We start from the raw sequence: 144,179 nt of genomic DNA, 5'->3' as shown, positions 1-144,179 counted from the left end.
CATATAGGAAAGGTGATCAGCCCTCCGCTTCAGGTACCAGTCCAAGGTAATAATATTGAATAAATATTACAGTGAAAAAATCACTTATATTTATTTTACCCCCCTTGGGAATCGAACCCGGGACCTCCAGAACGGTAGCCGAGCGTGCTGACCATTACACTACGGAGGCGGACTAAATATGTTCTTAATATGAAGGCATGTAATCAGTCCCGCTCTCCAGATTCTTAAGTATACCAGAATAATTTATTTTATGCGATCTAGATGACGGAAATGAAGGACATTACTGGTATATGGAAAGGATATAAAGAAAGATTATAATATTTTCAAATACTAAAAGGTGACAAATATTTGAATTTAAAAAAAGTTTATCTTCGAGATTCTTAAATGATTTTTCAACTCCAAAATGCAATACTAAGCAATTTCAACAGAACTTCAAATATTTGGGAATTAAATATTTCAATAAACTCCCCAAAGAAATTAAAAAAATAGAAGATATAAATTCTCAAGAAAAAAATTATGCCCATTACATATAAATCTGCAACAAAAAAAGACTATTATACCATTAATTATATAAAACATTAAACCATGAGTGTAAGTCCCTCTCCAAGTACAAGAGCTCAGTCTCTTTTTTGGAGAGGCGCAGCGAATATAAAACTAAAAGTTTGCCATATGTATAAATGTTTAGAAAATGTATTATGTTGTACTTTAAAATGTAACTATATGAATTTAAAATCTTTCAAAAATGATTTACAAAAACATATAAGGCAAAGTTTGCCTTTGATTACCATTTATTATTTCTTATTTTTACTTCTTATTTATATGTACAAACCCTGTAAGTTTATTTTTACTTCTTATTTATATGTACAAACCCTGTAAGCGAACTCCCTCTCTAAACACGAGCAATCTGCTCTCTTAGTGAGGTAGCACGTAAAAAAAAATAATAAAAAAATATGTAACTTTGTTGATTATTTTGCCATACAATGTATCTTTGATTAAAAATTTATAAATAAAAAATAAATAAAAAAATTAAATAAATAAAAATAATAATAAAATATTAGTGGATAAGAAAAGGAGAATAGCAGCAATGGCTAGAATACCCAGGATTGCATACCCTTGGGAAATTCCTACATAGTTAGTTTTATCCACTCTGGTTACTTGTGTGTTGTTTAGTAAATAAATAATTAAAATTAATGTATCCCAGTTTCTGGAAGGAATAATTGGTTAGTAAGAATTCAGTTATTTAAATAAGTAGTTTTATTTACCAACCTACGTTTGAAAAAAAATCCAAGGTCTCAATACCACACTAATATCAGGTTTGCATTATCAGAAGTGATAAACATTTTCCTCACACTTTTTATAAATAACTATACATATGTACACACTAACATCATAGATTATCATGTATGGCAAAAACCATGTGGTCGAAAGTGCCAAATCTTCACCAAACTCTTGGGAGAATGATAGAAATAAGACATGGAATTAGCAGATGTCAATTCTTAACGGTGAGTGGTTACATACTAGTATTATTAACATTTTTGTAAAAAAATAAATAAGTAAAGATTCGTATAAAAGTCGGCATTGGAACATACAGGACTAAATTGGATTTAGAGGAGACAAGGAGCTGTTCTGAACAGAGACACCGCACTAGACAGAGAGTTTGAAATCACTGTGTGAGCCAACATCCGGAGTACTGGACAGGGCCCTTGAAGAAGATTCAGTGCACTCAATGATATCAAAATTTTTAAAAATTCAGGTTTAAAAATTAAATTCTTTTTAATTTTTGTATATTATTTATTCGTCTTCTCTGATCCTTTTCTACCTAGTGGTGCATAGGGCACTGCGTTAGATTGGTACAATGTTAACTCTGTCGTTAATTGTATAAAAGCAAGGCGAACAGTCCCGCATTTCAGGTACCAGTCTAGAGTAATATTAAATTTAAATATCTACTCTACTAGCATCAGACCTTATCTCTGCACGGGTAGGCACAGAGGATGGAACGTATACATCTGTATACACTCCTCGTTTTCTTCACATCCGTACGTACATCTAGTCATACATGCCCGCCGATTACGCAGACTTTTGACACCACCAGATTTTTGGTTCTGATTGATCTGTTCGTGCCAAATCTTTTTCGGCCGTCCTCGTTCTGTTTCCCGCTCACATTCACCACATTTATTTTCTTAGCCACTCTCTCGTTATCCATTACCTCCACATGTCCATACCACCTTAAAGAACTCTTCTTAATCTTTTGAATGAAATATCTAAATCTCTTTTTATTTAAATATCTTGTTATATTAAAATATCTCTTACATTATTTTGACCCTCTGGGAGTTGAGTTTGCGATGTTACCTAACAATATTTGAATATTGAACTGATAATTTGTCTTATTTTATTTTAACACACTACTATAAAATTAATAAAAGTGTTTATTTATACAACTGGAAGCTTTTCATGCAAAATTTTAGTTGGTTACCTGTGATAAGTTTACAGCGGGGTGCCGTGTTAATATTAAGGTTTGTACCTACCTAAAACTGGTAACTCCCTTGTTATTAAGATACTGTTTAGTTGATCGCTATCACGTATTGAGAACTGACATAAATAATCAGATCTCTTCTCTTGTAAGACTCAATTCTTAACTTTAAGCCACAGATTGGAGCGAATTTTCTTACAATTGCTTATTTTTGTATTTAATTACTGCATATTGTTTCAACAATACTTTAAATACATTATTAAAATCTAATTTTTGTAGGGAAACTAAATGTTTCTGCAATGTATTAAATATAATAATATTCATTTAAAATAATTGCGCAGTAATTATTTTTTGAGCCATTTTCTATTGAGACAAGTAAATTAGTTTTAAAAAGTCCACAGTAATCATGATGGAAGAAAAACAGTCAACAGAAAAGGTAATCCAATTTATTTTTATTTTTATGTAAATTTTGTGAAAAATATGTATGCACCTGCTAATATTTTTGCAACATTAAATTTGAGCTTTTATTTTTAAATTGCTTTATAAATTGTAAAGATGGCCAATGTTATAATTACAAATAAATTTTATTTATATTAAAATATAGAAAATAAAAAATTTCTATACAAATAAAAATAATAAAAAAATTCTAAAAAATATCTCACCCTCAGAGTTTCTAAATCCTACTTAAAGAACATTCTTTGTCATCAGCCCACATGCCAAATTTAGCACTAGCTGGACTGCGAAACTAGCATTATGGGTTAGTTTCCCGCCAATTCTAAAATGAATTTGAGAAATATTTATTTTCAATTGGTCGGGGTCCTTATGGTGTTTTTTTTGTATCTACTTTTCTTACCCTTACCTTACCCTACCTGCTGACAAGCCCTGAAATAAAGGCTTTGGGGGTTATTCTTTAAAAAATAAAAACAATGAAAAATTCATGTGTAAAAAATTACCTGGCACTGGACCTTGGAAGCACAAAATACGTAGTAATGCATACTAATTTAAAATTGTAACCAGAGCCGAATTTATCGCAAGGTACAATTTGACCATAATCTTAAATACGCCATAAGTGAAAATAACTGATTTTTTTATTAAAACATTTACACATTACTTGCTGTTTCTATTCACCAAAACAACAAAAGGTCAAAGAATAGAAAAAAACAGACGTCATGGAATAGTTTTATTTTTCAACAATCAATAATTAGTACATACATTAATTATTCGCACTGTATTTTTTTAAAGCATAAAAATATGTGTTATATTTAAATTATTCATTGTTTTGTTAACAGAAAAGAAATAACTTTGTTCCGTCACTGTGATATGTTAATCCGGTATTCAGGTACTCGCACCATTAACCCTTGTGTGACCTAACTGTGATAAGGAGTTATATATACTTATAATATGTTGTTCCTTCAGTTAACTACAAGTTTCGCAATAAAATAGTATAGAGTGAGCTGCTAAGCTTATTACTACATTTAAAAATATGTCAGTTAGTATGTTAGTGTGAGTTTATAGTTATTTGTTATATTAATCGAAACGTTTGTCAAACATTGTTTGTTTGCTCGGCCTGCCCAAGACACAATCAGTGTTTTGTTACTCTGATTTTCTCATTTTCTTATCAAGGATTTCACTGTTTTGATGATGGTTCTATATACGTCATATCTTTCCATGTAATATATACGTATATACATTTTTATCTCCCCCCACTTAATTCAGTTGAAGTGTTGTGACCACTATATGTATAGAATTCACAGTTCGTGTAATTTAAATTTATAATCGCACATGTATATTCATTCCTCATTATGCTTCGGGTGTCTTATGTATAGTGTTTGCAAATATCTTAGACTAAAAGGAAATGAGGATACCTGTATTACTGCACTATGACCAGATCAGACGTTAATTCTACTTTAGTGATTTACTAGTGCTCCAACTAAAAACTTTCATCCCCTCGATAATTTGCTCGACTGTTTATTTTTGTGCTACATAAAATACAAAATTCAAAATGGTGATCAGGAGTAATGTAAGTAAATCACATGTATTTTAATTTTATTTTTTAAATAATTGAATTATACGGGTAATCACATTTTTCCAATATTCAATCAATATGATGATGAAACATCACCGTGATATGAATATCAATTAAAATACATGTATTAAAAGAGAGAGTTCATCAAATTTTTATCCATATCGTATGTTTTTCTGACCTCTCATTTTTTTTATATAGAATATTTATCAGTAATGTCATACTTAATTCACCAAACAAATTAAGTATGAAAACAAAATATTCCGGTATATTACAAAATGTCTCCTTGGAAACAAAATTTTGCACTATTTTGAATATAGATTCTGACTCTATAGTATAGTGGTTAACGTGTTTAGCTGCTATGTTAGGAGTCTCGGATTCCAGGGTGTTGTGATTTTTCACTGTAATATTTATTCAATATCGCTCTGGACTGGTGGTACCTAAAGTAAAGGATCGATCATCTTGCCTTCATGTAATTCATGATAAAAATGGCACTTTGTCAATATGATTCAGTACTCTATACACCATTTGGTGTGGATAAGATTTAAAATAACAATTTTAATTCAATTCACTCGCCAAATTTCTTTTTTTTAAAAAACTTATCCAAATAAAATCAGACCCAAAAGATTATGGAGGCAACGTTGGAAATAGGCTTATAATTTAATTGATAAAAATAGAACTCCTAGTGATATCTGTCTACCTTACTTGTAACATGTTAGTGTAATTACGTTAACATGTTAAAGTAAGGTAGACAGATATCACTAATAATATTATTATAGGATAATTATCCTCACTTTTAAGTATGGATAAGTAGTAGAGAGAAAATGTGCGGATAATTTTTGTTTTTAGATAAAATATTATACTACATATGTAACAAAACATACACTATCATTCCTTATATGTACGTATTTACTATTGATATTAATTACTTTGTTTTTTATTCTATAATTAGGGGTTAACCCCTGTTTTGATACTAAAAGTAATCTTATTCATGCATATGAAGAATAATAAAACAAATGTCTTCAAGTGACGCAACTATTGTTTACTAATAATCACTAATATAAACTCTTCAGATCAAACAAGATATTGATAAGTATCAATGCATTTGCAAAATTATGAAATTATTTTACTTTAATAAATTTTATTCACTTTGTGAATTGAGATCAAGCAAAATTTAATAACTGGTTAAATCTGGTTATTATTACTTTACTGCCTCGTTATTATGACTTACTTTGCTTTCATTACATTTAAATTTTATTTTATTAAATACAAGATTCAATGTGAATTATTTGAGACAAATTCATAATTAATTCATTATTGATACAATTCATCCTTTCTTGAAGAATTTTAAATACGATAACAATATTTCTTTGACATTAAAATTTATCAGAAATAAAACAATGATTTGAACACCTACTTAACACATCACATATTATGTATTTAATAAATTCATTAAAAAATTTATAGATAGGTTGAATGGAGTGTAAATTATCGAGTTATTTGATTACTCCATTCATTTCAATAAACCTATTCGTTGAATTAGGGTTTACTTTTTAGAATTAAGTTATCATTATTTATTTGATTTTTTTAAAAAATAATAATGATAATTTTTTCTAAGACGACTATTTCGCCTCAAAATAAATTATTGTAACTGTTTTTTTTCGGTTGGGTTTAATGACGTCCTCGCAAGGCGTAACATCTGTCACAAAAATAAACATATCCAATAGAATAAAAGATCCGTTCCGATTTATATTAATATTAATACATTACAACAATCTTTAATTAATTAAAGTTATTCAAATCATTCATTCGATGCCTGAAACTAGTATTCTGTTAGTTATTTAAAAAATTTGAAATTAGTAGGTAATTTGTCATCAGCCATGATTATAAAATATTTTTTAAATGCTGTAACATTTCATTTAAATAAATTGTCAAGCAAATTGTTCGAATGAAAAAAAACACTTTTTGATAATTGCAACATGTTAAGAAAAGATTCATTCATACAATACATAATGTTTTTTTCTTCTCTCAAACTGTTATTGCAAAAGTCTAGAGTCATAAAACTTAAAGTAATTTAACCACTCGTAACCTTTTATTGATAGCACAGATCGTGATTTAAAAATAATAATAAAAAACTACTTAAAGAGTATTATTCCTTTTGCAGCAAAATAGTGTCAATAAAAAAATCCACACATATTTATATAAATCACATTTACATTTCAGGTGACAAATTTACAAATAAACCTCACAAATTTGAGCTCTGGGAAAAAATGAAATTTTTTTATCAAATATCGGAGAAATTACTTTATTTTATTGGTTTTATAAGTTTTATGTTTTGTTCAATTTTAACTGTTTAATTTTTGGCTTGGGTTCAATTAAATTAATAGGGATTTTTTTCTCTCCAAGGAAGTCTCCAAGAAATTTATGACATAGCAAAATGACCAGTTGACGGTTCTATTGTTAACCCTGGACCATGGGACTTGTTTCAATGTACCTTAATCCGGGACTATCGTAAAACATACGATGATAAAAACTCACATTTTAGCAAAAACGTTTACTAAAAACATAAGTCCGCCTCCGTAGTGTAATGGTCAGCACGCTCGGCTACCGTTCTGGAGGTTCCGGGTTCGATTCCCAAGGGGGGTAAAATAAATAAAAGTGATTTTTTTCACTGTCATATTTATTCTATATTACCCTGGACTGGTACCTGAAGCGGAGGGCTGATCACCTTTCCTTCATGTGTTAATGATCAAGATAACACTGCGTTTATATGACGCAGTGCCCTATGCACCATTGGGGTGCGGATAAGGGTTTTATTATTATTATATTAAAAACATAAGTGCAACATTTTTATTGAGAACTTTACATAAAATACAAACGTAAAAAGTTTAGAAACACGCTAGTTGTCACTACATTTTTTACATGTGTTGCCTCGGTGCTCCCTATGGATTGGATGTGATTATGTAAGGTTAATGTACTTGTTATACTTTCTAGTCCTTGGTCAAGAAGGTGTTTGAGAATCAGCACAAGCTGAAGAAGCTCGTGAGATACTGCAGCTCTTCACTCCGAGTACAAGAAGTAGAAGAAGTGATTCCGCCAAATCATTTACTTATAACCGATGACATCAAACGTTCTGCTACAAATATTGCCTTCACTCCATTTCTAGACCTGTCTCCCAAGAATGATGAACAACATGAATTTGTAAAACAGCAGTCATTCAAGGTAAAATTTAATTACATTATATTTATTATTTTCTGTGTCTTTTCTTTTTTATTCTGACCTTATCTACACCAAATGGTGCATCAGACGGATATAATGTTAACTTGATCGTTGATTATGTGAATACAAGGTGATCAGTCCCGCACTTCAGGTACAAGTCCTGGGTATTATTAAATAAGTTTTAGAACAAATAGTATAAATACTAGGAATCAAACTCGGAATATCTAGCGTCAAAGCCAAATACACGAACTACTACACTTTTTAAAAGGTGGATGCCTTTATAAAATACAATAAAATATTGTTAAATGAGGAAGTCATAGCCATTATCAGTTTGCATTTTGCAACATATATACATTATAAATATATTGTATGCTTGGATATATTACATTGTGTTAAATACACAAATTATTATGTAATTGGTCATATGATTATTTGTATGAAAATGTAATAAAGAAATAAATTGTGTTGAATAAGTCTCGCTGTCTGACCTTGTTTTATTTGCGTTATTTCATTCATATCAAGAATGAATGAATGAAACATGTATATATTTTAAGTCTTCTTAAATTTACCCAGTAAAACTCTTCTTATCCAGGTACATTATTGACAAATTTCTTCAAAATCAATATACACGTTTACAAGAACAGATAGTATGAAAAAGTCATGATATTTTAAAATTATGCCTTAAAAATTAATCACCTCAGTAAATGAGCCTTCCGCAGTATATATACAGCTAGTATATTATTATTACCATAATGGCACATTTTTATCAGTTATTAAAAAACATTCTGCAAACTTCGCCAATCGTATATTATCTTATTTACGGGCGCTTGAGATAAGATAAAAATTTACAAAAATAAGGTACGCTCCTAAGTAATGTCATCACACACGGTACGCAATTTATAGAGATAAGATAAAATATTTTATTCAAAGTTGTTCGCGGTGGTCTAAGTGATTGAAATTTTTGATACAATAATATAGATTGACCTAATTATTTAAACACACCATAAATCATGTGATTTTATTGATTTCAAAAATAAAAATGATTATCTTGATAACATGAAAAAAACGTGGCAATCATAATAAGATATATTTATCTTAGGTGTCTTTAATTTATTATTCCAAGCGGATAATATTTTTTTTTTTGGTAACGAGGCAACACTTTTATTACTACCGATAACAATATTCATTGGCGAAATGTGCAAATGACCCATGGCTTAATAACCCAATAAAATACTATCAGCATTGTGCATCAGCAACTAACTAGGGCATGCATTACTGATTTTCAGTCGTTCCTTGTCCCTAACAAATCTCTGATCATGAGAGGCACTATTTTCTAGTGCTAAAATATTTAATTATATTGTATTTTATTTGTACTTGAAAAGCATTGAGAATCAGAGTTCCTATCTGTTGTTACTTAATCGCTAATAATTCAATGGCAAGATGAACAGTCCTGCGCTCCAAATCATTGGATAAAGGATATATTTATCATTATTAGTGTTATGTGTGTCCGCCTCTATAGCATAGTAGTTAGTGTGTTTGGTAACCATTCTGGAGGTCCTGGGCTCAATTCCCAGGGGGTTTAAAATAAATAAGTGTTATTTCACTCTAACATGATTAAATATCACCCTGATGTGCAGAACTCATCTCCTTGCTTTCTTGTGATCAACTATCAGTGTAAATCTGTTTCGATACCAAGCAGCATTGGTAAGAGTTAGAAGGGGAAAAAAATAGATGTCACAATTTAATAACGTATTCTGATAGATTTCTTGTAATATGTATTTTTTCCTATCAGTTTTACCTCTCTACCAGTTGTGCCTCACTCCCCCCATGTGCAAGTTATTTCTGTGTCAATATTGACTTATGTGAGCCATTTCTACCTAGAACTTGTGCTTTGCGTTCTTTTTAGAATATTTTATTGTTATAGATAATGTCTTGGTAAATGATTTAAGCATATGTTAACCTTTTTTAAACCTCTTCACATGTGATTAGATTTTATGAATAGATATGAAAATATGTATTTTTTATCTAAGGTCAACAGTAGTAGTAAGGTGTAGGTCATTGCGTATTGTTAAAAGAGAATTCTAATAATATTTTCTGGAATGAAATTATTTTTAAATAGACATTCTTTACTATTTTAAACACATAGCTGTATTGTCAATGTAATAATTGTATAAGTACTTACTCCGTAAGTTTAAGCATATTTTTTCAATTTATTTTCCCTCTTAAACAAATATTAAATAACCAAGATATATAGCATGTTTCAACAGAGACAATTGTGATGCCCAAACCTCAATATTGCCTCTGCACAAAGAGATCTTATACAGTATCTTAATAAGTCTAGATTTGAGTACAAAAAAAAACAAAATATTGTTGAACATTAACCACTTTATTAAAAAGATGAGAAAACCAATCTTGAAGTGAGATTTATTTACATTTTTAATTATTTAATATGGTTACAATGCTTTTTTTACAATTTCAATTCATTTTCTAAATATTTCTAACAATCTTAAAATTAAAAACACAGTTCTCTCCAAAAAAGAGACTGAGCTCTTGTGCTTGGAGAGGGACTTACACATGTTTTACAATTTACAATTTATTTTTATTGAAATTATTATTATTTTTTATATTATTAGTTTTTACATATTATTAGTTTAAAAATTTCACACTAGGTACTTGTAAAAGTAAATAATAATAATAAAGTCCTTATCCGCACCCCAATGGTGCATAGGGCACTGTTTCATATTAACGTAGTGTTACATTGATCATTTACACATGAAGGAAAGGTGATCAGCCCTCCGCTTCAGGTACCAGTCCATGGTAATATTGAATAAATATTACAGTGAAAAAATCACTAATATTTATTTTACCCCCCTTGGGAATCGAACCCAGGACCTCCAGAACGGTAGCCGAGCGTGCTGACCATTATACTACGGAGGCGGACAAAAAACTTGTAAAAGAGCAAAACTTTTTTGTGTGTAAAAAATATATATCTAAAAATGTCATTACATCCTAGAAAAAACTCGGTTAACATAAATTAGGTAGATACTGTAAAATTATAATCATTCATTACCTTGACCAAAGATTTGCAGGGAAACAAGGAAGTATTCATCGAAGGTCAATATTGCAAAAAAAATAAACAATAAAAAATTATTTTTGTAAGGATTCATTTTTTGTTGCTCGAAATAAGTACATGTTTTTTGAATTACGGTAATCTTGCCAAATATATACAAGATATGCGTAATGGTTATCAGTACTTTAATTATATATAATTATTGTATCTAATACATTCAGTATTTTTATTTTTATCATTGGTACTCACCAAAAAACTGGAAATCATAGATACCTTCACACACATACAACAAATGGATAACTAGTATATAGATAATTGTGCGTGTGAATTGAAATCAGTGAAGGAGCATAAAAAAAGTAAACCTGTATACTAAAAATACTAATTATATAAAAAAAATTAAGGTTGTTCTAAAAATTTAAACTTTTAAATTTTTTATCCATTTTAACATCTCAATATAGACAACGTAGAATATGGAGGTCTGGATATTTACAGGGCTTATGACCGGTCATTTTACACACGTGTAACATTCACCATTCTACCCATGATTGACAACCACACTACTCAAATTTTTGGAACTCATTTTTCATAAATCTCACGACGCTTTGTGTTTGAGTTTACTGGAGCCATCTATGGTTGGTTTGAGAAAGCTTTTATTTAGCATAGTCCCTTTTATTCCGATGTATGCAAGATCCTAACCGGATTATTTTACATACTGGGATCCTTTATTTTTATATTTTTTTAAATAAAAATAATATAAAAAAATATATACATATTATCCCTTTTTTAAACTAACAAAACCATTATATAAAGGGTTCAAGAAGTATTTGCAAGTTTATTCTAAAATTATTTTTATTTCAGTTCTCAGATTTATCCGTGCGTCTGGCTTCTCCCGAACAACTGCAAAGCAAACCAGATGTCGGAGATTTACAGTTTGGCAAATTCTTTACGGATCACATGCTAAAAATCCAATTTTACAAACAACTTGGAGGATGGCAGAAACCGGAAATTATACCGTTTGAGAATCTGGTTTTGCACCCGGCAGCCAAAGTGTTACATTATGCGATTGAGGTAAATTATTATAGATGAGATAAAGATCCCGGTTACCGCCCTACTCATACAAATGTATGTGATACGTACACTATATTATCCCCGAAAGCAACAAGCCGTATTCCTTATGTTCAGGTACAAAAATGTATATCTGCAACCACAGAAACGCTCGCGATACCTCAAATTGTTCCTACTCGCCCTATGCATATGAATACGTCATGCGACGCATTTAGTATTTCGAGGTCAATATCGCTGACTTCCTCATTTGCAGAATATGTCAAGATAATGTTGATTGATATATTACATTCAATATAAAATATATTTGTTAAAAAATATTCAATAAAATATTATTACAAAAAAATTATCCGGCGACATCTTATGTTGAGAGCCTTTGACTTGCAAAGGATATAAAAAGAGTCATAAATGGTATTTGTAAATATGTATTGTTTTGAGAAATCTCATAAAAAAAGGATTTTTACCAATTTTTTTAATAATAAGCCTAAGGTATGACAGTTAAAGTGACTAACCCCCGGTGATGAACTAGATAGACATGGGCGATCAAATTAAAAAACCGGTTTAAATAATGACATCTTTGAACCTTCTGTTTACCTGTTATCTAAACTGTATGTTTTTGTTTTTTACTAGCTGTTTGAGGGAATGAAGGCCTATCGGGGTGTCGATGATAGGATAAGGGTATTTAGGCCCGAGCTTAATATGGAGCGTATGAACTTATCCGCCATTCGTACAGGATTACCACCTTTCAATGGAGAAGAGATGATAAAATGCTTGAACCGCCTTGTCGAAATTGATCAGGAATGGGTTCCACACAGTGTGGCATCAAGTCTTTATATACGGCCAACTTTCATTGGGATAGATGTAAGTTTTTTTTCTTTATATTAATTAAATATGCCAAAAATTACTTTTTGTCACCAAACACACATGATTGCTGATAACTTTTTTTTTAATGCTGGTTTTTTTTTTCAATATAAAGATATTTATACCAGGGTTTTATTGATGTCTTACCATAAATAAAAAAAGTTTAAAGAGAGAGACCTTTGCACGCACTGTAAAAGAGTAGTCTGTGGTGTATGTTTGGGGAAACATATTTCAAAATAATGTTTTATTTCATTATATATTTTTTAGAGCATAAATTATTATTGATATTATAAGGTTATTTTATTTGTGTAGCATGATATGTCTTCTATAAATATTAGAAATAAATAAATATTCGGTTCATATTTAAAATAAATTTTCATTATTTTGTGTATGGACTGTAAAAATAGTAACTAGTGTAAATATTTCTTCAGCATTTTTCCCATAGTGTGAGTAAAAGCCGCTTAAACAATTAATAACTCAATTAATATGTATTATCTTATAGCCGAGTCTCGGAGTAGCCTCTTCTGACTCAGCACTGTTGTACGCTATTCTCTGTCCTGTGGGGGCATATTTCAAAGCTGGCGAAGATGGTGGAATTTCCCTTCTAGCCGACCCGACATACACTCGTGCGTGGCCGGGTGGCGTCGGAGACCGCAAGATGGGCTCCAACTACGCCCCCACAGTGGACATTCAGAGCAAGGCCATAAAGAAAGGGTTGCATCAAGTGCTGTGGCTCTACGGTGAAGACCATCAGCTAACCGAAGCTGGCACCATGAACATTTTCATGGTTTCAATAAATAAAAAAGGCGGTGAGTACTGTTCTATTGCACCTTAAAACATTTTTTTCATATTTTGATTACCTGCATTAACAAACTCCTTGTTTTCCTTTAGGCCCATGATCAGGGTAGGGCAATTTAGTCAACTCATATTTTGACATTTCGCTGCAAAGTCATTTCCGGGGTGAACTTCACGATAAATGTCAGAAATAAATGCCAAAATCAAAACTCAATTGTGCCAGGATTACCTAAAAACATGTTATAAAAAATAAATAGTTGCTTCATTCTTCTTTAACCCTTCTATCTGGACCCAGACAGTGCATAAGACACTACATCGGTTAGATGCGGTGTCCACCCTATCGCCAAATACATTCAGGCACAGTGATGAACCCTACACTCCAAATTTCCAAAAGTGAAGTGTTCTCATACAGCCAATTTCATTTATGTATTATGTTCTTTATGCTGCTGATTTTATTAAGCAGAAAGTTCTCACCTTATATAAATAGCCACTCAAACATTAGGAATCTAAATATTTAAAAGAAATTACAACTAAATAATTTAAAGAACTCACTTTGTGCCTCTTCTGTAAAATTTCTTTTTTTACAGTTAGGACAGTTCTGCATTAAGTGACAATATTTCTATAAATTTATCTTATTTATTTTTTAATATTGTTTTATTAACCATTTCAGAAAAAACCCTTTCTACTCCGCCACTGAATGGTCTTATATTGCCCGGAGTAACAAGACACTCGATACTCCAACTTGCCCGCCACTGGGGAGATTTGAGAGTCGTTGAAGCGCCTATAACAATGAGTCAGATCATTGAGCTTACAAATGAAAATAGGGTATGTGTTAATAACACTTATTTTTTATATCATATTCAATAACTGATTAAGAAAACAATTTTTACATTAATCCCTAGTTCAACAAGCCTGGATGATTTGAATCGGATACAGATTGATACACATTAGAAACCTCAAATGGCCAAAATGTTCTTTATATTGGTATTTCATTATAATTAAATATTTTAGCTCTTTATATGTACTATTTACATTAAGTTCTCAACAGATGGCAGTTCCAACTGTAATCCGAAAGCGATTGTTAAGTTACTACATATATACAACTTCCAAGAATTGAGTTATATGGAGTGAGTGTTTTTGTCTAGAATTTTTCACTCAAGAACTACATAAAAAATTAATGTTACTTGGAGAATAAAGATTAAACCCACTTACATCTTACATAGGCCATATAACTTTTCTGAACCCTAAGTAAGGACATGATAAACCCAAATTATTTTAACAACCGGCTCGGCAGAACCAGTGCGAACCTATAGCAGCACATCATTGAACATGACGGTTAATTAGTTGACTAAAATAAAAAAAAATCTTACATTTTCAGTTATTGGAGTTATTTGGATCAGGAACTGCATGCGTCGTGAGCCCAATTGGAAAAATTAGTTACATGAACGAGGATATCAAGATTCCAACTTTGGAAGTTCCTAATGCCATTCATAAGAAGGTTCGAGACACGCTCACCGCAATACAGTACGGATACATGGAACATTCCTGGGCCCGACAGATATGATCATCCACACCTTTATTGACTTACAGTCTTTGAATCTCACTTACATCACATATATAGAAGATTTATTATAAAACCCCCATTTCAAATGTAGGTAAATAAAACTTTATCGAATGATTCGGCAGTCACTTTATAGTAATATTCAGGGCTTTTTTTTTTAAACAAAAAAGGTCCCGGAACTCACTTCATGTGAAGCTTTTCACTAAAAAAAAAATCATTGAAATATTCATTACAATACCATATTTGATCACTTTGACGAATTATATAAATAAAGATTATAATTATGTAAGCGCAAACATTATTTCGTCTAATTGATTTTGAAATTTTAAAAATAAATATCCGTATAAAAGTGTGCCGGAACGCTGTTCCACCGCTTTACACTAAAAAAAAGCCCTGGTAATATCTATTCATTTTTTATTTAAGTTTTACTCAGTCAATACCACTATTTCTCAAAAATTATTGTGACACATCGCTCACTCCTTTCAACGTCATATTTCAAAAAACTTGATTATTCAGGAGATCGTTTTTAAAGTTTAAAAATATAATAAAATGTATTGAAAATAAATATCAAGCCACGTATTGAACTTAATTACTGTGCAACAGATATTTTAAGGTAAAACCTAAATGTTTCTTCTCCATTTGAAAAGTATTTGGTATATGTTAAAAAATAATTAAACAATACTTTTTCTTCATAATGCAAAAACAACACTTTCTGCCCTGCAGTGGGTAAATATTAAGTTGAAAATATGCCGCTTTTGCTGGGATAAAGTACATTTTCTGAGCATTCTGAAAACATGCACAACTGAAAATTGATGATTTTTTATATATGACGTTGTTGAAAGGAGTGAGCGACATGTTTTAATTCATTCCGCATAATTTTCAAACACCGTATGGTATACAATAGATGTTACAAACGATTTTAAGAAATAGTGGTATTTACTAAGTAAAACATAAATTAAAAATGAAATTTTGACAAGATATGAATAACTGGAATGAACCGCCCATATTGATCCCGTGTTTTGCAGAGGTTATCATTATTTTAACCTAAGTAAAGTATACATTAAGTTGTGACTCTTGACTTGTCTACAAGATTATGAAGAAATTACCAAATACATAATACGGTAAAAGTATGTTAATCAAAGAACAATAATTTAAATTTTGAAATTCTGGTCCCTTCAATGACTTTTATCATACAGAAGTTTTCCCAAAATCCAAATAAATAAAAATGTAAATGTCAGTTTGTTTAAAACCTTGAATCATATTTTTATTCTAATATATATACATACCTACAACAGGTGTTTTCACTTGTTACAGGTAAAAACATTTTTTTGAACAGCTTTCTTGACCGCATTGGCAGCGCCATCTGTTGAACGTAACAGCAACACATGCAATGCTAAGCATTGCTCATGGCGGTCAGCGTATATTTTGACAGCTGCTAAAATATTGTGTACCCACAAACATTTTGAAATTAATTATGTCAGGTTGTGGTCCCGTGGTTAGTGTTGCGGTCTCTTAAGTCAGAGTTTCTCGGTTCGAACCCACTCTATCACAATTTAATACCTATTTCTAATAATGAGCCGCTTAAGCTCACAGCTTATTTAAGCTTATTTAAACAGAAATATTTGTGTAAATAATAAAAACACAAATATTTCTCTTTTAATTAAAAAAAAACATACATTTTAAATGTCTGCTATCTCTTTTCTTGTTTTCCATCTAACCAGATAGAGCCACAGTAACACTTGCCCTGTTACAGGTAGTTTGAAATGAAATTACAACAAAAGTTTAAAAAAATACAAATATTATTTCTATTATATTTTGTTTTTAATAATTCATTAAAATTTCTGATTTCATTCACTGCTTTTGTAAGCAAATAACTCGTAATATTTACCAATTATTTATTTAAGAAAAAGGATTGAATTATTTATATTTGTTAATTTTTTTTCTTCAGTTTTGGTTCCATCAACAAAACCAACGGGCTTTTACTGTTTTATAATTTTGCACAAAATTTAAATATTTGAAATAACAATTCATTGAAATAGTCAAATTCCGATGTTAACATACTTAAATTGTATTTTTAACAATTTGTTTTGCTGATTATGGTATATATTACAATAAATCTTTTTACTTTATATTGTGTGAACCATGGATACTATGCATATTGGCTGTCCAAACTTAAAACACAGTAAGGGACATTTTTTTGTAGTACGTTTTTTTTTACATTTTTGGACTAAGTAGATTCTACTAAGCCCAAAATTGCAAAAAAAACGTACTACAAAAATAATGTCCCTTACTGTGTTTTGAGTTTGGACAGCCAATATGCTCAGAGCATTATTTAAAAAAAAAATCCACTCATAGGTCCACAGATCGGTACTGTAATGGCAAGGGGGTATATCTGTCAAATTTTTCATTTTCTAAGTTTGTTCCACAAAATGTCTAAAATAGTGTATTCCATAATCTAGAAAAAAGGATATAGCTGTAGTTGCAATACTTATTTACTTTATTAAGATATGTACATATAAAAATACATAAAACAAATGAGTTATTTAATTTCACAAGTTTGTTTTTGCTCTCCTGTAAAATTTGGTCTGAGATAGATATACCCCTTTGCCTTTACGCTACCGAGATATTGTATGTAACAATAGAATCTAGCATTATTGACTGCTTTACAAATTTGTACTTAAATACGTCCATTGTGTTTTTTTTACATAGTTTAATAGGTGAAACAGCATCACGAGAAATCTGTAGAATCATAAATTGTGTTTTTGCTTATATAAATAATGATAATAATAAATAAGCAGAATTAGATATTGTGAAGGTTGCAGGGAAAATATTTTGATTATGTTACTTTGATAAAAACTTGTTATTTATATATTATATGAAAGCAGCTATTTGTGTAAATCAAAACTAGTAATAAATTTAATCATTAGCATTAATAATCTATGTTTATTTCAAGCTAACATTTTAGTATGTTATATGCAAATATAACATAAATTAAAATGTATTAAACATATATCACAAACAAATGGAAATACATGGCATAAGGAAATGTGATTCATTTCTGATTGATCAAGAGGTTTAACTATTATTTACTTTACAACATTTTGAGTGTGTCCAAATACTTTAATACAGTGTAAAGTGGTCACTTAACCAGCCTATGACAGGCTGTACGCCCTGAAAATACCCAGCCATCCATATTCTTCTTCATCTATATTGAGGAGATATCTAAAAATATTACTCACTTTAAATGAAAATGTTAGCAAATATGTACTAAAATGTCAAAAGTAATAAACCAAAAAAACCTATTACAAATATCTAGCAGTGGAACCTCGATATAACGAATATCAAGGGGCTTAAAAAAATTGGTTTATCGAATGATTTGTTTTATTGATTGTTTAAATTGAGGTTCACTCTCCAATTTGTTGTTCTCTATATAACAATTACATATTTGGAATTCAAAAAGATCAATAAAGGTATGACAAATAATAAAATAAAAACATTGTAATTGAGATATGTACATACACAGTTTAAACATACATATTACTACATTAGTTACACATTCATGAACATATTTACGTAAACTTAAGCTTACTTACTTCCGTTACATCAAGGTCTATTTATATGCGTTATTCGTTATGTTGATGTGTATTTTTCAATGAATGCTATAATAGTTAGTTCAAGGGGATTTTTTAAAAATTGCCACATTGAGAAATTTGTTTTTACACAATTTAAATTACACACTTTTAAACCTGAAACAAATATATTTAAGAAAGATTTACAAATAAGTGATTTGTATAAAAGTCTGATGTGTAAAAAATTAAAGACAAAGTCTTCTTATTTAAAAAAATTACCTTCAATTTAAAGCTGGATTAAATAAACTGCGGCAAATATAAATACTTGAAAATGGTTATATTTTACATCTACAGTTTTCAGTAATAAATTAATTTTATCAACTATTATTTATCAACTTACGTTTATGAATATTACAATAATTAAATAAAAGTTAATGAAATATGTATATATAAAATTATAATAAAATTGTCGTACATATTGGGAAAAATAAAAGAGTAAAAGTTTAATTTTTAGTTAATTTTTAGTAGATTATTATTAATGATACAAAATCAATGTTTCTTTTATATTATAAATTAATATTAGGCACATGTAAATATGAATATTGTTAGGAAATGATTTTAGAGTTAACAGTTATTTATTATTATTAAACTACTTATATATCACTACATAGTTAATTGTGTTATTGAATTATTTAAAATTGTTTACAATAAATATAAAATAAAATATTGTACAGTATCAGATTTTTTTATTTGAAATATTAACGAAACTAAGCACATATTTCCGTAATATGTATTATTTTATTGAAGAAATATCGTAATTTTATATCGACACCTAGTTGCAGTAAATAAATCATCGTGTTTTATCTCAAGTCGCTCACTCCTTTCAAGAACGTCATAAATCAAAAACATCAATTTTCAGTTGTACATGTTTTCGGAATCCCCAGAAAATGTACTATATCCCAGCAAAAGAGGCATATTTTTTACTTAATATTTACCCGCTACAGGGCAGAAAATGTTGTTTTTACATTTTGAAGAAAAGGTATTGTTTAATTATTTTTTTAAAATATACTAAATATTTTTCAAATGGAGAAAAAACCTTCAGGTTTTACCTAAAAAGATCTGTTTTACAGTAAAAAGTTCAATAAGTGGCTTGATATTTATTTTTAATACATTGTATTATATTTTTAAATTTTAAAAACGTTCTCCTGAAAAATCAAGTTTTTTTTATGAAGTTCTTGAAAGTAGTGAGCGAAGTGTCAAATATGCTTTATTAAAATTTACATTTGAAAAATTATTGTTTTGTTAATACATCCATGCCCAAAGATGCTATTTGCATTTTTTCATTCAATAAATAAAGCTTCAAAAGTTAGGGACAAAAATGTGATTTTATAGTTTATAAAATAATCATTAAATTATTATACTCCTTCTAACCCGCATTCAATGGTGCATAGGGCACTACATTGTTAGAAAGCAGTGTTGTTTCAATACACAAAGGTAGGGTGATCAGCCCTGCGTTTCAGGTACCAGCCCAGGGTAATATTAAATTAATAGTATCTGAAACACAAGACTAATTACCTTGTTTTTTTTTTATATAATTATTGATCAAGTAACATTGTGTCTGTCAAGTAACATTGTGATGCAGTGTCCTATGCACTATCAAGTGCTGTTAAGGGTCGGAAGAAGATTTAATCAAATAAAAAAATGATTTTTTTTTCGGAAAAATTTCACACTAGGAAACAAATAGAGAAATTAAGGAGTCAAATCCATTTACAATTTCTTGAAATTTTTTCTTGAAGATTGTCAGTCAACCTGTAATAGGCAGAAAATCCCCTCATTCATTATTTTAAATTATAAAGCGCCCTTCGGGTGATCCTCACGAAAACAGCGCTATATAAATTGTACAATAAATAAAAATAAAAATAGCGAATGTTGGGTTTAACAAAAATTACTACCCCTATTGTGGTAACAACAACAGTGTGCCCAACTTTACCGATATTAAACAGCATGCGCATACGCGAAAGTTATTTCAAACGAAAAATTATCGCCAATTTTTGACATTTGATATTACCAAAATCTGCTACATATTGGCATATCCAATTTATTGTAAAAGCATGTTTATTTCTGTTCACAACGTATATCTTTAACGTAAGTATAAAAAAATAAGTTGACGTTTCAATAGGTAGGTAGGTATCTTATGCCATATATTACGCCGTACCCGTCTCGACTCGAGGCTAGATATGAAATCGCGCATTTTTACGAGTTAAGGAATCGCAGTCCAGCGTGTCAAGTCAAGTTAGTACATTATATATATAAATACACATATGAATATGGTGGTAGGTGTAACTAAATGTTCTAACTACATACGATATGCGGGCAAACATTGAAGTATAAAATAACATTTTAATTTAAAATATAGTTATATAAAAGTGTAATATCTAGAGCGGTCGTATATCCGCCAAGTCTTATCAAAATGCAGATAATGTGTGGATGTTTGTATTATTTTTTTATATTCATAAGCATTAACAAATTACGCCTCCATATTTCAAGAGATTCGTAATATACTAGATTTCCAGATTGTAGATATAATATTTTTATTAAATTATTATTTATTACACAGATATTTCAGTTTTTTGGGGATGAAAAGAGTGATAAAGATATAGAAATAATTGTGAATGGTGGGAACAGAGTGAACGGCGGAATCCTGGAACCAACCCTAATACATATATGGAAGTGATTCATGGAGTTGGTAAAATAAGGATGTATACATGCAGTCGAAATGCGACCTCTCAAACGAATGTGCGGCAAAACGATATATGAAAATAATGATAGATGTTCGAAAGGTGAAATAAGGAAAGAATGTGAGGCATAATAATTATAGATGAAATTAAGAAAGGTGTGTTGAGATGGTTTGGACATGTGGAACGAATGAGTTACGAAAGAACATTTAAACAAATTTATAAGGTGAAAGTAGTTGGAAATAGGAGCAGAGGAAAACCTAGGCAAACTTGTCAGTATTTCAAATACTTGAAAGTGGTCATGTCAGGAATCGAAATAATCTGCGGGTACGTGTGAAGAGGAGCATGAGTGTGGAGGAGGCGATGATTGTTTGCAAAGATATTAGTGATGCATTATATTCTATCTGCCTACCCCCGCGTGAAGCGGCGTGATGGTTAGTGAAATATTTCAGTATTCATTCCTTCCAGGTTTGGCAATACTTTTCAATATTTTACGATCCGGTTTTTTTTTTTCGAGAAAAATGGTGCTATATAATTTAACCAAATTTATTATTATCCGGATCTTGAAACTAACCGTGCCATCTAAAATAAAAACTATTTTCTTACGAAATTAATTACTCAGATGCTTGTTTCATGAAAATGTTTTTTTTTTATTTAATTTATCATTATTCGTAAAATATCAATAAAAGTCAATAAAACCAATACACGTTTTAAAATTAATATATTTACATAATGCTGCTATGATTTAATGTCGCAAAAGTTACGGCGCGGCGCCAAGGTTGCGTAAAATAATTTAAATCACGTATATCAAAAGGGAACTATGTTTTGCAAGGCTAGTTAATATGACTTACATATACGCTATTGTCCCTTTTATAGGTAGATTTATCTTGCATAAGGAAATATTTTTTTCAATTCACTTTAAGATAGCCCTGAACTTTAAAATTAATTAATGATTTTGTCATTGGAAGGAACGGGCGTGGGATACTTGTGAGAACAGAATACAAATAGAAATAAAAAGAAAAAGTAGAAACCATTAAAAAAAACAGCAATTCCCTAACTATTTAAGGGTGAAAAATACTTTTTTAACCCTTATCCGGACCCGATGGTGCATAGGGTACTGCATCATATAAACGTAGTGTTATCTTGATCGTTAACACATGAAGGAAAGGTGATCAGCCCTCCGCTTCAGTTACCAGTCCAGGGTAATATTGAATGGATATTAAAGTGAAAAAATCAGTTTTATTTATTTGACTCACCCCTGGGAATCGAACCTGGGACCTCCAGTACGGTAGCAGAGTGTGTTTACCATTACACTACGGAGGCGGAAATAAAAGTTCATCTTCGAGATACCAACATGACTTTACAATACTAAAATGCAATACCAAACAATTCCAACAGAACTTTAAATATTTGGGAACCAAGTACTTTAATAACCTTCGTACAGATATAATAAAAAATTGAAGACATCAAAATGCTCAAAAAGAAATTAAATGAATTATATACGCGTTAATCCAAGAAGAAAAAAACACTAAAAAACAATTATAATCAAATATAAATAAATAAAAATCATACTACCAACATACATAAACACTAAATAATAAGTCCCTCTCCAAGCACAAGAGCTTAGTCTCTTTATTGGAGAGAACTGCGTTATTAATTTTAAGATTGTAAAATAAGAAATGTCTAGAAAATGCAATATTTTTTTGAAAACTTTTGTAACCGTATTAAATAATAATAAAAAATTGTTACATATTTATATTCTTTAGCGGGTGTGAAATAACGAATCGGTCCAAACAAAATGAACGACCCGGTTCAGTGAATCGGGTCGCACGTTGAATCACAATCACCAAATCACCGATCGGCGCAGAGCGCTTGTGCGAGCGGAGTTGGATGGACGCCCCTCAGTTCACGATCATGGGGGGTGACGTTTATATACCGATTTGTATCAGCGAAAATGACATTTATAAAGGCGTATCAAAAATAATTGCCGCACTAAGGCCAAACTGGAACGTCGAAAATGTGATTTACAAGGTTAACTTTCCGGAATTTTCAAGGAATTTTCCGCATGCGATTCCAATTAGAATACCACTCGCGCATATGTCATTTTCGCGTAAAAATTAAACTCACTATTTTTCTTCTAGGTTTTTACTGACGGTATAACAAATAAGCTAGTCGGTTGCTTTTACAACTATAGAGACGAAATTGACATGAAAGATGTCGTCTTGGTTCGAATTTACGGAAACAAAACGGATTTGCTTATCGACAGAAAGGCTGAATTGAGGTAGGTAATTTAATTTATACCCTATTTATTTAAATTTTTACTCTTATTTTGTTTTTACCCACATTTATCATATTTTCAATTTGCTTTATATTTTATATTTAGGATTTAAATTATTCATGCAGCATATGTAATTTTAAAAAAAAAATCGTGCGCTAATAAATTTACAAAATTTTCACTATGTGATAGATACCTATTACATATTTTTTCTCTCTTATTATTTTTTTTGTATACGTACCTGCATATTTTTATTATTGCTTCATTTTTCATTGTAAAAAAATAAGTCATTTGAGTACATTTTAAAAATAAATTTCCACCGGTTTAACAACAGAAAATTGACTGCATATACCTGAAAGCCATGTAAACCTATGTCTGGAAATAGTTTTTTTCTTACTCTAAAAAGGTTTTTTTTTTAAATATATTTATTTCAAAATTATATGATAATAAACAAAAAGACATAATAATATCAAAGATGACCACACACAAATCAACAAATTATTATTGTGTTTTGTTTTGCTGTCTAACCAAGTCCTTGTACTAAATTTTAAATATAATTGAAAATCTTAAATAAATAAAAATATTATAATTTATATTTGAAGCACAAACTTTGTGATTTTCCACTTTATAATTAAAATGTTACTTTGTTTTAAAATCACTAAAATATTTTATTATAACTTAATTATAATGTCTACCGGTTTCGAAGCTAACCGCTTCTTTATCTTTTAGTATTAATAAGTCATGATAAAGAAGCGGTTAGCTTCGAAACCGGTAGACATTATAATTAAGTTATAATAAAATATTTATAGTGATTTTTTTAAAAACAAAGTTACATTTTCATTTTAAATATAAAAGAAATAATAATTTGAGTCAATGTTTAATTTCATTTAATTAATGTCAAGCTCCTTAGCTATCCATTTACATACAAAATAAATATAAATGTTTTGTACTAAAAACCTATCTCTGCAGTGTAGTAGTTAGTGAGATTGGAAAAAATGGTCAAAATAAACATATCCCATTTTTCACTTCAATATTTATTTAATATCATCCTGGAATGATACCTGAAACGCAGAACTGATCACCTTATTTTCTGTAAATATCAAGATAACACTGCATTGATGTGATGCACCATTAGGTGCAGACAAGAGTTAGACGAAGAAAAAGTTAAATCGTTGAACTAAAACCCTCTCAGATACTATATATGAGTAATGATTATGATTTGCTTTAGATCACAGGTTCCCAAACTTTTTTAGTCTGGTGCCACCCATATCAAAATTTCTCGTCAAAGGTGAAAATAAAACCGCCAGAATGTCCCATCATAGAAAGAGGAAAGGAATAAAAATATATATCTTACTTCTTAGCACTTCTATCTGTCTCTTTGGGCATCTTATGCCCTGTAAAAGTCTTCTAGAACGCCCACAAGGAAGCGTTATCGCCCACTTTGAGAAATACTGCTTTGGATTTATTATTTTTGCTGTAATGAATAAAAAAGTTTGCTGTAATGAACAAAAGTTTAAAAAAATATTGGATCTAAAGATATTTTATTTTATTTATTGTGAATAGCTCTGAGGCTATGAAATAAAATGGTAAATAAATTTATGTATAATTTTTTTTTTTTAATCTGAAATGTATTTCCATATCTTTATATATTTAGACATCAAGAAAAATAAATACTTGTAAAACATACCTGCATTCATAAACAACATGGTATTTATAACATAATGATAAAATAAACACAGATAAAAATTCATTATTATCTAGCCCTTCCTATCAGTAGTGTTTATCGTGATGTGTAATAATGACATAATGTGCATAAAATTGTGTTCAGATATGATAAACGATTGTGCATTTATATCAATCATAATTTGCAGGCAAATAATTAGTCATGACTTCACAATGTGAACTCAAAAAATGGGAAAATCTTTTTATTTTATTTCTCTTTATTAACATATGTCCGCCTCCGTAGTGTAATGGTACGCAGGCTCAGCTACCGTACTGGAGGTCCCGGGTTCGATTCCCAGGGGGGGTCAAATAAATATAAGTGATTTTTTCACTCTTATATTTATTCAATATTACCTTGGACTAGTACTGGAAGCGGAGGGCTGATCACCTTTCCTTCATGTGTAAACGATCAAGATAACACTGCGTTTATATGACGCAGTGCCCTATGCACCATTGGGGTGCGGATAAAGGTTTTATTATTATTATTATTATTAACAAATAAATTAATAATAAATATTGCAGGGGAAGCTTTAATGTTCTTAATCATGGGTGGCCAACATTTTCAGCATCCGGGCCAAATTTTATAAATGAGATTTCCTACTTGGCCATTAAACAATTTTTTTTATACGAATCAAACAAGAAATATATAGTTTTTTTTTTAAGATAAACCAAAAATGAGAATCAAACATATTTATTAGATTAAAGTTAGGCAATGCGAAAAATAATAATAAAAAAATGTGTGATATGCTCCGCGGGCCACAAGTAGACACCCGGCAGGCCGCATGCGGCCCGCGGGTCGCAGGTTGGCCACCCTTGTTCTAAATCAATTTTGTAAAGAAATATGAGAGATATAAAAAAATAAACGACTCTTTGAACTGCTGCCAATATTGTTGAATAGCAATGATTTTGTACCTCGAAGTGGAGCTTGCCCCTATTCCTAATTGAAGCTGGAATCAACAGGAAAAAATAATTTTTGGACTGCTTTTGACAGCATTGGTATCAATTTTCATAAAACATGTATACTGGTAAAAATGCAATATCACTATCATTTGCTAAAATGTCATTTTTATTGAGCGAATTATGTCATTGAAAATTAAAATATTCCTTTCTATATATGATCTAGTATCTTGAATCCGATATTCCTGCTGAATGATTATATCCTATTCTGCAAATTAACAAAAACTCTGTTTTTTTCTTACTGAACGGAATTAGTAAAAAAATATTCATTTTTTATGGCACCCTGATTCGTCTCAGGGTTTCAAAAGGTTAAACATATTTGACAAATTAATTTATTGTTGTATGAGTCAGCAGATCAATAATGATAATTTGAACGTTCATTTAGCTGTATATTTCTGTGCCATGGTACCTACATCTCCTTTTGTTGAAGGTCATCTGCTTTTTATCTAACCCAAAGAAATGTTTTGATGAAATAAACTTTGAATTTATTGTAATATTTGCATTATAGAAAAGGAATTTTCTAAAGTATCGAAGATCCTCGATTTACCGGGATGAATGCTAAAAACAAATCCTGGCTGAGTGACTTTACTGGTTAATTTTAAAAAATGTAGATCGCTATCTATTATATAACCTATTTAAACATACATAATAAACATAAGTGTCGGGTTGTGATCCCTTGGTTAGTGTCGCAGGCTCTTAGAGTCAGAGTTTCTGGGTTCGGATCCACTCTACCACAATTTGATACCTATTTTCAATAATAAGCCGCTTAGGCTCACAGAAATATTTTTATAAATAATAAAATCATAAATATTTCTCTTTTTAAAACAAAACCAAAAAAACTTCATTACAAACATGCATTATTAAAATTTCCAGAGAAGCAAATGTTAAAAAAATCCCTGATTTCTTTGTCTCAATGGCGATAGTTATTATCAGACTGGCTCATGTAAATCCATTTCAGGACATAATTAACAATTGTTTTAACAAAATAAAAGAACTGTCAGCTGGGTTGTGCTCTTTCTTGCTGCGGTGGTCACAAACTTGCAATAAACTTGCATAAAGCTGCAAAATCTTTGAAGAGAAATATTTGTTTTTTTATTATTCACAAAAATACTTGAATTTCATACTTTTTCTGTGAGCCTAAGCGGCTCATTATTAGAAATAGGTATCAAATTTTGGTAGGTTGGATTCGAATCGAGAAACTCTGACTCAAGAGTCTGCGACACTAACCACGGGACCACAACCCGACATTTTGGACTTCAAAAAAAGAGGAGATGGTTGTTCCTCGGTCTATTGGTTAAAAAAAATTAAATTCACGAGACCGGTGATGATTTTTTTGTCCTAAATCTTCTTCTTGTTCTTCAAACCCTTATCCGCACCCAGTGGTGCATAGGGCACTCAATCATATAAACACAGTGTTATCTTGATCTTTAACACATGAAGGAAAGGTGATCAGCCCTTTTTTTCAGGTACCAGTCCAGGGTAACACTGAATAAATATTATATTGAAAAAATCACTTCTATTTATTTGACCCCCCCCGGGAATCGAACCCGGGACCTCCAGAATGGTAGCCGAGCGTTCTGATCATTTCACTACAGAAGCTGCCTAAATAATGTATAGAATTACATATTGTGAACTAAAATGGCTTATTAATGAGTGGTGTTAAATAAATTATCTAAAATCATTTTATTTTTTTCAGAAATATCAAAGTTTTGCACAAGGCAGGGTTGGCGCCAAGTCTCTATGCTGTGTTTGAGAACGGGTTGGCTTACCAGTATGTGTCGGGGGTTACACTCACCGTGGAGAGTATTCTTTTACCTTCAGTGTGGAAGCTGATAGCGCAACAGATGGCCTCCATGCATAAAGTGCGAAAGGATGATGAGGTAACTTTGTTATTTTAACAGACGGTTAAAACGCTATCTTATTTTACAATCCGTCGCTATACATGAAGTTAAATACACAGATCAAAAACTAGCAACACAAATATTCCTAACATAATAATAATAATAATAAAACCCTTATCCGCACCCCAATGGTGCATAGGACACTGCGTCATATAAACGCAGTGTTATCTTGATCGTTTACACATGAAGGAAAGGTGATCAGCCCTCCGCTTCGGGTACCAGTCCAGGGTAATATTGAATAAATATGACAGTGAAAAAATCACTAATAACTGGGAATCGAACCCGGGACCTCCAGAACGGTAGCCGAGCGTGCTGACCATTACACTATGGAGGCGGACATTCCTCACATATCTACATATAAACAGACCCATTCCAACCACCTTTAGCACATTTAGACATGTTTAAAAAAATATTTTTTCTTTAATTAAAATGTACCTTTTTTGTAAAAAAAATCTATAATTTTTTTATTATAACTTAATTATAATGTCTACATACCGGTTTTGAACCTAACCATTTCTTTATCAAGACTGATTAATCAGTCTTGATAAAGAAGCGGTTAGCTTGGAAACCGGTAGACATTATAATTAAGTTAAAATAAAATATTTATAGTGATTTTAAAACAAAGTTACATTTTAATTATAAAATGGAAAATTACAAAATTAGTGCTTCAAATATAAATTATATTCTTTTATTAACTAATTTTCATTTGTGTAAAGTGATAAATTATACCAGCCTATGACGGTCGTCATCCCCGTAAATGCCCGGACTTCCATATACTTCTTCATCTTTAATGAGATGTCTATTGTAGTTCAAATAAAATCATGTGTCTGCATGGTATCAAATACCATAAGAGGGTCGATTAAAAAATGCAGACAGCCTTTAAAATGCACCATAGAAGTGTATTAAGTAATTTATCTAACATTTTTCCTGCGTTTTTGCCCGTTGATAATGTGACATAAAATTTAATTTCAGATTACCAAAAAATCGACATGCAATCAAAGTTATTTGATATTATGAAATCAGTTACGAAAATCGTGTTTATGAGAGTTAAACATCGCTCGAAAGTGTATTCATATCACAAAACTTGTGATAAAGAGATACTGACATTGACCTAAAACAAATTTACTTTTAAAAAATAGCGTCGTAATATTTTAAATGCTTATACTGATTTTTATTTATGATTGTTTTAAATATTTATTTAATAATAATTTTTCCGTGTCTGTAGTGTAGTGGTTAGTTTATTCGGCTTTATAGCACGGGCTAAAGGTACCAGGTTAACTCCTGGGGATCGAAATAGTAATAAAAGTGATTTTTCAGCTTGATATTGATTAAATATTACTCTATACTGGTACCTAAAGCGCAGGACTGATCACCCTCTCTTTATGTGATTATCGATCATGACGATACTGTATCAATGCAATGCAGCATCCTATGCACCATTGGGTGCGGACAATGGTTAGAAGAAGACTTAAAATGTAGTATCATCTATTCAAATAATATTTTAATGTATCAGTTTTTAAAAAAAATGCATTTTTTCTTCATGTTCCTTCTCACATCACTCCGAATTAATATTTATACCATTCAAACTTTCCAATGAATTATCATCCAAATTTAAATAATTAAAAATAACAAAATCTCCAAGTCCCTCAAAAGTAATGCCACAATAACTCATTATCTATTTGTATAACTTTGGCAGTTATACAAATTGATATATCTCTAAAAAAACTGTTTTTATTTACACAAGTGAAATAATTTATAGTGAGAGATTGATAGATGTTTAAAAAAAGAGTCTCTGTTCATTTTCTTTCTCAAACAAGCCGAGACTAAGCAAATTTAAACAATATCGGCTCAACACAGGCTTTGCCTAAAGAGCCATAATACATATAATTAATAAAATATTAAAAAAATGTATCTATGTACCTAAAATAAAATAAAATATATGATAAGTGTCAGATGTTTATGTTGGTTAACCTGTGGTCCTCGCTGTAGTGGCAATACTTCACTGCCATTACTGGCAACACTGCGCCACCACGCTGGCAACACTGTTGTTTCATACCTTGCCTGACTAGTGCTCTATCTTGATTTGTAAATTTTAATTGCATATATTTTTTAAAGAAATCTTTCAAATCAAATCATTTCATGAATTGTATTTGTGTGATCTTAGTACCGGCAGAAATATGTACTTACACAAAATGTATAATAATGTTTACAGTAATAATTTGAATTTACAGTTTGTGGACTTTAAATTAAATACATATACCTAAATACCTACTCAATACTAGAAATTAACTCCTTATTGACTCTTATTGACCCAAGTCATTTAAAGCCCAAATGTTATTCAAGCTGAATTGCCAATTGGCATTGATGCTATCAATTATATGTACATTGTACATTCAGTATTACCTATTAACTTAAGTGATGGAAACATTCATTTCATAGTCCTTGTTGAAATAATAGTAGCCAAATAACTCAATTTGACAAATCAACATCTGTTTGACGCTGGAATAAATTATACCTTTTAATAATAAGACAAAGTAAAAGGCAATTTTGTATTTACAAAAGCTGTATTTCTCTACCACTCAAAGTATAATAAAAAGGTGATTTACCTGCTTCTGTAGGGAAATAATAAATAATAATAATAAATCCCTTACCGCACCCCAATGGTGCATAGGGCACTGCTTTCATATAAACGCAGTGTTATCTCGATCGATTACACATGAAGGAAAGGTGATCAGCCCTCCACTTCAGGTACCAGTCCAGTGTAATATTGAATAAATATTAGAGTGAAAAATCACTTATATTTATTAAACCCCCCTGGGAATCGAACCCGGGACCTCCAGAACGGTAGGCGAGCATGCTGACCATTACACTACGGAGGCGGACATTTCTGTAGGGAAATGGTAAATTTAATTGAGTACCGTAGAACGGGGCTACTTGATCTTTGATGTGTTAATTGAGCCCAGTACAAAAAAAATTAAAACTGTATTTGGTCTACAATAATGAACGTATCGTGACAATAAGTGTCACCTGTCAGGGAAACAATGAATCATGTCGATACGTTCATTATTGTAGACCAAATACAGATCTAAATATTTTTTTTGTACTGGGCACAAGTAACACATTAAAGTTCAAGTAGCCCTGTTCTACGGTACTAAAATCATACTCAGTTATGTTAAATTCACAGCTCAACTTGGAAAAAGTGTGAGAGAGACCTATGGAGTTCTCACTCACACTTATGAATTTTATAATCTGTACTATAGTACTATTATAAGATCAGCCCAGTACACAATACAATACTTATTGTGCAGAAAAATTCGTGATTTTACTGATAATACTCAGTACAATTGTATGTACCAATTTATAAGCACCTGCTTTTGTGGAAGGAGCTAAACGTCTCTTTCGGTTAAGTAGTTTCAACATAGTGTGAGAGGGTGCTGCGCAGAAGTACAGAAGATTCTTCTTCTTCTTTTAACCCTTATCCGCACCCAATGGTGCATAGGGCACTGCATCATATAAACGCAGTGTTATCTTGATCGTCAACACATGAAGGAAAGGTGATCAGCCCTCCGCTTCAGGTCCAGGGTAATATTGTATAAATATTACAGTGAAAAAAAATTACAGAAGATAAGGGGCAACAGTTGTGTTGTCAATTTTATAATTCTCAAATAAGTAGTGTTTTATTTCTTTATTTTGAAAAAATAAAATTATAAATGAAAATATGATTTTTACACATTTATATTGAATCATAAAGATTTTCATTAGATAAAAATATGAATGAAATATTTAATATAGGTATCCCCGGATTGAAATATTGAATTAAAAAATATCCCATTTAAACATAAAAGACACACTCTAAAAAAAAAAATTAATGAACACAACAAACATATACAGACTTACAATAGAAAACTAAATAAGAGAACTCCCTCGCACCGCATAAAAATATATGTCCCCCAGTAATATCTTTTTTTTATGTATAACATGATACTATCAACAACAAAAAAGAAGAAAAAAGTCCCTCCCCAAGCACAAGAGCTCAGTCTCTTTTTTGGAGAGGCTCAGCGCAACTAAAATTATAAGATTGTATTATTATTGTATTGGGGGCTGGACATGTGGCGGCACTGGAGCACAGTGCTGCGTTTACCAACAAGCTAATGTTCATCTATCTCTCCAAATTTTCTTTTTTTTTCTTTCACCGTTTCTTTTCATTATTTTAATTTTTATTTGTTTATTATTTTTAATTTCATTTTATAAAAAAAATGTTGTAGAACATATATGGCTGACTAAGTATTGCACCCACCACTAAGTCAAGCTGGAATAAAGATTTATTATTATTATTATTATTGATTAGAAATGTATAGAAATTGTATTTAGTTGTATAAAAACCATAATAAAAAAGACACTATTAAATGTTCTGTAAATGCTAATGTAAACAATGTTTTCTTGCAGATAAGTGTAAAACCAATATTATGGTCCAAAACGGAGAAATTTTTGAGTCTTGTACCTGAACAATATACTAACTCCTGTCAACAGATAAGGTAACAAAAAGATATTTAAATGAATATTAATTTCTATCAGTTTAAATTTTCACTGTATCCATGACCTGTTTGATCTCTCGTTAACATATGTTATGATTACTAGATATGAGGAAATTATCAAGCCGTTATGTGAATTGCAAAAAGAACTGCCGAGATTGAAATCCCACCTCACGAAACTAGATAGCCCGGTAGTGTTTGCGCACAACGACCTGTTGCTAGGAAATGTAATCTACAATGAAAAGAAACAAAAGGTCACCTTTATTGATTATGAATATGCTGATTACAATTACCAAGCATTTGACATTGGAAACCATTTTGCTGAATTTGTTGGTAAGCACACAACATTGTAATGTATTTCCCCATTATTTTATTATTTCATTTGTTTTTATTCCAAACCACGAGTTTAAGTGTGAAGGCCTCTAAAGGTGGGGACTGACCGGAGTCATTTCGTCGTAACGTCGCACGTTACGATGCGAGCATTCGTATAGTCATTACAGCGTTCCGAGTGCTCCATCCAAAGTTGAATGCTCGCCGCGAATGTTACATTAAGACGAAATGTGGAGGTCAGTCCCCACCTTAAAGTTCGTATGGCATATCACTTTGTAAAATATAATGAATGAATGCATAAAATGATCGAAAGAAATAACAATATAATTAAAAAAAATAATAATAATAAATATATGTACATATTTATGTGCAATAAATATATAGAACAAGATGGCAGCAAGTTAAGGGGGTCTTAATGGTGTTGTGCACTGGGTGTTGGGGACTGTATCCACCCTGGTGAGGCTCTAATGGTCTTATTTTCTGAATTTTGTATGTGCTGTCAGAATATGATTTGATATTGATATATGATTTGTATGATTTATGGCATAGTAGGGTGGAGAAATTATTCACACGTCCAGCTGTATATATTGTCCAGGTGCTTGAAACTTTTGCTGTTGTATTTTCTAGGTCTGACGGATATTGACTACAGCCGCTACCCCTCGAAAGAATTCCAGTTGTCCTGGTTGACAGAGTACCTGGAATCATTCTCAGACCGGGAAGTAACCTCTAATGAAGTAGAGAATCTGTACAACCAAGTTAGCCAGTTTGTTCTGGCTTCGCACTTCTTTTGGGGAATTTGGGCCCTTATACAAGCGGAATATTCTACTATTGACTTTGATTTCCTCGAGTGAGTACTGCTATAATATCATTTGAAAACATGCAAACATGTTTAATTTTTTTATTTCATCATACACAAAATTACATCTATAAATTTACATGAATGTGTCCTCACCGGTTTTTGTCCGAGTGTTTTTAAAATTTTCACTCATGAATTACATGAAATGATAGTAACTTTAAACATAAAGAGTAAATCCACTCACGAGTGGGCATAGGCTATGAAACTTAAAAAGTTGAAGCCTGAGTAGGGTCATGATAAGCGGTGTTGCATAAACCTTAGCTAGATTTCAGAGTCACTTGGATGTTAGGTAATTCAAAAAAAAAAAAAACTCACCGGTTTTTCCCGTGGCCGGCGGACATTTTTTATTCATTTGTCATAATTCATGCGATTATGGTTGACGTGCCCAAATGATACAAACTATTAAAATTCATTATATTTAAGTACATACATAAATATAATGAATTTTGATAGATTGTAGAATTTTAGTAAAAAAATAATGATTTTTTTAACACTTTTTTAATGATTTTTTTCAGGTATGCCGCTATAAGATTCAATGAATATTATGCTAAAAGGGACATTTTTCTTAACAAATCCAGTTGATGTTTATTATTATCATTTGGTGTATGATTTGTTAAATATTGTGTGGTACATTTGAAAGAAATCAAATTTCTGTACAGAAACACATGTTTATGTGACCAGCCAGAACTTTTACTCACTCCAACCATATTTTACCAGTCTGAAAATGTCTTTTAGTGGGTGAAAGCACTAACTGATTAAATAAACAAGTGTAGTATATCAAGTATTTCATTTCAAATGAATAAAACAAGTAAATGTACATATGGAATCCAAAAATGTTTTACAAAAAATCAAATTAAAATTTGTTAGATAAGTTATATCAAAATTTGCAATCTCTAAAAAAACTATCAATATGCATTTGATAAAAAAATTTATTGACTTAACAAAGTTATGTTTTATGATTAAAATTTAATGTGATGTAGATTTTAATCTCTGTGTTCAAAGTAATCGATTATTTACAACATTTTGAGTGAGTCCAAATACTTGTACACAAATCTGGATTATCTCCAATTAGGAGTTATTTTTACATTACTTTTTGACATCTCAACAGAAATATCTAGAAGTTTCAAAAATTTTAGTAGTGTGGTTGACAATCATGGGTAGAATTGGTAAATGTTACACATGTGTAAATTGATCACTTAACCAAGCTTTTGATGGTTGTAAGCCGGTCGTAAGCCGTAAATAAATGCCCAGACTTCCATATTCTTATATTATTTCAAGAAATAAAAATACTTTGTGTTTTGATCCACTCACATTTTTATTTACCAACTAGTTTCGGCAACAACCTGTTGCCCTCTTCTGGGTTTAATTTATGACTCATAAATTAAACGACAAAAAAAGACTCATAAATTTGTCATAAATTAAACCCTGAAGAAGGCAACAGGTTGTTGCGGAAACTAGTTGGTTAATAAAAATGTGAGTGGATCAAAACACAAAGTATTTTTATTTCTCGAAATAATATATCAATATGATCCACAAAGTTAATGCTTTCAATATTCAAAACATTCCATATTCTTATTTATCTATGTTGAGATGGCAAAAAATTATGTAATTGATTATTTTTTACCCACTAAAAGTTTGTTTTTTTAATTATCAAAGATTGTTTGGGGGCAAAGTATAAACCATATCACAATGAAAAATACTTGATGAATTGTAATTATAAATTTAAGATCTTACTGGTATTTATTGAATAAGAATTTTCCTTTAAAATAAAAAATAAAATCCTGTGCTATGACTGAAAAGTGAAAAGGCCACAAGTGTCACTCTGAGAACATTAGGAGAGTTTCGAATAAACTCAAATGACAACAGAATTACACCGCGCCAAAATTGCGATCCCAAATGCATAGTATCTATTTTTCTTTAACCACATATTGCTAATAGTGAGCATCATTCAGACAACTTACTAATACCACAAAATATCAAAAATAAACACAGTCATCTTATGGTGTTTGAAAATGATGCGGAATGAATAAAAAAATCAATCGAATTTAAGAAATAGTGGTATTTACCAAGTGAAATTTATAATCGTCAGTATGTCCAACCCTGCTAATTCAGCAAGTTGTGTGAATGACGTTTAATGTTAAAAAGCTTTTGTATCGTGCCGTAGCAGCCTCATCTTAACCCAAAATCAAATTTCCTATGAAATCGCATGGTAACGGAAACACATTTAGTTTAACTTAATATTGTGGATATGGAATACCATTGATCTGTGATCGAATTGCGGTGAATTTTGGCCGAAAATATGTGTTTTAAAATATATATGTTAAGTAAGTTTTTAGTAATTTTATAAATGTCTGTTTTCCCTAAATCCTTTTCGCTTTTCAACTTTGATATTATTAACATAGTAAATAGATATTAATTATTATTTACTATTATTATTATTATTATTACTAAAGCAAGGCACAAATTCTAATAAATAGAAAATTAAGTTGTATAAAAGATACAACATTTATCACAAATCATAAAAATTTTAGCTTATAAATTCTAATAAAATGTTTAATTTTGATCCAAGTTTTATTTTGCAGCTAATGTTTTTTTTATCAAATTTAATGTGAAAATATGTAAACCAAATGTCAATTTAATTGAATAAATAAATGCTTAAGATATTTTTAAGGATTGTGATACAGTCATATATTGAAAAGTTGAAAGCCACACATAATTGTAAACATGAAATACTTTAAAAGTATTATTATATTTAGTCAAATTCACAACCAAAATTAAGTTGTAAATAAAGAGAGTACAGTAAATACGCTTTATACAAATGAATCTATTCCAAAAGTACATTAAGAATTTTTTCAAAGTCCTTATTCATTGGATGTGTCTGTTAGACGTTAGAATGGATTACGAGCATAATCAAATTAATTTTTGTACTAAAAATTAAATAAAGGTGCTAAATGGAAGTTTAGAAACAACCAATTATATAAGATCACCAAACTGTGTATTCAGCAAGCTTGTGAGAAAGGCTGGAGCCTAATTAAATATTTCTTAAATAGGTTGACTTATTGGCGAGTGAATTTTGTAAGGTAAACTATATCTGTGTGAAACTTAAACTTTTTTCACAATATCATAGATTAACCAAAAATTACTACAACTAATTTTTTAAATAAAAAATGGAATTGTGATCAATTCATGAGACAACTGATTGATTGGTTCAGAAGTTTTTCAGCCATCGGTGTTGCCATTTAAGTACTTTATTTTAATTTACATTATATTGTCCGTGATATAGACAATACAAAAATTATGAAAAGAAGACCATAAATCATCACTCTATCAGTCCTATTTTCTTATTTAACTTGACATTGCCCTTGAATTGTAAGTGCAAATGCAACATTATCCTTTGCGACTAATTTTTTTGGACAATAAGGTTTTTCCATACTTTCTAAGAAGCTAAGCCACTTATTTTTATTTTAAATAATTATACTTTCTTGCTAGGTAGGTTTTATAGATCTTAAATGTGCAACCATAACCCTAATAAATACCCTGTGACTTTATTTTTATTTCATTAATTGATTCGGTAGTCACATTGTGGTACAATTATTTTTAATTTAAATTTAACTTGGTAAATAGCACTATTTCTTAAAACCTATGGTGATACTAATAATTCAGATACGAAATCCATCAAAACACATGTTACAATAGATTTTAAGAAATAGTGGTGTTACCAAGTAAAATTTAAATAAAAAACATTACTTTTATACTGTCGTGGGATTTCTTTTATTCAAACGATTTGCCAAGAACTAATACAGTTAAAACTACCAACTTGATGTTACCAATAACATTCCTATACTAAGAAATATGTATGATGTGTGAAAAACTATTTTAACAGAAATGTGATTAATAAAACATTTAGTCAATAATTTTGTTTGCGACATTGTGTTGTTCTCTTGTTAAATATGTTGAAATCCCTGTAATCTTGTTGTAATACATAGTTAATATTGCAATTGATTTTATGATTTTATCGAATACTATGAAGTTTAATTCCATTTATCGCTCATGTCTTGCAAAAACATAAACATTTCAGATCAATCAGAACATAGTATTGTCACATATTTATTTTACCATAAACTCACAAACGATAAAAACTTACAAACTACATATAGATTCAAAAAGATGTTTAAAATACTAGATTACTTACTGGATTCAAATTTAATGATTGTATTATTATTAAAAACCTATAATTTTTATTTTCAAAGTTCATTATTAAAAGAATAACGATAGGTTTTTAAAAGCAATACATTAATGAAATTTGATTCATCCATATACTTTTTTTAAATATTTGTTTCGATAGAATTTTATAAATTTATCCTTTGTAAACTAACAGTTTATGGTAAGAGAAATATTTATGAACATGCTATGTTGCAATCCACCTTGATCCGGCCCGTCAGCCGATGGCCGATCACGCGTTACCGCATGATAAAAATTCACATTATGTTAAAACTACTTAGATAATATTAAAACTATAGAAAAAATTATAGGAAATTTATAGTTTGGTTATCTCATGAAATCCAGCTTTTCATGTAGGCAATCAAAGTGTATTTGAAAGTGTAAAAAATAATGTTATTAATAACTCAATACTGTTATTCAGATATTTTAAACAGAAAATAAAATTAGCATTCAAAATAACTCAAAAGGGGATCAATGTAATTTAAAACCAAATTATATTATAATAATCCTCACACCCTAATGTTATGACTCATCTTAAGTGTAATTATTTTAGTCTAAATAGATTTTTTAATAAATACAAAACTGTTTTATTTAATTTATTTATTTAAAATGTGGAAACAAATGTAACCATCAACTTTTTCCCTTCATTCTAGATAACGTGATTCAGATGGATGCAGAAATTCAGGATAAATTTAAAGCAAATTCCAATAAAAAAGTTTGTTTTACACGTTATTGTTTTCTGAGAGCATTAGTGTTCCCCATTTAATTAAGGTAATAACCCCAATAAAGTATTGGGTGTTTGACATATCCGAATTGATCAGCGAGTATCTATGAGTAGACGCATGAAAGAGGCGAAGATCGTTTGCAGACAGATTAGTGTGGCATTCTATTTTCTCCTCCTACAACTGCGGAAGGCAACTTGATGGTTAGTTAGTCAGTGTTTGACATTTTAAAAGATGTTTTATTAATCAAAACTATATTTTCTTACAACAAGGAATTGAAAAAGTTAGATATTAAAAAAATATATAAATATATTTATGTGTGAATGGACATTTTGTCTATGCTTTTGCATAGAGAAAGTGGAAAATCTAATTATCTTTGAAAATCTCACTTAAACACAAGGATTTGATTTACGTTTGTAATATAAAATACATGGTTCCTGAATAACATTTATCAACTAGAAAAATTATATTTTAAACAGACATGGTTAGACATCTTTTTTCTATGGAATTTTAACCAAATTGTCAAACATTGAAGATGTTCAGTACCCCCGGCGTATCATGTAAAGAAATAAAAATGCAATTAATTTTTGAGATTTATTGATTGACTGGTTTCTTTATTTTAACATAAAATATCATTTGACAATGACAATGAATTTATACAAACATATTAAATATGAAAAAAGAAAGTCTATCATAAAGATTAGATCAATTGGACATCATTATTGTCTCAACACAGTGTAATATTAATGAGGACTAACTTATATAACAAAATTTTAAAAACTTATGATAAAAAAAGGTTTTTCAGAATAGCAATTTATGTATATTTTGGCCAACCAGTGCAATACGTCGCAAATATGAAGAAGATTATATAAATTTATTCAGTCACATTAATGTTTAAACGGATGATTAATTTGATGTGTCATGAGATAAAAAAATGGACAAATTTTCATTTCAAAAGTACATAATTATTACATGTTGGAAGAGTATTAACAGACTCGTATTGAAGGGACACACTAAAAAAAAATATGACGCAATTACAAATAACAATGGTGCGATATTAATCGAATGTTAAAAAAAAATTGTGAAAAGTTTTTAAAAAAAAGGAATTAAATAGTGACATTGATGACAATTATATTGCATTTTCAAAGATTATAATGACCCTTTCCCGGCAAAACATTGTAAATTCGGCGAAGATTGTTATGTTTTAAGTAAGTATGTATGGTCTAGAAAAAAAGGAAAATTTGGAGCAACCAAGAATGTACCTATATTGACTAGATTTAATAGAACAGCAATCTTGGGCCAGCTGGCATTTAGCGCCGGACCTACTATAGATACACATGGCAACATGGCGCAGGCACCCGTGTACTTGCTCACGAGGATGGGAGAATAATTTACAAGCATTTAATGCTGATATTTACAATGTTTTCCCAAGAAAAGGTCAATACAATTGTCAAAAAGAGTTCAGCGTGTAAATGCCATTATCAGATTACTGAAAAACTAAAAATATACATATATTTATTAATTATTTAAATTAACACGTTTACAAAATTGTAAGTAAAAATGGTGATTTCAAGTTGGTGTGTTCTCCGAATGGCAGAGTGCGAAACACCATCCCATTATTACGTTTAAATGTTTTTTTGCAAATACAATGCCATCCTAAAAGTAGCACCATCTGCCAGAAATGTTACATTTCAATTAATGTCACTTAAGACACTTATGACGTGAAGTGTTTCATCTCTGCTGATGGCTGTGGGACGCAAAGATTTGTTAATATGATAGATTTTACGTACTTTTGGGAAGCGTTTGATAACAGTTGTTAAATGAAAGCGATCATCATTAACCCAATCTCCGCAGCTTAAATCTGTTTTATGGCATCCACACAGTGCAGTAGCACTATTTTTATTTACATGTATCAAACACATATTTTGTTGAGAGCAATAGATTTTTCATTGCATTAAGAGGAATAATGTAAGTTACAAACTTTTACAGTAAAAATATATGTTCTTGAGCTTTGAAGAAGACGACAATGTAAAATAAAATATGCAAAACTTTTTACTGTATCTTTCTCTCATTCTCAAACATGATCTCGAAAGTTACTACCACGCCACATGACGTTTATATTTTATCGGCTTACAATGGCTGTGTAGATTGCCACAACTTAACTAAAAAGGATGCTTTTCTTTGATTTTATTTAGACAGATGGCATTAGTATGGAGAAAAATTCAAGTTTAGAGGCAAGAATCATTATGATCCGGATATTTTAGCCAGAGAAATTAAATCTCGGGTTTTCGCGTTGAGTTCTCAAAGACTTAAGAGTACCGCGGTGATTGGGTTAAGCGAAAGCTGACCGTATTTCTTTGAGAATTAGGAGTACTCTTCTGGGAGAAGCGAGATGTCTTAACATTATGATGTGACTTTACAAAAAGGGTGGCAAAATAGTACACGAGTTGCTTCAGTAGCGAAGTACGAGACGTATAATATAGAATGTAACATTGGCTAAAGATATATCTCAACAGTCTTAATTTATAAATCTCTCATACAGTAAAAAAGTGAGAATAAATTGGTTATGAATAGAAATAATAACAAGTCTATAAAATACATGTCTCGCTGAGAGACGAGTCAAAATATATATTGGCTGATTCGAAATGCACGAGTCGTCTTGCACTGGATCAGATAATAGTAAACATCGTACAAAATTATCAGAATAATATATTCCAATCCTCACCAGGTATCACAATATCAAAATAAATTTATTTATAGGGGCATATGTAAAAATTTATCAAAAACTTCAAGTTGACCAACTCAGTAAGGTAGCCACTAGGAAAACAAATATATTTTATAACGATACAAAAATTAAAATTAGTAGACCTAGAACATACCAGAGCCGATGGAAATTAACTTACAGAAAAAAAAATACACACCGATGGCCTTATGTATCTTGTATGTCATTTTCAAAATGTCTATAAGATGTGAATTTGTTGCAATCATTTTACGAACAGACCATTTCAACTGCAAATCAAATATCAATGTTGAATTGTTTATAAACACTTGAATAATTAAGATAACAAAACCCTGAGGCAACATATTTATTCTTTTTAGACAAATTTGAGACATATTGCCGAGATGTCAGTGTTTTGTTTATTCAAATTACAGTTTTATATTATAAGTATGAATTTTCATCTCATGCATTATTTGAAAGGAAGATAATCATTCAAAGATTACGTAATGTTTACAAACTTTTGCCTTCTATTTTTTTTCAGTGCTGTTTTCTACACACATATTATATTATATCAAATGATTAGTGACTCAACACTTTTTTTTAATATTTCAAATAAAATGAAAATTTGATTTGATTTATTAACTATAATTTCAGTGTGCTCAGATATTTGTACACAAATAAATGCTGGATTTAGCTCTCCTTAGGAACAACAATTTCAACAACTGTAGATGTCACCTATGAAGTCTTCACCCAAAATGTGTTTTTTCTTGAGGCATAAATACAACTTTTTAAAATGTATATAATGAATATTAATATGATCACTAAAACCAGGCCAATGGCAGGTTGTAAGCTCTGTAAATAACCATACTTCCACATCTGCATCTAAATTAACCACTTTTTTATGCTGAACATATTTATAAAATATTAATATTTTTAACTTCGTGACACAATTTCAAGGACAGCGTAAAACTTCAGCAATTTCGAACAATGAAAAGATAATACACATATCGCTCACTCCTTTCAAGAACGTCATAAATCAAAAATTGTCAATTTTCAGTTGTGCATATTTTCGTAAATGCCCAGAAAATGTACTAGATCCTAGCAAAAGGGGCATATTTTTAACTTAATATTTACCCGCTACAAGGCAGAAAGTGTTGTTTTTGCATTTTTAAGAAAAGGTATTGTTTAATTATTTTTTTTAAATATACTAAATATTTTTCAAATTGAGAAAGAACCTTCAGTTTTTGCCTAAAAAGATCTGTTGCACAGTAAAAAGTTCAATAAAGGGCTTCATATTTATTTTTAATACATTGTATTATATTTTTAAACTTTAAAAACGTTCTCCTGAAAAATCAAGTTTTTTTATTTATGACGTTCTTGAAAGGAGTGAGCGATATGCATATGTAATTTTTCAATCATCACATTTAATTTTATAAAAGTATATAGGGTAGACTGGGTACGGTTGAAACAAAGGACGGTTGAAACAGAGCAAATATCTTGCAAACCGTATGCGGTAGGGTGAAGGGTCCAAGGGACGAACAAAGCGGACAACAAGTTCAAACACGAATATCAGTGTTGCATCGCTCGCCGCACGGTGCAGTTGCTTGTAGGAGGTCTTATTGTATTTTGATAACCAAAAGTAAGTATTTTTGTTCTGAGAATTTTCCTTTTATTACGGTTTCTATTGAAACGATATTATTGAGTATGATTTCGTGTTTGAAATGAAGCTTGTAGAACACGATATAGTGATTAGTTTTTATGTGCCATTATTGTTAACATTACTATTTTCTGTTTTCCACCTAAAGGAGGGGTTGGGGACGGTTGAAACATTTTTTGTGGGTACGGTTGAAACAACATATTTTTTCAGTTTTCCTGTTTTCTAGATGCCGAGAGTACGCGCAAGAAAGACTTCGAGAGGGGAGGTCGACTTGTCGAGGTATACATACGCTTATGAGGAGGTTAAAGCAAGAGATTCACTGCGAAAAGCGGCGGAGAAGCATGGATTAAACCACTGTTCGCTCATTATATATATACGAAAGCGAGATGCATCTGGTGAAGAAGAAAATGGGATATGAACCCCACAACGAAGTTTTTAATAAAGAACAAGAGCAGGAGCTTGCAAAATACTTGCTACTAAAAAAAAAACAGAGAAAAAAGAGATAAGAAAGGAACATGAAATAAGGTTGAAACGGATGAAAACTAAGTAAGTCAAGAAAAGATTGGATGGAGGAAAAAGTAAAAGGATCGTTAAAGGAAAAATAATCATAATACGCAACATGAATCATCATCAGAAGAGGACGAGTGCTATTGTCTTGTTTGTCTGTCACTGTATTCAGAGAGCAAATCCAGTGAAAAGTGGATACAGTGCACCACTTGTAAACTGTGGACTCAAGAAGACTGCACAAAAGGTGGTCTTAGCTATGTTTGCCACAATCGCGACTCGGAATGATCCCAAAGCTAGATTTTCGCTTGATTTATGACTAATAAAAATGAAAGAAGTGTTTCCTTTTAGTTTATTCACAGATTATTTTCGTTCGATTTGTTTTTTTTTTTAAATGCCATTGTTTTTAGTTGTTTTTGTTCATTACATATCTGTAGACTGATTAATATTGTCATGCGGTGCCATAATTATTTATAAAACAAACATAAATAATGAATAAAACGTCTTACAATATTAAATATTGATTTATTTGCGTGTGTTTCAACTGACCCCAATCACTGTTTCAACTGCCCCTGGTATGGGGACGGTTGAAACAAATCGGATATATTTTTTAAATTTGATCTGCCACTAAAAATAACACACCGGGTACTGAAATAATACTTCCCATTAGTAGACAGAAACACACTCTTGTATTTAATGCATCTTCATCATCGCTAGACTTGTTAAGAACAATTCTATGGACAATATAAGCAAAATTGTTTCAACCGTACCCAGTCTACCCTACTTTAAATAGATTTATATACTGTTGTACTCATTTCTAGGTGTGGTTTATTAACAAGTTACTAATTCAATATTATTATTTGATACATTTTACACAAGTACAGATTTCAACAAAACATATATTTGAAAAATATTATTTGATTCACATTAAGAAAAATACAGGTAGATAAGGTTGAAGATCCTATAGTATGATACTAAAGGAGAATAGAGACTTTAGACTGTGACTGTACATAGTACGATTTCTGTAAATAATTCCTTCGGTGATTCTAGTTTATATTCAGTGCAAAAAAACATGTGGAATTATGTTATCATTGAGGCAATTTCACCAAAATTAAGCTGATTTTTTTTTGTTGTAGATACAACCATCAAAACATTGATGCTCATTTCAACCGACGTCAGATACAGTCAAATCTCGTGGATTAGAAGTTACAAATTGATGTGCGGTGATGTTTTAATATAGTTTGATTTAGAAAAATATTTTGTCTTATTTTACGACTTAGCTAGATATAAAACAATATATCTGGGATCGCAACTCTGGTAGTAGTTTGTCATTAACACATTTTTTATATCGCTTATGTCATCTATTTCATTTATTTCTCAGAAAAAAATATGAAAGAAACTTTGATGACATCTTTGATGTTATGATTATGACATTGGTGAAATTGGTCTCAATTCAATATAATAACAAATAAAATGAGAAGTTTCCCAAATCGGCGCACCCTGGTGGTCTGTTAACACACTTCGGACGGGAAAGGTTCGCGTGGACTACGCGTTCGGTCGATTGATGCTTAAGGACGGGTAGGGTATTTTCACCTTCTGCGCCGGCCTCATTTCGAAGGCGGAAGAAAAGAGGGAATCATCCAATTTTTTTATACGAATATTATATACCAAGTCCGCCTCCGTAGTGTAATGGTCACCACGCTCGGCTACCATTTTGTAGGTCCCGGGTTCGGTTCCCAAGGGGGGTAAAATAAATATAAGTGATTTTTTCACTGTTATATTTATTCAATATTACCCTGGACTGGTACCTGAAGCGGAGGGCTGATCACCTTTCCTTTATGCACTTTATGCCTTTATAACACTGCGTTTATACGACGCAGTGTTATCCCTTATCCGCACCATTGGGGTGCGGATAAGGGTTTTATTTATATTTATATACCAATCTCTTTATTAAGGTCTCAACTATATGTACATTATTATCAAATCCCGTCGCCAGCGTAAAAAATACCCGTCTGAAATGTATTAACGGGACATACATTATTTTTCTTAAAAGTAATTAAGCTTTTTAAAGCTCGGGGTAATCTAAACTAATCACAATGATCGCTGGCACTGGGGACTAGATCTTTTTAGTGCATCTGGGACGAGGGAGGTCCCCAAACACGTCATCTCGGTGGACAGAGCGCGCCAGGGCCTTGATGCTGGCCGCTATGTCCTGGGGGTCCTGCAAAATCAAATAACCGGTCCAAATCTCACAATAAACACACTAGATTTTTATCTTTTTCTTCAATATTTTTTGCAGATATTTTGTGGCACATTTTATAAAACTATTTAATAAAACTAAAACTCTGTTTTTAACCACATTTATTTTGTTCTTGTCGAAACCGGTTGAAGAAAAGTACGAAAAATAATAGTGTTTAAAAACAAAGTTTCAGTTTTATTCTATACAGTTTCCAATTCTTATCATTTATTCTCAATGTTATTAATATTTAAAGTATTTACTTTGTGGTTGGTCATTTTTACTTATTTATTTTTTTACAAAAATGTTAATTAAATTAGTATATAACCACTCACCGGTGAGTGGTTATATGCTAATCTTATCATTTACTTCAAAACTGAGATCTAGGGTCTCTTACTAAGGGAAAGACCATTGTAGGTTGTTGTTGTTATTTATCCTTACTTCCTCTATTACATTATTTTTAGTACCTTGCTTTCTTTATTGCTTTCATCTTATTATATTTATTTATTCTTCATTTGACTTCATAGGGCAAGAAAATAATATATTAGGTGAAAATTAGTTGATTGCAAACAAAAGATGGTCCGACGACATAGAGGTCTCTGTGAGGGGTAAAAACTGGCTGCAAGCAGCAACCGACTGAAAAAAATAGAAGGATACGGAAGAGGCCTATATCCAGCGGTGGAGGACAGAGGGCTAAAGAATAAGAAGAAGAAAACTGAGAGTGTTTTAACATTTTCTTTCATATCTCAAATGGAACTGCCATCTGTTTATGAAGTAATCATTCCTCCTCTTTAACCTTTCACTTAAAATCTATTTGATGTTAAGGTAAGTATTTTTATAATGTTATCAAATCATACTTTAGTCACGGAGAAAATAGTGCGGTTTAGCGTAACACCGAATTGGACTTACATGTTGATCGAGCCCGTCGATGGATTTATCGTGGAACTGAGTAAATGCCGGGACGTTGACCGGAAGACTCTTGGCCATTGAAGATCCACACAGCTGAGTTGCATTAAAAGTAATGTGGATACCCTCATCACGGCTCACCGAGTCTGAAAATATAAATGTACCTTGAGTATTTATTCACTGAATTATGTACCTTAGACTTCCATTTTTCTATCTCAATAACTTCATCTGTGTTGAGATATTAATAATAAAAAATACTCATTAAAATCAATTGAAAGGTGCCGTGGCATGATTAGGCAGAGGCTCGACTGCGAAACTGGCTTCACAGGTTCAAGTTTCAAAATTGAATTCAAGAAATATTTATTTCCAATTGGTCTGGGTATTTCTGATGTATCTTTCTCCTGTACCTCTCTTTTAGTACCCACTATTTCCTCCTACGTATATTGGTAATGTACTTGCATCATTTACATCCCATTAAAAATATTCCACTTCCATATCCATGAATTTGGAGAGCAGGCCTAATCACAATCAAGTTGACACTGTGTCAATTAGTGTGGATGGTTTGAATTAACAATTAACAAATAAATAAAAAATTACCATCAGAGTCTGAATCGTACGCATCAGAATTGAGACCATCATTTGGAAGATCCGTTCCCTCCAAATCAAATATTTCTTCTGAATCCAGAGAGTCTTCTTTATAGCTGTCTAAGTTCATCATATTCTGCATAAAAAAAGGTTTATATGAAACAATTTAATATGACATCTATTTGGTTAACACGTCAAACGTCATGGGGGGCAAACGGTGACCTCGCCTGTGTTGGAGCACAGCGCCATGGGGGGCACTAGTGACCTCAATCAAGAGCTATATTCAAAATACTTTAACTATGGAACCCATCGTCAAATCAAAAAATTAAACAAACTTAATACATTGTATTATTAAAATACATAAATTAGGGGAAAAAAAAATCTTTGTGAATTTCAAAATTGACAAACTTTAGTACTGGCGTTTACAAGTTAATAATATTATACGCACACTGCTACCTACCTTATTACTATTATTCCTAGGTTTGCTAGTCGGAGGAGCATCACTACCAAAACCGGGTTCGTGCCTACTTTTATTAGTGGATAACTGGACCGGTTTGACCACACTTTCTTGAGGTAATATATTCCTATTATTATTTTCCACTGAAGTTTCAACCATTGCCGGCGGAATGAGAAAGCTGCAAAAATAAATGTCAATGAACAAACTTCAAACTAAATTCAAAGCGAGGAAAATTTTTGAAGATCTTTGATCAACTGATCTCAAATTAAACAACAATGAAAAAAATGTAATAGAAGTATGTTTTCTATGTTTTAAATGTCACTGAACATATCTCCCATATCTTCACCTTCTAGTTCTAACCCTTATTTGCACCCGTAGTGCAAAGGGCTCCGAATCGTATTGACGCAGTATAATAATATCTTGATCTTTAATTACAAGCAGGCCAGGTCCTGCTGTATAGAATGTTATCAAATATATATTAAAGTAAAAAATCACATAAATTTATTTTTTACTCCGGAATCGAACTTCAGCTCGGAAGCTAAATGCGCTACCACTACATTAGAGACGGGCGTAATAGTAACTCTCTGTATATTTACATATTAAATTATTGAAATTTTGATAAAATTCAGAAGAAATGTCTTAAAGCATCTCAAAAAATATTCAACAATATAGAAATATCCAATAACTTGATATATACAGAATATCAATGCCTCAGAGTGTATAGCTGGTAACATCCTACAGTTCCTCTAGGAGTTAACAGTTTTGCATTGTATGGAATGCAAAACAGTTATCTCCCAAATCTGGCATACTAGAAAATATATAGAGGTTGTGAAGTGAAACCAGTCAATAGGGTATGATTAATTTGTCAATTAAAGCAACAGAATTCTTAGCTCGGCGCTGATACCGAGAGTTTAGCTGGTAAGCTAAAGGTGCTGGGTCAGAGTGACAGAGTAGGCAGTTATTTTTTTCTCAATACTTTTACGACAGACCCTCTATATATTTATCTTCTTCTTCTCCTAACCCTTATCCGCACCCCAATGGTGCAAGGGGCACTGCATCGTATAGAAGCAGTGTTATCTTGATCGTTAAATACACGAAGTAAAGGTGATCAGCCTTCCGTTTCAGGTACCAGTCTAGGGTCATATTAAATAAATATTAGAATGAAAAATCACTAATATTTATTTTGACCCTCTTGGGAATCGAACCCGGGACCTCCAGCGTGGTAGCCTAGCGCGCTAACCACTACACTATGGAGGCGGACAAAATATATTTATATAAATGCATTATTTTTACCTAGTTAAAATTCTATGATCAGCGTGAGCTTTAGCTCTGAATTCTTCGAATTCTGTATACTGCTTCTCTCGGAAGAGCCTTATAGCCTCCTCCACCGCATCGACCTTCGCCTGAAGAGCATTGGTCAGCTTTCTGTTGAGGTTTCCAGCTTCCGGCCGACTCCCCGCCACCACCTTCTTGTCAGCCAGCTCCACACTCGGCTTGAGAACCAGCATGTTGAATACTGTCGAGTAGTCTTCACTCCTGCGAAGTTGTTCCACGGCTTCTTCGGTCACCTGAATTCAGATCACGGATCATGTTACTACAGCGATCCCGCAAAATGGGGGATTTGAGATATCGTTCACTCCTTCCAAGAACGTCATAAATAAAAAAACCTGATTTTTCAGGAGAACGTTTTTGGAGGAGAATGTATTAAAAATAAATATCAAGTTATTGAACTTTTTACTGTGCAACAGATCTTTTTAGGTAAATAAAACCTGAAAGTTTTTTCTCCGTTTGAAAAATATTGAGTAGGTATATTTAAAAAAAACAATTAAACAATACCTTTTCTTCAAAATGCAAAAACAAAACTTTCTGCCCTGTAGCGGGTAAATATTAAGTTAAAAATATGCCTCTTTTGCTGGGATATAGTACATTTTCTGGGCATTCCGAAAACATGCACAACTGAAAATTTACGATTTTTTATTTACGACGTTCTTGGAAGGAGTGAGCGATATGGGGATTACTCAATTCATAATACAATTCATTGTATTGTTTATTTGTATTAACTCATTTAACCCTTTAACTGGTGAGTTTTGAAGAACATTTTATTTGGAAAAATGGCAGGTTTTCTTTATTTTTTATTTCTGATAATGAAATAATGCATTATTGCAAGGCATAAAATAACAATATCTCCCAGTTTTTTTATGTTTTTATTGAATATTTAAACCAAGCTACATTTGAAACTGATCTTAGATACACAAAGGTATTGTATCTAGTATTTCTAGCCCATCGGTTATAATTTAATTAATTTATACAACCATTACAGTAATCAGTTTGAGCTATTCTATTCGCCAGGGTGCCCCCGTACCAATTTTTTCATATCTGTATGTAGTACAGGCAAATCGGACAAGGGGTTAAGGTAATGTTTATTAAAAATTACAAAGCAAATGATCATAAAACAATGAATAATGTTTGTTTGAATGGCTTTATCGTTATTCAGATAAAATAGGGGGAATATAAGATCATAAATGGGTCATTATTTGTTTCTTATCCATGCCCAATGGTGCATAGGATACTACATCGTATTGACACAGCGTTGAATTTATTGCTAATTGCATGAAGGCAAGGCGATCAGTATTGTGATGCGCCTTTTGTACCAGTCCAGGGTGATATTAAATAAAAATGAGGATTTCCCTAGGAATCGAACCGGGATCAAATAAGGTAGCTAAATGAGCTAATAAACACTTATACATTCTAGTTTAAGGATTTCAACTTTTTTTCCTGAATTTATATCCGTGATTCGGTCAAAGAAAAATCATTTCACAAATTTTTTGACTTGGTCAGTTTTCACAGTATGCCCACAATATGTTATTGTTAATATGCATTGATGTGTATTCTGCATTTGTTGATCATTACTCACTATTGACACAACTGTCTAAAAATGGGGCAAATACAGATAGAAATATGCCACATTCGTAAATTGCATTAATTGCAACACAAAATTAGATTATCAGAAAGCATAAATTTCCTCATTTTCACATGCAGATAGCAATCGGCATTTCTCCGGGTTATTATGCAGTGCGCTGTCAACATTTTTCGCTGATGTATCAGACTTGACCGTCATCGGCTCAAATGATAGATGCTGCTATGTAGTCTAGATCAGTGGTTCTTAACCGTGTTGGAGTAACCAAACCGCACCAGATTCATATATCGCTCACTCCTTTCAAGAACGTCATAAATCAAAAATCGTCAATTTTCAGTTGTGCATGTTTTCAGAATGCCCAGAAAATGTACTATATCTCAGCAAAAGAGGCATATTTTTAACTTGATATTTACCCGCTACAGAGCAGAAAGTGTTGTTTTTGCATTTTGAAGAAAAGGTATTGTTTAATTATTTTTTTTAAATATATTAAATATTTTTGAAATGGAGAAAAAACCTTCAGGTTTTACCTAAAAAGATCTGTTGCACAGTAAAAAGTTCAATAAGTGGCTTGATATTTATTTTTAATACATCGTATTACATTTTTATACTTAAAAAACGTTCTCCTGAAAAATCAAGTTTTTTTTAAATTTATTTATGACGTTCTTGAAAGGAGTGAGCGATATACGTTCACCGAACCCTTATTTTGAAAACATAGGTATATATTTATATACAGGTACACAAAATTAACAAAATCATTAAAAACAAAGAAACCAAACCATTATTACATGATGTTCACAAATAAACAAAAACAAAATAATACACATTTTGTAATGATGACACATTATGACAATAGATCTAGTACATTTGTTATATTCGAAGTCCCATCCCAGTAAAAAAAAAATGTACAATGCAGAGTACGTGCATTGTTTTAGCGTTTGAGCTCTTGTATTATTTTTATTGCTAGATTGATATCTTCCTAGATTGCTAGACTGATAAACTGCTAGATTGATATAAATTTAAATATTAATAATATTGAGAATATGATAATCAGAGATTACTTTAAAATAATATACTAGATCTATGGATAAGTGAATATATCAAATGTCGTATCATTTTTCATGATTTCGTATAATAAGTGGGGTGTGTGTTTTGTCCTCCGCCAAACCCGGGAGACTGACTCACCGAACCCGTAGGGTTTGATCAAACCTAGTTTAAGACCCAATGGTCTAGAACATCGGAAAAGAGTGCCAACGACACATGTCATAATAACCCATAACCATAATAATCCCTTACCGCACCTCAATGGTGCATAGGGCACTGCTTCATATAAACGCAGTGTTATCTCGATCGATTACACATGAAGGAAAGGTGATCAGCCCTCCACTTCAGGTACCAGTCCAGTGTAATATTGAATAAATATTAGAGTGAAAAAATCACTTATATTTATTAAACCCCCCTGGGAATCGAACCCGGGACCTCCAGAATGGTAGGCGAGCATGCTGACCATTACACTACGGAGGCGGACAAAACCCATAACCATACTAATCTATAATAATGAAATACTTTCCTTATTAAATATATTGTTTTCTATTGATTTAGCAGTACGAATCATGTATATGGTATATATTTATATTATCCACGTCTTATGGTTTACATGATACTGCATTAGAATAAAATATTGATCATACATTATTTAAAGGCAAGGTGATCAGTCTTAGGCCTCAATAGGTGAAAATCCTATGTAGTAATGTTACTCTACAATTTTAACCCACAAGATCATGGATAGTAACCCAATGTGCTAACCACTAGAAAAGCGAAAAAAAAAAACAAAAAGATAGTACTATTCATTTATATTTTCTAATTTAAATGAATTTTGATGATTTTTTTATATTTATTTAATTTCGTACATAATACAATGGAAAATCTCAAAGTGTTTTAAAAATTGATTATATTCCGTCCATACTTTTTGATACTCATCCAACAATATGATAAGAGAATAATAATTTTTATTTGAATGCGGAAAATAAATATATTTGCGTAGAATTAATTGACAACCTTGAGAAGTTTAAATGTGCTATATGAATATAAATTATAAAAATCATCAAAAGATCAGGTTCTATCTGGAAAACATTGCACTTACAAACATTTTATTTACGCAAACATTCTTTATCACAAATGGATTAACAGAGATAAAACTTTTTCATAAAGTATGTGAAGCAAGTAATTCAATTAATTGGCTCAATGCGTATTTTAAACTGCAGATTAGTCAAATCTTGCAGAATGTAATGAAAATATGTAATTATGCAAATTCTATTAATACTATTTTTTATCATCTCACGAATAGATATATCTAGTGAAAATTCTAGTGATTCTTGTACAATGCTTCGAAATTGGATCACATATATAGAACTGCCAAGAATTTGAGTAGTGTGGTTGTCAATCATGGGTAGAATTGGTGAATGTTACACGTGTGTACAGTAATCACTTTAACCAGCCTATGACGGTCGTAAGCCTCGTAAACGCAGAGAAATTAAACAATACCTTTTCTTCAAAATGCAAAAACAACACTTTATGCCCTGTAGCGGGTAAATATTAAGTTAAAAATATGCCACTTTTGCTGGGATATAGTACATTTTCAGGGCATTCCGAAAACATGCACAACTGAAAATTGACGATTTTTTATTTATGATGTTCTTGAAAGGAGTGAGCGATATATGTATATGACATATATGCGACTCTCTCGATCCTTTGTTATCCTGTTTTCCATGACAATTTGGCTCTTCACACTTGACAAACTGCCGACCCCTGGCCGAGGTTGTCCAATATAGAAGGACTTGGAAGGTGAGCGCGAGGAGTCTATAAAGACGATAAGTTGGGATGGAGCCAGGAAGAAGAAGAGAAGTCAACGCTACTTACAAGAAGATTGGTATTAACGAGCATCTGTTGTGGAACTAGCGTGAAGGTAGCGTGTGTGTAAGTCTGGCACGCCAGGCAGCGGTGGACTGACCAGCCCCTCACTTGGCGACTCTCAACTAGAGATGGCTCTTCGCAGCGCATGCTCCAATCGCAGAAAGATCCCAGCCTCTGTTCAAGAAACACCTACATAGGTAAATATTTGGTAAAGACAAAATGGTGTGTGACCCAATTCCCAACTAAGCAATATTGCATTTTTAATAAAGCCTGAAAAAAGTTTAATAAATAGATTTTTCAATTTAATTTTGAATGTTGGACCAATACGAAACATGTTTATGACGTGATTTATATCAAAACATGTTTAAAACATGATTTATGTCAAAATTGCCAATGTTGCGATAAATCATATTTATTGGTGTTAATGTTTTTTTTTATTCAAGAAAATTTGTTGCTTATAGCATCGACTATGATATATATATTTTAAAAAGTAAAAAAATATTTAAAAAAAAAAAACTCACTCCTGGACAGGTTAATATTATTTATTTATTGATTTGGCGTTTAATTTGTAGAACTCCATTTTAATTTATGTATTAATTTGAAATCAAACACAGATTTTTTGAGTCTACTAAGTTGTATTTTATTAACAAAAACACATAAATTACCCTGGACTGGTCCCTGAAGGGTAGGAGTGATCACCTTGCTTTTGTGTAAGTAACAATCAAGATAACACTGTCAATATGATGCAGTGCCCTATGCACCATTGGGTGCGGATAAGGGTTAGAAAAGGGGTACAGCTGGCAATCGTTTTATTTTTCTGACAGTCATTTATTCGATTATGGATAAGTATGGTTATTTTTTAAGTCTCTATATTTACAAGTTATGTCAAGTTTTTTCAGGAGTTTTTATCTCGAATTAGGCATATAAAAAATATGACATATACCGTCATAAAAATATTATTAAATATCTGCCCATTTGTAATTTTACAAATGTTTCTTCAAGCCCGTCTTCGAATAGAGATATCGCTCACTCAAGAACGTCATAAATCAAAAAACTTGATTTTTCAGGAGAACGTTTTTTAAATATAATACAATGTATTAAAAATAAATATCAAGCAACTTACTGAACTTTTTACTGTGCAACAGATCTTTTTTAGTAAAACCTGAAGGTTTTTTCTCCACTTGAAAAATATTTAGTTTATTTAAAAAAATAATTAAACGATACCTTTTCTTCAAAATGCAAAAACAACATTTTTTGCCCTGTAGCAGGTAAATATTAAGTTAAAAATATGCCGCTTTTGCTGGGATATAGTACATTTTTTGGGCATTCCGAAAACATGCACAGCTGAAAATTGACGATTTTCGATTTCTGACGTTCTTGAAAGGAGTGAGCGATATGTAGATATGTAAATATATCAAAAGATTCTGAGTATCAGTCAAAGAGAATTGGTGAAAGTATACATTCTTGCTCATCAGTTTAGGGTCCAAAAATTATAATAAGTACACCAATAATTGATATATAAATATTTATTTACATCATATGTACACATTATCTTCGTATAACTGTTTGTTTATTGGATATCGAGATAAAAAAAGATTAAAGGTTTTCTCAAAAATTACAATTCATTTAAAATTTTCCATAGGGTAAAGACCCCAGTTATCATCACTTTGAGCATATAGGCACTTTAACCTTTATCAGTGTACAAGTAAAATACTATTTACATATTTCAATGTACTTTATTTTTTAATGCATTATGTAAATGAATGTTTAGTTCATTTAAAAGTATTTCGAATTTTCAAATCATTCCTGAACTTTTTAAGAAAAAAAAACAGTTTATACCGGTCACCCATTTTGAGGTGTAACTATTGGCAATATAATATTAGTATTTAGTCGTTTATAGACTTATTTGCAACCGATGGTGTATAAGGTGCTGCGGATCGATGCTTGGATCAATGCGGTGTTAACTTAATCATCAATTACATGTCAAAATAAGGTGATCTGTTCTGTATTCCAGATTTTTGGGTGTCAAACCCTTATCCGCACCCAATGGTGCATAGGGCACTGCATCATATAAACGCAGTTTTTCTTGATCATTGACACAAAAAGGAAAGGTGATCAGCCATCCGCTTCAGGTGCCAGTCTGTGGTAATATTGAAATATTAAGAGTGAAAAATCACTTAAATTTATTTAACCCTCCGCCCTGGGTGTCGAACTCGCGACCTCCAGTACGGTAGTCGAGCGTGCTGACCATTACACAGCGGAGGCGGACAAAATTGGGCGGATTTGGGTGTAGGAGTGGAATATATTTGATGGGATACAGATGACGTCAAGAAGGCGGAGGACATTGCACATGAAGGACATATGGAAAAGGAAATGGAAGAAGATTAGTAGGTAGGAAAAGAAGAACAGAAGAAAGGGCCAGGATCTCAGAATTGCATACCCGTACTCGTACTATATTGTGAAAGTTATACACTGTTAATAAGTTTATAAAGATCAGTAATTACAAGATGAAAAATCATTAAATATAATTCAAAAACTGATTTATAACTCAATAATATAAGTGTTATATTGTTTTCGTTAATAAGACAATAGCAATTTTTTTATTTTGTAGCTAAAAGCCTGGCCAATATTATTTTTATTTAAATAAAAGTATACAAACAGTTAGAGTACCATTAAAAAATATGCAAAGTAAAAAATTTTAAGTAACAAAATATTACTTCAGTATTTATATTGAATCTACTTGGAATCGAACCCGGGTCCTCATATTCAGTTGTCAAACCTACTACTACTGACCCTCATCCACACCCAATGAACGCTGCATCAAATTGAAGTAATGTTTATTAGATTGCTTATTACATGAAGGCAAGGCGACAGTCCTGCGCTAGGATAATAAAATCAACCCAGGGCATTGCAATCTCCAAGCTAATTATTTTCAATTACTCAATGTAGAAACCTAAACTCTATTCGAATTAAAAAGACAAATTGGCAGAACTTGTCAATTTTTAATGATCATCTTCAAATCCCATCCTTGGTCATTATTATAAAGTTTTAACTACACTAACATATTGTCACCACACAGAGAATAGTGATAGATTGATATTGCTTTTCTTGTCTTAAGCTACTTTTTTCAATTAAAAATTTGAGTGCTATTCGTACCCAAGCACTTTGGTTTACTAAATATTGAAAAAGGCAGACAAAATTGTCACTTAACTCTGAATTGTACAATTTCGAAAACGTATCCCATAAAAAAAATGCTTAAAAATAGGACATTGCTAGAAGACTCTCCCTGATAAACACGATCCGAACATAATAAAGATACAACACATACAAATGTATTCTAATTTATTTTTCATATATACTCTATTAGACCAAACTCGAGGCCTGATACTTAGTTTTTACGACCAAAATTTCCTTTGTGTCAAGCGTCCAACCTTTCTGTCATTACGATTTAGGGCAGAGACGCTATTACATTTACGATGTGTCGGTAACTTTATTTTTACTCAAGAGCGTGAAAAGCCGATGAAATCAAATCAGAATAACATAAAATACACCCCCACCCTACACAAGTCAAGGCCAATAAAATTGTTTACCTCTGTGAAGAGTGTGAAGAAGGGATCCCTTTGTTCGGAAGAACACAGGCCAAGCTTCTCTGCCTCCAAATTGAGGCTGGCATGCCCGATTTCGCCCCTGATTGAAACATTTAAACATTTACAAACGATAAGCATAATGTAAACAGTTATTACACTCCTATTAATTATAAAACACTTAAAATATTATCAAACTCCGCGATTAATTCCAAACGGTGGGAGACGACTCGTATTCAATGGCTGACAAAAATATAAGCAAATGCAAGCTACAGCTACAGCTGATTCTGACTGACGCAAGACTCGTCTTGCTCTCTCTAACTCGTTTAAAATTAGGCGGAGGGAACGAGTAAGAAATATAGATATACTATAACAGCGTTGCCCAACCTTTATTTGTAGTACATAACAACATCGTAAAAATTATTGTATTTCCAGAAATTTATGATTCTATTTGCATTATAATTTATATAGGGTAACTGTATTTCCCAAAACTCAATTTATTTAAGTTTTTAAAAAAATACCAAAGGTTTGTTTTTCTGATAAAACAGACATTTAAACTTTACTAATCACAATGTTTATTTTTCTAACAAAAGGTGACAAAGCTTATTTCTTGTCGAAATTCAATACCAGGACATTTACAGAAGTATTTTTTAAATCATTTTCTTTTAGATGGAATCAAATTAAATTATCTGTGTAAAAAAAAAATGCGCCGCAGGTAATTTTTTTCCAAAAATTGTTGTAGAAAACATAAGTATATAAAATTTATTAAACACGGTTGGTGTAAAAAAACGAAACAATAAACACATGCATTTTAATTTTTTTAGAAGTTTTTGTTTTGAATATAATAATATTACTGAATTTGTATTTAAAAATATTTTTACTACCGAAACATTATATTTATTATCAAAAATAATAATTATGAAAGCTTAAGATTGTAATACATTGTTTTCAAGTTATAAGTTTAATTTTTAAACTAATTTTACGAAAATATAAACAAAATAAATCTCGTGCTTGTTTCGAAAAACATCATTTTTTTTCAAATTTGGTTCAAAAGATGTGAGATACTCTTAATATACACTTGCGTCCAATTTGTTTCGATTCTTTTTTATATGAAGAAAAAGCTCTTTCTACTAATTCAGTACTAGCGACCGGTAACTTTTACAGAAAGTTCTTCATATTCTTTATTGTTGTTTAACCAAAATTTTATTTGATTGTTTTGTTCGAATTTTACTTGTAATGTTTTGTCAATTCAGAAGTCTAATAAATTTTCTTTATCTTTCATTGATAACGAGGAAGCTATTTCTAAATGTTCTGCATAGAAGGGGTTTGAAATCCAATTATTATCTTTGTTTTCGGGTTTTGGAAAATACCATATGAAAGACGACTTTAATCCTGTTAAATGAACTGTTATCATGTTCTCGTAAATCTTGAAACAAGTCAACTTTATTTCTGCTATTACTGATTATTTTCGCGTACCACCGGTAGTACGCGTACCATATGGTTGGAGCCGCTGTATTATAATACAAGTTAAAAGAAGCGTTCGAAAATTATTCACATCTCGTTTTAGCATATAAATAAGTACATACGTACGAGCAAAGATTATATAGTACAAGCCAAGCACACTGCACACATATGTACGTGACCGAATACATTTACACCCATCTAAAAAAAGATATTCTTTTGGCTGTATCTGTATAAAGTGTCTAACTCCCTTTGAACTTACTTTATATGAAAGAATAAAAACGTAATAATTCAACCACTAAGTGAAATTTAAAATACTAATGGTATTTGTTAGTACTTTTATCTATCATGTATTATGTCCCAGGATCGATTTCAAGTGAGGTAAAAGATAATTTATTGAGTTAAATATATATTTTGTATGGTTCCCTGGCCGCTAATTCAAGAGTAGATTTAATCATGGAACTAGTAATTGTTATTTATTATTATTATCATTGATTATTCATAGTGTAATAAATGAAGGAAAATGTATGTTAGGTATTTCAATATTATTCATTTTAGCGTATTCACGTATTCACAGTTTATTTATTTGATATTTTTTATAACTAAATTTATTAGTCCTTCCTGCAAGATTCCATAATTGCTCTTTTCCCATACTACCTACAACTGTGATGTTCAAAGGTTAAGACAATTTATGATTCGATTTAGCATAGATAACATGGTTTATAACAAAATTCCATCAAAATCTAAATTGTAGTCAGGAGGAGAGTTAGACACTTTACGGGTTAAGCCGAAATATATATTATGTATGCACACACACAAGATGATGCAAGGTGTTACAATATAGTAATATAAACATAAACATACTACATAACAAATAATCTGTTATACTTCTACGTTTTTATTAGTGTATAGAGATTTTAGTAAAAATAAATAAAACACTTATATTACACGTTCGATTACAGATTTTACTTAGTTCGGTATAAATCACATTTATCATAATATTGTACTACTGTAAATACTCAACAATAACATAATTTGTTTGTAACGGGAATCTGGAATTAAATTTTAAAAATTTTTATTCCCAGTAGATAGTAAGCGAATTCTTTCTCTCAAGACAAAAAAATGTATATTTTTAGATATTTACTATGAACACTATTTAACCGTATTTAAAGATCTATATTTAAGTTTTTTTTTAAGAACACATTGTTCTAAAATATATTTTATTATATATGTACCATCCATTATTATGAGATTTTATATTCAAATAAAATATTATATAAAGTACCCATGTATATATTGTATTGCATACAATACCCCATTCGATTTTTGTTATTAGTACGCATTGGAAAACAAAAAATTTGGTTTTATACGACGTATAAATCAATTTTTTTATACAACGCGTAGAGTTTGACGTCGTCAAACTCTTTACGTGATGTATAAATTTTTTGGTACAGGCAACATTATTAGCGTGACCTTGACTGCATTTGACCGAGCTGTCAAGTTATATTGTCAAATACAGTATATATATGTAATGTCAAAAGTTGAAGCACAAACCGGAAAAAAATATTTATAGTTTTTTTAATTTCAAATGTGATTTTGATATATGGTTACTTAAAGTAATTTTAGAAAGGAAAAGAGTGAAGATTTTTTTATGATTCCCTTCATAATAATTTTTTAACATGAACAGATTCGAATACAGAGAGGCTCGCCTCTTTGAAAATGAAAATTATTTGAAGAGAGAAAAAGGAGTACGACTTTATGACGGAGATGACAAAGTAATAAGGATTTTGTTTATCATTCAAATTATTTTTATTATCTATCTGAATATTTGCGACAGTAACAAAAAACTCAAGTCATTATTAAGTTTTTATACGACATAGAAAATAAACAAGTTTAAATTATTGTACAGTGCAAAATACTACTATCAGTCCAATATTTACTGTTGTTCCAATAGTTGGCAATTTCAAACAAATTTGTTAAAAAATGTACTTGTACATTTTTAAACAAATTTGTTTGGAAAATGTAAAAATGTACTCTTACAAAGTGTTTTGAACCACATTTGTTTAATTTACCATTTGGATTTTTTTCTTATCTGTAACATTAAATTATATTCATAATATCCCAGATAATTTATGCAGTATTTATTATCTTCATTTTTATTTTTTTCTGAGATGCATGGATATTACTCCCAATGTTGAACCAGGACACTGGAATTTCCCCCGGTGTACAGTACAGTGAAATAAATGACAAAGTAGTTGTCCTAAATAATCCTTCGCAGTCAATTATTTTTAGGCTTTTTTGTCATCTATAATCATAATCGCTTTTTAACGGGACGTGAAGTAAACGTGATTTTGTCTGAAAACCATGACTCTCCCGGTCAAACCGGGACGTCTGGCAAGCCTACCAATAGGCAGAGCTCTTATCAATTAATAAAATCAAGTTTTTCAGACTGTGCCCGTAATTTAACAAAGGTCTAAGATAATAATTAAGGTGTACTAGAATTGCAAACATTTATTTTTAATCGCTGTAATGTGCATATTTAGTTCTTTGGCTATGTTTCCTAACCACTGTACTAGATGAACTTTTTCCTAAGGGATATTGCAACAAGTAATAGTATTTTCATATGTATTTCTTTTACCATACATTATTTTACCGAACAAAAGAAGTGTCGGGTTGTGGTCCTGTGGGTAGTGTCGCGGACACTTGAATTAGAGTTTCTCGGTTTGAACCCACTCTACTACAATTTGATACCTATTTCTAATAATGAGCTGCTTAGGCTCATAGAAATAGTATAAAATTGAAGTATTTTTGTAAATAATAAAAACACAAATACTTCTATATTTAATTTTTTTTTACAAAAATTATATAACTTAACTTTATCCATATCCGCTCCCCATGTGGAGCGTATGACGTCCACAAACGCTTCCAAGAACTTCTGTCAGTTTGCAGTTCCTTTACATCTCTAGTAAGGTCCACGCCCCGAAGTTCAAACTGCCAGCAGTGGACATTTTGGGTTGTGGAAACCTGATGCCTTGTAAAAGAGGCCTGCTTGATTAAAGCTCTCCGGAGATATGCAAAGCACATGTTCTAACCAACTAAATAGCTTTTTCTTGAAGAGACCAATCGTTGCTACGTCCTACATCAATATTAGCTATTTACTAGCTTTCTTCACCAAGTCAACCCACTGCATGGCTAAAATTCTCCGCAGATATCTATTCTCATAGCTGGTCTTTTGTAAGGTGCCATGTTTGATTTAATGTTTTTCTATATGCACCATCTATTGAAATATATTACAGACTCAATTCGCTAATGGAGAAGTGGTTCTGACTAGTCACAGGATCCTCTGGGGACATCCAGGTGACATACCTCGAGGCCAGACGTGTCTGTCTCTATTGTTACACTATGTGTTCTGTATCGAAGAAGAAAGTGGTGGACCTTTTGGATTTGGAAAAAGCAAAAAGATAATTCTTCATTTGTCGACACCCCAAACAGGTATGTTGCTAGGTTTCCTACTCCGCATCCGTGATTGGGATTCTTGTATATTGTTTTATGCCAACAGTCTAAGATTTCATTGTATCTCAGTGCATCAAACCTTCTTATTTGACATATAAGAAAAAAATATTTTTAGATTTGAGTTATTTATAAATTTTGGGTTGTGCCCACTTTTTACTAAAAAGGTACTAAGTGGTACTTAAAAATTATTTTCTATTCACTTTTTTGTTGAGTTGTTGTTGGGCGGTTTTTTCATCAACCTCGACCCTGATTATACTCAGAAAGTCTGCTGCCCGACCCTCAGTATACTAATCACAAGTAACCGCAAACCCAATTCCGATCCGTACAATGTTTTTGGCATCTCTCACGCTCTACCGAAAGTAAGTAAATAGGAACATTTATAAGCATCTCGCGCTCTCTACTAACATTATGTAAAAGACGCTTTTAAGCGTTTCCCACAAACACTGTTTTAACACACTTTGGACGGGAAAGGTATTTCTTCGTGTTCGGTCGATTGATGCTTAAGGACAGGAACGGTATTTTTACCTTCTGCGTCGGCCTCATTTCAAAGTCAGAAAAGAAGTTATTATTCAATGTTTTTATATGAATATTATGTACCAACCGACGGAGATTTAATCAAAGATTAAGATTTTAACTATATGTACATAATTATCAAATCCCTTTGCAAGCGGTCCACAGGCATAAAAAGACCCGTCTGAAATATGTTTAGATTAAATTAATTCAATATATCATATAAATACACTCCTTCATCCATATTAAATTATCAATCAATTCATGATTAAACAAAACAAATGTCCGCCTCCATAATGTAGTGGTTAATACATTTGGCTACCATGCGGGGATCACGGGTTCAACTCCCAGGGAGGTTAAAATAAATAAAAGAGATTTTTCACTCCAATACTTAATTAATATTAGCTGAAATACACAACTGATCACTTTGCCTTCATATTAAAAATGATTAAAATAACATCGCATCAATTTGATACAGTGCCCTATGAAAAAATCTTTTTTCATTTTTTGCCAGTAGATTGTCAGTTGAAAATGTCAAATTGAAAAAAAAATGTATCTACTAACTCAATTTTGGTTTCATTGATACTCATCATTTATACTATAAATTATATTACTTTAATAAAAAATAGGAACAGATTTCTAGACAAATTAAATCAAAATATTTTTGAAGAAAAAGAAAATCTTTTAAAGCACTTTTATTTTCATGTACTTTATTTGGGAAAAATTGCAACAAGGGGCAGTGCAACTATCTAACAAAAAAAAATTAAAAACTGTGACCTGAAAATAGGATGCTTGTGCTCGTGCTTCAGCCTTCTTCTTGTGTCCAGAACAAAGGCCTCCATCTTGGACTTCCACAGTTCTCTGTTGGACGTGACTCTTTTCCAGTGCAGGCCCACCACTTTCCTAATGTCATCGGACCATCTTATCTGGAGCCTAACCGCACTTCTGCATCCTGTTCTAGGCCTCTAGTTAATCACCTTTCTTGTCCATCTTCAGACATACATGCCACATGACCTGCCCAGTTCCACCTAAGTTCCGTGATAAAATAGAATGATATGTTCATAATTACCTCATTTGTAGATAAAAACCCCGGACCAGTGATGCATAGCTCTTTCCACTATATCAAATTATCTTTCAAAGAAGGATTAGATATTACGTTTACTAGAGCTTTAAATGAAGCAATTCAAATAAAAGCGTGGGAATTACAAATTACTCCAACAACTCAAGAAGATGACGATGTTGGAAAACAAGCTTTAATCAAAACGAGAACCGGTATAGTTGGTATTGAAAGAAGTCTACAAGAAAAACATAAAGCTACCGACGACAGCATTTCTAGGGCTTTTCAAGACCTGAGTAAACTGATGACAATGGCCAAGGATATGGTGACTATTTCCAAAACAATATCCACCAAAATAAGAGTAAGTTTTGGCTTATTATTTGCACGGTGTTAATTAAAATAAAATACTATATGGTTGATCAAATTAAAACATACATAAAAAAAATACAAGTGATAAAATTGTTTATATTGTGTGAATTCTAAATTCTTTGAAATGTACCAGTATTCATATAATAATAATTTTTTCAACTTCATATTATTTATTATGGGTGCCGAACTGGTACATGCCATGAGCTGTCAGCTCAGGTAGTCATTAATTTCCTTAAATTTTTTAGTTATTATTTTGTATTGAATTTTTTTTTTAAATTACCTCAAAATTTAAATTATTTTTTGTTTTAATTCACATGCTTTCAGCAATATAATAGTGCAATTCTTTCAGGAAATATCATTAAAAATATTATTTTGCATAATTTTTTAAGTCTCCTTCGTGGCTGATTGGTTTGCTTTTTTTATGGTCAGATTCCACCCGTTTCTTTCCTCTGCTCGTCTCTTCAACTCGGCATACCCGCTACAGTGCATGTCGGAGTTAATTTGGTCCATGTAGTTTAAGTGGGGTCATTCTCTATTTGGGCTTTCCCATACGTCCTCCACAATTGTAATAAACAGGCCTAGAAATCTTCTAGCCTATGCATTTGGCTCGTTGTTGTGTTATTTTATTTAGTAAGCAACTAGACTCCTCAGCCCTGCTTAATACCTCATTGTTTCCTACATGTTCTGACCGATGAATCCCCAACATGCGCCTGTAGCGCCACACCTCAAACGCTTCAGCCGCCTCCGTTCTGCCTGCCCGATAGTCCGTTATTTAAGTAATGGTTCAAAATGTATGGAATTTATAATATTTTAGGAAAAACAAGGTGACATCACTGAAGATGATACTGTAAGATTCAAATCATATTTAATGAGTTTAGGTATTGATGATCCTGTAACGAGGGATGCTTTTCGATCTGACTCTGAATACTACAAAAGTTTAGCACAAGAAATATCAGATCTATTGGTGGAATCTCTAATGGTATGTTACTTGTACATATTTAGAATTTTTCAATGTGAATAATACATATATTCATGTTCTTAACTAAATAACTTTAAAAACACTTTGGTAAAAATGTATAGTAAATTGGGTAGCATTGAACACCATTACAAATCCTAACAAAATCAGTAAATAAAAATAAAATCAATATTAGTATTATTTATTGTATTGGTCCCTGGATTATTCACCCTACGGATGAGATGTCAATTTAAAGGTGTCAAAATTTTTATATGAAGCATGTATCGTTCTTCCCTTTTTTATTTAAATTTTGTTATGAAAGAAGATGGAAGTCCGTAAATATTTATAAATTTTCAGGATAGTGGTGGAATGATGGCTCTAGCAGACGTATGGTGTCGTATCAATAGAGCTAGAGGATTAGAACTAGTGTCTCCAGAAGATTTACTAAATGCGTGCAGGTAACACCTCTGTGTTCAACATTTTATATATTTAAAATTGGGTTTAAATTTATTATTTTTTTTAAATTAATTAATCTTATGGATATTTTTTAATAAAATTTTAGATTGTTGGAGAATATTGGTGCACCAATGTCGTTGAGGAAATTTCCCAGTGGGGCTTGTGTCATTCAACTGAATTCGCATGATGACAATGTGGTGATAAAAGCAACTGTTGAATTGGTAATAAGTAGCAATATGAACTCGTAATAATAAAAATGTAGATATTAATCCACATATTAATAAGTCCATCTTTATTTCAGCTTGAGGCCGAAGGCTCCTTATCTGCGGAAGACTTGTCGCAGAAAGTTGGTGTTTCCGTTATATTGGCTAAAGAGCATCTGACCACTACAGAAATGGCAGGATTGGCGTGTCGTGATGATTCTGTCGAAGGCCTAAGATTCTACCCGAACCTCTTTCTTACAAATGCTTAGATCATGTATCCATTGTAAAAATAATTATACCTATTTTTAAATAATGAAAGCTTTTTAATGCGATGCCCATAGAATATAAATATTATTCTAACATAAAAAGGTGTTTTTCATTTCGCTATTTGGTTTAATCAGTTGCCAGTTTATCCCGAACGTGATTCGGGCAAGGAGTTTGAGTTGCATTGATGAGTCCGAGTGCTGCTCGTGCAGTGTTCAGGTAGTCCTGTTTCGAGTTGATGGTGATGATTTCCTGCACTGACGATTTTTCTCGCCAAAATTCGACTGCTAAGTGGTTAAAACACTATTATTTATTACACATTAATTTGTAATGATACTGTAACATTTGATTAAAAATAAATTATTTTAAATTCTGAAATCATTCTCGCTCAATCCTGGGACTGGTTCTGGGATAGTTGTTAACTATCCTGCAGATTCCAAACATCCGAAGAAGCCATGTCTGGAGAGTACCATTTCAACTCCTTAAGGTGGAGACTGACCGGTTCATTTTGTCGTAACATCGCTCGCGGCGAGCATCACCGAGCATCCAAAACTATGGATGGAGCGCTCGATTCGGTGTACTGACTGCCTGAATGCTCGCATCGTAACGTGTTACGTTACGACGAAATGCTCCGGTCAGTCTCCGCCTTTATGCTTTCGCAATGTCTTGTGAGGCCTAGCGCTGTTGTGATAGAAGTGAAACACTTTCTCATCATCCTTCCGATAGTTTCATAGTGTTCGACAATAAAAGAAGCATGAGAGGCAGAAACATTCCCTCACTGGGTGACTGCCAAATATTAAAAAATAAAATTATACAAAACAATATTTTTCTTGACAATTATTTCCACGGATGTCAGTGTAAAGAATGAGTTGACAGTATGGTTTTAAGCTTAAAATCATTACTGTCAACTCATTACACAGAAATTGATGTTTGGGTTTGGGTTGTGTACCAAATGCACATTGGGGATCATCAAAGGTGTTGGACCAACCACACAGGTAATGAGTTAAGTATGCATATGGTTATCTTACCATGGTTTAAAAAAATATATGGAACAAATAAATAAAAATAAAACCATTTTGAATATATTTTATTTACTTATTTAAAGATTATAACACAATCACTTCATTATCATTGTAAAGCCAAACACATCACAACAAGTGAGCAAAATGTTATTTGGAATGAAGAATTTTCTTATACAAAAAGCTTTGTGAAACTAGGGTATGTTACGTAGAAAGTTTTTTGTATACAGTATACAAATATTTAACAAAAAAAACTTGTGTATCTATACATGTGGATTGTCCTGGTGAATAGCCACAACAATATGTATTTATATATTTTTTTAAAATACACATGTAATGTTGGCCTCAAATCTGATATTTTAACATCTCCTAAAAACATGGTATTTCAGGATCATAAAAGTTGAAAGATGAATTTAATAAATAATAAAACGTTGATAAACTATCAATAAATAAATACATAAAATATTATTACTGAGGTAAAAAACAAACTAAGTCAAATGATTTTATCTCAGAAATAATAACAGCACCGACGTGGCATCATGCATTCAAGTATTGTAGATGTATCGCTACAAAAGTATTCAAAACATATCTCTTTTGTATATCAAATATTATTTTTATTACAATTATAGCAATTTCTAGTTGTGTCTAGTTTATCATCTTTTTATTATCCATGTCTCTTTTTCACTAATGTAATAAGTAGAGAGAAAGAGACAAAACCATAGGTTGATCACAATGCGACCTCAAATATATAGAAAAATCAAAAGAGAGAGTATGTCATGTCTAAAATGTCTTCATCCATGTTAACCATTATAAACAAATGACAATAGTGAAAGTGATAGAATGTGTCCGTCATATCTACCTCAATGTTACGAAATGAGAAATATGTGAAAATATTTTGAGAATGAAAAAGATATGAACTCAAAAAACTATAGAAGAGCGGGAAATTTTGACAGCTACCAATGTTGCCAGATAAAATACTGCATTTTTGGCTTTTGAATTACTTTATTTCTTAACTATTTAAATAGGTCCTCAACTGTAATTAATTAAGCTTTTTGGAAATTATAATAGTAATGGCAATACTAGCATCAAGAATATCTTGAGAATGTTGAATAAAAATATGTGATTTTTTCATTAGAGTAAAACATCACATATATGTGTATTTGTGATTTCTGTGGCCTCTATACCTCGTTATGTATCAATACCTGTTTTGAGCTAGTATAATTGTGATATAGTGCCATTTACACCATGATGCAGAAAAAAATTAAAAAGAAGGATATGCGATTAGTTGCCAATAATAATTTTTTTGCTGGATAATATACTTTAATAAGACTAGGTGAACATCTAAATTGTGAAATACATATTAGGCATTATCAAATAATGTCTAGCATGAAATGCATACTCCAACTATGCATAATATTTATTTAAGTACTACATTAGCTACATTACACATTTTGCTGTATTTTAAACGCGTAACATTACTCAACTTGACCTATAATTATAATTTTTTGAAAACATCAAATGTTATATATATAACATATTGATGGATTTACAACTCTAGATGATATAAAAAAATGTAAGAATAAATACGCCATACAAAAATACTATTTATCTTCACGAAACCACAGAACATATTGAAGCAATCATCATAATTACGTTTGAAGAGTTTATTTCTAATTTGATCGAAGATATGACGCTGCTACTTATAACTACTAAAATACACTTTGAAACTATTTCTTACATTAAACATCAAAAGCATGGCTCCAGGGTAATAATTTGAATTGAAAGCAGAAGAAATACTACACACAATTTTGTAGCACAAACATTCTACAAAGGTGAAGCTCATTACTAACAATTAGATCATCCATGAAAAGAGGAATTTTTGTAATTACAGTTTTAAAATAACAAAGCTATAAAGAGATACACACTGTAGCTGTAATACTAGGACTGGATTTAAAGGTACTCATGGAATTCGACCAGTGGATGATCTTGTAAATTTAAACGACATGTATTGCATATAATTTTTTGTGTAAAAATAATAATTACTTTGTAGTATTGGTGATATTGTGTGATATTTCACTCCGAAATTCAATACTGGGAATGTGACATAAACATGATTTCACTAAAGGCAAAATCAACTTAATGTGATCAATAAAAAATATAGATGTATATGTATATATATTACCAAAAACGTTACATTCAATGTATCAAATGTTGAGCAACAATGTGTATGTTATGGAAATACATGATACTTGGTTAATCATTAAAGAATACAAGTGTGCTATAAGATGAATAAATAAAAAAGAATTGTAACATTTTTTTAGAATAGATTAAAAAGTCGATTTTTGCTTTTTTAGCTTGCCAGTATAATTCATACACATTTGATTTATTAAGAACAGATATGCTTTAATTATTTTCGAATCAAAATCTGCAAAGATTCTTTTACTTATATGATTATGTATGTATAATTTTATGTGATGACAAAAGAAATAACTACTGCCAAAAGATATTCACCACCGTAACAGAACTGTCCAAATATAAAAACAAGAGAAGCACATAGATTGACTAAAGTAAGTAATTACTGAAATGTTTGAAATATGGTTATGATAATAATAATTTTGGATGACTTATACAGGGTTATTTTCGTAAAATACTACCTCAAGGGCGTTATAGCAAAGCACTTCTTGAATAAATGTTAATTATATGTCGGTGAACGATACAAATAGACTTAAATTACCTTGTTACGTTTTAAAATTGGACAATCGAGTAATATTGAATAAGAATAGAGTATGATAAGGTGATATGATAAAGCCAAAGCTTTAATAAGAATCTACAGCTCCTTGAAAAGATTTTGGCACTTTTTTATCCTGACTGAAAAGGTACCACGCTTCCGAATCGCTGCATTGCCGTTCGCAATTCAAGTAAAAATCGAATCCTTGCAGAAATGGTGCCATGATTTGCTTGTTTATAGCTTCATACAAATGGTGGAGGTAGAGTATATTATTGGCGGCAATTTCTTTGTAGACAGGAAGAAGAGGTCGCTTGGCTAGTTCGACTATGTCAATCTGAAAAAAGAATTAAAAGAATACTACAACAAATTGGGACAGATCAAAGATCAAACAAAGTCCATAGTTTCTGATATAAGCCAACCGTAAATGGGAGGATTAGTCTTACAAAAGTGTAAGTAAAATTACGATAGTATAAATAAATAAATACTTATTTTAGTGTTTACTACATCGTACAACTTAATTATGGACCATTTTAATAACAAAAGCTAGATCAGTGAAATTAGTAAAATAAAGGAGAATTAATAATACCTTTTCTGTAATTTGATGCTCCTTCAAATCCAAGTAAGCAATCAAACATTTCTGTAAATCTCTCACTTCCGAAGGGAAAGTTCCATTCTTCTGTTTCTGAATGATAATGTCTGCAGCTTGAGTGTCAAATACCTTGCTGAGTTTTATCCCGTGCTTGTGGAACAAGCAGTCCGATATCTTCCTGGAGTTGTGGATGATCTTTGTTATATTCGTGCATTCCAATAATTGTTTTATTCCACACTCGAATGCGCTATCTTGAAGAGCTTGAATGTCAAATATATATATTTGGGTCGGTATAGACAAAGTAAGGAGGGATAACTTGCATTTGCGACCCAATTCAGCTCCCTCGCTACCCAGACCGATCGAAAAATGCTTTTTAAGATCACCGATGGCTTCGTAGTAACGATTGTCCACTTGATTGATAAATATAAACTTTGCATCTGTAAGATCCATCGATGGTGATTGCTTTTGAGGAAATTTAGCGGCTTCCAACTCACGAGTTATGTTATTGATCTCGCTCGGATTGACACATCTCTGAACATGTTTTATGTCAGAAGTTGAGAAGTGGGTCAGTTCGGAAATATCACCCTTTGGTAAATGTTTAACGTTGTATAAAGACAATCTTGTCTTTTCATTATTTTGACTGGAAAAATAACCTCCGAATGTTCCATTGTGCAATGTTTCAATTTCCAAATACTCTCCCTTTACGAAGGAATTCTCCATTTTTATGGCTGGTAATGTTTTTTATTCAATGTTTAATTACGAATGAAGTCTTATAATAAATACTTATATAAAATACTACAAATGCACTTAAGTATTTAATCTTTTTTCGCCGGCTTTTCTTTGTCAGCCTCTGAGTACGCTCTTATTATAAATAAAGCCAAGGCAATGTGAAGTGACACAATTGCAGTTATGGCTGAATAAACATTGCTGGGAGTAGGATTTAAGTTTAATAGTCCATCAAATATGAGATATTTTGAACCGAAGAATGATAGCACAGGTAGTACTATTATCATTATACAATAATAGAACACTGTCCGGAACACCTGAAAATCCGGCAATTCCTAGAATAAACACGATTTGCTGTAAATAAAATAAAAATACTAAGCAAAAACAAATAATTATTTTATTGATTTTGTTCTTACATTTGCGCGCCCTTGGATCATTATAAAAAATAAAATAAAAAGGTCTGAAATTTATATTTTAACCCAGATTATCTTTTATACTAAACACTATGTTTCATATATAAGAATAATATATTTTATAATTTTAGTTTGCACAGGTTATCGGCACATTTAAAACACAATGGCTGACTAGTTTTGACAATTTCCTAATTTGACACAAATTTTCATAGAAAACGTATTCCACTACCAACATAAAAATATTATGTCACGTTATACAACGAACGCCTAGAATTATATTCCATGTAGGCTCTTGATTATTACAGCGAGCCCACATTTTATTATTTTTTATATAAATAGGGATAAACACTAAAAAGAAAAGTTTTTGGGAAGAAAAAAAAGCCTATTGTAAGAAAAATACGATTATGAACTGAGTGGCAAGACCAGAAGGATTCAAATAATTAAGAAATCGGCAAAAGTGAAATTATTATTTAGTAGAACGTATTATGTTGGAACAAGAATATAGTTTTTCATTACAGGCATTGTTACTGTTAATGTTCAATATTTCAGCATTGACTTTTAAATATTTCATAATTTATTCATGATTATAAAATGAACTTAGGATTAATATGTATTAAACTGATTTTGATTGTTTACAATTTTTTTAGTGTGTTCAAGTACTTGTTCACAAATCTGTATTATCTCGAATCAGTAGTTATTTTTTTACAAGATTTTTTTGACATCTCAACTGCGTTTCGAGTTTGATCAATGTTACACGTGTGTAAAGTAATCACTTTAACCAGACTATGACGGTTTTAAGCCCTGTAAGCCCACACTTCATCTACGTTGAATATTTAGCACACTATTACTTCCTTAATAAATCTTCCATTAATTCCGTTTATTGTTTTTAAGAGGAGAGAGAAAGAAACACCGTAGTAATACATAGAGCAATTCAAGTGGTAATTTGAGTTACCATTTGAGAACCCGGTGACTGGCGTTATTACTTAAAATAGCTTCTGAAATGACTTATTTTAAGAAATGCATAATTTGATATAAATAATGATCAATAGGGGTAGACTTTGCAAAAAAACAGCATTGTACTGGTTAAACCAGAACGAATCTCCTTACTTCATTGGGACCATTCCAAAGAGAATGTCAAAGAGACGCACTGAGCCAAAGATATTAGATAAGCAATGATTTAAATGTTTGTTAAATTTTATAAACTTGAACTCAACAAATTTGATCAAAGAGCATTTCGAAGATAGTCTTTTCAACGATATTTTTAATTTTAAATTTAATTTACGGTAATAATAAATTTAAAAAAATTAATTCATATTTGCTTTTTTTAACATAAATTGTATACATTTATTTAAATATCAATTTTAAACATATTTATTTTTTTATTGCTGAGACCCACCAAACCACCTTGTGTGTCTTGTCGGTGGAGTTCTCTTAAAAAGTTTAAGAGAAGAAAAAATACTGGGAGATAGTGTGTTGATTTTTTAGACCTAATTAGAATGGGCTTAGTGTACTTTTATGATAATATTTTATGTTAACGGTAAATAAAACCTAAACATATGTATGTTTTATCATATCAGAGGAAAAAAGTGAACTATATCGGAGGAAAATAATTTTGATGAAGTAATGAATGCATTTTTATATTTAAACATTTATGTATATACATTTCAATAATATTGCACTTAATATAATGTAATTCATTAATTAAGAAATAAAAAGTAAGTGATTTTTAACATTTTATAAATAAGTAAAGCAGAATAATATATTCTATTTACAGTACATACAAGTATTAGGAATCAAATTAAAAAATATATTTAAAATTTTTTAATTTCAAATACCAATGTTATTTTCTGATAAAACTTGATTTAAAATATCACAAAATATTTTTTAAAAACAAAATTGGAAAACTTTTATTTATTTTATTTATTTTATTTTATTTTATTTTATTTATTTTATATTATGAATGATGTCCTAGTTGCATGGAATCCGCGGAGAGTGCTAATGTTGTCAGAACACTCCTTCTGTTTGGATTGACTCCTAAGTTTTCCCAATTGATCCAAGAGAGTCTCGCCGTTAAATCTGCAAAGATGTAAGTTTAAATTAATACAAGGTACGATGTAATGTTAACAATAACCAATGCACCTAAATATCTTGCTGACACTTTATATACCTCTCAGATCATGGTCTATTACTTTGTTTTTTCCCAAGAAAGAACACTTTCCATTCTTCAAACCATCACATGAAAGAATGGTAAAAACAAAGAGGCGAACGAAGGTAGTAGAAGCGGTGGAAAACCGAAGAAAACTTGGCATGATCAAGTACTCAAATACTTGAATGTGATCAGGTCAGGAGTCGGAATAATCGCCAAGTATGTATAAGGAGATGCATGAAGGAAGATGCGAAGATTGTTGGCTAAGACAAATTGGTATGGCGTTCTATACTCTCTGCCCACCTCTTCGGGAAGCAGCGTGGTGGTTAGTTAGTCAGTTGGTTGACTTACTTTGTGAAGTGAATAAAACCTTAATAAATTATTTGAAATAAATGTACGTATACTCACCACTCGTATTCCAATGCGCCCTCTCTGGTTTGATTTCCCCGCGTAAACATTTTTCAACGTAAGTCAATGGGTCATAGTCGGCATCCAAAACCTTAAAAAAATGAAGCATATTTGTTAACGTACATATGTATGTACCCAGTGTTTTATAAAATATTTCAACTGAATCTAGTGTTTTATATAATATTCCAACTGAATCTTTTATAATATTTCAACTAAATCTAGTGTTTTATATAATATTCCAACTGTATCTAGTGTTTCATAAAATATTTTAACTAAATATAGTGATTTATATAATATTCTAACTGAATTTAGTGATTTATATAATATTCCAACTGTATCTAGTGTTTTATATAATATTTTAACTGAATTTAGTCATTTTTATAATATTCTAACTGAATCTAGTGTATTATATAATATTTCAACTGAATCTAGTGATTTATATAATATTCCTAGTGATATATTTTTACCTATAATATATTTTGTATATTAAAAGCATACAATTATACTTTGTGGTATGATAATATAGCACTCTCCTTATCATTCCTCGTTCACTTTGTTTAATACCACATTAATAAGTACTAATTCGTAACTACCGGTTTCAAAATAATCATTCCATCATCAGGTCATTTAAATTAAATTATTACAGTCTGACATTATACAAAAATAAAATATTGAAAGGGGAAAAGGAGACAAATGTTGAGATGTCAAAAATAATATTGAGAGCATAAATAGCCTTTTGAATATTAATACTAAACTTACTTCTCTCAATAGAGCGATGTACGCTATGGCCAAGCGCAGCGTGTCAATCTTACTCAGCCTCTTCTCGTAAGGGAAGGTCGGCACGTGAATCCGCAGTTCATCGAAGGCCGAGTTTATACTGCTAAAAACACAAAAATAATTGTTACTTGCAAGTGTGCCCATTAAAAATGCATAATTTCCAATCTTTTTTAAGGGGATACAAACAGCGCAAACACAGAATTCAATCACCGACCGACGACCGGAGAGGTTACTCGTCTTTTCATGCCCTTTTTAAAAATACTCGTATATGTATACTGGATATATTTATGTTTGTATTTTAGAAAAAAATTGGAAAAAATATTTTTATATATTTTTTTCAAAATCCTATCCTTTAAATAACTGTTTTCTTTTCAAAACCATATAATTATTTCGAAGAAAAACTTATTTTTCCTATGCAAAAACGGTGTTTTAATTTTTTTTAATCAAATCAAGTAAAATGTAATCTAGATTTACAGAAAATTAAGTTGCGACTGGTCTCAAGAGAGACGAAGTATCTTTTCTTATACGAAAGGAATATGGAAGTCTGAGCATCCCAAGGCTAACGACCTAGCACTGGCTGGCTTTATAAACTGGATACCATTTTTCACATAAAACTCATCCTCATATCAGTTTTTTCACATATCAACAAATTTGGTACATATAACTATTACGCATATATTTTATCATGTGTCTAGATCAGAAATGTGACAAAAAGACTTGATAAAATAACTCAATAAAACATTACTCGTGAGATGTAATGTTTTAAATTTATTTTAACTGATTTTACTTGATATTTTAATCCCAAAGTAAATTCTAACCTTACAGGGACATCTTTGGTTAAGTGCTGTTAATAAATTTGTATAAAAATAATAAGCAAAAATGAATTACAAAAAGTTTTCTTTACTGATTTCTAGATATCACACGAAAGTATCATTATAAGATGAACTACCCACGGCTGATATGCGAATGTAAAATATTCTTAGCCGCCAAGATGTGACGGATGGTATGGGTTAAACACCATTGAACAGATGTTTGGTGTCTGTTGAGTGACCTTTGAGAAGAATAGACCTACAAGTAAACCAAAGTAATGATATACCCATTAGGGGCGGACCTCAGCATCCGTTTCCTCTCGCGGATATTGGCGGCCGCTCTCTGCACCCTGTACGGGGCGCCGCCGTAGTAGTCCGAACCGCCGCCCAGCGAGCCGCCGCCCACGCTCTCGCTGTTCAGGGAATCTAAAAGACAATCTTAGTGTCATTCATACGTCATACATACATACATGGATTTAAAAAAATGCTTTACATTCAAGTGACTCTGAAAATCGATAGCTACGATTTACGCAACACCGCTTATCATGGCACTACTTACCTCAACTTAAGTTATATGGATTATTCCTACTTGTGGGTGGGTTTACTCTTTATGTTTAAAGTTACTTTAATTTCATGCACAGTAAAATCCGGTTATAACGCGTCTTTTATTATATGCCGCGCATTCGGATATACAGCCGGTCTTTTTTGTTGTTTTATTATTTTAATCACAAGAAAATATTTTTTATTACTGATCTGGTAAGATTAATGAATTTTTGTTTTTTAAAAAAATGTGATTGTGTTATGATTTTCATTTACAAAAATATACATAAATAATAAAGAAAACTTTAAAAATGTTTTTTCTTCATAGAAAAAAATCAAAATTTTAGACCATGCGTTTACCGCGATGATCATATAATGCGGGTCAAGTACAGAAATGTCCCCAAACCCACGTTACAATCTTCCACTGTAATTCATGAGTTTAAATTCTAGACAAAACACTCGCTTTATATTGCTTTGAGGCGCAGTATTCCGTAAGTCTTGCATTTTCCCTTCATTTACGTTTTTTTCAGTACCTTGAAAAACGTAAAATGGGTGTTTGAATTGTATTACAATAGGGTATCGTCACTCGGGAGGAATATCTAATTTAATATACTCCACCTATAAAGGATTGTGTACGACTCGATTAGTCTTCATAACAGTCAATATAATCAATATTTTCATTCATCACTTTCTTTTGCAAAATTCGCTATCGTGAAAACGTCGTTTTCGTAAGTTGGTAACGAATGACGTCACAGAAACGAATCCATACTACTGCTATTACAGTTCTATAAAGCAGATACATAAAGGAAAATGCCCCATAACACACCCGGTGACGTAAAATTTAATGACGTATAGCGATGTCCCTTTTTCGTTTTATTAAAATATCTAAAGTTTCAAACTTCATATCTCCCTTACTTCTACCGATAGTCTTTTGATTTATTAATTTATTAGCTAATAATAACACATCATGAGAATGATCCATTTATGTATTTTTACAGAGCGGGGCAGTACAAACCTGGGTGCGCGTGCAGGGGGCGACAGAGGGGCGGCAGCGGGCGGGCGTAGGCGCAGGAGGGCAGAGCACCCAGCTCCTCGGCCGACAGCTCCCCGCCGCCCCCTCCGCCGGCCCCGCCCCCACCCCCGCCCCGCGAGTAGCCCCCGGACCTGTGGTAGGACACATAACCTTTATACACCCTATCCACATTGAAGTTCCTGTTTTAACATCAGAATATACACGTCAAATACTACATCAATTATTGTACAATGGAATCATTTTTATATTTATAAAGCTTTGTACAGTGGAACCTCTCATAACGAGCACCTCTCATAACGATTAATTCAAAAGTTTAAAAAGTTGCTCCCTTAACGAGCGATGTTTTGCATAACGAGTAACAGAGAAAGGGCAAGTCCTTTTTTTGTGAACCGGAACTTTCGCGGCTTGGGAAGGAGTTATCAAGGAGGACCCTCACTTCTGCTTGGAAAAAACTTTGGCCAGAGAGTGTTATCAAGTATGATTTTGAAACAGTAACTGTGGAGTCTACAGTCAACGAAATTATGTCACTAACCAATATCATGGGACTCGAGATGGATAACAACGATATTAAAGAGCTTGTGAAAGAGTACAGCCAAGAGCTGACCACCGAACAGCTTTTGGAGTTGCATCGTGTTCCATAGCAAGAAATTGTGGAGAAGAGTTTGTTAATGGAGGAGGAAGTAGCAGACCAACAATCTTCTAGCACAATAAGAGAAATGCTGAAAACAAGGGAAACTGTCGCATCGTACATTGAGAAGCATCACCCTAATAAGGAGGTGTCTATTTGCGCTAAAAAATTATTCATGATAATATTGTGACATTTTTTTGCCAAATTTTCAAGCATCGGCTAAAACAGATGTCCTAAAACGGTTTTCTAGTTAAAAGGGATTAATTATACATATGTCTTAAATTCATATGTTTAATTACTTTTTTTTTCAAATCTAAATAAACTAAGTTATATGTTTTTACACTCATTAACTATTTATAAGTAATTTAATTTGAAAAATAACAAAATTGAATTTTCTTTCAGTCTGGAACGCATTATCGTATTTAACATTGATTTCTATGGAAAAAAACGTTTCGCTTAACGAGTGTTTCGCTTAACGAGTAATATGCTGGAACGAATTAAACTCGTTATGAGAGGTTCCACTGTATACCACTTATTGACTTTTATTTTATATTGAAGACACGACTTGTTTCGAAAACTACAGTTTCCTTTATTGGTAGGTGAATAGTAATTATACTATTCTCAATATTTAAAGCATTTGCTTTGTGGTAAGTGATTTTTACTTTTTTTTACAAAAAAGTGAGTATAACCACTCACAGAGATTTTTTGTTTTTTCGTTGTTCGAGACGTACCCATCTCTTCGTCAGGACAATCACTACAACACCATGCAAACAATACTACACTAAAGTAATTTTACTATACACCTGTCGATTAAAGTACCTAACTGTGGTTTTCGAAACTCGAGTGTAATAAAATAAAACTCAAACTAAAGTGGTATTGTACAAGTGTTTAATTTTTTTTTAAATAATCAACTTGTCATTCCACAAAGTTGATGCCGAATCAAAAAAAAACTTTGTTATTATCATTTTTAAACACAAAAATTATTTGAGGCATTTAATATAACAGAGGCCTTTGCCAAAAAATCATTTTATGGAAAAATTGAGCAAATCAAATAATTACATTAACGAATTTCTTACTTTATTAAAATTTTACCATTCCACTTTTAATTTGAATTTATAATTAATATTTTTTCATTAATTGATTCGGCAGTCACTTTTCGGAATTATCAATACATTTTTTTTAAATTTTTACCCGGTAAATATATCACTTCTTGTCGGAACCGGTTGGAGAGAAAAGTACCCCAATAAAAAGTGGTTAAAAACAACGTTGTTTTATTTCATTAAGTTTATAAAATATGCCACAGAGTATTTGCGAAAAACATTTATTATTATTTTAATTATTATTAATTAAATATAAATAACATACCCAAGAGGTGGCGAGGAAGAAGAATCGGGTAGAGGGCCCCGACTGTTAGACATTTTGAGCTGAATTTTGGCGATTATATCTCAATTCCACAAAATAAAGAAAATGTTTCAGGAGGGTTTTCAAAGATTTCAGGGAATTTGTATATTTTGCACAGGACCTCTGTCTCCACTTGAGTATAATTTCGTTAAATTAAATAACGATTTATGTAATCACTCGTTAATAGTTGAGAACTAAATGGTCGGTCCCGGGGGAGTCTGTGAGCCTTTATACTGGGGGTGGCGGAATAATTAGGATTTTCCTGAAGGGTGGTGCGGCGGATCCATATATATCGGGGTGGAGTTTCATCTCAGCGCCCTAACTAAATGTGATATGTGCCAAAAGGTCATATAATGTATTTTTAAATACTCCTTCGAAATATATAATATTTATAATAGGTATATATTGTGTGTAACTATTATTTTATGCTTGCGTATACCGTGTCCGCCTCCGGTGTAGTGGTCAGCACGCTCGGCTACTGTACTGGAGGTCCCGGGTTCGATTGGGTCAAATAAATACAAGTGATTTTTTTACTTTAATATTTATTCAATACTACCCTGGACTGGTAGGTACCTGAAGCGGATCACGTTTCCTTCGTGTGTTGCCGATCAAGATAACACTGCGTTTATATGATGGAGTGCCCTATGCACCATCGGATGCCGATAAGAGTTTTGAACAAGGGATATAAACTTTCACATTTCTTTGTTGGATATTATCATTTTTATTATAAGCAATAAGTTTTATTTGTGATTTTCATTCGTGATTTTACTTATGTAAACAGAAGTAAAATCACGAATGAAAAAAGTATTTTTAGAAAAAGAACTTTATTTTTTATGAAATATTAAAATCAAACACTGATTTTTTGAGTATTTTGTAAATTGTATTTTATTGTAATGTGTTTTTAACAATAAAATATAATTTAGTGGACTCAAAAAATCAGTGTTTGATTTTAACATTTATTTTAATGTAAATTAAAATTAAGTTTTAAAAATTAAACGCCAAATCTATAAATTAAAGGACTACACCCTAAAAATGTATAATAATAATAAACCCCTTACCGCACCCCAATGGTGCATAGGGCACTGCATCATATAAACGCAGTGTTATCTCGATCGATTACACATGAAGGAAAGGTGATCAGCCCTCCACTTCAGGTACCAGTCCAGTGTAATATTGAATAAATATTAGAGTGAAAAAATCACTTGTATTTATTAAACCCCCCTGGGAATCGAACCCGGGACCTCCAGAACGGTGGGCGAGCATGCTGACCATTACACTACGGAGGCGGACAAAAATGTATAGATGCAATAACATTTTTTTTTACTTTTGAAAAATTGATTAATAATTTTATATTTATTTTTATATTAATAAATAATTTTATTCTCAACAGGCCCAATATTTTTAAAAGTGTGATTATATCACTTACGATCAAATTTGAATAAATTTGAACCAAAAAAATGTATTCATACAACGAATAAAATTAAAAAATTGTTTCACAACACGTGCGTCAAATTATTTTGTAAAAGATGTGAACATAATAGTGTCAACAGTAAAATTTAATTTGAAAAAACAATGAAATTTTTTTTTTAATGTAATCGGGCAGCACTTAAGGCGCTTACTGCCTTGTGGGTAGTATAATCTCGAACGAGAATGAACCAATCGTCGCTCGGCTTTTCCATAAAGCCTTCGGATTGGTTAACGTCACCCCCACCTCCTCTACGGGGGGTGGAATCTGCTTTTGACAGTTTAGTGGAGTGAAAATATTGCACAAAGAGGAAAATAGAACCATCATTTGCAGACATTCGTAGGTAGGTACCTACTTACATACAGAAAAGTATTTTTCAAGTACCTACCCAACATTTTCAAGCTTTTCACGTATTAGCAACTACTTCGTAATAAAAAAGCTTGATTCACACAAATTGTAGGTTTTTTATCAAATAATTAAATTGTATTGTTTTTATGATTAAATAAATGAATATTATACTAAAATCTTATTAAACAAAGAACATTAATTTAAATAAAATCAATTTGGGTCGTCCTTTTTTATTGTATATTTGCAATATCAAAAATATGGAAATTTTATGAGAGTAGAGATTTTTAAACTTTTATAAATTATCAAGATATTTAAGCCGATTAGTGATATTTAAAAAAAAAAGACTTTTTTGTAGCTATGATTTTTTACTTTTATAAGAGATCTTAGAGCGCTTGTGCACTACACGGAGTTTTACCGTCCGGCAGTCCGGTTTTTTCTTTAAGTAAAAGCGACTACGACAGTTTAGCGTGATCGAATTTCATCGATCGACCGCACCGATCCGAAGAAAGAAAGACAAAATCGCAAGCCAATCCAAGCCAATCATCCGTTTTATCATGCTAACTGAATTGCCGGACGGTAAAATTCCGTGTACTGCACAAACGCCCTTAGGATCGCTTCCTAGGAGGAAAAAAATAGAATTTTCTTTCAGCTGAATGCGCATGACACCTATATCTAAATCATACATTGAGAAAAGGCGTTTATGTACCATAAAAATAAACATAACGATTGTCAAAGAATCTTGGAGATCTGACAAGTTAAAAAAAAATCGTTTATGGTCTCACAAAAATTGATATTTGATACCACGTTTTTTTGTGCCCATATCCCTCACTCCTTTCAACAACATTATATTTTAAAAATCGTCAATTTTCAATTGTGCATGTTTTCGGAATGCCCAGAAAATGTAATAAGTATATCCCAGCAAAAGCGGCATATTTTTAACTTAATATTTACCCGCTACAGGGCAGAAAGTGTTGTTTTTGCATTTTGAAGAAAAGTTCAATTATTTTTTTAAATACACTAAATATTTTTCAAATGGAGAAAAAACATTCAGGTTTAACTTAAAAAGATCTGTTGCACAGTAAAAAGTTCAATAAGTGGCTTGAAATTTATTTTTAATACATTTTATTGTATTATTATATTTAAAAACGATCTCCTGAAAAATCAAGTTTTTTTTATATAATATATCATATTACGACGTTGTTAAAAGGAGTGAGCGATATATCAAAAACCGCCAATTTTCAATTGTGCATGTTTTCGGAATGCCCAGAAAATGTACTACATATATTCCAGCAAAAGCGGCATATTTTTAACTTAATATTTACCTACTACAGGGCAGAAAGTGATGTTTTTGCATTTTGAAGAAAAGGTATTGATTTATTTTTAAAAATATAAGTACTACTTATTTTTCAAATGGAGAAAAAACATTCAGGTTTTACCTAAAAAGATTTGTTGCACACTAAAAAGTTCAATAAGTGGCTCGATATTTATTTTTAATACATTATATTATATTTTAAACTTTAAAAAAGATCTCCAAAAAGTGTTATGATGTATGACGTTGTTGAAAGGAGTGAGCGATATATGATAATAGGGGTTAATATTGGTGTCAAAAGAATTACACCTGCAGTAAAACAAAATGTATGCAGGTTAGACAATACTTTGCAGGTTAGACAATAATTGGTTGGGGTGGTTTAAAACAACAGGTGTAATTTAAAAAATATATATTGTCAAAGCGTTAACTTCCCTTTATTGGTTTCTTATTCTAACCCTTTTCTGCACCCAACGGTACATAGGACACTGCATCGTATAGACGCAGTGTTATCTTGATAGTTACTCATGTAAGTGAAGGCAAGATGACTCTTGCGCTTCAGGGACCAGTAATATTATATGTATTGTAAAATCACTAATATTTATTTTCTCCACTATAATCTAAACTATGTATCTAAACATGCTAACCATTACACCACGGAAGCGGACAAAATTATTTATCTACTAGACAGTTTATTTAGCTCTGTTTATCATATTATTTTTTGACATCTCAACAAAGATGAAGAAGAATATGAAAGTCTGGGCATTTATGGGGCTTACGACCGTCATAGACTGGTTTAAGTAATCACTTTACACACGTGTAACATTCAACAATTCTACCCATGATTAACAAACACACTACTCAAATTCTTGGAAGTTCTATATACAATATATGATAAATGTCTCACTAATAGAATGTCAGTAGTGAAAATTCTAGTGATTCTTGTACAATATTTCAAAATTGGATCATATGGACAAAGTATTTGGACACACTCAAAATGATGTAAGCGCTGTTAACGTGAAAAATCACCTCAAGGGCGCTTTACCCTTTAAAGTCGACGCCGACGTCAACCATAATAAACCTACGGATTAAACAAACACACATAACGACTCGGATATAAATAAATTATAGAGAAAGTTGCTTTAGTTAAAGGAGCATGAGAGAATAAATAAAAATGCAGTTTATAATTAGGTTCGGAAATTATCGGGTTGGTCCCCGCCTAAGTAGGGTTAATTTTTGGTGAGACACGTGACCTGCCGACCTTTTGTACCCTACATCCTTTCACATCTCTCCCCCTGTCACTGGGCATGTCATATCGGCGAACTAGCTAATTCTGAGATCGACAACCCGTAGTGCATATGAAATAACGAGATTCTATGCAATAAAATCAAGAAGGCAACTTAATATTGATAAAAAAACTAGTGTTCTTTTTCTTAAAACAAAATCAATTTTGGTACCTATTTATAAGTCAATTTTTACCCTTCCCTTCAATACGTAAAAAGTGCCGGCGAATTGTTAAAAAAGTACCTACTTATCTTACATAATTGCTTGATCACTCAAAATAGTTTTACAAAAAACGGCTGTAGGAAGAAAGCTCGTTACACAAACGACGTAACCACCGTGCCCAGAGTGTATGTACAATCACATATAATGCTCCTTCAAATATAAATAAAACCTTATATGAAGCCCTTCTGAAATTCCTAAAAAGAATATTTTTTAAACTTCTGTGCCTAATAACCTACATAAATTCCACACTAGATATTTTTTATTAATGTTTTCTAAAATATGTACGAGTGGGTAAAATGTGTTTTATGTACCTACATCTCATTATTTCATTAAATTTTTGAAATCGCTAAAATCTGTCATCCACCACAAATTTTTTATTTTAATATAACTGAAACAAAAGAGTTTTTGTGTAAATATTTATTGAAAACTTTTATATGGATTGCGCAGACCTCTAAGGTTCATATGACATATTTATTGTTAACAATATTTGTAATATAATAATTAAATAGTTTCATGAAGTCGGGTATACTATCAATTATGAATCTGGCGTCGCGGGCTCGATTTCCACCAATTACAAAAATAAATAAAATTTTCAATTGGTCTTAGGGTTAATAATATATATATATCATGTTTACATTCCGTATTCTTATTATCATACCTCCAGACAAACTCATTAAACAGAGAATTTGCGGGATATTCCACAAAGCCATTCTTCATAATTTTTCTAATCGAATTTAGGTTGGACACCCTAAATGGTTTGCGAGCGCTGCACAATTTATGCAAAATTCAACAAGGCGACCTACTTCACAGCCACATTAAATATGTGTAGAATCGTATGTTGGAATAGGGAGCCGATTGCAAACATGCGGCCTATTAATTGTTCGGAATGAGATTATTTATTGGGGAGAGCGGAAGAGCGAAACGCTTTACCAAAAAATTCCCACAATTTCCCATTGTCCAATGTTTGGCGACATTGAAAATCAATGTTGCATGGTCGTAAAATATTGTTGAACTATTTATTATGGTATAATTTAACGGTGTGATTTTTGTAGGGCATCTCTGGAGTACCTACCTACCCTATTCCATATTAATGGGAATTTATTATTTTAAGGAATATTAGAACTTATTAATTACACTTTGAAAAAAGGCACAACATCGTACGATTTGTCATTTTTATGACAATTTAAATGCCTACTGTTATTTTTTTATATATCTCCATTGTGACTTTGCGGTTTGAAGAATAATGTTAATGACTACTGTCTTCTAACTTTCTAACCCTTATCTGCAACCAATGGTGCACAGGGCACTGCATCGTATAAACGAAAAATTTACTTAACGGTTAATTTCATGAAGGCAAAATGATCAGGGTAATATCAAATATAATTTTACATGTCAGAGTGAAAAATTATTAAAAGGTATTTTGACTCCCTCTTGGTTTTGATACCCCCTGGGAGGCGATCTCGAACCTACGCACGGTGCGTTATATTGGCAATCTAGCGGAACTTTATTATTTTTTTCGATGGCTTATATTTTGAAAAAAATATTTTATTCCAATAGAAAACAAACCATTTTACAAAACTGTTTAATTATTTTTAAATTAAGTCATTCCGAAAAATACATAATCGTATCGGAAACCCGAGCTTCAGCGTGCCGTTGGGGGTGAGCGGTTTTAAACGAATGCGCATCAGTCGCTTGAGTCATCATATTATAAATTTGAGTTATGTATGTGTAATATTTGTTTATATTTTTATAGTATTAATTTATCAAGGTATACTGTACGTGTTTTTATTTGAGTAAATATTATTTCACTAGCCTGCAAAGTCTTGTTGAACTTATAGCTCGTAAATATAAATTATAATTGGTTTATTCCAATTATAACTAGGCTTTTAGTATGCCATACCCTAAAATACCGTACTATGACAGTATTTTTATAAAAGCTTAACTTATATTCTTATTAGCATATATAATAACTTTTTGCTTAACTTGCCATACCAATACATTTTTTTCTCAATTTCAGAATGACTACGTAAATTTCTCGTCAGGCTATTTTTGACATATGGGTCGTAGATTCGAAACGCGTGAGAGTTGAAGCCATAATTGCATATATTTTGGAGCAATTTAATATGCTTCCAGTGTTATTTAAGGTTTTGACTAGTTTTAAAACAAAAATCAGAAGTGTTTGTCAAAAAATTGGGCAAAAGTGGAATAAATCGGGTAGATCTCGAAAACAATTCTTGAGTTCAAATTCTTTATAGATTATTCAAGGAAATCTTATGTTTTCTAATATTTTAACTCAAGTTCTATCAAGTACTTTGAAAAGTAGCTCAATTTGTAAGCCTTGTAGGCCTTGAAAGGTTTTTGAATCGTGTGCATCGAAGGTCAAAAAACGAAAAATACAAAATCATGTTAAATTAACAACCCAACAAGAGTTGTCCTTGGCCACAGTAATCAAACTAAGAAAAACTGGAAAAAGAGATTCTGCCGCCTTCATCAGAGAGTTATCTTCTGCCTTCCTAACAATAAAAAAATATTTCAATAAAAAATAAGCCGAATTATCTGCGGATTAAGCACTACCTATAAAATAATCTAAAAACCCATCAGTATGATATCATAAGGCAACAAATGATAGATATAAATAGGAAACAATATCCACCTTACTAAGCGAAAGAATCTGTGAAATTCTCCAGCAATCACCATCAACGAAATTTCAGCTGAAATTCCGCTTTAGTCACTTAACGATCATACTGGGGCGCGATTATCCAAGGTTCAAGAAGAAGTGCTTGAAACTCTTTGTTACTCGAAAAACATTAGTTAAAATAAAATTCTAAAGTGGGTCTGTCATGGTGCCGACAAAATAGGTACCGACAAAATTTTCAGAAGACCATCATACAGACAAAAAATTGTTTAGTATTACTATGATGTCAATACAAATATGTATACTTATAGTGGAACTGTTAAACACAACAAAAAATATATTTGGCAAAATCGTGCACCATTGTCGACTAGATATTGGCACCCCATTTAATTGGTTTTTATTAAAGAAACGGTGAACACAATGACTACAGAAGTTGATGAAAGAAAAAAATTTGGATGAAATTACGACACTTTCTCCAACAAAAATACTTGTGAATGAAATAAAAATGCACGTGAAGCTTACGATGAATTTTGTATGATAGACGGTAAAGTATCCGATGCCATGTGATCATGTTTATCTATTCAAACAGAACTTAAAATATGAGTTTAATGAATCAGAAGAATATTTAAATAAAAGTGATTCTGAATAAAACATAACTTGAATATTCTCCATTTTCAAATAATTCCTGGCCTCATATACGAATATATACCTTTCTTTTACAAACATTGGTGATGACGTTTTATGCATATATGCATCTACAACAAATATTTAAATAATATTAATATCTGCCAAAACATTTAAGTGTAATACAAACACATTTAACTGTGACCTCTTTTCATAAAGCATGAAAGTTGTTTTAATACCCATTTTATCATTTCTTTCTAGAAATACTATAAGATAAATACAAAATGTTCACTCAATCATGTATTTTATAAGTGATAGTATCCAAAAACCTACTAAAACCGGTATATTTTAAGCGTAATAATAAAGTACCCCTAGATTGCCAAAATAACGCACTGTGCTACGGCTAAATAGCCAAACACGCTAACCACTTTCATAATTATCTCCCCTGTACTTTCTATGCTACCAGTAGACAAGCCTCTAAAATAGAGACTTTGCGGGTTATTCCTTTGAAAAAAAAACAGTTTTATTTATCGTAATGATTTTTTTCAAATTCAGTGAGATTATCTGCAATCGGCACATATATAATTGCAGGGAACAGATAAGTATACAAACAGAACGAGTGGCCGCGGGCTATACAGTGTACACAGTGCAAGCCGTACAGAGAACGCGGACCGCACTATGTACTGAGCCGAGCCGCGTGCGCGCCACGCGGCCGGCGCGCTCTCGGCGCAGCTGCGCAAAGTGCGCGCGGCCCACCGATTAACCGGAAAATCAGCACTACGAGATTACTAATTTTTATTTATTTATTATAATATTCATCTTTTGGATATACGGTAACACGATTCTGGAATGCCCACGTCAATACAATGCAAGAAAATAGACTATCTTCAAGAGAACCCAGACGGAAGAAGACCACCTGGAAGACCTCCAAAGCGATGGCGTGACAGCTGCCAGTCCACGTCACAAGAGACGGATAACTGAATAGACATATCGCTCACTCCTTTCAAGAACGTCATAAATCAAAAATCGTAAATTTTCAATTGTGCATGTTTTCGGAATGCCCGGAAAATATACTATATTCTAGCAAAAGAGGCATATTTTAAACTTAATATTTACCCGCTACAGGGCAGAAAATGTTGTTTGTGCATTTTGAAGAAAAGGTATTATCTATTTTTTTTTTATATCCTAAACATTTTTCAAATAGAAAAAAACCTCCAGGTTTTACCTAAAAAGATCTATTGCACAGTAAAAAGTTCAATAAGTGGCTTGATATTTATTTTTAATACATTGTGTTATATTTTTAAACTTTAAAAACGTTCTTCTGAAAAATCAAGTTTTTTATTTATGACGTTCTTGAAAGGAGTGAGCGATATATGAGGATCAATAAGAAGGAAGAAGAAGAATTTCTTCTGACCTCCAAAGCGATGTCGTGACAGCTGGCAGTCCACGTATCAGACGGATAGCGGAATAGAGAGATCCGAGGATCTATAAGAAGAAAGAAGAAGAATATTCGTCTTCGTATTATTTCTTCACCTTTTTAACCTTCATTTTCTGGCGTGCAGTTGAAATAACCTACTCGCGGCTAAACACTTAACACCCGTGTCCATACAAATATTGTAGCCATGCGCTGACGGGAGTCGTGTTGAATAACGATAAGGATTCGTAGACGGTTTTATGTGTTTTGAAAACAAGGAGCAATACACTTATTTATGATGCTTAAATAGAAAGAAGAATTTGGTTTTGAACAAAGCTAGGAACGAAGGGTTTTCAAAATCTCAATTTTTTTACATTAATTATACGCATTGAATGTGTTAAGGCTCAGGTCATTAGTCCCAATTGATTATTTCCGAATTACGTTAAAAATTGTGTTTTTTTTCATTTCACTCTCGATTTGGCCCTAAAGTAGAAAGTAATGAGCTCATCTTCATGTTTTTCTTCCGGTCTCTCTACAATTATTGAATGTTTGCTGTCATTATGAAAATACCATAAAAGGTCACGTTTCAGCGGTTGCCTTTTTAACACCTATCCTCACCCAGGTGGTGGGGCGCCGCATCGAATGGATACTATGAATAATGCTCATTATGGGTGTTTGTGCACTACACGAAATTTTACCGTCCGGCACATCAGTTAGCGTGATTGACTTGGATTGGATTGTTTAAAACATTAAACCTTGAGTGTAAGTCCCCCTCCAAGCACAAGAACTCAGTCTCTTTTTTGGAGAGGCACAGCGAATCTAAAACATTAAGTTTGACATAAGTATAAATGTTTGGAAATTGTATTATGTAGTACTTAAAAATGTAACTATATTAAACAAATTACAAAAAAAAAGCTTTTGCTTTTGTCCATTTTTCTTTGGATCGGTGCTCTTGATCGGTGCGTGAACACGTTGCGTCTAAATTCGATATCGCTAAACTGTCGTTGTCGTTTTTATTTTTCAGAACCGGACTGCCGGACGGTAAAATTCCATGTAGTGCACAAGCGCTCTATGGGAAGGCTAGGTTATAGGCGAAGGAGCTAAGGGATGAAGGACATCACTACTTATTTTTATTTTTCGTTTAATTTGGCAAAATGAAAAAGACATCACTGATATGTGGGAATGAAAATGGAGGAGGAAGGTAGGATAAAAACAATTGCGACAGTGGGTAGGGCACTCGGGATTTCATATCAGTTTGCCTAGTCTCATTCTGTAAAGTAAATAAAGGCAACCATTTGGTTTATTTTATAATAGTTGAGATAGGTATCTCATACTAAAACCTACATATTAAAAACAATCACCCTTTAATTTGCTCTAGGTTTCCGCTCCAGTATTTTGAGGGGAAGGGGAGTGCGCTGTCCATCCACTCGAAAATTTGAGTTTATTTACAAACCATCGCCAATAAATCAGAGCTGTTTAACAACGAAAACAGATTTTCGCAGACCTTAGTGGAGAAAGGGCAACATTGTGTGATGTGTCGCGGCACGCGCGCTCCGCCCACAGGAGCGTGGCGCCACTGCCGTGCGCACCGCGGGAAGCGGGAAACAACATACAATAGCCCTTCAATGGAAGTGGTTTTTCAATAAATTCAAATACAGTGACGTTCTTTTTTCAGCAAACGTTCTTTTTGACAATCCATTATATGGTGGATGCTGATTTCTTAAGAGTAGGTACTTGAAAAACATTTTTGTATATAAGTGTTTCTCATTTAGGGTCGAGTTTTTTTCAGTATAATCACTAGGAGCTTTTTTCGACATTTCAACCCTTACACGCCTCATAATGAGATGGATTCTCAACCAGTTAAGGTCAACGATGGAGACTTTATAAAACTTTTATAAAATTGAACGTATGTTTATATTGACATTGATTCTAAACTCAAAATAAGTCTGGAGGTTAGGGTGGTAAAAAGTTGAGAGTAAAATAATAAATAATAAAATACTTTCAATATCACTGAACTTTTCTTTACTTTTATTATTTTTAATTTGTATGCTATAACCATGAAATAATAAAATGAAAAAAATAGAAAATTCTATATAAAACCTCCCGAATGTCTTAAAAATCCATTTTTAACAGACAGTTTAAAGTAATAAATTCTTAATAAAAATTAACGTATTACTATAGCATAATAACCATGCAAATTTTGATCGAAAAAAAAATAGTTAATCGTCTATTCTTTTTTTGAATCCACAATTTTTCGGAATAGCTACTTGCAAACAGCTGATTTTTATGTTATTGCTATTATTAATGTTAATGTCTGATAAATTCGTCGGAGATAGTTCTTTTTATATTTTCCGTACAAATCAGGTATACAATATCTTGTGTGGAAGTGCATCTGCACTGCTATCTAGCAACCAACAATTTTTTGACAATACATTTTTTTCCACTCTACGCCTATGGCTTCGTTGAATTCACTCGTTGCCCTAGCAAATTGATTTGTCACGCTAATATAAATGTTTTGGTTATATACTATTAACCATCATCATGTTGGTAAATTCGTATTCGAGACAGGATTAACACCCGATCTCACTTATAGGAATCGGAAAAATATTGCCAAAAATAATGCTGTTAAAAAAAATAATGGCATGGCAGATTATTTTCTTTTACACTATCATGACTCTAATTTGTATTATAAACTAAGTACCTGTGATAAACCGAATTCCTGTATATTGCAAAATTATGGATTAATATACGAGTAATATAACAAATGTAAAACAAATTATAACTTTTTACCATTTTTAAGATTTTTTTTCCATTATTTTAATTTGTTTAATTGTTCAAAAGAGATAATTTTTTAAAACCAAATATTATAATTATATATTTTTTTTAACCTACTGTTACATAATGATATGCATAAGGTATAAGCTTATTATTTTTTTACCCCCAGTCACAACTTTTGGGGCATAGGCATTGCGTTAGAATCCATTCTATCTTAACCTACTGCTATATTTCATGTTAAAAGTATATTCTTCTTCGTCTGACGCTGATTTACACCTATATTTAGGGCATTATATTGAATTGAGAGCAATAATTATATATCGTACATAAAAGAATTTTAAAATTATAATGCCAATGTATATAAAATATTTATTTAGGTATCACATTAAAGAAAATGATACCATGTAAGTTTTTTTGTTGTTGAATTACCTAACGTCCCAGTAACTCTGAAATATATCTACGGCTTATGCAACACCGTTTATCGTGACCCTACTTAGGCCTCAACATTTTAAGTTTTATAGCCTATGCCTACTCGTGAGTGGATTTACTCTTTATCTTTAAAGTCACTATAATTTCATGTGATTCGAGTAATACACGAAATTACGATGTGTAGTAATATGAAATAATGAGTGAAAATTATAGGCAAAAACACCCGCCATGTACGTTTTTCAAATCTCTGTATTAAAAATAAAAACGAATGTTACAGAAAATAAAAATAATGTACTCGTCCGATTATTTAAAAGTTATTTTGAATCGTTATTGTGTAAAAAAATATTTAGGCATCAATACCATATTGCATATATATACCATAACTCGGCTGTCCAAATTTAAAACATAGTAAGGGACATTTTTTTGTAGAGGTCCAAAAATGCAAAAAAAAACGCACTACACTACGTCATGCAATGTTATTACAGGAGATTACTTTTTAGAAGTTTCAAAAAGTAGTATGACGCACTTGAATAAATTTGTAATACAATTTACTTAGAAATCTTTAGTTGGTCAGTTGGAATAAATGATGCCTAATAATATGTTAGTTTTTTGTTTGTGTTTTAAATCCATTTTTGTACGGTGGGTGCACTTGATTTGCTTCTTTTTCTTCTTTTACTCTCTTTTGTATTATATAATTTCAAACTCATGATTGCACCCGTGCTCGCACTAGTCTGTGTGGTTTGGATATTACTTAGTTGTCCGGGTCCCTTGAAGAAAATAATATACCAACCCCAAGAGCTCTTTATAAATAAAATATTAGAGATTTTATACTCTAATATTTATTTAATGTAACCCTAGACTGGTCTCTGAATCCAGGAGTGATCACCTTGCCTTCATGGAAGTAACGATCAAGATAACACTGCGTCAATACGATTTAGTGCCCTATGAACCATTGGGCGCGGATAAGGGTTAGAAGAAAGAGCTCTTTTACCTAGGTAGGTTAAACGTTATGGCTACACTAACTGTCAAAATGAAACATGACTTTTATTTTTTTATCTATGGAAATGAAAAATTGACAGTCGTCTGCGGTCTGGAGTGATTTACGAATCAAATAAAATTATTGATCTTCAGCTTTTGTGTACCAAATGTTTTTTATTCTATAAATTATAACAATTTTCTTAGAAAGCTTTAATATTTGATAGCTGTAGTAATAATATTACTAAGACCAATTTATAAAATGAATTATTTATCGATAATATTTATATCAGTGTTCGCTTCATCATTTGCAGTAAGAAATCATTAATAACGTATTGTGAATATCACTTAATGTATTTTATAAAACATAACTTATTGATCACGAAACTTCCTGAAAAGAATACTCATCTTTACAGAACGGAAAAAATCTAACCTCTTATATTTTTTTTAGAGCAATGTTGAATACGATGGATGGTTAAACATAAAATTACAACATTCTTTTGGAATCAATGGTAATTTTACTAACAGAGGAAATATCAACATACAAAGTGTTAGATCTGGCGGATTCACAATTAATCAGCAAACATTATCTCCGAGTGAAATGGAAAGTTTACGGGTAATATTAATTATTCATTTGAAAAATATACATCTTCTAGAAAACTACAACAAATCTATATCTCTAACCCTTATCCCCACCCAATGGGGCATATGGCACTACAACGTATTTATGCAGTATTATCTTGATCGCTACTTACATGAAAGCAAGGTGATCTTCCTGCACTTCAGGGACCAGTCCAGGGTAATGTTAAATAAATATTAGAGTGTAAAATCACTAATATTTATTTTATAAATATTAGTGATTTTACACTCTCCCCCACTAGGAATTGATCCCGGGGCCTTCAGCATCGTAGCTAAACACGCTAAACATTACACAACGGCGGCAGACAAAACTATATACGCAAAGAAAACTATAGAAAGGATTGTTAAAAATAGTCAAATCAATATTTTTCATAATATTTTCAATAGTCATTTTATCAGCTGTAATTCGGAACACATTGCAATGTTCAATGTTAATGTTTTTTTCAGGTGATTGTTGTTATTTGATTAAATATTTTTTTGTTATACAGGAAGATGGATATAAAATCAATTCAATAATCAACAAACAAAAAACGAAATCCGGAACTAGAATAGATGCAATTTTACATTCATAAATAAAGTTGGTTAGTTAAAATTTAAAAGAAAGTTCAATTAGAATAAAATAATAACTACGTAATTTTTTCCACATGAATTTTATTTGACCAGCAACCGGGTAACTACGAAACCCGGTTGCTGGTCAAACAAAATTCATGTGGAAAAAAATTATATAATTGTTATTTTATTTTATACAATGCAGTTCCACCAAGAAATGTCAGTACAAAACTTAAATCTAATGAAATTCAATTAAAAAAAAATTGATGGTAAAAATAATGTGCTGAAGTTTTTGAAGTTAAATTGTCAAATGCATTGTGAGTTTGAAGAAGAAGGAAGATATGTAATTTATCCAGAATGATGTTTCTTTGTTTTGTAGAATTCCGCAAATGCTGACGACTTCTACCAGTTGAAGTCAGCCGTTGTAACTCCCGATGGGATGGAAAGTATATTTCTGTCCTCGGTGAAGGCAGCGAGCTTGTTAGAGACGGGTCTACATGACTGTATAACAATTTGGTTCTTGCACAACGGAGCGGTAGCCGCAGTGGGAATCACTTCATCCGGGGCTGGTTTCCAGAATGACAAATTCACTACTGAGGTTTTCGTTCGCCATATGGATCAAGCTCCCGTGTAAGCTAATTATAAACAAATATATTTATAGCCAATACAAAAGTAATATACATGTAAATAAATATATTGGCAGCTGTAAATAATAATGTATTTTGTATATTAAATAAAACATTGGTTTATGAGTCTACTAAGTTGTATTTTATTGTTAAAAACGCATAAAAAATTAATTTTGTGACAATTGTTTCGCATAGTTATGAGATTTTCAAACTAATGTGAAGATTAAATGGACTGATGGTCCTTATATCCTACACATTTGTTTGAAAATGCTATAACTAGGCAAAACAATTGTCACAAATGTGTTTTTTCAACAATAAAATACAACTTAATTGACTCAAGAAATCAGTTTTTTAAACATTTAACATATAAATTGAAATGGAGTTCTACAAATTAAACGCCAAATCCATAAATAAGTTAATGTATTATTTATTAATTTTACTGTCACAAATTGAAGCCAGGGGCGTGCGTTCCATTTAGGCAGAAAAGCTGTTCCTATCCTAATTTACCCGCGTGATATATAAAAACACAACCAGTACCTACCCTACCTTACTACCTACCTCTACTGCCTCACTCTGTGGACGCCACTAATTGAGGCATACCCATAATTTCATTGGGATATTGCATAGTATTGTATTTAATCAAATATCTTGTTTTCTTTATAGACCTGATACAGCGAGTTATATACAAAAACTAGAACGGGAGAGAGAGGCCAGGGAAAAAGGGGAATACAAAGATACTCGCTCCTTCCTAGCCAAATACGTAAGTTTGTTATTAATCAACCAATATTTAAATAGGGTCATTAAATTAAATAAATATTTATATGCAGTACACTTGATTTTCCTTATGGGTTGTGAAAAAATCCCGTATAATCGATTTACTGGTTAATGTGAAAACTTAAAGTTTTTTCAAATAAAAAATGCGATATAAATTTATCAAAAAGAAGGATTAAATTAGACTGAATGCAGTCGAAATGCAATAATTCAGATGAATGTTGGCAAAATAATACATGATAGATGTTTGAATGGTGAAATAAGGAAATAATGTAAGGCTGAGATAGGCATTATCAATAAAATTATGAAAGGTATATTGAGATGATTTTTATATGTGGAATAGATGAGAGGAAAAATTGGTAAAACAAATATGTACATGAGGCGAATGTGGTAGAAATAGAATCAGAGAAAAACTTGGCATTATCAAGTATTTCAGATACTTTATAATATAAGCCAGGTAAGGTCAAGAGTTGAAATAATCAGCGGCTATGTATGAGGAGATCCAATGTGGAAGAGGCAAAGAATGTTTACAAAGACAGAGTGGTGTGCCATTCTATTCTCTATGTCTACCTCTGCGGGGAAGCCGTTAGTTATAATACAGTTTGTAATGTTACTTATTCATAATTTTGCTTTTCAGTGGATGTACATTGTCCCAATCGCCATATTTGTTTTGATCTCCGGAACTAGTAACCCAGAACCTGCTGCTCGTTAAGTATTATAAAAATCTTTACTAATGTATTTATTAAATAGTAATAAAAAAATTCAAACAAATTCATAATTTCTTTTATTTGTATATGACGCAGTTATACCATGCAAATGTGATTTTTATAACGGTAAATTTATGCACTTTAATCTTAAAGAAATATTTTGTCAGTTTAATCCGTAGTGCCAAACTCCATCTGAGCTTCCTTAACCTAAAAGATAAAAAAGTTTAGCAAACGCATGAAATTTATTCCCTCTGTTGTGCTCCTATCAACTCAATAAAACAACATACCCTTTAATGAATACTCCTAATGGTCCACAGGAGATGACACTTTTCTTCCTAATACACAACAGTAAACACTTTTAACGTTTATGTGATGGGAAATGTATGTTAATGCAGAGTTGTCAAACTCAAAAGGTACCAAGGGTACCCTAAATACCACATAAGGTATTTTGGGTACGCCAGCGGGCCACATCAAAAAACTCAAGTCTCATTTTAATTTTTATCTAACTTTATATCAAAAAATAATTTATATCAAAGACAGTAACATGAGGTACAGTAGACCCAACCAAATGATTTCGTAAAAGAACATCATATGTTCCTGTACAAAAAAATTATTTCAATGAAGAATTAAAATAAATGAAAAATATAACCGCAGGCCGCAAAAAAAATATGCGGGCTGCGAGTTTGACATGCCTGTGCTAATGTATGTATTTTCTATTACATAAACATTAACCATTCAATATTGTGCACTGGGGAAATTTTTTTTGTTTGTTTTATCTCTTGTGTGTGATCTAGAATATTGGTTAGTTAAGAATAATAAATTTTGAGTATTTACAGGGCTTATAAGTAGTGTGGTGGCCAATCATGGGTAGAATATTTTGGAACTCCTACATATATCATAAATCTCATGATGCTTTATGGGGGAGCTCACTAGAGCCATCTATGATTAGTTTTGAGAAAGCTTTTTATTTTGTAGAGACCCTTTTATTTAGATGTATGCGAGAGGAGGTCAAACCTAGTACCATTGACTCAAAATCTGCGACATTAACCATCAGACCATGACCCTACTGGAAGAAATATGTACCTTGTCATTTGATAGATAATAAATAAAATAAAAACAAAGTTTTGGTTTATTTTTAATTTTTCATTATTGCAAAAATAATGAGTTTTTAATTTAATTCACATATGTATTTCGGATTTTTCTTATGTATACAAGGACCATTTAAAAAACAGATTTAATGTACATTTTCATAAACTTTTTTTTTTCATTTAACATACATAAATTATATGTTTAAATGGTTTACATGGCCTATGTTAAACTTTAATAAGTAGTGCAGTTTATTATACCGGTATTTTAACAAAACATCAAAAGAACACAAAAAAATTATGTGGACTTTGATTGAGAGACAAATGGTGGATGTAATTGAGAAATTGCTTAAAGAAAAATATGTCAGGTATAAAAAGCTACTTATCGTAACTATGAGGAGCCTTTCAATATGGTAAAGATGTGGGTTGAACTTATTAAGAAAGTTATTTAACTAATTCCGGAACGTAGCAAGCATTCTTGAAAAATGGTATGGTACAATGTTAAAATTAAATATAAAAATCGCATTCTTAAAACCTCACAATTAAGCTAGCTTTCTGTGATTTACTTGTATTATAATTATGAGGTAGTATTTTGTCCGCCTCCGTAGTGTAATGGTCAGCACGCTCGGCTACCGTTCTGGAGGTCCCGGGTTCGATTCCCAAGGGGGGTAAAGTAAATATAAGTGATTTTTTCACTGTAATATTTATTTAATATTAACATGGACTGGTACCTGAAGCGGAGGGCTGATCACCTTTCCTTCATGTGTAAACGATCAAAATAACACTGCGTTTATATGACACAGTGCCCTATGCACCATTGGGGTGCGGATAAGGGTTTTATTATTATTATTATTATTTTACAAAAATGGTGCCATACAAATTATGAAGTAATTATTATTATCAACTAAACATTTTAAAGTTCTTTTTCAAATTCCATAAGAAAGTAAAAATTCAATATATTTATATCTACAATGACATAACATGTACACAGATATTATTATGACTCAAACCAAACTGTCTTCTCATAATCAGAAGTTGGTAGGGAAGCATGAAGATTGTTTTACTTTAAACAAAATTTAGAGGTAAAATATGTGGCTTGAAATGATTGCTACAGTTGGGTACAGTTATGTAGTTGCGCAGATATTTAAATAGATTAATAAAATGTGATTTTTAATTGGGACCAGCAAATATGTGGTCCTAAAAAGTTCACCTCGATAGGTGGACAACATCGGAAGGAGAGTGAAAGAGCCAAGGAAAGCCTATATTTAACGGTGAACCACTTTGGGCTGACAAGATAACGGATTACTTTACTTATTTTTCAATGTTATAAATTTTAATAATCAAGGAATGCATAAGTACAACTTTGTATTGATTATTTATTGATTTTTAAATTATTATCTAAAGAGATTTGCGAGACATATACAAACAGTTCAAGAAGTAATCATAAATATTGTCAAATGAGAAAAAGTCTTAAGCACCAATTTTTTCAATTTCTTCGGCATCTTCGGTATCGAGGAGAGATATTTTTTTTCCAAAATGTCCCTCGATATCTTTGCAGATTTGCATCGCTTGCGGGGAATCGATGAGGTTGATGGCTATGCCAGACTTGCCGAATCTTCCTGTGCGACCGATCCTGTGCAGGTATGTTTCACAGTCGGCCTTTTGTTCCATATCTATTGGCATATCGAAATTAACCACAAGTGTGACCTGTTCCACATCTATCCCTCTTGACAGAACGTTAGTGGTAATTAGGACCTTTTCAAGTCCGGCTCTAAATCTGTCCAAAACTGCTATTCTCTGCTCGACGGTCAAATCACCCGACAGCACAGCGACGGAGTGACCATCCTTTGACATTTTTTCCGATAACCACCCGGCAGTCTTTCGAGTGTGGCAGAAGATAATCGCTTGCCCTATGGTAACAACTCCGTAAATATTACAAATAGAGCGATATTTTTCATCTTGGCCTCTGCATTTTACGTAATATTGCTTAATATTATCCAGCGATTCCTCTTCACGAAGCAATCTGATGATTAAGGGGTTAGGTACAATAATTTCAGCAAATTCCATAACCGCTCCGTCGTAAGTAGCGGAGAAAAACATCATCTGACATGTGGAGGGTAAACGCTTGTGAATCCTTATACACTGATCTTGATGTCCCTGCCTCGCGATCATCACGTCGGCTTCGTCTAAAACAAACACTCGTATCTTGCTTAAATCAAACATTTGGAACTTCACTCCCCAGTCCAACATTTTACCGGGAGTTCCGATGATGATGTGGTCTGTAATCTTCGTGCCTCGCGGTAACTCTTCTCCTCGGACGGCATACTTCAGTTTGATCTCGGGACAGAATCTTGCCATTTTAGCGGCAACTTCCCCAGTTTGGATGGCGAGCTCGTAAGTGGGGCTCATGCAGAGCACTTGGGGGTAGGACTTGGTGGTGTCCACTCTGCTGAGCATGGCAAGGACAAATGCCGCAGTCTTACCAGTTCCAGACTGAGATTGTGCGATCATATTTTGCGGTGGATCGGCTAGTAATGTAGGTAATGCAGTTTCTTGTATTTTTGAAGGAGCATTAAATCCCATAGCATAGACACCTTTAAGAAGGTTGGGTTTTAAATGTAGAGCTTCAAATGTCTTCACCGAGAATAAAGGCGAATTCGGGTCTTTTCGTTGAACTTCAATATCTTTTTTCGAGTCCACTAATCCTTTACGAATAATCTTTTGTAATAACGAAGTTTCAGCTGGATTTGGCGCGTCCGTATCATCATCGGCGTCTTGATTACTCCTTAAGTTCAAATTTGTTACTTTTTTAAGTATATCCACATCTTCCTCACGCTTATTTACAACCTTAGCCATAGTCAACCTGAAAACAAGGTAATATTTGTAGACTACATCTTTCCGGTCTTAAAGAATATAATACATGAAGAAAGGTCGTCAGTATAAAAACAGTAAAATAATAAAATATTTAGTCTGACACTTTGAATATGAATAATATATAAAATGCGTCGGAAGTATGCTAGGAAACCGAGAATCATAAAATAGATATAGCATATAAAAATACAATAATGATGTTTACGATCGAGTTAGCGTACCTTGATTTAAATATATATTTAGAATAAAGCGAATTCGAAGATTCAATATCGATTTCACTGACAAACAATGCACAAATGTTGACTAATAAAAATAAAGTTTGATCAAGTTACAAAAAACTACTTCCGAATCCGAGTAGTGAAAAGCACAGACTAACTAATTTAAAAGCAGCATAGACTTGCATAGACATTCCATGTTGTAGTTGACAGCCGGCAGATCTATGGTCGACAGCACGTTCTTCTTCTACTTCTTCTTTTTGATGGCTGTTCACCCATCTTGGGTGTTATAGCCAGTGTCGAGTTATTTTTTATTTACACTTTTTACATTTGACTTTCAAGTGTTTGTGAATCCACTAACAGGAATCTGTTGGTGCGGTTAGTTTTATTAGTAATGTTAGTTTGTTTAGTGAGTTATCGTACACCTTTACAAATTTATACAATTAATTTTAAAATATTTACAAATCATTTTGTATACAAGTTTGTTAGGGGAGGGAAGGTGAAGGTGTTAGCGGGAAATGAAACGTTTATGCTGGAGAGGTCTAAAAGGAAGCTCAGGTAGCCGTCATTCAACGGTCACCCAAAGAACATGTGATATAGATCCTCCTCTTCAAGACGACATTCACACATGGCAGTATCCCGGACATGTATTCTAAACAAGTGAGCACTGCAACAGCAGTGGCTTAATCGCATTCTGCATATAAATGTCGACAGCACGTTCGGATACTTACGAAAGTGATTTGGATCTTGCTTCTTGAACTCGTTGCTCTGTTACATTCGAAGAAATTTTGGAAATTCTGTTGAAATATTCCATAAAATACGTATTCAAAATATTTCATATAAAAACGTATCTCCCATAAAATAAGCTGGTACTTTCCGTGTCACTATGCACCCAACCTTTTTTTAAACGGAAAATAACGGAGCAACTTTATAAGAATATTCAATACGAAATAATAAACTTCCTTTCCTCGAAATTATAAACTCGGTTCCTTTTAGATTTCTTTATAGTCTTTATAATACTTAAATAGTAAAATTCCTTTCTGGAACAAAAACATTTCGCTATCGCAGTTACAACCATTAAGGTTTATTACGGGAGAAATTCAGTACTTCTTCAATGTTGTTTTTTCCACCAATTGTTAGAATACAGCCTTTTTTCCCAGTAAAAAGCTATTAGGATGGGACGATAGCCATAAATCAAATGCATTTCAACACCATCCCTCTAATTTCTATGAGGGTAAGCAGAGAGGATAAAACGCCGTCCTACCCTATCGTGCATACGAACTGCTTCTACAACATATAACAGTTACCCAGTACAGGACGCGGACGCCATCGGGAGTCAGCTCCGTCGGAGCTTCAGGCTCGGCACCTAGTCAGCCAGCTAAGTGCCGAGTCATCAGTCGAAGTCGTGTGAAGGAAAAAGTGAATAGTTTCGTCGCCAAGACACGAGATAGCCAGCGCTACATAGCCATCTAAGGCCGCCTTTCAGCCTTCATCATCATTATCCCCATCGAGGAACGCCAGATTCCTGCGCCGCCAGTGGTACCGATCATGGCCGCCTAATTCTTCCAGCCACGAAAGAACCGCCACATCAAGGACTTCCGTCGTCCATCCAGGAACACCAGATTTCTGCATTTCAAGGGCCACCCAGTCTTCAAGCTGCCGGCCATCACGTCAACGGGACCGTAGTTTGGGAACCACCTAAGGATCCACTCACTGAATAATCTACGCAACTATCGCCGAGTCTACCAGCAGGTTGTCGTCAACGGGACCAACCCCGGGAGCCGCCCAAGGCTCTAATCATGGACCACCCTCAAATCATCGCATGGTGCCCCGTCAAGAGAAAATCTGTGTAAGAATTGAGTGATATTGACATCGGACTGTTTTTAAGGATATTGAGTCGTAAGTTTTCTTTTCTATTTCTGTAATTAGGTAAGTCTTTTTTTTTCACTGTGTTCAATTAACGAATAAAATCAGTTATATGAAACGTTCAAGTTTTTAAGTATCCTTCCTTTCAATCATTTGCTAATATTAATAAAGGGGTAATAACATAACCAGACAACAACATCAAAGTTGTTTTTTCTTCATACTCAGTGTCCAAGGCGCTTTTCCACGAAACATTAAATTCTTGATCACCGGATGTTTTCGTGGCCACTCGGTCCCCGGAGAGACGGATTGTTCCCATCTTCTTCCACGTGATCGCGGAATTCAAATCGAGAGTGAATTTCTGACGATTCCGTCATTTTCTCCATAACAACGCCATCCATTTAATTTTCTTATAAAATTATCAACCAACCCCGCCTCTATAGCGAAATGAAATATAGCGTGATGATACTGTCTTGCACTGTTTTCGCAGATACAGAGCGAAGAGCCGCAAACGTCTAGGCAAAGAGCCGCATGCGGCTCGCGAGCCGCTCCTGCCGACCCCTGGGCTAGGGTAATCAGGTTAATCTTTGAATATAATTAAATAGTCTGTGGTAGTATATATATAATTTTTGGTCTGTGGTCTGTGTGCCAATGTACAATATACCAATTACCGATCTTTGTTACCGATCATTTGTCTGTGGTACCAATGACAACTGTCGTATTTGAGAAAAAAATCCACCCTCCACGTGGTGTTTCAATCAGTTTAGTCGTTGTAGGGTTTTTAACTTACCATTTTCCTTACAACATTGTTTGCTTTGATTGTTTCTAAATACAGTATTTATGAACGTAAACTATTTTTTTAAAAGTGGAGTCGATGCGCATAGCGCAGTTACTCCTAAACGTAAACTCGTGTCCCACAAGGAACTATTAAATGTAGAATTAATTCGTAAAAAAAATGCCGCTATTCATATTAATCAGAAATGTAAAAACGGGCTGTAATTTTTTTAAGTTCAGTTAAAATTCTATTGATTCACTGACAGTAAAGTTTTAGACTTTCAATTCTCAAATCGAAGCGTAATTCGTCGATTGTAAAATGGAGAGTGTCAAAATTGAACCAGGGGACGCGGAAGAGATGGATCCTGAATTTCATGTTAAGGTAGAATCAGAGATAGTCGGCAGAGAAGGTGATGATGCCCGTGCTGGACATAAACCGGTACCAGGGGCCGGTACTCCACTGCTGTTCAAGGAAGGATCTGGTGAAAAGTTGGAAATTGACATTTCGCATCCTGACATTAAACAGGAATGCATAGAATCTTTGAGCAGAACTGGAGCTAACTTCAGTACGTAACACTGCATTCCACTTGTACCATTATCACCGTATTTTAATTCTAGATCAGCATTGCTATTTTTGCTATATCGCTCACTCTTTTCAAGAACATCATAAATCAAAAAACTTGATTTTGCAGGAGAACGTTTTTAAAATTTAAAAATATAATACAATGCATTAAAAATAAATATCAAGCCACTTACTGAACTTTTTATTGTGCAACAGATCTTTTTAGGTAAAACCTGAAGGTTTTTTCTCCATTTAAAAAATATTTAGTATACTTAAAAAAATAATTAAACAATACCTTTTCTTCAAAATGCAAAAACAACGCTTTCTGCCCTGTAGTGGGTAAATATTTAAGTAAAAAATATGCCTCTTTTGCTGGGATATAGTACATTTTCTGGGCGTTCCGAAAACATGCACAACTGAAAATTGACGATTTTTGATTCATGACATTCTTGAGTGAAGGATATATCACATTTATTTTAAATTTGATTGCTATGGATAATTTTTTTCTTTTACCCTTATCCGCATTCAACAGTTCAAAGGGCACCGTGTTGTGTTGACAGTGTCAACCTGATCGTCAGTTAAACCAGGCCTGGCCAACCCAAATAGCACCCGGGCCGCATCGATAACGTAAAATTTTTTCAAGGGCAGCATACAGACATTAGAAGAAAAAAAAAACAACAAATTTCATACTTATTGATTTTTTCTAAGTATTATAAATAATTTGAATGCAGAGATAATCAGAAAGAAGTTGTGAAAAAAAATTTATTACAATCAGATGTGAGAAGAAAACAAACATTGAACCAACAAAATATGTATCTGTATAAACATTGAAAAAAATTTTGACAGTCAAAAATATTAATCAAGACACATAAATAAAACAATATTACCAATTTTATTTTAAATAAAACCGATTTATCAATGACCACTAAGTGTGAGATTTAAGTTACTTTTCGTTTAATTAATTTTTCAAAATCTATTTCAATAGCTGAAGGTGCACACCCTTAACTAGTTTTCGAGATTGCCTAAAATTGACGATGCTGAAAAGCGTGCGAAAGGATATAATTCACTGTTTTTATAACAACATGCATGACTTGGCCAACCTTGAGTTAAACAAAGGCAAAGTGATAATTCTTGCACCTCAGATTTTTTGGTTTTAATAAGTTAATAAAGTCCGCCTCCGTAGTGTAATGGTCAGCACGCTCAGCTACCGTACTGGAGGTCCCGTATTCGATCACCAAAGGGGGGAGTCAAATAAGTATAAGTGATTTTTTCACTCTAATATTTATTCAATATCCTGGATTGGTACCTGAAGTGGAAGGCTGATCACCTTGCCTTCATATAAGTAACAGTCAAGATAATACTGCGTCCATACGTTGCAGTGCTCTATGCACCATTGGGTATGGATAAGGGTTTAGAATAAATAAAGTTGGGTAAATTAAGTAGTCCTCATTTATCTAACTATTGTTAGAAAAATACTGTTCTGTGCTGGCAAACAATAACCTTCCGCACTGTTTACAGATTACCAGACATGTAATTCTAACAACGGGGGATCTGCAAACTATCAAATAGACTCTAACTTGATTGGGAAGTTAATCACACAGAATAAAAATCTCTTAGATGAAAATAAAAGGCTTAATCAACAAATTACTCAGCAAACAAATAAATGTAAGTATTGCTAATGCCATTAAGAAAATCGTAAGGTGGTTATACTGTAGATCCTAATAGCAAAGGCTTGCATTCTGTGTAGACATAAAGGTGGAGACTGACCGGAGCATTTCGTCGTAACATCGCTCGCGGCGAGCATGTTATGTTACGACGTTACGGCATTGCTGACTGACCGCGATCAGTGCTCGTTTAGAACACAACTGCTCGCTTGTGGCCTTGTGCTCAGTGTTGCCATATGCCAAACCAAAAATCTGAATCACAGTCTAGAAATCTGTATCAAATTTGTATAGAATCAATAAATTAAAATCTGTAGGAATCTTTGCATTTGTAGTTAAAATGTGAGACGGCGAGGATGTGATTCTTGGTTCTGTGATTTTAATAAATTACAGCTTATGAAGAAAAAAAAAATTTCCCGCAGTTTGGGGAAATTCCCACAGATTGGCAACCCTGTACTAACCTAAAATTGCATCCGACTTCAAATGGAGCATTCAGAACGAGCGGCGAGCAGCTCGGCTCGCTGTACTGACTGCCTGAGTGCTCGCATCGTAACATGTTACGTTACGACAAAATGCTCCGGTCAGTCTTCACCATAAGTAGTATCTGACCAATTTTTTTTTCTTTTTTGACCCCTATTCGTGCATAGAGAACCGTATCGGATCCATGTGGTGTTGACTGGATTATCGATTAAACAGGGTGGCAGAAAATTAATCACCCAATCGGAAGTTGTTATATTTTTTACAAATGGCGTCGTACATCAATCATATTTGACATTTCGCTCACTCCTTTCAACAACGTCATACATCAAAAAACTTGATTTTTCAGGAGATTTTTTTAAAGTTTAAGAATATAATAAAATGTATTAAAAATAAATATCAAGCCTTTTAATGAACTTTTTACTGTGCAACAGATCTTTTTAGGTAAAACCTGAATGTTTTATCTCCATTGGAAAAAAATTATTATATTTAAAAAAATAATTAAACAAAACCTTTTCTTCAAAATGCAAAAACAACATTTTCTGCCCTGTAGCGGGTAAATATTAAGTTAAAAATATGCAGCTTTTGCTGGGATATAGTATATTTTCTGGGCATTCCAAAACATGCACAATTGAAAATTGACGATTTTTGATATATGGCGTTGATAAAGGAGCGAGCGATTCGTAAACTAGACAGCTTCAGAAAAAACAATTTTTTATATGAAAATGTTGTTTTTCCTGAATAAAATCTCAGCCACTTAATAACTAGAATAAAACGCCACACCACTCTGCCTTTGCAAACATTCTTCGCCTCTTCCACATTCATGTATCTCCTCAAACATAATAAATAATAATAATAATAAATCCCTTACCGCACCCCAGTGGTGCATAGGGCACTGCTTCATATAAACGCAGTGTTATCTCGATCGATTACACATGAGGGAAAGGTGATCAGCCCTCCACTTCAGGTACCAGTCCAGTGTAATATTGAATAAATATTAGAGTGAAAAAATCACTTATATTTATTAAACCCCCCTGGGAATCGAACCCGGGACCTCCAGAATGGTAGCCGAGCATGTTGACCATTACACTACGGAGGCGGACAAAACCCTCAAACATACCCGGCGATTATTCCGACTCCTGACACGGTCGGAGCGCTCGGCTCGGTGTACTGACTGCCTGAATGCATCGTAACGTGTTACGTTATGACGAAATGCTCCGGTCAGTCTCCACCTTATTTTTGCATTCTTTCCTTATTTCACCATTCAAACATCTATCATACATTGTTTTGCCTCACATTCGTCTGATCGCATTCTGACTGCATTCAGTCTGCTTTCATCCTTCTTTCGCCAACTCCATGCTTCGTTTCCTTTCATAATGGGAAGAACCAGGACTCCGTTGTGTACTGCCAATTTAGCTTTCGCTGATAGATTTTTATATGCTATTTTAGGTTTTAATTTGGGTAACCCACCCGATGTTAATTGTGTCAAATTTATTTTTTTCAGCCCAGGCGAAAGTGGAAAAAAGATTACAAGATCTTGAAAAAGGACTAACGCAAATTAATACAAAATTGGATAGGTTATTGGAGCTGTGTGGAAATGGTACAAATGCAGCGAGATCTGGGGAAGCCGAATTTGGGCACGATTATAAATACCCAATTTCTACCACTGAGGAACCTGATGAAATGGAAACAGAATTGCTGGATTGTGAATTTGAATCTAGTATGGTTAGTCAAATCTTTTTTTTTTGCATACATTGTTAGTTATGCAATCATGGATGACGTAGCCAAATGACCCATTTCCGTTATCCAATTATTAACACATTTCGGACGGGTGTTTTTTATGCCTGCAGACTGCTGGCGACAGGATTTGATAATTGTGTACATATAGTTTAGATCTTAACAAAGAGATTGGTACTTAATATTCATATAAAAACATTAAATAATTCCTTCTTTTCTGACTTTGAAGTTTCACGTTTTTAATTGCGTAGCCCCCCAGACGAATGTTTAGTTATTAAGGGTTAAGCATCTGAGCATCAATCGACCGAACGGGTAAAAATACCTTTTCCGCCCGAAGTGTGTTAATAAGTCTATTCAAATATTTGAGTATGGGTATGCTAACCATTGTTGATGCTTTTCTTACTTACTATTTCTCCTCCAATTTATTTCTCATACATTGATAATGTCCATCAACGTAAACTCCTTCACTCATGTCATCTGTATCCCATCAAATATGTTCTACTTTCATTTCTAAGAATCTAAAGTGCAAGACTGAGATAACACCATGTTAATTCAATGTGATGCCCTATACACTATTTGAGTATGGATAGAGCGCTTGTGCACTACACGGAATTTTACCGTCCGGCAGTCCGTTTGTTTTTAAATAAAAGCGACTACGAGAATTGAGCGTGTTTGATTTTACGTGCACCGTGATTACGCACTGATCAAGCGCACCAATCCGAAGAAAGACTGCCAAAAGCACAAGCCAATCCAAGCCAATCATCCGTTTTATCATGCTAACCGGACTGCCGGATAATAAAATTCCATGTAGTGAAGCGCCCATAGGGTTCAATATGAAATAGAAATTGCAACCTATTATTGGGTAGTTTAAGTCATCACTTTTTGTCCACCTCTGTAGTGTAGTGGTCAGCGCGTTTGGTTACCATGCTGGATATCCAGTGTTCAATTACCGGGGGGGAGGGTCCAAATATTCATATGTATATATGTTTATCTCTGATTTTTCTCTGTAATATTTATTTAATACTTTTAATACCTAAAATGCAGGACTGATCATGCAATTAACAATCAAGTTAACATTGTGTCATCTGATGCAGCGCCCCATGCACCATTGAGTGCATATATGGGTTAGAAGACAACCTCTTATTGGATGTTCAAAATCATCATTTTATATGCTTTGTAACATTCACCAATTTACACATGATTTTAAAAACCATATTTAACGCATTTGAAGAGTGCGTTCAAATATTTATATGCAAATACTGAGACCTTTCAGCCAAAGACAATATCAAATCTTTAAAAATAAACCTCATGGCTATAAATAAATGATAATAAAAATTGTTATTTATATGGCTAAATGTTTTGTTGATAGTTGCGATTGCCATGTTGTTTTAAAGGGACATGTAAAAGTGTTTGGTTACGCATCGATTATAAAGAACTGAAATGATTTGTTCACCATTTTCATAATTGACTTTTAATTGTGTGACAATACACGTCAGGTGAGTTTTTGTTAGTTTTATTTGATGCATTATTTGATGCATTATTGTGATTCGTCCGCCTCCGTAGTGTAATGGTCAGCACGCTCGGCTACCGTTCTGGAGGTCTCGGGTTCGATTCCCAAGGGGGGTAAAATAAATATAATAAGTGATTTTTTCACTGTCATATTTATTCAATATTACCCTGGACTGGTACCTGAAGCGGAGGGCTGATCACCTTTCCTTCATGTGTAAACCATCAAGATAACACTGCGTTTATATGACGCAGTGCCCTATGCACCATTGGGGTGCGGATAAGGGTATTATTATTACTATTATTATTGTGATGTACAACACAACTAAAAAATATGTAACATCAGTAACCAAAAAATGCATTTGTTTTCATTTTATATGTTAAATGACATCAGTTTTTGTTTTGTTTTATAGTTTCTTTTAAACAGAAGGCGATTATGATAACTAGACTAATTAATATTTATATATAATTAATATTTATATGTATTAATCAGTCTTGATAAAGAAGCGGTTAGCTTCGAAACCGGAGGACATTATAATAAAAAAAATTCTAGTGATTTTAAAACAAAGTTACATTTTAATTATAAAATGGAAAATCACAAAGTTAGTGCTTCAAATATAAATTTTAATTAATATTTAATTGTTTCTATTAAAGTAATAATAAAACAGTATATAAATCAGTAACATTAGTTACTTACGTCTGAAAACTAAAAACACGGGTGTGGGAAATAATCGTAACATCTCATGAGATTAAACCGATGGCAGACGTTTATAATATTCTTATTTTCAAAGCAGAAAATTATAAATAAAATCATAATTTTTATACATTTTTAGTAATATCATTGCAATCATAAAAATGTCCTTTATATATCTAATATGTTATCTCCGTTTGTAACTTTTGCGGGCTAGTAAAATGTAGGAGCTAGAGATTCCGTGAGTCAAGTTCCAACTTTTAAAAGCAATAGATGATCGGCCCGCGCCGTGTTTTGTGTGCGGTGTGATGGTTTATATTTATTATTGGCTATATCAGCCATGTGTTGTTGTGGATTGCTCTGGTTAAATAGAAAAGAAATAAAATAGAAGGCACACATTTCTAATAAATATTATTTCAGTGTTTTTGAAGCCATGATGATATAAATAAATTATATAAATAATAATGCAATTAAAAACATTGAAAATGATAAGTGACAGCAGCTGTCAAGAAACATGCTATTGCCCATCAACAATGTTTATTATTGCATTTATGTTCAACAGATGTCATTGTAGTAAAAATTTTCAACTAAGGTTTTTTTACATGTCATGTTACATTTTTATTTATACAGATAGATAAAAACAGGCGCGGATTCAAATGCAACATTATTTCAAAATTTCAAAGTAATCTGTGAATAACTGTAGGTGATTCAAGATTTTGACCCGACAAACGTTTATACTTTTATTTATGCATAAAATATTTTTATATATTTAAATTAAATTACATAGATACACAAAGTAAAAATATACTTGACATATTTATTCAGCGTCACGACATGGGGAGACAATATATAGAAGCTACATGCTTAACCGTTAGAGTGCTGAGATTTGATATATCAACTCTGGATACTTTGCCAAAAGTGCAGATGTCAATACACTGATGATGATGCCAGTGTATGCTCGGTGGTCGAGCTGGGAAAATGTTCACTTATCTAAAGTTCCACTTCGTCAATAATATTCACAAATTTAACTAATTTTTTGTGAAAAATAGAAATACATTTTTTGTAAAAACCTATTGTTTTCAGGCACCATCAACATCAAAACAATGTTTTGGGTTGGAAAAGTTACCAGGCAATAAACTGCGACGCTGTGTTGTGTGTAGTAATAAAGAGGGGAGAGGATTAACACGCTCGACGCTCATTTGCGCGCATTGTAAAAAGGGAGTGCACGGTGTTTGTGTCGGGAAACATTCTTGTGAATGAAATTTTTAGTCAACTTGCATTTATTTTTAAATATATATAAGTATTTTTATTACAAAATGCTGTTTTATTTGAGTAGTTTGATATGTTCTTCGCAAATACCAGAAAGAAATACTAAAATCGGTCAATATTTGAGAAAAATATTGTTGATTTTGTACGTACCTAATAAAAAATACCATTTTTGCACCTAAAAAAATTTTCAGCAATTTTACAATATGTTTAAGAAAAAATCTCAGCGCTTAAACGGTTAAACCAGTGGCATTAGGAAAAGGATTAAGTTATTTCAAATTCGATCTGTTTGTTTTTCAGAAAATGCCCTTAACTAGTGCTGAAATAATGAGAAAATACCAGGAAAAGTTAAAAAATCTTAAAAAATATCAATGCTTAAAAGCAAAAAATAGAGCTCAGGCTTAAAAAAGCAGAGAATAATCTAAGATTCTTTTGAAAAACTTACCTGATAGTAAAATCACACAGAAGTTAGAAGAAATCAAGAGGAAAACTCGAGAAAGAGTTCAGGAACAATAATACATAATAGGTAAAGGAATGACTCAACTCTCCAGTATTGGACCCTTAAACCTTAGAAAAAGCTAATTCCTGTGTAACATCCAATAAGATAATAAATAGTTGTTTCAAAGATCTTACAGTCGGTCTTTACAGAAACCACACCGGGAGAAAGATCACATCCAGAAATAAAATCAAAAGCTCATTCAATATTATATTATGACAAAGATAGATATATTACTTACAGAGATAAATATATCACAGACAATTACAAAAATCAAACTACAATCTAGTCTGTAATGGAGACTCCATTATCTGTTATATTTAAAATTGACATAGGTATATATTTTTTTCTTCTCATGTTTATTTTTTAAGTGTGCAGCACTTTTTATATAATAAATAAATATAGTGTATGATCGAACCCATTTTAGAAGAACATTGATGACCAAACACTAATGCTAGTGACCTGCTTTTAGATTAATTATTATTATTAAATTATTAAAACTCTTATCCGCACCCCAATGGTGCATAGGGCACTGTGTCTTATAAACGCAGTGTTATGATCGTTTTACACATGAAGGAAAGGTGATCAGCCCTCCGCTTCAGGTACCAGTCCATGGTAATATTGAATAAATATTAGATTAATATTGAATAAATTAATACAAAAACATTATATCGCTATTAAAAGCTGTAAATATTTTACTTTGTAAATATTCTTTGCTTTATAAAAGAAATATATTTGCAATCATTTTATATATATTTCAAATAGAAGATCGTTCGGAATCGTCCTTCCCTTGTGTAAGTAAATGATTCCATAAAAAAAATCTCTTTTGTGTTAACTCTTCGTAACAATTTATTGGACTGTTGATTGGGTATCTGTGTCCAAATATTATAACACATTCAAAATAATGTTGCTTGCACAAATATTTATTTTATTTATTGTTTCGGCATTAACTTTGTGGTTAGACATGTTACAATGATTAAAGAAAACACTTGTTTTTTACCACTTGAATTTTATTATAGACTACATGTTTCAGAAGTTAAACTTCAGTTAAGTTATCATTCAGTTATTATACAGACCTGAATGATGGAAGTTTAACTTCTGAAACATGTAGTCTATAATAAAACTCAAGTGGTAAAAAACAAGTGTTTTCTTTAATCATTGTAATATTTATTTTATTAAAAATAATCTTCATAAAACAGTTTTTGAGATGTGACTATGGAACCCTGGGCATTTACAGGGCTTAGACTTGCCATTGACTTGTTTAAATGATTAATTTGCATACTGCAACATTCACCATTTTACTCTTGATATCTTGGTATCAATATGTCACATATTTGTGTATTTTTTTAACAGTCAAAATATTGGCAACATTACATCACTGACAACATGAATAATTGTGTTATTGAGATGCAGGTCAATTTGTTCAGGGATATTTAAAAAACCAGAGCTCGAAATAGCTACTTCTATTCATGTGTTAAGTATTTACCATTACAATTTTATGAGTGCTCCAATTTAGACATTCCGCTGTAATGGTAAATGCACATAAACTAGAGAAAACCTTTGTGGACCATTTTATAACTATTTTAAATATTTTTACAGGTTCGAAAATTGTCATCAAAGTGCCAACCAAACGGATCTTTGAATCACTCAAAAAATGGATTACAATTGGTAAAATATATGTTCGCTGATGAACTACTGCAGATGTGCACTTGAAAAACTGTCTAAGGATCTAATAAAACCTTTGTATGGATTTAAGCGAGTGCGGCAACTCGTATTTAGAATTTTAAATCTGGCCCATCCCAGTATTAATGCTATCAACAGTGATGCATTTCTTCAGCATACTGCACTCAACCATATTGGACAGAGATTGAAGCGAAAATGGTAAGATCAATATTCTCAAGGGCCGCAAACAGACAGTAGATTTTTTTTTCATAACAATAATTTCAAACTTATCGATTTTTTGTAAGTATTTTAAATAATTTGAATGCAGAGGTAATCAGAAAGTACAATGAGGGTAATTGTGAAAAAAGAAATATTACTACCACCACATGTGAGAAGAAAGCACACATTGAACCAACAAAAAATGTATTTACGCAGTAATTAACATTTTGAAAATTTTTAAAAATCAAAATGATTCATTAGGATACATAAATCAAACAACATTAACAATTTAATTTGAAATAATACCAATTTATCAAAATCTATTTCAATAGAAGTTGACACACCTTAACGGGTTTTCGAGATTTTTCGAGATTGCCTTAAATTGGCAATGCTGAAGAGCGTGCGAACGGATATTGTTATATATTCGCACGCTCTACAGCATAGATAATACTGTTTTTCCCACCACTTAGTCAAGCTGGAATAAAGAGTTATTGTTTTATTTTATTATTATAACAACATGCATGATTTGGCTCATAGATAATACTTGAGGGCATACATTTTGTTGATGTATTAAACCGTGCATCACAAATACATCACTGGTTTAAAAATATATTCTTCATACATGACCCCGGGCCGCACGTAAGGGCGTTGCGGGTTGGCCACCCTTGTATTAGACGATAACTTCCATACGTTATCCCAATATTTTTCATATCTACCCACCTCGATTATCCATTTATTATTACCTCTCATAAATTGCTTTGTCTCTCAAGGCATGTATAAAATATCTTGTTTCAATAATTTGCTTTCCATTCATCCCATTTTTAATTTGTACCATGTCGTATATTTAATCATATTAATATTATTAACATTCTGTTTATTTTACCCTAATTGTCTGGTTTATTTATAGGAAAATGGAAAACGCATCATTGTTTATGTCTAAAGATGCCTCCGAAAAGAAGATCACTACCCTTAATCCCACAGCTCCAGGTTCAAAATTCACTTAGATTACCACTACTCTTGCCGTTTGCTGGTATTACATTGGATTGTAATTTACAGCAAATGATTGAAAAGATTACAGCCTACCGAATGCTGTGAAGATGTGATCCCTCGAATTTTGACAATAGCTGCGCCTTTTCTGCGCAATTCAATGTGTTAAATAAAGTCATTGATGGCAGATTGTTAGTAGTAGATGTCCTGGGCAGCGAAGATCCAATAACTGAAAAGAGGCGGACTTGATGATGGCTGCCGGGAAGTATGCGGAGTACGTGACCTAGACAACTGAATTGTCTTTTCTTAAAGGCAAACATTGGTCAACCCTATGGCTTCTATTAATCGGCTCTTCAGGGCCTTTATTGGTTGATCCTTTAGTATTGGTTTGACTCTTTGAGACTATTAGCCATTCAGCCTGAAATTTCAGGACATTTATAATCACACTCTGAACAAAATTATGGTTTCTAGACAATACGAGTTAAGGAGTGTTATTTTGAATCTTCGAGGCAACTTTTCAGGCCTTCGCTAGTTGAACATTTGGCTCAACATCAATGGGTATTTTAAGCCTCTATTAATGAAATCTTTGGCACCGTGGCATAGTTAAGTATTACTCGACTACGAAACAGGAGTCACGGGTTAAATTTCCGCCAATCCAAAATGATAATTTTTAATTAATGTTTTACTTAGTAACTACCACTATTTCTTAAAATCTACTGTGACACGTGTTTCGATGCATTCCGCATCATTTTCAAACACCGTATGTGAAGCTAATTCTAAATTTTAGAGTTGGGTCCTTGGGACGTCGAAGGTTTAGGAGGGGGTAGTAGCTGTTTCTTATTTTTATTTATTAATTAAATTTTTATTTTTATTTTTATTTCTTATCAGAGGGAATGTTCCCTCTGATAAGAAATAAAAATAAAAATAAAAATTTAATTAATAAATAAAAATAAGAAACAGCTACTACCCCCTCCTAAACCTTCGACGTCCCAAGGACCCAACTCTAAAATTTAGAATTAGCTTCACATACGGTGTTTGAAAATGATGCGGAATGCATCGAAACACGTGTCACAGTAGATTTTAAGAAATAGTGGTAGTTACTAAGTAAAACATTAATTAAAAATGGATAGATTTTACCACAAAGTGACTGCCGAATCAATTAATCAAAATGATAATATTTATTTTCAATTGGTCTGGGTGTTTGGAATGTATTTTTTATATTTATATTCCTTGTTCTTACTATCCTACCACCTGCCTCCAAAAAAAGCCTTTGCAGGTTGGTTGGTCCTTAAAAAAAGGTCTTTATTAGTTGGCTTGCGATTCTTTTTTCATATTCAATAGAATATTTAGTGAATTATACTGATTCTCAGTTTATGTTGCTCAAAATAATTCAATTTTAGATTTTTGTGGGTTATTTTAATCTAGTAGCTCGTGCGTAAAGGTGTACTTGAAGACTGTCAAAAACGTCTTGATTAAATTCATAATAGTTACACGGATATTCATTACGGAAGTAAAAAATACGACGGTAGTTACATCATCGCAAGGGGCATGTTAAAAGGAGTATGTCCTTAGTTGTAAAGACCAGAACAATGAGTTTTCCATCTGTTTAAAATGAGAAATTTATTTCTACATATAAAATTCATATTCAAACACAATGGATTTTCACCAGTATGAGTTAAAAAGTTAAAGTTCCTTTTAGTCCTTTTTTTGGACCTCTGAGGCAACAAGAATCAGCATTTTAGGCCTCTATTAGTTGGACTTTCTGGGCGACATGAATCAAAATTTTGGCTCTATTTTTTATAACTTCAGGGAAAAATACATCAGCATTTGGGGCCTCTATCGGTTGGACTATGAAATAAAATTAGTTGCCACATTGGCCCGCTATTGATAGCCCTTTGAAATTTGAATTGCTCTAGTGATCAGTTCAAGTTGAAAATATGAATTGTTAACAACTAGAGGATATTTTTATTTAATTTTTTGAAATGGGTGAGTTACACTATTATGCCACATGAATCTCGCGCTCGACTACAACACTCAGATCGCGCAGTTCGCCGACGACACGGCAATCATGTCGAGCTCGCTGAGCGCCCTCCTGGCAAAGGAGAGAGTTCAAAAACAATGTGACGCCCTGGAAAAATGGTGCAAACAATGGCGAGTTACCATAAATCCGAGTAAAAGTGTGACCACACTTTTCACTCGCAGGAGCCGCGAACTCCTCCAAACATAACGATGTTCGGGCAATCCATCCCGTGGTCCGGATCCGTTAAATATCTCGGAGTCACGCTCGACTCCAAGCTGACGTGGAAACGTCACATAGAAAGTAAAGTCAACTCTGCCTCCGGGGTCCTGTCGGCCCTCTACCCGATGCTCGGGAGAAACAGCAAACTCTCGATCGACAACAAGTTGCTTATCTATAAAACGGTCATCCGTCCCATCTTAACATACGCCGCCCCCGTCTGGGGATACGCGGCCAGAACACACCTAAGCAAATTACAAGTCTTCCAGAACAAAGTGCTCCGCACTGCGTTGAAAGCCCCCTTCTGGACGAGAATCTCTCAACTCCACAGAGAGTCCCACGTACCCCGCGTAAATAAGTACATAACCGCGCTATCGGAGCGCTTCTATGGCGGACTAGCCGCACATGCCAACCCCACAATAAACTCACTCGCGAAGTACGAGCTTCACTCGTACCGTCGCTACAAAAGACCGAAAGAGATCCTCCTCCCCTCTCAGTAACCATCCCGCAGCACTCTGCGTATTTTTCTTAACCCCTTCATAGGTTTTAACCTATAACCCATTAAATTCATTCAGTAAAATCAAAATTTTATAACCCGATGAAGGAGTAGGGGGTCATGTCGACCCGGTACTCTATGAGCCATTAGATTCAAGTCAAGTCACATGAATCTCGACATGATAAACAAAAACTATGGCGTTTTGAACGTAAATATAGAAGGACGCTATTAGTTTCAGATGGTTTCAAATGGCTCCAAGTACAAACCGCTTATAGATTTTTTACTCAAAACAATCTGCATATTGGTGTTCGAAAATTAGAGAACATAGGTCGTCTCCGAAACTCCTGTGGCAAAGTCTGTAATCTGCCAACATGGCTTTTGAAAGAATGTGTTAACGAAATTGCTCCATTTATAAGAGATCTTATAAACATGTCATAGAAAACTTATTCAAAAGAGGCCGGACTGTCACTAGCAATAGGTGACAGGCCTTCCGCTCCATTTTCACACATTGTACGGTCAACATTTTCATTGAAGTTTTTAATATCTTTTACAATGTTGACTAAATACATAATTATTTTATTTGACGATTTCCGTTTTTTCATTACTACGTCAAGGTCCTCGAGCTTTAGTCCCTCTCTCTTGCACTCCGTCTCCAGCTCGAACCTTTCTCTTTCGAAAATCTGTCATTTCCATAGAAGGTGCGGTACGTCCTGCGGCTTCGTCTCGTCGCACACGCAGCCGGTGTTCACTCTCAGCCCGAATCTGTGAAGGTATGCTCTGAACGCGCCGTGCCCAGTTAGTATTTGTGTTAGCCCGTAGGAAATTGAGTTTTCCTGAACGAATTTTTCACAATCTTCAATGGTTTTAAAGAACGTTTTGGTGATACGCCCTGTTGGGTTTTCAGTGTATTGCTTGTTCCACTTTTCCATGCTTTTTTCCCTGATCTTCTTTTTGGCGTAGCTGAGAGAAAAGTCAGCGTAGTCCGGGGCAGTTTTCTTTTTTGTGTCTTTCACCAAGTCCCTTTAAACATTTTAGAACATCTTCTTTTATCTCATTTTTTATGTTCCTCGCCGAGTTCAGCCGCTCTGTTGCGATTTTTATTAGATCCTTGGCATTTCCACTTACTGTTTCGCCAAGGTCTTTCCTTGAGAGAGCCGATATACTTGCGCGTCTCTCAGGAATCGCGAAAGGGGAGACATCTCTCAATGACGGGGTGGATTTTTAGATTGGTCTTTCCTTGATGTTCGACATGTTTGAACGAAGTATCCGCAAACACCGTGAAGAAATATTATAAAGCTAAAGTAATATGTATGTCCAAAATAAAAAAAAATAAAAAATTCTGCCTTGAGGTACACCAGTGCACTCTGTTCTACCTGCAGATTGAGAACACTATAAACAGGCACAACTCGCGAACCGTAAAAGTTAGAAATATGGTATCACAGAGTTAAATGATCTCCTGCTCAAGGCGCTTCCAGTGGTGTATGCCACTGATTTTTATCTATCGCAAGCACGAGAGCGTTCACGATAAAAGGTTGATTTTTTCAAACTGAAAAAAACTGATTCTAATGATATATAACACTTGTAGGTTAACACAAAAAATACCACTAAAAGCTTTGAATATTTAAATTGTTGTTGCGGAGCTTCGATAAAAACGACCTTCCCTCACGAGATTCAAACTGTAACTAGAGGATATTGACTGCTACCACGTTTGGTCAGATCTTCATGTCTTCATCGGATGATGGAACATTGATCAGCGGCATTCAGGGTCTCTGGGTTGGATCTTCAGGGCTGCATTAATTGGCATATCTGGCCTCTATTGGTTCTCTTTTCCAGATATTTATCAAATAGATATTTATCAAACAGATATTTATCAAACTTTTTAGAATAGTTTTTCACCAATATGAGTTAGAAAATGTATATTTTAACCTTCAACTTAAATTAGCATGTCGAGTCTCAATAGCTTATTTTTCTAAAAAATAAATTAATTGACCTGTATTTAACACAAACTTTGAATTTTTTTAAACAGTGTTTGACATTGTTAAAAGTTGTCAAGAAGATAATGATTGCTGATATATGTATGTAGGCGAATGTTTTACTTAAATATGTAATTATTTACATGTGTAAATTATCAACAAATAAATTTTATAAATAAATGAAAATAGTTGTTTTATTGCATATGATATGACCTTGTGTAAGATATTTCATCTGGTTTTAAATTTTTATTATGCCCAGCTTCAAGATTTGGATGTAGAAATATTCTCGCATACGAGTTTATTTCATTCTTATTCATGTATTACGTTCTTTGTGATGGTACCGATTTTGTTGTGTAGAATGTTCTTGACTTAAATAAATAGCCATTTAAACATGAATCTAAATTTTTAAAAGAAAATACTACTAAATGATTGAGAGAACTCATTTTTAAAAGTTTGATGGCCTCCCCTGTAAAATTTACTTATCCATACGTAGTAAATATAGTTCTCCATTCAGGTGACAAGATTGACTGAAAATATTATTATATAGATTTTTTTATTTATATCTCAACAAAGACAAAAAGGGAGAAATGGAGATCTGAGCATTTACAGGCTTACAACCTGTTACTGGATTGTGATCGCCTTATACGCTGTCACATTCTCTATTTAACCCATGATTTAACATCCATATTGTCAATTTGGAATCTGCAGAGTTTTAGTGAAAGATCGACTAAAAATCTAAGTAATAAGATAGTATCCTATGAAATAGACTAACTGAATAAAAGGAGAAAGAAAATATTACTTGTTTTCACCCGATTACACCATTCAGTGTAACATTTACACTGAATGGTGTAATTATGACTACTCTTTTTTTCTTGCGAAACATTTATTTATTTATTACAATAACAGATTTCTAAGTTACAAACTATTTACATGATAAATTATCTTTTTAAGCTTTGAAGTAGAGCAAGATGCACATATACATATTTTGCCTGATTTCAGCAGTTTTTCAGATTAATATAGCCCAGTTTTATTAGGTAATTGTTCAAATTATATATTTTTCTTTGTTATTTTTAACAGATGTTGACCATAGGCAAAATAAGCTACATTTTAAGAAAAAATATCAGATGTCAATAGTTAATTGGGATTTGAATTTTGGGTACGGCACAGTGTGCCAAGCGTTCAGTAGACTTTATCCAAGAAATGATATCACTTTGTACAGACGAAATAATATTCTGTAAGATATTAATGATGTACAGATATTAAGTATAGTGAAGTAAAGTGATTTTTTCACTGTAATATTTATTCAATATTACCATGGACTGGTACCTGAAGCGGATGGCTGATCACCTTTCCTTCATGTGTAAACGATCAAGATAACACTGCGTTTATATGACACAGTGCCCTATGCACCATTGGGGTGCGGATAAGGATTTTATTGTATTATTATTTATAGTGAAGCATTTCTTTATTATGAATATGTAATCTTCTTTTTGTAATAATTTTATTTATAAAAACATAATACAACTTTGAACACCGGTCTGCAGATTAGCAGTTCTCCGCATGAGGGCACTGCCGTGCATATTATTTTACTAAATATTCCACGCTGAATGCATCGGTACTTCAATAGGAAAATATGTACGTCGATCATAATAAATCTAAGTACTTTTGACCAATAAGAGATAACATTAGGAAATTTATCATTAATTAAATAAAATTGTGATGTCAATAATACGTAATAACTGACTCATTCGCAGTAATCTTATCTGCAGTGTATTTATTTGGAGTACAACAGTAATTTCAGTGCATGATTATACTTATCCAATCTTAAACACATCGAAGTCTCTTTGAATAATTTAAACTTCAGTTTAGTGATCAATTAGAGTCTGACAATGGCTGTATATAAACGACCGAAGAAATCTCCAATTGAAGAAGATTACGAGATACTGGATCGTGTATTAGGTGAAGGAATCAATGGAAAGGCTCGTATTCTTCTTCTATCTCCATCTGTACTCAACAGTGCATAGGGTACTGCATTAGATTGATGCAGTGTTCATTTGATTGTTAATTAGACAAAGCCATGGTGAGATCATCCCTGCATTTTAAATTCTGATCTGAAATAATGTTAAACAAGTATCGTTCCGGTTCTTATCCACAGTCAATGTTACATAGGGCACTGCATCAGATCTACGCGGGTCAACTTGATCATCAATTATACAAGGTTAATGTGATACGTCCTGCGCTTCAGGTACCAGTCCAGGGTATTATTAAATACTTATTAGGGTGAAATGATAACTAATTTTATAATGTTTTACAACTATTGTTTTACCTCTGGGAATCGAACCCAAGACCTCTACGCGAGGTGACTAAATACCATAATCACTATGCTACAGAAGTGAATAATTTTACTAGTGGTAAACATCCATGAGGTCTAAAACTGAGTTTTAAAAAAAATCCTTTCCATACATTTCTTTAACCCTACTGTAATAAAAAAAAAATGTTTATAACATGTACATCTTCGTTAAGAAATTACATAAAAATAAATATGCGTTACAGTGATTTAATGTTTATTTATGGTTTAAATATTTAAAGAAAATAATTCATTTATGAATAGAATACGACTAAATAAAAAATACAGCCGTGAATTTCGAAAATTTTACAAATTCACTCATTACAAATCAGATTAAGTTTTTAAAAATATGGGTTTATTTTTTTAATTTAGTATTTTCAATTTTGGTTTCTTTTTTTAAAATTAATAAGTTATATTTTTGAAATTCATTAAAAGTAAGATTATTTAATAATTACACTAATTAAGAACTTAGTTATGTTACATATTTTGTAATTCTACGTAATAATTTTTAAAACAAAACATCGAGAACCAAAAACAAAAATGCTTTTTTAAAAAAAATATTACCTCATTTTTTATAGAAAAGATATTCTTTACTCCCGTGTAAAATTGAGATAGGCGAACTGTAACCTTATTGAAGCACACAATTAATATTTCCAGGAGTATGGTCGTATATATACGACCAATACAAAACATGATTTATGATGTGATTTATATCAAAACATGTTTAAAATATGATTTATGTCAAAATTGACAATTTTGCGATAAATCATGTTTACTGGTGTAAATGTTTTTTTTTTCGAGAAAATTTGTCAGGTTAAACCATTTTTTTCTTCATTTGTAGGTGGTGGAATGTGTAGAGAAGTCGACAGGAAAGAAATATGCCTTGAAGATTCTTCCTGACAACCCAAATTCCAGACGAGAAGTAGAACTGCATTGGATGGTCAGCGATTGTGAGCACATAGTCAAGGTGATAATTGAAAGACAGATGATTTTTATTTTGTACACTAAGGAAGGATTGTCTTCTTTATTTTTAACTATTATTTCACACCTAGTGGTTCATATGGCCCTGCATCATATTGAGCGTGACTACCAGGTACCAGTCAAGGGTGATATAAAGTAAATATTAGAGTGAAAAGTCACTAATATTATTTTTCACCTCTCTGGGAATCAAACCTGGGATCTTCAGTGCAGTGGTAAATCTATGATTCATCAGTGTAAATCATTTTCATTTCATGTTTGTGGAACGTTTTTAGATTATTGATGTGTATGATAATCTGTACAAAGAACAAGAGTCCCTTCTTGTCGTCATGGAGTTTATGAAAGGGGGAGAATTATTCCAACGTCTTTCCAAACAACCTAAAGGTGCCTTTACTGAAGAACAGGCAGCTGATGTAAGTGACAACCATTTTTAAAAAAATAATTAGTCTATAGAATTTCATATAAAGGATTTATTTCTATATATTTTGTTGTAAAAAGAGCCAAATCTTATATAAATTTATTACTGACGGTGAGATCTTAGCCCTATGTATTAGTTTTGTTACATACACATGATTAAGTTATTAATATTATTAAGTTCCGTTTAGAGGAACTGCCATTGGAATACTCACGTATACACTTGATAGAGATCTATAGGGTCTCTACTAGGTGAATCTGCTCTATAGGCCCCCTTATGGTGTCTCTAATTTATACTCATGCACTAGTGAAATCTACTAATTTAATAAAATTATTCCTGTTAACAAAAAAATCATCGTTGACCTCATCTCTTCCATCAGATCCTCCAACATTATCCCTCTGACTTCTTCCCATACAGGATGCCAAAGAATGCAGTCTGCCATCTGCTCAGGCTCCCCACGGATACACTCTGGCCATTCCGCAAGTGATAGCCCATGACATTTTCCCTTCAACTGTGTATAGGGATACATGTATGAATATTACTTTTTATTTTCATGTATAATCTACGTTATTTTTATTTTTTTAGATAATACATTCAATATGCTCGGCCATTCAATACCTTCATGATCTGAATATTGCCCACCGAGACATTAAACCAGAGAACCTCTTGTACTCTGATGACACTCCCAATGCGTCTCTTAAACTTACTGACTTTGGGTTTGCTAAGAAAATGTATGATTCTTCAGCCACATTACAGACGCCTTGCTATACACCATACTATGCAGCACCTGAGGTAAATAGTAGTAACACTACATAAACAAAACCTATTAATAAGATTATACTGATATCTGAAGTAACACAAATATACTTCAAAAAAGGATGGGTTAAATCTAAAAACTTTGAGTGCAAGATACAAAATATTTTCTCATGATTGGAAGGGGTTTGCCAATGATAGTACTTGTCGCCTTTGAAATGATCTACATTTGTGTTATGTACTAGCTCAAATATGTTTCATTTTTAGGTAATAGGGCCAGAAAAATATGACAAATCTTGTGATATCTGGTCTCTTGGAGTGGTGATGTACATATTGCTCTCCGGATATGCTCCTTTTACATCTAAAACTCGAAAACCAATATCTCCTGGAATGAAAAGGGTAACAAGTTTTCATATTTTGTCTTTTAATATTTCAACAAGCAATTCATTAGATACTATTGATTGTAAATTACTGATGTGTTTTTCCTATGATGAAGGAAGGGCCATCCAAAGAGGCAATACTTGCCACAACTTCATTCTATATATCAAAACATTTAGTACTATTCTTACTGTTGGCATGGTATATCTGCATAATAATGATACTTGTATGTTGATTGCAGAAGATACGTCTCGGACTATACGTATTCCCTAAAGAAGAATGGTCACATATCTCGGATGATGCTAAGAGCCTTATAAAATCCATGCTCTCTGTTGACCCAATGGACAGACCCACTATTGAACAGGTAACAATGGCAACTCCAAATTAATTAGCATTTTTTGTGTATGAATTCAGTTTTTTTCCCTCTGATGTACATTTTTATTTTAATTATAAATATTGTTAAAATGTAATACCTTATGTAGTAAGACCCTACTTAATGCGGTGGATATGTTTAAATAAGTTCTAGCAATGTTTTTTTGTCAGGATAGACGCATAAGGCCTTCCATTCTTTACAACTACTTCTGTGGAGATTAGGCTTGTGGGAGTATGAGTTGGCAGAAGACCTTTATTTTTCTGGTAATTTACAGGTGATGAATGTTGATTGGATAACAATGTACAAAAGCATTCCTAACTCTCCTTCAGCTGCTGAGAAAGAGGAATGGCCGGAAGCTAATGAAGAAATATCATTGTCTTTAGCTTCTATGAGAGTTGAAGACTCTGTAAGTATCATACGTACTAATATTGTTAGATTTTAAGAAATAGTGGTATTTACTACGTAAAACTTAAAGCAAAAATTATTGTTCTCCTCGAAGCACTCATACATGCTGGTAAAGTTATGTAACCCCAGGTGCCTATTTCAGCAAACTTATCTCACTCTTATTGCCAAGGATCTGGTAGTATAAATCCGTCTTAATAAAGTCAATGATTGAGTTAATACTATACCTGATGCAGTGCTCTATGCACCAGTAAGGTTCAGACAGGGGGCAGAAGAAGAACATTATTCTTAACTATATATTTTTTTATTTATCTCAATGTCAACTCTCACAGTTTCGATTGCAACCTAGTATCTAGTATTGTAAAATTTCCAAAATGCCTTCTATCTCAGAATTTCAAAGCTATCCTGAATGAGCTTTAAAAGTGTTATTTGTTTTACTAGGGTGCCAATCACTGCATTTTTCTATATTACGGTGTAAACAATTTTTAAATTACATTTCATTCAAAGATATTACATGACCTTAAGGTGGGGACTGACCGGAGCATTTTGTCGTAACGTAAAGTAGTAACGTTGCTCACGGCGAGTATCCGAGACTATGGATGGAGCGCTCGGCTCGCTGTACTGACTATACGACATTGTAACTAGTTACGTTACGACAAAATGGCTCCGGTCAGTACCCACTATTATCATTTTTAAGCTAGGTATAAACATGAAATAAAATTTTAGGTGCCAATGACTGTACTGTTTGCTTTACTTATTTTAATTCTCGAAATCATTAGTTTGTTACTTTACAAAATTTCAGATCTCAACTGACGCTCATTAACAATTCTTTTCCTGATCCCCTTTACCAATGATGTATTGGTATGAAGGGTTTGAAATAAATTATAATTTTAGTAACAAAACATTTTAATTCTTTCGTTTCATTTCAGATACCAATAACAGCCTTAAATCTTAGCAAGAATGCATTATTGATAAAGAGAAAAAATAATTTGGAAAGAAAGAAAGTTAATTCCAACGCTACTATCTCTATTCCAGAATTACAAGAAGAAATATGAACCTCATGTGTAATTGGTTTCCAGGGCTGTTTTAACTTCGTCACAATGCTCAAATCAGTTGTGACATGAATACCACACAGCGCAATAATGATATCTTTTATTTACCACTTTAAACAATTATTTTCTTGGGAACCATTATTTTTTTGTTACAATAATATATGTGTTTGTAAGTTATAAACCATTTACATGATAAGTAATCTGTTTAAGCTATTTATTTGATTTCAAACTATTTGGATAATAAATTATCCATACATAAGTCTTCCTTATTTTATTAATATAATCCATTCCAAGATCCAAGAATCACATCTAATTATATATCATTGGGTATATGAATGTTAAAAAAATATTAGCACGTTATTTATTTATAAGACAATAATTAATATGAACATATCGTAAGACAACCAGCACAATTGAATTAAGGAAAATGTAAATATTTAAACTGTCTGTATTTAGAATCCCAACAAGAAAGTTAAATGAGAATGATGCTCTGCTTTTTTATATTACGAAGCAATAATAAGTTTGGAAAATATCCATTTTCTAGATTTATAAATGAAAACTTGTTTGTTAATATCTCAATATAGATGAAAATAATATGGAGGGCTGGATCACAGGGCTTGAAAACTGTCATAGGCTGATTTAAGTGATCACTTTATACACATGTAACATTCTCTATTCTGCCCATGACTGATAACCACACTACTCAAATCTCGGGAGTAATAATTATTAATTTCCCCTACACACCCCTTAAAGTACATATTTCGTCTATTTTTGGTTAACCAAAAAATTCGTTATCCAAAACGGCTGTAGGTATCCCCTTTATTTCATTGGTAATTCCGAAACGCCGAAACTTGCGTGTGCGGTACGTTTATCTGTCAAAATGTGACGTTTTCTTTTTTATACGATATCTATGCTTTAAATGTTCGCGTTTTATGTCAGTTTGCGTCAAACGTCAGTTGATTTTTAGTTTTGATTATGATTATTTCTTAGTTACAACGTTACTAAATTATTCAAAATATACATTAATAAACGTCAGAAGTATTGTTTACTTCGCCCGTATACTTATAATTTATAACGTAAATTGTGCTGTACTAAATATTGCAATGGAAGAGGTGGATAATATTATTTTACAAACTCTGAACCAATTGGGAATGTAAGTAAACTATAAAACGCCCCTTTTTATTTGAAAATATTGATTTTCATACGATATTAATTTGACCTTTATTTATTTATTTAGAACATTCCCAGAAGATGTAACTACATTAAATGAATTGCCGGAAAATTATGTTTTGCTCTCGACGAAAAAATGTTTGGATATTATCACGGGGATTGAAGACGAGTCGAATGTTCCCGAAGAAACGTCTCAGAAAATCGTATTAGCAAATGAAATTATATCCCACTGTAAAGTAAGTATTTGGTTGTAAGATCCTCTTGTAAATTCTTCAGTATATTATATTATTTTTATTATGGGTTTACTAATCCTATCCTCAGTTATCTTTTACGGCTTGGATAACTAATTGACTAACTATCGCGCCGCTTCTCCACAGGAGTAGGCAGAGAGAATAGAATGCCACACCACTCTGCCCTTGCTAACATTCTTCACCTCTTTCGCATTTATGCTTCCCCTCATACTTACCCGTCGATTATTCCAACTTCTGACCTATTTACTTTCAAGTATTAGAAATACTTTATCATCTTCTTCAAACCCTAATCCGCACCCAATGGTGCATAGGGCACTGCATCATATAAACGCAGTGTTATCTTGATCTTTAACACATGAAGGGAAGGCGATCAGCCCCCCGCTTCAGGTATCAGTCCAGGGTAATATTGAATAGATATTATAGTGAAAAAGTCACTTATATTTTATCATAATTTTTTACTTAATCATGCTGAGATTTACTCGGTCATTCTCTGCTTATATTTCCAACTACATTTGCCTCATATATTTGTTTTACCAATCTTTCCTCATTCGTTCTACATGTCCAAACCATCTCAGTACAACTTTCATAATTTTATTAATAATGCCTATCCTAGCTTTGCATTATTTCCTTATTTCACCATTCGAATGTCTATTTTTTTTTATCATATACCATTTTATCACACATTCATCTGAGTGATCAAATGTTGGTTACGTACAGTCCGGTTTCATCTTTCTTTTGCCAACTCCATGCTACACTTCTGCTGTTGTTTTCTTTGCTACAACTCTAGAATAAATATATCTCTATCAATTATTATTTTATGTATTGATAAAGTTTTAGGTATTACTTTGTACAAATATTTAATATTTAACTGATTACTTGTGTCTGTGTGTTTATTTTGATAGTTTTATTTATTTCTTCTTCTTCTCTTTATCCACACCCATTGGTGTGTTTTTCAATTGCTTTAAGCTGCTAAAATATTCCCAGACTGGATTAAAAGAAGTGATGAGAATGTTGGACAGAAATATTTATTGGTCAATTATATAACAATAGTCCCCGCCTCCGAAGTGTAATGGTCACCACGCTCGCCCACCGCACTTTAGTGCGGTGGGCGAGCCTTTAGGTCCCGGGTTTGGCCTTTAGGTCCCGGGTTTGATTCCCAGGGAAGGGGGGGGGGCGTCAAATAAATACAAGTGATTTATTTAATACTAACCTGGCTGATCACCTTTCCTTCATGTAGATAACACTGCGTTTATATGATGCAGCGCCCTATGCACCATCAAGTGTGGTTGAGGGTTTGAAGAAGAAGAATGTTGTCAGGAATGAACAAAGATTAACTATTGAATTGAGTTTATTCAATAACAATATACTAACACGTGTTTTCCAAACCGACCGACTACTGTCGTAGATCACCTCATTCGCTCTGCTTGCTTACATCCGACGCCCACAGATGGCGCAATACAATATTTTCATTGCTTAAATCTAACAAAAAAGATATAACAATTATTGTACTGTTTTCTTATATTATTATTTTAATTCTAGAAATTGGGATATAAGGGGAAATTAGGCTATGAATTACTTCTTTATCCAAATGAAACAGACACAAGGAAAATCTTGACATTCCTTATAAACAAACTGCCCAAAGAATCTGATAAGACATACCTGTATGTAAGGGATGACTTCTCATTACTCATGCAAAATATTTGCCAAAAAATATCAGAAGAACTCAACCAGCCGTGGGCACCACCCTACTGCAGGATGAAGAGTTACAAGGTTGCTTCTGATGGCACATGGACTAAAACCGGATGCAGTTTCATTGAACCATTTGATAGAACTCCTTTTAAAATACCTCCAAACGAAGAAGATAACATTGCTGGTAAAAATTTTAATCTATTTTCACTTCAAATTTTTTTTTTTGAAATTAGTATTACATCTTAATTCTAGTAATTCATCTGTTAAAACGTTTCGAACGAGTGTTTTTTTTATACCTGCGGACTGCTGATGACGGGATTTGATTCGGGAGTTGTGTACATATGCAACACAAAACAGTACCAACAAAATTAAATATACTTAGGAATGAAAATATTTAACAGCCTCCCTTTAGAAATAAAAAATATAAAAGACACAAACACTCTAAAAAAGAAACTTAACGAACAGTACAAACATATTCAAATCATACAATATAAAACTAAACAAGATATCTCCCTCGCATCGCATAAAAATATATGTTCCCCCTTATTATTTAAAAAAAATATATAACATAATACTATCAACAAACAAAAAAAGAAGAAAAAGTCCCTCCAAGCACAAGAGTTCAGTCTCTTTTTTAGAGAGGCTCAGCGCAACTAAAATTATAAGATTGTATTAAATAGAAATGCATAGAAATTGGATTAAATTGTATAAAAAAATTTATTATTAGATTAAAACCAATATTTTTAGCTTTTCCACTTTTTTATTTGACCAGCGACCGGGTTTCGTCGTTACCGACATCATCAGACTGGTGAGAGGCTATACAAATTGTTATGTTATATATAAAAGAAGGCAGGAGTTGATAACCATGATTTGATATAATTTTATGAGAAATTAATTTAATTTGAGTGAATTTAAGTATTGTATGATATTTAAAATATTTTTTATAAAGGTTTTTTTGTATTGAAAGCACGATTTTATATAAAGTTATAATAGATTTGCATTTTATGTAAATGAATTTAAATTATGTAACGAGTTATCAGGAAATGCTGGTTGACGGCTCCTTCCACTAAGCTGTGGTTGTCCGGGGGGAGTCCGAAGTTCTCTGAAATGTAAATTTCCCGGCAGTCATTTCTTATCGACAAGACATTAAGGCATCTATTGTTTCTTTTCTAATGGGTAAAGTAAGGGAGAATGAATGTGTGTTACTTGATCATTTAATATGTATTTATTATGACAATTTTTTAATCTATTTAATCTATTTATAATAAATACATATTAAATGATCAAGTAACACACATTCATTCTCCCTTACTTTACCCATTAGAAAAGAAACAATAGATGCCTTAATGTCTTGTCGATAAGAAATGACTGCCGGGAAATTTACATTTCAGAGAACTTCGGACTCCCCCCGGACAACCACAGCTTAGTGGAAGGAGCCGTCAACCAGCATTTCCTGATACCTCGTTACATAATTTAAATTCATTTACATAAAATGCAAATCTATTATAACTTTATATAAAATCGTGCTTTCAATACAAAAAAACCTTTATAAAAAATATTTTAAATATCATACAATACTTAAATTCACTCAAATTAAATTAATTTCTCATAAAATTATATCAAATCATGGTTATCAACTCCTGCCTTCTTTTATATATAACATAACAATTTGTATAGCCTCTCACCAGTCTGATAATGTCGGTAACGACGAAACCCGGTCGCTGGTCAAATAAAAAAGTGGAAAAGCTAAAAATATTGGTTTTAATCTAATAATAAATTAAAAATGCAATTCCATCACGAAGTGTCAGTGGATAATATAAATCTAGTATAAAAAAATGTAAGTATATTAAATAAAATAAAAAAAACATTAAGTTAAAACCTTAATAAATAGATTGGTACATAATACATATTAATATAAAAACATAAATAATTCCTTCTTTTCTGACTCTTAAATTAGGCCGGCTCAGAAGGTTAAAACATCAATGCCGTCTTTAAGCATCCATCAACGGAACGGGTAGAAATACCTTTACCGACCTTAGTGTGTTGAATTGAAATCTTATGTTACAAATTTTTTATCTCTTCTCACTGTAGAAAATATATTAGGAAATTAACTATGTGCGTCCATTACAGGCAATGCGTGAGAAATTTTGTTTTAATGTTACCAATTATTACAGCTTTCAAAAATTACTGGGTTAAAAATGTGCCCAAAAATATAATACACCAAAGTAAAAATGTAGATCCTGCCACATCTGAAATTGAAGCTAATAAAATCATTGAAAAGTTGAAAAATGCTAACATTAATACCTTGTCAAGAAGTAATACGTTGACTAATGAACTACAACTGGAAAGCAGTCAAGTAACACAAATGAAAGATATTTCTCAATTGACTCCTAAGGATGTTAATTCTATTTTATCTAAATTTGAAAAAGAGACTCAAATATTGGTTAAACAAATTGATGAATCTAAGGACAAGTTGGATAAGGTAAAAACATTATTTTTTATTCATATTGTGTATTGCAGCATAGCTTCCTTTTTTCAAAACTTAATAAAACCCATTGTATGAACCAGATTTATTCATACCTAAAGTTTTATTTTACTTAGTTTTTGAAGATCAAATCAGGTAGGTCACATCCCCCGTTCTCCATACACTGAGTAAACTGATTTCTGGCATTTCTCATGACTCTTGCCAGCATATTAGGCGTTATCCTGGCAATTTCTTCCTGGATGTTGGTCTTCAAATCTAATAGAGATGAGGTGCTTTAGGAAGTGTTCTTACAGTGTGTGCCGTTGCACCGTCTTGTTGGAACCAAGTGTCCCCTAAGTCCAACTCATCTAGCCTAAGTCCAAGGGTAGATGCATGTTTGCGCGCAAAACGGCGTGGTGATTGCAACATTGAAGCTCTCACTGCCTCAATGTTCTCAAGTAATCTAATGGGAAGAGGGACTCCAGTTCTTTGTCTTGTCGCACTTGCAGTTTGTCTGAACGCAGTGACTCACATAACAATTGATTTCCGATCCGGGACAGGGGATAACGGGGTTAAATTAAAGTGATTCCGAAAGGCGCGCTGGATTGCGATCAAAGAATATCCATTCTAAAAGTAGGCCTCAATGACAACTAAAGCTATGTCGGGATAAAACTTTATAGTTCCGCCTGTCAAACGAGACTACTAGCACTCCGCTACAACATCAACCGACTGGATGGCGCGCATTTAAAAAAAGGAAGTTATACTGCCGCACCCTGTATAATAATGCATGGTATAATAATTTTACTGCATTTTTTTTTAAACCTTGTAGATTTCTGTAGACCTTGCCAATGAAAAACACAAAGAAGCTTCCAATAAAAGTAGAATTGAGACACTTTCGCTTGTAACATCGTTATTACCCGAAATTGAAACCAATATGGAGAAGCTTCAACTAATCCATGAGAAGGAAACCAATAAACTGACGGCACTGAAGAATGAAATGGCTGCATTAGAAATTCAGTCCCAAAAAGATAATGAGATTTTAGAAAAACAGAGGGTAATAATTTTAAACATTTTATTTTGAATACATTCTTGAGTTATATTTATATTGTATTATAACAAACTGTTCTTGTTATCATATTTCATTGACCAGTATTTTTTATTTTACTTATTTCAGTTTTATTGTTTATACCTTTGTGTACCTTGACTGAATTAAATTTTTACAGTTAAAACAGTCGAAACATATTCACACCATAAAATCCTTAGAAAACCGTGTAAAACGTTTATCTGATGAGCACTACAAACAAAAATCTTTGAAACATCAACTTCAAAAGGATTGCGATAAAAGAAATCTTAGAAAAAAGTACATAAAGAAAAGGTAAAAACACCAACAATTTTTTATTGAACTGACCTATTTTGCCATTATTTTTACTGTTTTTTTCATCTTATTCTTAACATTCTTCATTAAAATATCTTTTTTTTAATATGTCTTTTTCAGATCTGCATACACCAAAAGAATTATGGAGATTATTGGCAACATAGCCAAACAAAAAATAGAAATTAATAAAATATTATCAGATACAAGAGCTTTACAAAAAGAGATGAATAACATGAATGGACGATTAGATCGATCTTTTACAGTTGTAGATGAATTGGTGTTTAAGGTAATTAATTATACATTCCTTCCTTTTTCACCACTCAAAATCTTAATAAACAATAAAATAAAAATTAACCCATTTTATTTCTTTCATATTTTAGGATGCTAAAAGGGATGAACATGCACGAAAAACATATAAACTGATTGCATATATACACACTGGTTGTGGTGATATAGTCAACAAAGTTAATGAAATTGGTTCTAATTTAAGAGAGATAAGAGATCTAGAGAAGCATGTGGAAAATGAAAAGAAAAAAAATATAACTGAAAACTTACAAAGGGTTTATTTGGATTTAAAATATGTGCAATCTAAAAAAAAAGAACTTCAGACTTCAAATTAAATGCAAGTTTATGTAGTTTATAATAAGCTAAATGTAAACATTTATAAAAAAGATTTTTTAAATATATACAATTTAATACATTTATAATGCTTGTTAGTGAGAGATATCTGCTCAAAATAAATTGATAAAGAGCACATGTTTTTTGTACTGTATTTTGTTAAATAATGTAATATTACATAAATAAACCATAGTAAAGACAATTACTAGATTAGGTTTGATCTTTTATTAAGTACATTTAGACAGTTAAAAATACACAGAGAATTCAATAAAAAGTGGAGAGACAAATATTTAAATTACAAAGTGACAATGACAGGGTCACTTATGCCCATAGGCATCAAGGTCATAATCTTGCCCCAACTCATAAAATATGTGCCGAGTCGGAATGGGTATTTGGAATGCATTAACAGCATTACCAAAGTCCATTTGATACATATTATATCTCACATATGGAGTGCTGATAGGGCAAGACTGAAGTGGCAACAGACAGAACATGTTGCGAGACATGTTTGCGAAAAATAAGTTATGTAAAGCTCTGGTATTCTTCAAATATATACATTTTTGCGAGTCGGAGTTAATCAATAATATGTAATAAATTTGATAAAAAAAAAATATGTATTATACAAATATTACATAACTAAAAAAATCGATGAATACTCACACCCCTACTCTATTCCTTTCAAAACTGGTCGTCATTAATTAAGTCAGGAATTAATTTGATTTTTGATTTGCAGTATTATGCGCACGGCGTAAACAGGAGATGGAAATTAAGCGAGCATCGTTTACTTGTTAGTCGATTTTTTATAACGTTGTATACATTTCATTAACTTAACTCCGATAGATATTTTTGCTGGGCCGAAGACGAAATTTAAAAACAATTTGTTTCAACAATGGCACAGAGTGTATGCAAATTGTCAAAAACATATCATTTTGGAACCCCAAAAGTACTAGTAGGGAAAGGGTTACTTGCAACAGCGCTGGCGAAGCCATTGTACAACGAACAATTTTAGTCTATGATATCTATTTTTCATTCTTTTTAATCTATGCCACCCACCTATAGTTATCGGCTGGTAAAGTGACCGATAAAAGAGAGGTTATGTTTTAAATCTGTATCGGTACTGATTATTATCAAATTTGCTTATTTTATGCAGCTTAGGCGGTTATAAAATCAAAATGTTGAGATTGTTCACCAATTGCTGTAATAACAAAGTGAATTTCCGAACCTCCAAGTTTGTCAGAACATTTCTTTCAGAAGCCTATAAATGTACAGAGGTTTGGAATAATCGGCTAAACTCACCAATATTACAAAAAGTGAGGATAGATGAGCTGTATACCACGATAGATCAGAGATTTTCCCGTCGTGAACTAGTTAGTGCAATTGACATCGACATATTTGCCAATGCGCTCGCGGACGCTAATTATTCGAGTGAACTGAGGGATTTGCTATACAAACTTCGTCTCACCATGGAAACTTTAAATACACTCGATTCTACACAGTATGCAGCAGCCAGAATTTTCACGGAAGCTGGAAAGTATGACGAGCTTATCAACATTCTGGATGACAGGCTAAATTACGGATTGTTTTTGAATGAATTCACAGGAAACATGTTGATGGACGAACTGATCAAGTTGAACAATTTTTCATCGGCTGCCAAAGTCGCGTCATTCTTTATGCTTCAAGAAAATTTCGAAAACAGTGAAATAACGGAGAATCTGTGCATTTTATCTTCTTTAAAATACTTGGCAAGTTTAGAGCCTGAAATTGTTGAGGTCAAAGAGGAAGTGAAAGACGAAAAGCCTACCAAAAAGAAGAAAGAAGAGGAAGTAATTAAAGTTAGAGTAGCGTATTTGAGGAATCCTTTCTTCGACGATCACTTTGACCTCACAGATATGAAAATGTTAGCCGGGAAAACATTGGCAATGGTTACATCAAAACATACAGACAGCTTTAGTTTGAATTGTCAACTTATTGGGTGGCTCTTTTATAAGAAAGTTGATAAAGTCAAAGAGATATCAAAGCTTATAAAGGAAAATAAAGCACTGTCAAATGATACCCTTAAGATATTCAAGGACTCTATGGAGCTTTCTCACATCAAGGATGATCCACAGGTCTTAGAAGTATATTCTGGAATATATACCGATTTAGAAAGCTCTGCTTGCTTGGATAAAAGTCAATCAAGCTTGGAGGAGCTCATAACTGAGAAAGTAAAAAATTCTTTAAACAAATTTGAACAGGAAAATATCCAACGTCATAGCCAGGTAAAAATATTTATATATTATTCTCAATATTATTAATATTTAAAGCATTTACTTTGTGGTTAGTCATTTTTACTTATTCATTTTTTTACAAAAATGTTAATAATATTAGTATATAACCACTCACCGCGATTTTTACGTCTACCGGTTTTGAGACGTACCCGTCTCTTCATCAGGACAATCACTACGACAGCATGCAAACAATACCACCCTTCACCACCATAGTACCATTTACACACTTTTCGTTCTAAATAAAGGAAACCACTTGGCAGGTTACGTGTAATTTTCATGTTGATAATTTTGTATATTTCAATTTATAGTTACCGCATATTGCTCACTCCTTTCAAGAACGTCATAAATCAAAAAAATAGATTTTTCTGGAGAACGTTTTTAAAGTTTAAAAATATAATATAATGTATTAAAAATAAATATCAAGCCACTTATTGAACTTTTCACTGTGCAACAGATCTTTTTAGGTAAAACCTGAAGGTTTTTTCTCCATTTGAAAAATATTTAGTATATTTAAAAAAATTCAATTAAACAATACCTTTTCTTCAAAATGCAAAAACAACACTTTCTGCCCTGTAGCGGGTAAATATAAAGTTAAAAATATGCCGTTTTTGCTGGGATATAGTACATTTATTGGGCATTCATAAAACATGCACAACTGAAAATTGACAATTTTTTATTTATGACGTTCTTGAAAGGAGTGAGCGATATATTAAAATGAACTTCTTTTTATAGTTATTCAAGGATTGGGAACAGAAAAGAGAATCGTTGCTTGCAGAGCAATTGAAGAAATTGGAGGAAGACAAGATTTTAGCAGAGAAGAAAGCCAAAGTGGAAGAGCTGAGACTACTCGATGAGAAGATATGGTTCTTCGACAATGAAGACAAATTTGAATTGAAGATAAAAAGAAATGAAGTAGTTAATATCCCGCTGACTGGAAAAGCATTGAAAAAATCAAAGCTAGAGGATGAACAGTATATTCCTCCGGAAATCAGGCGTCAGCCGCCACCGGGGCGTTAGTGTACATGTTTTATCATTTTAGTATAAATTATGAATCGAAATTGGTTTATGTTATTTCTCCCATCCTACATATTACCCGCCAGGAATAACATGTTCAAAATGTGCACTTGATTTTGAACATGTTTGAAACACCCAAATTTCCCACAATTAATAATCTCTATTCTCAAATATGTATTTTTTTTTACATTTAATAAAATAAATATGTGGCAATTTTTTTCTTCATACATATTATTATACATCTCATACTTATTTTGAAATAGATGAAAGTATCATTAGTTTTAGGGAATTACCCTTAAATTTAATTAATCTTTAGGTTGGAGAAGAATGCCTAATGAATAATTGGACTGCATGTATTGTCTTACTAAACAAAATATAAAATGTTCGCCTCTGTAGTGTAATGGTCAGCACGCTCGGTTACGGGGGTCAAATAAATATAAGTGATTTTTTCACTCTAATATTTATTCAATATTACCCTGGACTGGTACCTGAAGCGGAGGTCTGATCACCTTGCCTTCATGCAATTAATGATCAAGTTAACACTGCGTCACTACGATGCAGAGCCTTATGCACCATTGGGTGCAGATAAGGGTTAAAATAAATAATAAAATAGAAAAATATACATACTTTTAAAGAATTTATAAAATTCGTTAAGTTTTTGAAAGAAAATCATCTTATCTACAAAAATATTTTTTAATGTATCATGGCCTATATGACTACTGTTCTCCTTCGGTGGTTCTGTTGCACAGAATTTAAAAACTGGGTTGTCTAAATGCCAAACATCTTCTTTAAACCCTTATCCGCACCCCAATGGTGCATAGGGCACTGCATCATATAAACACAGTGTTGTCTTGATCGTTAATACATGAAGGAAAGGTGATCAGCCCTCCACTTCAGGTACCAGTCCAGGGTAATATTGAATAAATATTAATGTGAAAAAAATCACTTTTATTTATTTGACCCCCCCCTGGGAAATGCCAAATATACATTAATAATAAATAATCAATCCTTCACTGCTTTGAAAATCTTTATCTGAAACACATACCGACGATCGTATTTTTCCTTTTTTTAACCCTTTTCCGTACCCAATGGTGCATAGGATACTGAATTGTATCAGTGCAGTGTTATCTTGAATATTAATTAAACGAAGGCAAGTTTATCTGCTGGGCCGACTTAATATCGAAAGTAAGGTTAATTAAGGCTTCAGCCCATAAAGAAAACTGATTTATTCAGAAGACCTCTATAAATAGCATATCAACACAATCTGAAACCTGTCTGAAAATATGGGAGACATTGCTAATACAGTTTATTTTTTGACATCTCATCAAAGATGAGAAGAATATGGAAGTCTGGGCATTCACGGGGCTGATGACCGTCATAGGCTGGTTTCAGTGATCACTTTTTTTTGTTGGGGTCAAGGGATCTTGCATCCCTTGTCACTGCGACCATATTGGGTCTAATGTGACCTCCCTCTGTATCACAGCTCTCTCTCAAGACCTACATGAGTCATGTAGCTCACGACCTTTCTTGGTGGTAAGAGCTTCACCTTCTCGGAGTCCAGTAGTGGTCCTCCAAGGACGTGACTTCGTTTGCGAGCGAGTGCGTCACAATTATAGAGAATGTGGATTGGTGTTTCCTTATATTCCATACAAAATCTGCATACTGGGGAGTCATATAGTCCAATTTTTGTCACGTGTTTCCTCAGTCTGCAGTGTCCTGTCAAGGTCCTGGTTAGGATCCTTATTTGTTTTTTGCTAAGCTTTAGAGCTCTGTGGTGAATTTCCGCGAGTACCCCATGATCAGTTCCTTTGCGTGTTTCATCCCTGAGCTGTTGGACCAGATTTCTTGGATCTTGTCCATGGCCTAGTTTTTTAGGCTAAATAGTGCTAAGTGTCAGTCCGCAAATGGGCTCAGGGCCCGTTGGTGGCCTCTCAGCACAAGTTCTCGCAAGTTTATCGGCAGCTTCGTTGCCCATGACACCCCAATCCCTAGGTGCCCAAACCAGCCTTACCACGTTAAGTTTATATAGAACTTTCAAGAATTTGAGTAGTGTGGTTGTCAATAATGGGTAGAATTGGTGAATGTTACACGCGTGTAAAGTGATCACTTAAACCAGCCTATGACGGTCGTCAGCCCCGTAAATGCCCAGACTTCCATATTCTTCTTCATCTTTGATGAGATGTCAAAAAATAATATGATAAATAACTCCTATAATAATTGGAGATAATTCAGATTTGTGAACAAGTATTTGGACACATTCAAAATGTTGTAATAGAGTTTCATCCGAAAAATACTATCGGCATTAAATCTGAGAGTTTCTACAAGCTGTGTACTTCACAAAATTCTCAACTGAAGACTCCACCGCCAGCACAAATTTATCAAAAATCTATTAAATTACAACTATTATGAAAGGAATTTAACAACAGCCAATATACATCTAATAAATTTAATTTTAATTTTAAATTTATGTAATATGAATGTTCAATAATGAGCAGAATGGTAATCGTCACACGAGTGCATAAAGTGATTTATTTATTGATTTAGCGTTCGATTTGAACTCCATTTTAATTTATGTGTAAATTTTTAAATCAAACGCAGATTTTATTCAGTCTACTAAGTAGTGTTTTATTAATAAAAAAAACATAAAAATTAATATCGTGATAATTGTTTCATCTAGTTATGGCATTTATGGAATGTTTTTTAAAAATAAAATATAACTTAGTAGACTCAAAAAATCTGTGTTTGATTTAAAAATTAATACATTAACATAAAGTGATTATTTGAGTTCTGGGATGGTCAGACATACATATTCTTTTGTTTAAATGCGACAGATGCTTCTCAAGTTAAGACACCTTTAAAACTTCTTCTTCTTCCATGTTCGCTCCCTAGGTGGAGCATATGGCCAACACGAGTCGTCTCCAAGTCACTCTGTCACGCGCCATCTCCTTGGCTTCCTCCCAGGTCAGTCCGGCGTCTCGAAGCTCCGCTGAGTATAGTCGATGAATGGTCGTCATCGGCCTTCCGGGGCGCCGGAATCCTCGGGGTTGGAAGAAGAGACACGAGGGGTTGATGCCCTCAGGTGGCATTCTAAGGACATGTCCCAACCATGTCCACCTTCTTCTCTTCAGGACTTCCAGTATGAGGGGCTGTTGAGTTCTTCTCCTCACATCGTCAGGAATGACGATGTGAGGAGAAGAACTCAAGTCCTTTAAAACACATCAAATTAAATAAATAAATTCTTAAAATATTAGCTTCAACAATACTGTATTGGAATATTTTTTAAAAGTAGGGATGGATACAGTAAAAACAAACAGTGGAATTGTGTAACATAAATTTATTCTACGACTCATAATACAAAACCCTAATAATATTTACAGTGATCCAATAATCTTTCTCTTTCGCATCCCCTCAAACCAGTTTTCGAATTGCTCTTGCGGTGTGAGGATGTGACGGTTGTAGTACTTCTCGGGAGGGGGTCCCTCTTCTAACTTGACAAAGTAATGGCAATACATGTACCGCACTTCTCCTCTCCGACACTTGGCGTGCCTGCGCATGCCTTTGATGACAAATCCTTTTGTGGCAAAGGATTCCGCTAGAAATTCAATGCAAAGTTTTAAAAAAACTACATGGTCCTAATATTGGTATGAGCCGTAAAAAGCATTTCACTGGGTTATTATTTTGCTAATGTTTTGGTCTGCATCCGCAGATTGTCCGCCTCCTTAGTGTAATGATCAGCACGCTTGGCTACCGTTCTGGAGGTCCCGGGTTCGATTCCCAAGGGGGGTAAAATAAATATAATAATAAGTGATTTTTTCACTGTAATATTTATTCAATATTACCATGGTCTGGTACCTGAAGCGGAGGGCTGATCACCTTTCCTTATGTGTAAACAATCAAAATAACACTGCGTTTATATGACACAGTGCCCTATGCACCATTGGGGTGCGGATAAGGGTTTAATTATTATTATTAATGTTTTGGTCTAAATTGCAATATCCATCATCTAGTGCAGGGGTTCCCAATCTTTTTCAGCCCGCGGCGCACTAACAAGTTTAGTATTTTATCACGGCGCACTACTTTAGTAAGCTATTTGGAAAAGACAATGTGACTATATGAAAAATATGTGTGTATATATGTAATATACATATCTTATAGTCAAAAGAAATAGGTAGGTACCTACAATAATAGTAGTTGGGTAGAAAGATGCTAACTCTCAAAAAATAAATTGTTGCATTATAGGTATCCGAGAATATTTGTGGTTTCGGATAATGATAGAGGTTCGTCTCACGGCGCACCTCTTTACTTTCTACGGGGCACCAGGTCGCCGCGGCGCACATTTTGGGAACCCCTGGTCTAGTGCTTTCCAAACTTAACAGTTAAACCTATGTTACTGCCTTGTTTTGTACATTAAATAGAATTTTGTCTAGCCCGCCAATAGTCGGATGATGTCAGTAATGACGAAACCTAGTTACTGGTCAAATAAAATAAAAGTGGAAAAAGTTTTTCAGTTTCAGTTTTATATTTCCTTCATGTGTAAAAGAATCAACATAACACTGCATTTATATAGATGGCCCCTACGTAAAGTACTCTATCTGCGAATCTGTTACTTTACAGGTGAGAGCTTAGAAGATTTTTTCAATGTATTTTTTAAAATTATTAATTAACGGTTTTATCTGAAATTCTAAACTAGTATTATACATTCAAAAACACGATAAAATAATGTATTAAATCGTTTTAAAACTTTATGCTTTGTCAAAATTAAGTAGTTAGCGTTTTAGGAGTTCAGTTCGTTTCGAAAATTCAATGTAGATAGCGCCTTATACGGCTGACTAGGCGTAATTTATTTTATATATTTTTTGGTTTATTTATATTTTTAGATAACGTTTTACGTACACCAAATATCTCAAAATTGACAAAAATGTAGTTAAAGCACTTTACGTTGGGGAACGTCGATATGATGTAGTGCCCTATGCACCATCGGGTGTGGATGAGGGCTTGAAGAGAAGTTGTATTTTTATTTAAAATGAAGTAACACAAGGGTCAGTACAAACTAAAGACTTCAGATTATTAAATGATTAGAAGTTATTAAAGACAATTTAGCATAAAAACAATATAAAACCATGAAATTACTTACCAACCCACAAATTACTTTTGAATTCCACATTATGGTTTTTGACGGCTAATTCTTGAGCTTCCAAAATGGCCTGTTTTGCAAAAGAAGCACCTTTTTTTAAAACGAAGCTTAATTGTTTCACTGCTTCATCAACCGTCATTCCACGAACGAGGGAGGCAATGTACCACATCTTCTTGGGACTGTATTTGATATTAGTTATTTGATGACATACAAACTAAAAAAATGGGAACAGCATTAAAATAACATTATGATAATAGTCCTTTCCTATAGGCATGTCTTTCAGATGGTTGCCCATGAAGTTTAACTTCTGTGCAAACTACATCTGCGGAAAAATGTAAAAGGTAGCTTTATAAATTATGTAAAATAATGATAATTTGAAGCACTAAGTAATAATTGTCATGGAAGATACTTACTGCTGGTCGCCTTTCCTCTCCTTCTGCCTGGGGTGGATACATCTTTTTATTATTGTGCAAGAATTTCTTAGGTTCCGTGTTCCTCGACCAAGCGAAGCATGGAGTAGTCGTATGCATTTTGGCCGAAAGCACTGCGCAGAACGAATCTTGCCATGGTTGTATGAGAAGTTTGTTTAAATTTTTAAGACATTGCATTTTTAAATTCAGCCAATGTTTAGTTTTCAGGGGAAGGTTACACTGTAAGTTATCGTCTTTACCTAACCTTATAAACTTTAAATATCCTTGTTAAAAAGCAAAAATAAAATAAAGATATTTATTAAATATATTATTGTTAAATCCGCCAAGAGCAGACTACTGAAACCCTTGAAAAACCAAAATAGCTTTTGATTTTAGAGGTTAGTTTTTTACTTTGTCATTTTATAGATAATCACAAAACATATTGATCAATCATAGACCACAATAATTTGAAAATAAGTACTTATCAACCTACGTAGGTAAATTACAAAGGAGAGATTTCCGATTTTAGACATCAAAATACTAACAGATATTATAAACATATCACACAATATCAAATTAGCCAAGTGAGAATCTTTTTGAAAAGAAGATAAAACTTTGTTCTCTTTGTTTTCAATTTTGGGTACAATTTCTGGTATCTAAAAATATTTTATTTTTATTAAAATGACAGGTGCCGTGGCCTAGTTGGGCAGATGGTCGGTAGTCACGGGTTCGATTCCCCAGTCAAGTGCAAAGTAAATTAAAGAAATATTTACTTTCAATTGGTCTGAGTGTTTGTCATGTATTTTTCACGTTTACCTTCCCTATCGTACCTGCAGACAAGACTCTAATAGAGGCTCTGCGGGTTTTGCTTTTTTAATAAAAATATTTTTAAAAAATATATAAAATCGTTTATTATTTAAACTAACTAACTAACCATCACGCCGCTTCGCCGCAGGGGTAGGCCGAGAGAATTGAACGCCACACCACTCTGTCTTTGCAAACATTCTTCGCCTCTTCAACATTATTATTACCCGATGATTATTACGACTCCTGACCCGGGCGCTTTCAAGTATTTGACATACCTGATTGTGCCAAGTTTTCCTCGGTCTTCCTCTGCTTCTTTTTTCAACTACATTCACCTCATAAATTTGTTTAACCGTTCTTTTTTCACTCATGCGTTCCACATGTCTAAACCATCTCAACACACCTTTCTTAATTTTATTGATAATGCTTATCTCAGCCTAACATTCTTTCCTTATTTCATCATTCGAACTATCGAACATCGTTTTGCCACACATTCGTCTGAGGGATCGCATTTCGACTGCACTCAGTCTGCTTTCATCCTTCTTTTGCCAATTTCATGCTTCGCTTCCATATATAAGGGTTGGAACTAGAACTCCGTTGTGTACTGCCAGTTTAGCTTTCGCTGATAGATTTTTATTTGCCAAAACTGATTTTAGTGCACCATTCACTGTGATTTGCTAACATTCATCAATAAATCACTTGAATAAATCAATAAATCCTTGCACACATTTTACAATTTTGTCACCAACGTTTGCAGGTCTTCTCTGCTATCGGCAAGAAGAACAGCGTCGTCAGCATATAAAAAGAAACAAACGGTCAAATTATTCATTTTAGCTCCAACATTTAAACCTTTCAGCTCTTTCATGCAATTATCCATGTATAGATTAAACAGCCAAGGCGACACTACATATCCCTGTTTGACACCTTAAGATATATCAAACCAGGATGAAAATTAGCCATTTACCTTAATGCATGCAGTGCTATCCTCGTTTAAGGATGCTATGCCTTGGATGAGTTTACTGCTTAATCCATACTCAGAAAATTCCATAACTTTATTCTATCAACTTGGTCATACGCTTTTTGCAAATCCTATGAATAAACAGTGTAAATCTTATCCAGTGGATATCTGATATCCTACGTTTTATGTGGCTGGTCGTAAATACAAATGTTCATGTGAATGGTCACTTTTACAATTTTTGAGGATTGTCTATGCTTTACCTACCTACTCGAAATTTCGACAGTGCCAGTATACGGGGATACGGCGGTTCTAGAAACTTCCTTTTAAGGTCTTTCATTCGCCGGTAAGCCGATTGCACTGCTCTTGGTCATTCCGATTTTATTTTGTAACAGTTGCTAAACGCGTTTTATCGTAGAGATT

General features: G+C 32.5%; 15 protein-coding genes across 22 annotated transcripts in view; 9 read left to right on the top strand and 6 right to left on the bottom strand.

Annotated features, from left to right (window-relative positions):
* Positions 1 to 4,220: 4,220 nt before the first annotated feature.
* Positions 4,221 to 16,188, top strand: Bcat (Branched chain amino acid transaminase). Its single transcript, XM_088277670.1, has 7 exons — positions 4,221 to 4,490; positions 7,488 to 7,715; positions 11,641 to 11,850; positions 12,475 to 12,705; positions 13,208 to 13,514; positions 14,171 to 14,325; positions 14,879 to 16,188. The coding sequence occupies exons 1-7, from the start codon at positions 4,473 to 4,475 to the stop codon at positions 15,062 to 15,064; spliced, it is 1,335 nt and encodes a 444-aa protein (XP_088133796.1). The 5' UTR covers positions 4,221 to 4,472; the 3' UTR covers positions 15,065 to 16,188.
* A 7,040-nt stretch (positions 16,189 to 23,228) lies between these two features.
* eas (ethanolamine kinase 1) lies at positions 23,229 to 35,973 on the top strand. The gene is made up of 8 exons (XM_088277669.1): positions 23,229 to 23,396; positions 23,507 to 23,646; positions 28,016 to 28,199; positions 32,667 to 32,755; positions 32,859 to 33,085; positions 33,710 to 33,929; positions 34,454 to 35,267; positions 35,380 to 35,973. Exons 1-7 carry the CDS (start codon positions 23,256 to 23,258, stop codon positions 34,518 to 34,520), a joined length of 1,068 nt encoding a protein of 355 aa, XP_088133795.1. The 5' UTR covers positions 23,229 to 23,255; the 3' UTR covers positions 34,521 to 35,267; positions 35,380 to 35,973.
* Positions 35,974 to 45,018: 9,045 nt separating this feature from the next.
* PRAS40 (Proline-rich Akt substrate 40 kDa) lies at positions 45,019 to 57,604 on the bottom strand. Of its 2 annotated transcripts, none has more exons than XM_088277666.1 (7): positions 57,363 to 57,604; positions 53,779 to 53,961; positions 49,239 to 49,513; positions 47,949 to 48,123; positions 47,501 to 47,624; positions 46,907 to 47,049; positions 45,019 to 45,982 (listed from the first exon to the last, which is right to left on the bottom strand). In XM_088277666.1, the coding sequence occupies exons 1-7, from the start codon at positions 57,495 to 57,497 to the stop codon at positions 45,878 to 45,880; spliced, it is 1,140 nt and encodes a 379-aa protein (XP_088133792.1). In that variant the 5' UTR covers positions 57,498 to 57,604; the 3' UTR covers positions 45,019 to 45,877. The 2 variants fall into 2 exon arrangements, with proteins under 2 accessions (XP_088133792.1, XP_088133793.1); XM_088277667.1 differs by having other exon boundaries at positions 53,779 to 53,946.
* A 2,721-nt stretch (positions 57,605 to 60,325) lies between these two features.
* Vps36 (vacuolar protein sorting 36) lies at positions 60,326 to 66,522 on the top strand. Its single transcript, XM_088277747.1, has 7 exons — positions 60,326 to 60,592; positions 62,114 to 62,309; positions 63,921 to 64,258; positions 65,081 to 65,245; positions 65,579 to 65,679; positions 65,784 to 65,898; positions 65,979 to 66,522. Exons 1-7 carry the CDS (start codon positions 60,497 to 60,499, stop codon positions 66,147 to 66,149), a joined length of 1,182 nt encoding a protein of 393 aa, XP_088133873.1. The 5' UTR covers positions 60,326 to 60,496; the 3' UTR covers positions 66,150 to 66,522.
* Positions 66,523 to 67,215: 693 nt separating this feature from the next.
* LOC148312141 (piRNA biogenesis protein EXD1) lies at positions 67,216 to 71,200 on the bottom strand. The gene is made up of 2 exons (XM_088277663.1): positions 70,478 to 71,200; positions 67,216 to 70,225 (listed from the first exon to the last, which is right to left on the bottom strand). Exons 1-2 carry the CDS (start codon positions 71,198 to 71,200, stop codon positions 69,980 to 69,982), a joined length of 969 nt encoding a protein of 322 aa, XP_088133789.1. The 3' UTR covers positions 67,216 to 69,979.
* A 95-nt stretch (positions 71,201 to 71,295) lies between these two features.
* Positions 71,296 to 71,827, bottom strand: LOC148312140 (vacuolar ATPase assembly integral membrane protein VMA21 homolog). 2 transcript variants are annotated; one of them, XM_088277665.1, is made up of 2 exons: positions 71,623 to 71,827; positions 71,296 to 71,523 (listed from the first exon to the last, which is right to left on the bottom strand). In XM_088277665.1, the coding sequence occupies exons 1-2, from the start codon at positions 71,641 to 71,643 to the stop codon at positions 71,296 to 71,298; spliced, it is 249 nt and encodes an 82-aa protein (XP_088133791.1). In that variant the 5' UTR covers positions 71,644 to 71,827. The 2 variants fall into 2 exon arrangements, with proteins under 2 accessions (XP_088133791.1, XP_088133790.1); XM_088277664.1 differs by having other exon boundaries at positions 71,296 to 71,541; positions 71,623 to 71,825.
* A 1,536-nt stretch (positions 71,828 to 73,363) lies between these two features.
* Positions 73,364 to 79,378, bottom strand: Fer2 (basic helix-loop-helix domain-containing Fer2). Its single transcript, XM_088277636.1, has 6 exons — positions 79,326 to 79,378; positions 77,315 to 77,511; positions 76,047 to 76,185; positions 74,933 to 75,053; positions 74,174 to 74,264; positions 73,364 to 73,695 (listed from the first exon to the last, which is right to left on the bottom strand). The coding sequence occupies exons 1-6, from the start codon at positions 79,376 to 79,378 to the stop codon at positions 73,574 to 73,576; spliced, it is 723 nt and encodes a 240-aa protein (XP_088133762.1). The 3' UTR covers positions 73,364 to 73,573.
* A 13,524-nt stretch (positions 79,379 to 92,902) lies between these two features.
* Positions 92,903 to 96,201, top strand: EMC10 (ER membrane protein complex subunit 10). Its single transcript, XM_088277662.1, has 5 exons — positions 92,903 to 93,151; positions 93,290 to 93,454; positions 94,406 to 94,656; positions 95,316 to 95,412; positions 96,061 to 96,201. Exons 1-5 carry the CDS (start codon positions 93,101 to 93,103, stop codon positions 96,133 to 96,135), a joined length of 639 nt encoding a protein of 212 aa, XP_088133788.1. The 5' UTR covers positions 92,903 to 93,100; the 3' UTR covers positions 96,136 to 96,201.
* Positions 96,202 to 97,252: 1,051 nt separating this feature from the next.
* Positions 97,253 to 100,459, bottom strand: Dbp80 (putative ATP-dependent RNA helicase Dbp80). Its single transcript, XM_088277661.1, has 2 exons — positions 100,308 to 100,459; positions 97,253 to 100,078 (listed from the first exon to the last, which is right to left on the bottom strand). The coding sequence occupies exon 2, from the start codon at positions 100,069 to 100,071 to the stop codon at positions 98,686 to 98,688; it is 1,386 nt and encodes a 461-aa protein (XP_088133787.1). The 5' UTR covers positions 100,072 to 100,078; positions 100,308 to 100,459; the 3' UTR covers positions 97,253 to 98,685.
* A 2,384-nt stretch (positions 100,460 to 102,843) lies between these two features.
* Positions 102,844 to 113,215, top strand: LOC148312136 (uncharacterized). 4 transcript variants are annotated; one of them, XR_015839277.1, is made up of 5 exons: positions 102,862 to 103,504; positions 105,019 to 105,165; positions 107,143 to 107,363; positions 111,139 to 111,669; positions 112,934 to 113,033. XR_015839277.1 is itself a non-coding variant. In XM_088277658.1 (4 exons), exons 1-4 carry the CDS (start codon positions 103,258 to 103,260, stop codon positions 113,045 to 113,047), a joined length of 729 nt encoding a protein of 242 aa, XP_088133784.1. In that variant the 5' UTR covers positions 102,844 to 103,257; the 3' UTR covers positions 113,048 to 113,215. The 4 variants fall into 4 exon arrangements, 3 of the variants coding, with proteins under 3 accessions (XP_088133784.1, XP_088133783.1, XP_088133785.1); XM_088277658.1 differs by lacking the exon at positions 111,139 to 111,669 and having other exon boundaries at positions 102,844 to 103,504; positions 112,934 to 113,215; XM_088277657.1 differs by lacking the exons at positions 111,139 to 111,669; positions 112,934 to 113,033 and adding an exon at positions 110,656 to 110,886 and having other exon boundaries at positions 102,844 to 103,504.
* An 8,684-nt stretch (positions 113,216 to 121,899) lies between these two features.
* LOC148312135 (MAP kinase-activated protein kinase 2-like) lies at positions 121,900 to 125,876 on the top strand. Its single transcript, XM_088277746.1, has 8 exons — positions 121,900 to 121,918; positions 122,096 to 122,221; positions 122,508 to 122,645; positions 123,233 to 123,439; positions 123,668 to 123,799; positions 124,020 to 124,142; positions 124,426 to 124,557; positions 125,483 to 125,876. The coding sequence occupies exons 1-8, from the start codon at positions 121,916 to 121,918 to the stop codon at positions 125,606 to 125,608; spliced, it is 987 nt and encodes a 328-aa protein (XP_088133872.1). The 5' UTR covers positions 121,900 to 121,915; the 3' UTR covers positions 125,609 to 125,876.
* A 654-nt stretch (positions 125,877 to 126,530) lies between these two features.
* LOC148312134 (coiled-coil domain-containing protein 22 homolog) lies at positions 126,531 to 133,377 on the top strand. Its single transcript, XM_088277655.1, has 8 exons — positions 126,531 to 126,758; positions 126,843 to 127,011; positions 128,566 to 128,899; positions 130,890 to 131,197; positions 132,009 to 132,233; positions 132,403 to 132,554; positions 132,675 to 132,840; positions 132,935 to 133,377. Exons 1-8 carry the CDS (start codon positions 126,538 to 126,540, stop codon positions 133,172 to 133,174), a joined length of 1,815 nt encoding a protein of 604 aa, XP_088133781.1. The 5' UTR covers positions 126,531 to 126,537; the 3' UTR covers positions 133,175 to 133,377.
* Positions 133,378 to 134,209: 832 nt separating this feature from the next.
* Positions 134,210 to 136,497, top strand: LOC148312133 (uncharacterized). Its single transcript, XM_088277656.1, has 2 exons — positions 134,210 to 135,430; positions 136,172 to 136,497. The coding sequence occupies exons 1-2, from the start codon at positions 134,345 to 134,347 to the stop codon at positions 136,454 to 136,456; spliced, it is 1,371 nt and encodes a 456-aa protein (XP_088133782.1). The 5' UTR covers positions 134,210 to 134,344; the 3' UTR covers positions 136,457 to 136,497.
* Positions 136,498 to 139,769: 3,272 nt separating this feature from the next.
* Positions 139,770 to 142,411, bottom strand: mRpL22 (mitochondrial ribosomal protein L22). The gene is made up of 3 exons (XM_088277745.1): positions 142,001 to 142,411; positions 141,588 to 141,801; positions 139,770 to 140,045 (listed from the first exon to the last, which is right to left on the bottom strand). Exons 1-3 carry the CDS (start codon positions 142,193 to 142,195, stop codon positions 139,825 to 139,827), a joined length of 630 nt encoding a protein of 209 aa, XP_088133871.1. The 5' UTR covers positions 142,196 to 142,411; the 3' UTR covers positions 139,770 to 139,824.
* Positions 142,412 to 144,037: 1,626 nt separating this feature from the next.
* The window catches only part of Hsp110 (heat shock protein 70Cb), a 14,796-nt gene continuing 14,654 nt past the window's right edge, over positions 144,038 to 144,179 (top strand). Inside the window, exon 1 of one of the 3 annotated variants that reach the window (XM_088277650.1) lies at positions 144,038 to 144,179. This exon is cut by the window's right edge and continues 133 nt beyond it. The gene's annotated coding sequence lies outside the window, so the exon portion shown is untranslated. The other 2 variants (XM_088277648.1, XM_088277649.1) reach the window with 2 other exon arrangements.

Source organism: Brachycentrus maculatus, unplaced genomic scaffold, assembly GCF_059751285.1.
Source record: "Brachycentrus maculatus isolate JH-2025_06_01 unplaced genomic scaffold, ASM5975128v1 h1tg000049l, whole genome shotgun sequence".
NCBI classification, from domain to species: domain Eukaryota; kingdom Metazoa; phylum Arthropoda; class Insecta; order Trichoptera; family Brachycentridae; genus Brachycentrus; species Brachycentrus maculatus.
Note: the sequence above shows the minus strand (reverse complement) of the source record. Positions and strands in the feature narration are given on the sequence as shown.

Excerpts from the sequence above, each read along its gene's own strand:
- Bcat (XM_088277670.1), top strand. Across the intron at positions 13,515-14,170 it reads TTCAATAAATAAAAAAGGCG|AAAAAACCCTTTCTACTCCG; the intron begins GTGAGTACTGTT and ends TAACCATTTCAG. Across the intron at positions 14,326-14,878 it reads AGCTTACAAATGAAAATAGG|TTATTGGAGTTATTTGGATC; the intron begins GTATGTGTTAAT and ends TTACATTTTCAG.
- eas (XM_088277669.1), top strand. The coding sequence starts at position 23,256 with ATGGACGCCCCTCAGTTCACGATCATGGGGGGTGACGTTTATATACCG. Across the intron at positions 33,086-33,709 it reads CCATTTTGCTGAATTTGTTG|GTCTGACGGATATTGACTAC; the intron begins GTAAGCACACAA and ends TGTATTTTCTAG. Across the intron at positions 33,930-34,453 it reads ATTGACTTTGATTTCCTCGA|GTATGCCGCTATAAGATTCA; the intron begins GTGAGTACTGCT and ends GATTTTTTTCAG.
- PRAS40 (XM_088277666.1), bottom strand. The coding sequence starts at position 57,497 with ATGCTTATCGTTTGTAAATGTTTAAATGTTTCAATCAGGGGCGAAATC. Across the intron at positions 53,962-57,362 it reads TCTTCACACTCTTCACAGAG|GTGTTTCTTGAACAGAGGCT; the intron begins GTAAACAATTTT and ends TTACCTATGTAG. Across the intron at positions 49,514-53,778 it reads TCGTTAATACCAATCTTCTT|GTGACCGAAGAAGCCGTGGA; the intron begins GTAAGTAGCGTT and ends ATCTGAATTCAG.
- Vps36 (XM_088277747.1), top strand. The coding sequence starts at position 60,497 with ATGAACAGATTCGAATACAGAGAGGCTCGCCTCTTTGAAAATGAAAAT. Across the intron at positions 60,593-62,113 it reads TTTATGACGGAGATGACAAA|ACTCAATTCGCTAATGGAGA; the intron begins GTAATAAGGATT and ends AATATATTACAG. Across the intron at positions 64,259-65,080 it reads CAATATCCACCAAAATAAGA|GAAAAACAAGGTGACATCAC; the intron begins GTAAGTTTTGGC and ends ATAATATTTTAG.
- LOC148312141 (XM_088277663.1), bottom strand. The coding sequence starts at position 71,200 with ATGGAGAATTCCTTCGTAAAGGGAGAGTATTTGGAAATTGAAACATTG. Across the intron at positions 70,226-70,477 it reads AGCATCAAATTACAGAAAAG|ATTGACATAGTCGAACTAGC; the intron begins GTATTATTAATT and ends TTCTTTTTTCAG.
- LOC148312140 (XM_088277664.1), bottom strand. The coding sequence starts at position 71,643 with ATGATCCAAGGGCGCGCAAAT. Across the intron at positions 71,542-71,622 it reads TGATCCAAGGGCGCGCAAAT|GAATTGCCGGATTTTCAGGT; the intron begins GTAAGAACAAAA and ends TGTTTATTCTAG.
- Fer2 (XM_088277636.1), bottom strand. The coding sequence starts at position 79,378 with ATGTCTAACAGTCGGGGCCCTCTACCCGATTCTTCTTCCTCGCCACCT. Across the intron at positions 77,512-79,325 it reads TCTTCCTCGCCACCTCTTGG|GAACTTCAATGTGGATAGGG; the intron begins GTATGTTATTTA and ends ATGTTAAAACAG. Across the intron at positions 76,186-77,314 it reads CCCCCTGCACGCGCACCCAG|ATTCCCTGAACAGCGAGAGC; the intron begins GTTTGTACTGCC and ends ATTGTCTTTTAG.
- EMC10 (XM_088277662.1), top strand. The coding sequence starts at position 93,101 with ATGAATTATTTATCGATAATATTTATATCAGTGTTCGCTTCATCATTT. Across the intron at positions 93,152-93,289 it reads TGTTCGCTTCATCATTTGCA|AGCAATGTTGAATACGATGG; the intron begins GTAAGAAATCAT and ends TATTTTTTTTAG. Across the intron at positions 94,657-95,315 it reads CATATGGATCAAGCTCCCGT|ACCTGATACAGCGAGTTATA; the intron begins GTAAGCTAATTA and ends TTTTCTTTATAG.
- Dbp80 (XM_088277661.1), bottom strand. The coding sequence starts at position 100,071 with ATGGCTAAGGTTGTAAATAAGCGTGAGGAAGATGTGGATATACTTAAA.
- LOC148312136 (XM_088277657.1), top strand. The coding sequence starts at position 103,258 with ATGGAGAGTGTCAAAATTGAACCAGGGGACGCGGAAGAGATGGATCCT. Across the intron at positions 103,505-105,018 it reads CAGAACTGGAGCTAACTTCA|ATTACCAGACATGTAATTCT; the intron begins GTACGTAACACT and ends CACTGTTTACAG. Across the intron at positions 107,364-110,655 it reads GTGAATTTGAATCTAGTATG|GCACCATCAACATCAAAACA; the intron begins GTTAGTCAAATC and ends TATTGTTTTCAG.
- LOC148312135 (XM_088277746.1), top strand. Across the intron at positions 122,222-122,507 it reads ATTGTGAGCACATAGTCAAG|ATTATTGATGTGTATGATAA; the intron begins GTGATAATTGAA and ends GAACGTTTTTAG. Across the intron at positions 124,558-125,482 it reads CTATGAGAGTTGAAGACTCT|ATACCAATAACAGCCTTAAA; the intron begins GTAAGTATCATA and ends GTTTCATTTCAG.
- LOC148312134 (XM_088277655.1), top strand. The coding sequence starts at position 126,538 with ATGTCAGTTTGCGTCAAACGTCAGTTGATTTTTAGTTTTGATTATGAT. Across the intron at positions 126,759-126,842 it reads ACTCTGAACCAATTGGGAAT|AACATTCCCAGAAGATGTAA; the intron begins GTAAGTAAACTA and ends TTATTTATTTAG. Across the intron at positions 127,012-128,565 it reads AAATTATATCCCACTGTAAA|AAATTGGGATATAAGGGGAA; the intron begins GTAAGTATTTGG and ends TTTTAATTCTAG.
- LOC148312133 (XM_088277656.1), top strand. The coding sequence starts at position 134,345 with ATGTTGAGATTGTTCACCAATTGCTGTAATAACAAAGTGAATTTCCGA. Across the intron at positions 135,431-136,171 it reads ATATCCAACGTCATAGCCAG|TTATTCAAGGATTGGGAACA; the intron begins GTAAAAATATTT and ends TTCTTTTTATAG.
- mRpL22 (XM_088277745.1), bottom strand. The coding sequence starts at position 142,195 with ATGCAATGTCTTAAAAATTTAAACAAACTTCTCATACAACCATGGCAA. Across the intron at positions 141,802-142,000 it reads GAGAGGAAAGGCGACCAGCA|TTTGTATGTCATCAAATAAC; the intron begins GTAAGTATCTTC and ends CCATTTTTTTAG. Across the intron at positions 140,046-141,587 it reads CAAAAGTAATTTGTGGGTTG|CGGAATCCTTTGCCACAAAA; the intron begins GTAAGTAATTTC and ends TTGAATTTCTAG.